Below are 144,179 nucleotides of genomic sequence, written 5' to 3'. Positions count from 1 at the left end.
AAAGATGCCAAAGTTAGAAACCCTTGAAATAGATTTTCTCCAGGATGGTCTGCCCCAACTCCCAATGGTGCCTTCATTGCGATGGTCCATCAACTTCACTGCTGGTTGTCCTCTTCCCTTCCACCCTTCTCAGCATTACGTAGCTCTCAAGAGAGCAGTTATCTTTATGTGATTTTATTCAGACAATCGTGCACCACAACTTTAAAATAATATTCAGAGTTCCTTGATGCCGATTAAATACTTTTAATGACTTACTGGAAACAAAGCTGTCAAAGAGACATCCAGGAGATTGACAGGTGCAATGGAGCCCATTTGCCCTATGAGTCATACCGGTTTAAATTTGAAGCAGGGCGGCTGAAATCCATCAGCTGACGATGTAATCCACCATGAACTATAAACTAACTCACATCAGATGGTGGATCACAGGCTGGAAAGTACCTGAATTCCAAATGGGTTACCATCTCAGCCTCCAGTTTTTATTTTTTTTTCTCACATCCCTGGAATCTGATCAGGGGGTTAAAAAATTACTTCTTAAACAGGCATTTTACTTTGATGGTTGTTATAAATGAAGTATCACAGTATTTGAACAACCTTCGCTCAATCTGGACTAGAAAGTCTTGCTCAGAGTTGAATTTGCAAGTTGTCAACGTCAATTTGTTTAGCAAGACACGCATGCTACAGTATATATCCCCCAAAATCCAAAGCACCAAGAGAAGATGGTGAACCATTATTGTCTGATCTTTCACAGTCCAGCTAGATTGTCCTTTGTGTTCGGTAACTGGTTTGGGAGGAGATCTGCAGCAGGCTTTAGAGTCCAGTTGGAGGGTGCCAATCCGTGCGCAGAACCAGCCCCATCAAACAGGATATCATGGATTGTTCAAACAGACCCGAGAAGCTCAAGAAACAAGAACCACCTAGGTTTTTGAAGAGATCATTATTGCCAGGTAAATACAGCAACAGAATAACAAAGTCTACTCAAGGAATTCTCCTACACATCTCACTTTATACCTAGTAGAATCAAGGTGAGTCTCTTTCTGAGTCTCTTTCTGCCCCTCGCTTCCTCATTCCTCTGGATTCAACAAACTTTTATGCAACAATCTTGTCGCTGTCTCCTCTGGTTTACTATCACAGTTTGATTTACTTACAATGTTTAACAATGGGATAACTAAAATGGACATGTGTGAAGGTGAGGTGGAGGTGACACCAGGAGGACATGTCTCTTAAAAACAGTTTGCTTGGCATTTTCATGCCCGCAGATGTGGGAGGATACGTTGCCAACTCACTTTGGGACTGAGACACTATTTTCTGCCTTACATTTGATCTACAATTTCTAACTTAAGCTTGCTTACTTAAGACTATCACTGGAGGCCACACACTTGTATGTTGTGGTCAGGAATGGCGCTTAATCACCACTTGTATGAAACGCTAGGAATGCCTTTTGTATTTATAGGGCAATATAGATGCTCCTCGTTTTCTCTTTGAACTTGTCGGATGCTGGGGGTGTTGACCTGATGCCCCAGACAGACCTGACCACAAGTCCAAGGACAGAAGGAAGCCGCTGGTGACTTAATGACCTCCTGGCATTTCACTTTTGATCTGCATTGTCATACTTACTAAGACTGCAATTTACCATTAGTAATTTTCATTTGAACATTGCCACAGAGGGGAAATAATCCAAACAAAGTTGAGCAACCATTGTGCTGATTTTGTTTTTCTGGAAAGGGGATCTCATCCCATCCCATATTTATTTAGAAGTAAGTAAGGATATTTAAGTACGTGCTTAGGAAAGAAAGAACATGCCTTTCATTTTTCAGAAGAACAGTTTTATGGATTCAGGCTACTTCAGGTTGTTCTTTGGTTTTCTCTGACACTAATAAAATATTTTTAAATTAAAATTTCTGAACATCAACGGAGTTTTATTAATAGGTTTGCAGAGGAGAGATCCAGAGTTTTGTCCACGATGAAGAATACAATACCTGGTTCCATTAATCTGGATTATTAGACACAGAAAATGGGTATAGAAAATACTCTTAGCTGCCCTTCCATCATCATCTGGATTGTCGTGAGGACTCTCTTCACCCCCATTTTGGTTTAGGCTGCCATTCTGTGGTGCAGCAGAGTCATCCATGGGAATAATAATTCTTCTTCTTCTTCTTCTTCTTCTTCTTCTTCTTCTTCTTCTTCTTCTTCTTCTTCTTCTTCTTCTTCTTCTTCTTCTTCTTCTTCTCTCCCTCTTTCTCTCTTTGCCATAGACTTATTGATCTCCCATAAATCATCTGCCCAATGGGTCTATGGGAAACCAATTTCCCACTTGACCTTGGAAGGACATAGGAAGGACCTGGGAGGCAGATGGGGGTGAGAGAGAACACTGTTGAAGCGCACCATCCCAACCTAAAGTTGTTGTATTCATTGCCATTGTAACCCTACAGTGTGTGGGTACTCACATCATTCATTCAGGCTGACCGGTGAGAGAGCATCTGAAGTCCTCCACCCCATTCCTTGGCGGGCTGTGGTGAGGAATTGGGGCTATTTTTGAACTGGAAGGAAAAGAAGATCCCTGGATTAAGACTTCAAGAACAGCCCCTTAGCTGTGCCCCCCCCCCCACAATTTATGTTGCCGACTCAAAGATGGGAGCCTTGCAGTTTAATGTGGCCACAGGAAGTCCCCCTTTTCCTGTTTGACTCAGCAGCTAAACAGGCCCGTCAATTCTGGAAAATATTTGGATACGCGACCTCAAGGGTCGGTAGGATGGGTTGAGGAGTTGAAATAACATCCTGGAAGGACCTAATGGATGTGTCTGCAATGGCACCGGGGATCAAGCGGGTGACCACGCTGGGCCTCATCCAGGCAGAGAAAGACGGAGGGAAAATATCTGGGAAGGACACTGCAGATCTCTTCTCCCTATTGTTGTCAAGACAACAAGGAGCCAACTTTTCCTTCTGATAAAGTCAACGTTGAGGTTTCTGTTATTGGGGCATAACAAGAACACCAAAGAGTTCAGGATAAAGCTTTTTTTTATTACAAATACATTATTTGGGTTTGGGATTCAGTTATGAATTGCTGCAATATCTTTAGAAAGCTTATCTTTTTTTTAAAGATATAGCTAGCACTCTTGAATTTTCCCAAATAACTTTTGGGGTATTTAAATACAGATTTACTATCTCATTTTAAAAGGTTTTTTTTAATCCCACCTTTTTATTTTGATAAATAATTCAAGGTGGTGAACAGACCAAGTACTCCTTTCTCTTCCCGTTTTCTCCACAATGACAATCCTGCAAGGTGGGCTGGGCTGGGAGAGAATTTACTGGCCCAAAGTCAGCCAGTGAGTTTCTCATGCCTACAATGGGACTAGAACTCACCACCTCCAGGTTCCTAGCCTGGTGCCTTAACCACTAGACCAACTGGCCATCATTAGGTACAAAACCAAAATAACTACTTGTTCCATTGCCACAGCAGGTTTGAAGCCACAATCTATTTAAGAAGCAACTTGGAAGAAAACCTTTTGTTTATTGGCTTATATTTCTGTAGCCAGCCCTTCCCTGTAGGCTCTGGCAGGTATAAATAGAATGATAATTATACAAACGGGGAAAAAACACTCCTAAAATTGTAATAGAAAACACAGCCGACTACCTGACACAAAACAGCTCACATTGAATGCCTGTTGGAACAGAATTGATTTCACCACCTTTCAAAATGCTGGAAAGGAAGGAGACCTAATTTCTAAATATTCATTGTGCTTTCCCCCCCTTTGCATTTTTATTTCCTTGCATATGGTCGGTGGAGTTGACAGAGAGACGGTGATTACTCTCAACATGACAGCATATGGAGAGAAGCATTACTTTGTGCACCCGCCTCTCTGAATGAGGCCTTTTCCCATAGCAAACCAAGCCTAGAATCCCTCTTCTTTCCCTAATTGAATAAGGACATCAACCGTTCATACCAAGTAAATCCCCATGAATTTATTACGAAATTTCACCCTGTCTTTTTGGGTGCTCATTATTAAATTACGTCCACATGTACGGTATCTGATATGTGGGTGTAAGAGCTTCCTTGTCATATCCATTCTTCAAAAACGAGGGATTCAGACAATCACAACAATACTGAAACTAATGAGGAATCAGTTGCACACAGCAGGTATTCAGCTTTTGTCTCCGCTAAATGTCATTGTTCTCGTCTCCTGCCATGGTTTCTACATCTCCAAGCGACATTATTCATCCTGCTTTCTGATACACTGAGATCGTCCCAAAGCTCTATTTTCCAGTCAATGAATAACACCGTCCTCATTCTCCTTGTGAAATTATAGACAAGATCAGGAACAATTAGAGAAAGGCTACTCGGATGGAGGAGGTTTCGGAATCTGGATCCATCTGTCTGGAATCATCAGGGCTTAAGCCACGAAACCGAGGCTGCACATCAGATAGTAAGAGGCAAATAGTTTTTTAGGAACAAAGAGTAAAAGTGTCAGTCCCTTCTTTAAGTAGCTTGAGGAGCACAACAAATCTGAAATACGCTTTTGGAGAAAGACAAAAGAGAAAGGGAGAAAAAGGGTGACTTTCTCAATCATGACAGGTGTCAACAAGAAAAGCAAATACTGGAAAAGTTTTGGGAGCATTTCAGTGACTGAAGTTAAGAATCCAACTTTCACCCGAAGCCTTGAACATTCCCGGCCAATATGTGATTGTTTTTATAACAGGATTCCCTGTAGAAAATTGGTGGTTAAAAGATGCACCTGGCAGAATTATGAGGCGTACATAAACTCACTAAAAGTGAGTTATACCTTTCAACCTCTTGGAATCGTTAAACATAAGATGCCTTGAATGGCATGGAAACCTGATTTTTACGGTTCCAGCAATTGCCAGTAAGCATCAGTTCTGGTGCATTAGAAAGATTTCTCTCTCTCTCTTCTCTTTGAGAAAATCAGAGAGACACCCATTTCTGCTAACATCAGTTTAAAGGTCAAGCAATCCACAGATTGATTTCTCTACCAACCGTATCTTGTTGTGAGTTTCGTAATAAAGCAGTGAACGTTTGCCAATCCTTGGAGGAAAAAGAGTTGATTCTGAGTGCTGAGACTGAAGGCATCTCAGTTGCACGTTCAAGTTAATTACACGGACAATTTTGAGTAGAACCCAGCTATCTAGATTTTCTTTGACACAATCTCAGCAGTGATTAAGCAAAGAGAACAGAAATGATTTCTTTCTTACATCTGTATCTAATTTGTGCATTAAAGGCTGGTTGGTTTAGATCTCAATGTCTTTGTACTCATTTTCTGGAGAAACACATAATAGCTTTGACTTAGATGCAGTGTATATCATAATTTGTTCAATTCCAATTGTTTCTCATCCCTCCCCATTCCATGAGTCTGTATGTCCTTGAATTCCATCCTGACTGAACTAACCTCTCAATGAATGGAGAATTCTATCATCCTCCTAGCACAGCGCAGTAATAAGCAATATTTTAGGATTCAGAATGTATATAGAACATTGTGCCATTTATATCATTGTGCAATGTGTGGTGCGCATAGATGATGTGCTTGATTCTGGCCCAGGTGACTGTTTCCCTTGTATAGGTACCATGAGTAGGTACTGGTTAAGGCACTGTTTCACCCAGTTAGTAAACAAAAATAAGAACGCCCATAAGTACTAGGGGGGAAGTGGATTCCTTACCAAACTAGCTTAGCATTTATTGTATGAAATTTTCCTGTTGGGTTATCAATATTCAGGATTTTTTTTAAAAAAAAAAACCTTGCATTGACTCTTACGTTGTTTTACATTTTGATACCAATATTATCCTAAGTGGAAATGATATTTTGCTGCAGATAAAGGGTGAGAGGATGAAAGATACCTGCTTACCAAAGAAAATGGGTAAATTTATTCTTTAAGCTCTGCCTAGACCAGGGAAGTGCAGATGGAGAAAATTCTAGCCACAGAATTCAGTATTTTGGCATAGGGAAAAATAGTGAAGACAAACCACAATCCTATTTCTCTTCGACATGAGCGCAGAATTCAATTTAAAAATCAAATCAGCATAACAACGACAATGTTAATGACAGAATGTAATCCATGGAATAGTTCGTCTCCTGGAGTTGCAGGTGATTTTTCAAAAGTAGACTGGACATTTGACCAAAAGGTCTAAAGTCCCCTGCCTTGAGAAGGGGTTAGGACTAGAAGACCTCTGAGGTCCCTTTCACTCCTGTGATTTTATGTCCGGTTTTGCAGTCAAGAGCACCTGGGGTGAGTCAACCCCCATATTTGTTTTAACTGGAGGAACAATCCGGATTATTTGGCTTTAAAGCCCGACATGACTAGGCCAAAAACCGCAGCTACTGCAGACTGAAGCAACATTTGTTTGCCTGCTTTTGCACCTGAAAAACACACACACACCCCACATATAATCAAGAGTCTGGGGTGAATTATTTGTTCTAGCCTTGTCCATAAAATCCAGCAAGCTTTGCCAAGAAGGTGAATTATGAGGCAAAAGGGGGAAACCAAACAGGTTTCTAGTAATGAAATGTCACCCCTTGCAAAAAAGGTGGAAGGAAGGATGATGGAAAGTTCTCTGAAGCCAGGCAGAGCGGTTCACCTTCCCAGATTTACGGTGCCGAGCCAGTCCAAAACCACACATTCTTTCTTCTGCCTTTGCAAAACAAAACCACAGAAAAAGAGAAAGTGTCTCCTTAAGAAGAGACTGTTTTGTTTCGTACGGGCCTTGTTTTTTTTCCTTTTGTATTCCCATTAATCATTATTTTAACTCCTGGTGATACAATCTAATGTTTCACTTGATGAAAGAGTAGCTTAACTCTAACGGCAGCAAAGCTTTCATCTTGCTTCTACAACAGACCCCTGGAAACGTAGAGCCATGGGGTGGCCTCCGCACGGGGCATTTGAAGAAGAAGAAGAAGAAAGGGCTGTTTCTGCATCTTGAGTCTTGGTTTACGCCTCCATTAGCAAGATTACCTTCCCATAAAAGTAGAAGGAGCTTTGATGTCTCCCCTCAAGCCCTTTTGGAACCTGTGTCAAAATATTCCAATGTGGTCAGAGGAAACCTGTTACAAGCCAAACCCCTCCAACATACGATCCTCCCAGGGAATTAATCAATACATGATCTGTCAGGGTTCCAAATAGCATCCAAAAGTAACTCAGAGTCCGAGGCAAAGCATTCCTCAAAGTTCCAATTCATCAAGAGAGCCAGGGTGGCACATCTGGGAAAACCCGAATCTGAAAGCTTCATGGTTTCTCCCACCCAGTTGAAAGTTCAAGATCTTGCCCCCAACACCCACAAGTCAATCCCATGGTCCAATCTCCCACTGCCATGCTGACAGCTTCCACCCTTCCAGTTCCGGTCAGGTGCAGAGGTGCAAAGACAAAGGATGACCTTGGCTTTCTAGAAAGAATGTTGTTATGGCTACATAGCATCTAACTCGGTACAATCCCCCCTCTCATTTTCCTACAATAGAAATTGCATAGTAGAATAATAGAAAATGTGGCAGGCCAAAGATCCAAAAGAAAAGATGGCTGCAGTTCTGACATAATTCAACTTACGAGTAAAACTGGGACCCCAAGCCTTCCATCGGTTTCTCCCCATTTATGCTCTGGTGGTCCTGCTATCTAGCTTAGTGGCTGTTAGCCCTGTGAGGTAGTCTGGCTAAAAAGGACAGACGGTTCTTTATTGTTTTATGATAGTAAGATGATCAACAGAACATTGCAAGAGTGGAAGCATTTCTTCCCTCCTGAGAGGCAGCTGGCAGGCAGCAGAAGTAGCCTGTAGTACTTCACTCTAACCACTGCGCCCCCAAGCTCTAGCTGAAGGGTTTCATATACAGAATTCCCATAGCTTAATTGCTCCATATCCTCTAAAGTATTCAGAAGGATCATTTCCGTGCAGTTTTATCCAATTAAATTTCAGCATTTAATCTGTCATTCGTATTAATAATAACTACCATATTAACAAATAGTCATCAGCAACTTCAAACTCAGACAGCAAATTGTATTAATGGGTCATTAATTGTATATTTATTGTGTTAAGTATGTACACAAGTTATCTATTCATTAAAATAGATATAAATCTCCATGGTTGCTCCTTTGCTTGCAATAAATAATGTTCAACGTTATGAACAGAAAAAAAAACGAACAGGAGCAAAATCTGGTTCACTTTAACACCATCTGCTTTGGGGATAACCTTTTCACTTCTTCTTTTTTCACTTTTTCTCCAAAGTTCATAAATATTCTGATGATGTACCCTAAGTTTCTAGATTAGACAGTCACTGAAAACTGCTAATAAAAGTCATTCGTATAACTTTGTTTGCCGTCGCTCATTGAAAATGTTTCCAGAAATCTCTTTCTTCCAACAACAGGTTCATTCCGATTTCCACTTCCCAGAATGACACCAGCAGAGGCTGCACCTCCAAATACGGTGTCCCTCGTAGCTTTCTTTTCTTTCTAACAACGAATGAAATGTACAGATGCCCCCCTGGTTCCCACTCCCAGGAGCTGCGGTTTATTAAAAATGCAACTGTTCCCCCCCCCCCCATTTGCACTGGTTTCCATAAGAAACATGCTATTCATGGAAATGGAATTACTGGAAACATAAATCATGACATAAACCCAGCTTACACACACCCTATTGCAACTCTTGTGGATTTTACCAGGGGTGGGGCAGAGAGGGTGGAAACTACTCATTGGGCAGTTAGTTGCCTTCAGAAAAGTTTCCTCCAGGTGAAGCACAATTCTGGTGACTTGGCTGGTTTTAATTTTTTCTGGTCAGCCTTTTCTACCATGACAAGGATGGGTGGATTCAGAATAAATAAAAATACAAATAAAAAAAAGCATTTGATCTCTTTTTGGTCTCTACAGAGTTGTTGCAATTTGTTGCTCAGCCAGAATGTCCCAGAGTCTTTGACTTACAGCAAATGAAATTGCACTAAAGGTTCAGCGGAAAGGCACTAAGTTAGAAAGGGTGGCCATTTTGAAGGCAGGGTGGCTAGACTTCAATCTCTCGGCCAAAGGCTCTGTTTTTAGACCAGCTGCAACTTAAACCTTTAAATAGAAAAGATCCTTGGCTCCATTTGTTGAGAAAAGCGTAATTTTATTAGAAGTTAAGTGTATTGCAGCAATGCAAAGTCAGAATTGAGAATAACATGCCAAAATCCATAAGTTAAACTTTTCCGTTGCTTCTCCCCGTCAGTGATACACACATACATGCACACGCGTGGGCACACGCATGCACACACACACACGCACACACACACACCCATGACCTATCAGGTTCAAGCCAGATGTTTTCAGAATGGTCACTTCAAGATTGGTATATAGCTGCCTTCTTCTGTCAGCCGGGTGACCTTGAAGCAGTGTCTGAGGGAGATACAGTACTTCCACTTTCCCCCAAGCATCCCATAGCGTAGCAGACAAGCAAGCCTTATGACACTCTGCCATACTTGATGTTTGTCTTCTAAGAAGAAGTGGACTCCTAAAGGATAATAAAGGAAGTGGACTTCTCTGTGAGAATCAAAAGTGCAAGTGTGTCTTTCATACCATTAATTTCAGATAATACGACCACTGGCAAATTTTCACGTCTGCGTCTGGGGAAGGAAGAGCAGTTTTGGAACCCTGTAAGGGATGTGAAGCATAATCTGGTTTCTCTTTAGATAACATAAATCTTGTGCATAATAAAAGGGTATAGAATGCTTTAAAAGTCATGACACTGATAGGGTTCCCTTTTCCTCCCCTTTCTCGCTCCCTCTATTTGCCTTAGTTCTTTGAAAAAAATATTGAAGCAGGAAGGAAAAGCCCAGGAAGGCAACATACTACAATCTTTCAGTGCTTTAATTCTTGGCATTAGGAGAAAGAAAAACAGGATTTCTGGCCTCTCCAACTCTACCACAAAAGGCTAAGAAAAACCTCATGTTACAAGTTTGCTACATGATCACAGGAACCAACATTGAAGGATAGTCGTGGTTTCTGTTGGTGCCAACGATTATCCTCCTCTCTACCATTCATTCTGAAGGCTACGGGAAGACCTCTTGGAGCTGAAAGGGAAGCTTTCTGTCTCCTCCAGTTATTGGAGGCTGGTTGAACATGGGTGGAAGAACAGCTGAGCCCTTCAGAGTAACAAGATAACTGAGTCCCTCTGCTGAGTTTATTTTAGTTAGTTAGTTAGTTTGTCACTCAGGTACAAGATAACAGGAGTAAGAATAAACATGAATAAGAACACAGGATATGGGGAGAAATAAACGGGGACAGTAGGACAGGGATGTTAGGCATGCTGGTTCACTTATGCACGCTCCCTTTACAGAGGAATGGGTTGAGCTCCACAGTAGACAGTCTAAGGTTAAAGTTATGGGGGTTTGAGGAAGTAACAACGGAGTCAGGTAGAGCATTCCAGGCGTTGACAACTCTGTTGCTGAAGTCGTATTTTCTGCAATCGAGTTTGGAGCGGTTGACCTTGAGTTTGTGTCTATTGTGTGCTTGTGTGTTGCTGTGGTTGAAGCTGAAGTCTCCATTGACAGGTAGGATGTTGTAGCAGATAATTTGTGTGCTACACTTAGGTCAGACCATAGGTAGAGTAGTTTTAGGTTGTCCAAGCCCAAAACTTCAATACTTTGCAAGCAGATAATTTTAGAGTGGCTGAATAACAGAACAGAGTTGGAAGGGATCTTGGAGGTCTTCTAGTCCAACCCCCTGCTCAAGCAGGAGACCCTATGCCATTTCACACTGATAGCTGTCCAGTTTTTCTTAAAAACAGCCAGTGATTAAGTATCCACAACTTCTGAGTGTTAGTTGTTCCACTGATTAGTTGTTCTGTCAGGAAATTTCTCCTTGGTTCTAAGTTGCTTCTGTCCTTGATGGGTTTCCATCCATTGCTTCTTGTCCTGCCTTCAGGTGCTTTGGAAAACAAGCTGACCCCTCTTCTTTATGGCAGCCCCTCAAATACTGGAATACTGCTATGGTGTCATCCCTAGACTAGATAGAATTAGGGGACCTATTTATGGAAAGCAAAGGGTATCCACTGGAGGTTTTTCATTCCCTAGCTTGGTGGAAAACGAGTGTGGGGTGCATTTCTCCTTCTTTCCTTGCACGTTCAAATTACATATTTTTGCAACATCTGAAAGTAGTACTATGTGTGATTCTGTGGGTAATTATATTGGTAAAGAGCTTGGTAATTGTATTTAGCAAGCATTCCCTGTAACAAAATCACCTTCTATAGCTCAGATCAAAGAAAAGCTTAAAACCATCAGAAATAACCCATCTACCGTAAGTAAATTGGCCCGTTCCCTCGGGAGGTGCCATCCATTGTTAGAAACTGTCTGGAGCTATGAAACATCAAACATTTCAAACTTTTTCCACACAGGCCCCAGATTTTTCTCCTTAAATTTAATATCTCTCTTATTCCCTTAACGTTTCAGAAGAGGACTGTTATAGATTAAGGGCCATTTTAAAGGCCATATTGCCAGCTGAAATAAATGTTAATAATTTTTGAGAATGGAAGAATGACACTAAATGAACTCTGTAGGATACACAAACTATTATCTGTCTTTATAGCCCTTTTGAGTTGTAGCTTTTAACATCTGAGACATTTTCTAGGCCAGGGGAAAGGAGGTGGAAGGAGAGCTTTGGTCTTGATCAACTACAGATGCTACGGCTTAATCTCCTTGGAAAGGCAGCTCAGACAATTGCCTTCCAGGCCATTAAGTGAAGAAAGTCCAGCTTTCTTCCCCGTTATTCGTTTGTGTTCCCCCTCTTCTTTTGGGAACTGACACTTTCCTGAGGGCATCTAAAAATGGGGATGTGACTGATAATTCCCCATGAACTGGAGGGCTCCCACTCCCAGCGCCCTGCTCTCAAGCACAGCCTTCTCATCCTGGAGGGAGATCTTTCTGCCTCTGGGGGGAATTACCAAGTTGGTTGGGGCCCACAGAAGAGGAATCACTGGTTTTGTGAATGTTTTCCATGTGGTGGAAAGATGGGAGGAGAAACGGAAGTCTTCCTGGCATTTTTACAGGAAAACGTGTAAAGAAGAGGAAGAGGAAAAGGTAAGAATTAGGTGGTTGAAGGAAAAGGGAGGATGAGAGGCAGAAGGAGAGGAAAGGGAAAATAGGAACAGAAAACGGGAGAAGAAAAAGGAAGGAAAATGGCGACAAGAAGAAAAAAGAATGAAGAGAAGTTTAGAAAATGAGGACTGTCAAAGGAGGAGGGATGAAAAGAGAGCAAGGGGCCTTGATCACATGATTAAAGACCAGCCCCTTTCTATGTTCATTGACACACATGGAAAAGGAGTGGAGCCTTCATCATGGAGTCATGAGTATGACTTCATCAGGCAGTCATAGTTGCCACTTTGATTTTCTTTTTTTTGGCACTCATCCCTGCTATCAACACCCCTGGTCTGTACTGGGTTTTCCTTCTAGAACAAAGGGAGACAATTCCCTTCACCCCAACTCTCTCATCAGCTTCTACCTCCTCTAAAATACGTTCTTCCCCCACCCCAAGTCAAGGATGAGTTTCTCCGTGAAAGGCGCTTGTAGAACTTGTCCTTCACTTCAGGCAACTGTGCCCACAGTTCTGACCGACTGCGAAGCTCAGAAGCAACTTTGGGGTGGGACCACTTTGTCTGCAGATGTTGCTGTGACAATTGAAGTTGGATTTCTGACCCAGGTGTATCAATAGTGAAATCATGAGTTCTACTTATGGGGGATTTTTAGGAGGTTGTGGAACTACAAAGTTGGAAACTCCTTGTTTTAGGGGCGTTACCTTTTGGGGGGGAGGCAGTTTCTGGGTAGGAGGATGAACACACATTCTATGTGTCCCATGCACAGCCTTGCCAAACACTCAAGGGGCTTCCCTTTTGGGGAGGGTGTGTGTGGATATTTTAAAGTTGATACTTGCTGGCAAAGCCACAGATAAATACAGTCGGTCTGCAGCCCAGACAGCATTAGGCTGATGATAAATATTTCTACGAAGAGAGACCACCGGGCCATTTGTCCTCCATCCAAATCTGAGACGAGAGAGAGAGAGTAAAAATAATAATAATAAATCCTTCAGGAATAATGATAAGTTGATCCTCGGCTATATTGTATGTCACTGTCAACTCTCAGTTAGCTAAAATATTACAGAAGCTCTTACTCCAAAAGTCTAGAAAAACAGGACTCTCTAGCACAGCTACCCAGAGGCAGATTTATTCTTAGTACCCGTCTGCAGAAACCTGAATGGTTTTTTTTGTTGCTGTTGTAACTTTGTAAAGCTCAGAAGTCCGAGTGTGCTTGGAATTAGCTTTTTATAGGAGCACAATTATTTTCTCTTTCAATGCTGGTCTCCTGCAGGAGATCCTTCCCAGAAAATTCTCTGGACACTAGAAATAACTTGGGCTAAAAATCAGAGATAAAGGCAAAAATCCAGATGCAAGCTGTGCGATCAAGTCCTGTCCCTTTTTACATCTTTAATTGCACGGTTGCCACTGACATTTTGTGACTAATATTTGCCATTTCCAAAATGTTAGGGTATCTGAACCAGTACACTGAAATCCCAAGAATTAAGCCCTACTTAATCACTTCATTAATTAATTACTATAGTACATACAGTGGTTTGCACTTCAGCAGGGGATGCTATTAATTTCTGCACCTTAGAAAATATCCCTTCTCCCATAAACACAATTCCAGCAGCCGCTGCTGCGCGCATCGTAAGAATGAAAAGCCAGAAAAACTTTAGCTGCCTTCCATGATCCAGTTGCCAGGCCAAATCCCAACGCTACGGTGCCATCTATTCAACCACAGCCTGATTCCCTGGCCCGGTTCCTGTTGCGAGTCTCCCAATTCTGTTTCCAGCCGGCCTCTCTCTCTCTTCCCTTCCACATTCATTCAACCATCTGTTTTCTCACATTTCCTTCTGAAGGAATCTCCAAGCAGCTGAACTGAAGAAGCTGCAAATGCTTGAGAGACCCACTTCTCTTAGGCCCACAAGGAAGGCATGTTATTATATGGAATGCATGTAAACACTGTTTTCTTAAGCATTAGGATCAACTCTGGAGATGCACGTAGGTGTATATGTAAGATAAAATACGGATGATGATGCTTGAATTTTCAAAGCTCTACCTATAGGTCTGTCAGTCTACCATCCTTCTTCATAGTCTTCTGGCTACAGATTTTAAAAAAAGAAACTGCTTGTACAGGAATCTGTTCTGACATGTTTTCTCTTTCTTTACATTATTTTTTTTAACCTTTCTACATGCTGTACAGCACAATTTATACTCTGCATTTTTATCTGGGGAGAGATGGTGAGGAATGTTCACAGGCAACTTAAAGACTCTAACCATCCCATGGGGAGACACTGGCATATCTTCCCCCAACCAAAAATTCTGCAGATCCCTTGCTGCCCCATAGGCTGCAAAGCACGGGGGGGGGGATCTAGTAAGGCTAATGTTAATGCTAATTTTGATTAATTCAATCATGTGGTTAACTTTTTCACATTGGTGATTTTCCATTTTTTTAATGAAACTAGATTCTCTTTTCTATTTCCTGGTCTATTCTAAACTTGAGTTCCCCTTTTCATTTGCATAATGATGAGGAAGATCTAAGATTTCATTTCCCTTCTCGAAGAAGACAAAGGAAGGATGCCTTCTCACCGTCACCTATCCGCAATTGCCTTCCTTCTCTTGACAGAGCTACAGAAGATCACTTCCCTTGTTGCTTTTGGTCCCTCCCAAAGGGTTCACTTCAGGGGGAAAATGCTACTGATTTGCCCGAACCAGTAGCAAAAAAAGTTAAACAATGCTACCGTTTCTTGCGATCTGCTGTATTTCTGACGATTAGCTGTTGACACGTGATTTATATTTGCAAGAAAGCAGGATTTCCTATCTAGCGAATCTGAATCGCATGGACAACAGATTTCCCCCTACTCACTGTTCTACTTACCTTTGCAGGTGCGCCTGGTAGCAGTCTCTGCACACCTGCCCAGACGTCATCACGTCCGTTTTTGATGCTCTGCGCATGTGTGGAGGTGGTGCATGCAAGCACTCACATTTGCAAACCATTAGCGAAGGTAAGTAGATGTCACCCCTGGTTCAGCCCCTTTTGAGGTTGAGTCTTTCTGATACGATTTCTACAGCGTCTCCATGCTACCTTAGAGTCTCCTTTGGTCTACAGGTAATAATAGCAATAGCAATAGCAGTTAGACTTATAGGGCTTAGAGAGGGCTTTCAGCCCTCTCTAAGCAGTTTACAGAGTCGGCATATTGCCCCCAACAACAATCCGGGTCCTCATTTTACCCACCTTGGAAGGATGGAAGGCTGAGTCAACCTTGAGCCAGTGAGATTTGAACAGCCGAACTCCTTCATTGGATTTTGAGCAGAGATAAATTGAGCTCTGAACAATTTTGCATGATGGTTATTTATCCCCATAAACAGAATTTAGACAGGAAGGCACTAGCTAACCAGGGACAAATCCAATGTGAGATTTTTAATGACTATTGGAATCTTGATGGGGGTATTTTGTTTTTACTTCTTTATGCAGTAAAACCTCTGATTTCCATCAAGAACTAAGCTTGTTTCCAAAATAACCTCGTTTTCTTTGCAGCAAATAATCTTAGCAATCTTCATGAGAATTGATACCGAAGCAGGAAGAATGAGATCTAATTCATTGCTGAAGACTCTCCATGGAGGGGCAGTTTTTACAATCACTCAAATTAAACAATTTCCTGTATTTCCAGTATGGCTGATAGTTATCATACTCACAGTATAGAATCTGGTCTTTGCAAATAGAAGAAAAAAAATCTACACTTATTTAAAATAAAATATATTGTATTAAAAAAGTTTCCTGAGACTCTGCTCACATAAACTTCATTCCATAATCTGGAATTTGGCACAGGCTGGATTAAACTTTTATTTATGCTCTATCTGAACTTCCACTGTTATCATTTTGAGTGTTTTGAGATTCAGATTTCTTGAGTTTCCTTTTCAACTTAACAGAATAACAGAGCTGGAAGGGACCTTCGAGGTCTTCTAGTCCAACCCCCTGCTCAGGCAGTAAGCCTATACCATTTCAAGCAAATGGTTGTCCACTCTCTTCTTGAAAACTCCCTTGTTTTATCCATTTCCTTAGTTCTAAATAAGATTTCCTAGTTCTTTGAAAAACTGAGGAGAATGATAGCAAGGGCTCCAAACTCATCATGGGGGAGGATTACCACATTTTGAAGTAAATCCATATTACGAACTAAAGTTCTGAGGAGAGAGAAGATCATTCATTCCAGAACTAGGTTTTTCTAACTACATTGCTATTCCAGACAATGCTCACTTACATATACAGTTAATTTGAAAGAAATAAGAACAATATGTTGGCAACCACACAAATGTTTATAAAACAAGCAAAGCTAAGTTTAGCTTTACTTATTCATCTTCATGTACAAAACACTGAATACCTCTGACTCAAGAAACTTATTTATTGATCAATCATGGTGGTGGTGGGGGGGGGGGGAGGCCATAGATCTTTCTGCATTTCTCAAGCAAGCCAGCTTGCCATTTTTCTTGCTTTAAAAGTCTCCCTTCTCTGTAATGTTGAAAGGTGCAGTCAACCGAAAAACTGCCTTCCACACCCTCCTCTTGCTGAGCCGGAGAAATTATATTCTGATGTCTTGCCTGATGCAAAATGTTAACCTTTATCAAGTGCATTATACAGTAATTAAAAGCAGGCCCAGCTCCTTTACCAATCAGGTTGTGAAAAGATATTGTAGAGGACGGATGCTATTCCAACCTGAGACAAAAGCTCCACAAAGGTTCTCAAAGGTTCTATAAGCAGAATTAAACACAAGGGGTTTTTCTTAAGCAAAATTGTTTGAAAAGAAAAACTGCTTGCAATTAGTAGGTGAAAAGCCAGATCACACCAGTATCTGCATATTTGAGAAGAAACCTTCAGCTGCCCATCAATTACTGGAACATCCAAAGAGGAGAAGGAAGAGCAGCCACTGGACAACCAACATTATTTCTCCAGGGTCCAAATCCCTCTTAAAAGTCAGTTAAACATTGAACGACGAATAGGAAGCGGAGTCAAATGAACAATTCAGATTACACGACCTTTTAATTCAAACCAAAAATAAAGGAAGGATACAAGACTATTTTCCACCTACAGAATGCAATAAAGAGAAACTTTGGAGAAAGGATTCCCTCAAACATAATGTTCTGTAAGTAGGGGGAAAAAACCCACTCTGTTTTGATGCTAAAATGTTTAATGACCCCATGTATTTGCTATTTGCAATAATTTAGAAAATTACTGGTTATCGTTCTGACTATGTTGTGGATCTACTGTGAGGCGGCTAGAACAAAGCCAAGTTTCACCTCCATGAAGGAAGTTCATGATATTCTAAAGATGTTTTTTTTTAACCTATCCTTGAGTCTTGGGAGTTTGGGGCCTTTTCCCCCCCCTGTGAATGAAAATATCCTAGGCAAGACTATGAGGTCTTGCCGTTTGGCTGCTCAACAACAAAACTTCTGGAAACTTTGCGGGAACCGATCAATAGAGAGCATGAAGGCTGGGGAATTCTGGGAGTTGAAGTCCACCCATCTCAAAATTGCTGAGGTTGAGAAACTCCGCTTTAATCTGCTCTAGCTGACAAATGTCTTAAGCTTAAGAAGGTGCTAAGAATAGCCCTTCTCCTGCCAGCTCTTAAAATGCTCGCCTTGGGAGATAACATGATTGATTTTATTTAAAAGAAGTGCAGTAAGAAAATATGCTTTGGTAAAACGAAATGCCACTGTTTGCAGCCCCAGAGACAGCAACAGAAATGAACCAGGGTTTTTTTTGTGACTGATGTAGACATTCTTCTACGTTATTTCACTGAAATAATTGCAATAACATGTAATAATTATTTTAATCGTGATTAACAGGTTACCCCCAGGGGTCATTTCACTGGGAGTAATCAGACTATCTAATGTGCATGTTCCACGAAACTTAAGCTGTTGCAACAGTGCATCAAAGATGGTGATTCAACTCTTCCATTCATATTAAGAACCAAATGACAATCTGTAGTTGAGTTGTGAAGAACTGTGCTAGGTTTTCCTTAACAGGGATTTTTTTCCCCTTTAGATCATAGTCTTCTGCGTCTTTCAAACCAGCCACTTGTGAAATTGCCCTCTTTCAAATGGAGCCATGCTTTGTTAATGGCAGCCTCCTTTGTGCTCCGGGAAGCTTGCAAATGTCTGAATTAAACTCTTCCCTTTTTAAAAAAAGGTTACCCCCCTGTTTCATTTCACCATAAGCCTTTGATTATATATATATAAAAATCTATCAAGGGCCTTTATCCATCTACCATTCTCCCCCCCATGGATCAATCTAGACAACTCAGATTTCAGGGTGTCAAAAACTTTGGAAAAGTAGTTTGAGATCAAATAGCTTCAGAGAACTCACCCTGATGGCTATTATCCTAATGTCCAAGGCCCACATCACTTAACAGGCCTTCCTTGACAGCTCCCCCTTGTGAGGGATAGAAGCGTCATTATTTCCATTTTTCCAACCAGCTGAAGTCATAAGTGGTTTTGCGAAAGGTCATTCAAGAAGATTGCTAGCAAAGCGGATAATTGGAAATTTGTTCCCCATCTCCCCAGGCTGAAAACTTAGCTATTAGTCTTTTCCTTTACCTGTCAGCTTACTCTACTGTAGGGTTGGATGAAGCCTAGGCCTTCATTTCCCCAGACACATGTTGGCAATAAATATTTGGGATACCAAAGTGGCAAAACCATAGTCAAGCATCACCCTCAAACACCAAGGGGACCCAATGGGCCACAGCGACATTCATTTGTAAGAGCCTTGTTTGTCAGAAGGAAAAGGAAAAAAGGAAAGAGAGAAAGAGAGAGAAAGAGAGAGAGAGAAAGAAAGAAAGAAAGAAAGAAAGACAAACCAACCCAAAGGAAGAAATGTAGCTAGGAAAACTCTCACTGCTTTTTCGATGCTTCAGGTGTGCACAACAGCTGGTTGAGCAAGATAAAATGCTACTTTAATGATCTGTGAAGACAACTTTAATGGAAATGGGATATAAAGACGTTTCAGATCGTTTGGGCACACTTAAAACTCGAGTGTGCAATTGGCTAAGGAGTACGCACTGTAATGGCTTTTATCTACTAATACCAGACTTTCACGGAAATTCTTCTTTCACAGCTGTTCTTATTGTCTCTGGTAAACACAAAGTCAAGTCAAAATACTAAAAAGGATGGTGTAAAATTTCTAACACAGCAAGCATGGAACAAGCTCTAGTACTATTATATGCCTGCTGACAGGAACACAACCATCAGTCAATGCTTTGCATATTTTGATTTCCTCACGTGACACAAGCCCCCCGTAACCTCATGTGTCCGGTTCGTGGACTAACCATGAATCATGGACTGCTTTTCACTTTAGATCTCTTTTCCAGCCGCCAGAAAATGTGATAACTTGGGCTTTTATTTCTCTGACCAAAATTGGAGCTCTATTTGGTTCCAACAGTAACTGACTAGGTATGTTTCTATGATTCTATGGTGCCCACAATTCCATGTTTCAATTCTCTAACCATTACAAGATCTACAATAATTCTAATTCTATAATCTCTATAATTGAATCCTATTGTTTTAATCCTATTTGTGGTCTTGCTTAGGATGCGAACAAGAACTCTCAGGGAATTCTACAGAGGAATGATTGAATCTGTCATCTGCACCTCTATAACTGGTTTGGTTCTGCAACCCAACAAGACAGACACGGACTTCAATGGCTAATTAGAATTGCAGAAAAAACAACGGCTACCAACCTGCCTTCCATTGAGGACCTGTAACACTGCACGAGTCAAAACGAGGGCTGTGAAAATATCTACAGACCCCTCACATCCTGGACATCAATTGTTCCAACTCCTACCCTCAAAATGACGCTACAGAGCACTGCACACCAGAACAACTGGACACAAGGACAGGTTTTTTCCAAACGCCATCCCTCTGCTAAACAAATAATCCCCTCACCACTGTCAAAGTATTCACTGAGGCCGCATTACTATTAGTCTTCTCATTGTTTTTATCCCCCATCTCCTCCCACTTATGACTGCAGGACTGTAACTTTGCTGCTTGCATCCTTAGGAGCCAAGGTGGCGCAGTGGTTAAATGCAGCACTGCAGGCTACTGCTAGATCAGCAAGTCAGCGGTTCAAATCTCACCGGCTCAGGGTTGACTCAGCCTTCCATCCTTCCGAGGTGGGTAAAATGAGGACCCAGATTGTTGGGGGCAAGAGGCTGACTCTGTAAACCGCTTAGAGAGGCCTGAAAGGCCTATGAAGCGGTATATAAGTCTACTGCTATAGCTATTGCTATTGCTATTGCTATTACGATTTATATTGATATTGATCGTTTCCTGATTGCTTATGTGTAACCCTATGACTATCATTAAGTGCTGTACCTTATGATTTTTGACAAATGTATCTTTTCTTTTTGTGTACACTGAGAGCATCTGCACCAAAGACAAATTCCTTGGGTGTCCAACCACACTTGGCCAATAAAGAATAAGGAAAGCAAAGAAAGATTGTCTGATCAGGTGGCATTTTCCTAGTGCTGCCAAGACACACATTTTCCATAAAGACAGCCGGGTCAGTTTACCATTATTTTTACAATTACGGCTATTAACCCTCATTGTTGTCTTCATCGTTATTTCTCTTATCATTGCTGCAGGAACTCTTACTGGCAATACTGTAATTTTCACCATTATTACGACCACCGGCAGAATTGCAGGATATTAGGATCATTGTAGTCGTCATCACGATGGTCAGGAGGAGTAAGAGTCAAATTCCTGACTGCATCCCAAGCCACGGAAAATCTAAGCTCACCTTTTGGCACCCAAAATCCGTGCTGCTCCAATCAGGAGGCCCTTCTTCATTAGGAAGGCTGTGAAGGTCCCTGGTCCTTTGTCTTCTTCAGGAGGGGCTGTATTGAAACGGGGCCTCATTTCCTCAAGGCTTTTTACAGTTTCCCTTCAAACTCTCTGTTTGTCACTAAACCCTGGAAGCAGGACACAACATTGCCAGCAATTCCCGTGCGGAGGAATAATTAGGAAAGAAAGCCCCACTATTTCAGAAGGAATTTGGAGAACTGAGCAGACATCTCTGGAGGCCTGATTGTCCTTGACTGAAGGAAGGAACCATTAAAAAATAAAAAATAAACTGGAAGTGGAAAGTTCAAAAGAGGAAAAGTACAGAACATGAATTGTTGAAACAAAATTTCCTCCGTTAAAAAAAAAAAAGTTTAAAAAAACATATGAAGAAAATCCGGATGGAAACTTTTCGAGTAATACTCAGTACAAAATAGATTTTCCCATAATTTCCAGTCTTTCAACGATGCTAATTTATGCCCTTTTTTACATTCCTGATATTACTAAACTTTTTATGTTGAAATGCAATATCGGAATGCTACTCCTGGGTCCATGTTCTTGTTTATTGCTTGTTTATTAAATCAGCGCTTGAAATTATTTTCTGCCGTTTTACCCAAAAGACTGAGCCTCATTGCCATCTCCTTTGCTCATTCAATTTTATGGAATGTAATATTGTAGAGATGATAAATTGCTGCAGAATATTAGATGATTAGATGTAGATGAAATCAGGGACCGAAAAAAGCAAGTCATAAAAAGTGGCATTTATTTAAAATTCCTCACTGCACATCTGTTACTTTTACAATACTTTATGAAATAAAGTTTTGACAGTTTTATTGTTTCTATACTATTCTACTTTTTCTGTTACAATCACTTTGGGTTTTTTTTTTTAACTGTATACTGCCATGAGTTTATATGGAGCATGGAAGGTATAGAAAATAAGCAAGAAATAAATTAAAAACTACACAGTGGAAAATAGCATCATCAAGATACGATGGTGATCATCCATGCAGAAGACCTGGGGAAGGAATTGAGCACAAAAGAGATTGGCTTCAGAGCCGACAAATGTCTGCACATCTTTGAGGGGTGAAGTCTTGGTGTCTCTGCTCAAACCCTTCTCTAAAGAGGTTTACTCCATCTGGGCTACCTGAGTTCAGTTCCCTCTTTAATTTCTTCAGCCCCACCCGGTTTAATTCAAACCATGCATCTTTCGGTCCTCTAAAGCAGAAATGCCATCCGATGAACCGTTTCATTTGAGAAGAGTAGGTTTCACCGTCTCATCAGTGAAGGCTCTATGTTTCTTCCACTCATCATCATTAGTTGATCATTACGCTAATTCTGGGCAATCTTGAGAAAACGCAAGAGCCAGACCGAGAAGGGGGTTCAGGGAGCTTTGTGGGAGGCAGATATGATAGGTACAGTACCGGATCAAATGAGCAATTGAGGATGGGCCTCCTTATTAAATGATCCTGTGTCCTCAATCACAACGGAACAAATTGATATCCAAAGGCTGTTACTGAGATCTGCATGACTCTGTGTCTCTCTGTGTTTTGAGGAACACCATACTTTCTGATTAATCAGGAATTGGCTTTTTGATCTATTTTTCCTTCTCTTCAACACAGCTAATAATAAAACTGTCATATAAATTCTTGGCACGATGAGCAAACTAGAAGACTGTAAGGTAAATTTCTGGAGAACTTTTAAGATAGAAGCAATAAATGGCTTTTTGCTGCATTATTGAAGCCAGATTCCTTTTTTTTCTACATCTATTACTGATGTTATTTTAATCAGTTTGTGTGGGTGATCTCAATTGATGGCCTTGTATCCCGAATCCTCTGTAATTTTATTATGAATTTGTGTTTTCCAAGTAGCTCTTGCAGACCGTTAGATCAGGCTTATGTTTCTCATGTAATAATCAAGTCTTGCATAGGTATTCATGTCATCCAACTGAAGCCAATCAAACAACAATGAGGAAAACAATGGAAAATCAGATGTACAGGCGAGAGCATGTAGGTCACGCTTCTAAACCATCTTCCACTTTTGATATCCACTTTGTGATATCAAAAGAAAAGAAATGGCTTGAGAAGGTCTGTATTTATTTTATTTGCATAAAAGTGCATATTATTCCATTCCAAATTCATTTGGTTACATTTCAATGTATTGAAATTGGAAAAAAAACACCAATATGTGCAAAATCCATGAGTCTTTCAGAGAAAAATATAAAATTTGAAATACTGCCTGTCCAAAATGGAAAATTCCATCACAAGAAGCGGGTTCCACTGAAGAAGAAGCCTTGAGGAGGCCTCGTGAGACAGAAATCCAGTCCTTCCTGCTTCCAGCAAAGTGATCCAGCCCCAGACTCAGCAGAGAAACTGATTTTATGACAATGAGAAAAATCTGGGAATATCACAACAATAAACACCATTTGCAAGTCCAGGAAAGCATTTGGGTTTTGCAGATGTTAACAGCCAGATGATATTCGCAGCTAGTTTATTGGTGATCTCATCAAATCAGCAAAACCGCTTGAATAAGAAAACAAGGAACGTTTATACTTATGTATAATACCCAACATGGAAATTCTTAGGATTGGGTGTGTTAATATACCTTATTCATTAACCATAAGGAAGATCAATAATAAGATGTTATGTAACAAAATAAAGTAAAAGAACTAAAAAGAAGTACACATCATATCCACTTGTAAAGGGATTTCTTTTTTCAAATAAAAGTTCGTGTTACATTTAATATTTGGGTTCTGACTGCACTTGTTTTAATGCATGGATACCAAGAGGCTGTTGGCCTAATTGTAATCCAAGATACTGAACTCTCTCTTATTGGTAGGGGAGATACTGTGATCATGATTGGGTTATCATGTTTGTTTTTAGGGCCCGCAATCCACTAATCAAATCTACACGGTTTGTATCTTTGGAAATTGGGAGAGATCTATAACTCGTTGCCACTTCTCAGATCCTTCCACCAGGTCCAGAAAATTCTGTGTTAATGCTGGAAGATGTTTGACTGTTATAGCCACAACTGTCCAAAGCAATGTTTGAAAAAGCAACAATGTTTTGGGGATCACAATTTTCCCGACCGCTCCAAGAGGCTTTCTCGCCAACCACTTCGCCTGCAAGGCTCTACTGGAATTCTCCCAGCTATGAAAACGGGGGGGGGGAAAAGCAGATAAAAGCCCTCACACCTGCCTTGCTGAGTGGAGCCATCTTTTGTGGAGACAAAGGGGCAGGCAGATGCTTTCCCTTCAATTACACAATAAATGAAAGGAAGCGACACAGAGGGGAGGGGACCAAACACGATTCAGGAGTGCATTTAAGACAAGATGATTTGGGAATAAAGACATCTAAAGCAGAGGGAGGAGTTAACACCTAGTGAGAGGGAAGGAAGTTTTTCTTCCCCCAATTCATTCCACCCACTTTTCTTCTTCCTTCAAATTGCACGGTTGGCATTTGAAGGCGTTTCCTTGAGTTCATCTCAGAGGGGGAAGGCCGCAATTATAGAAGCCGAAGAAGTGATAAAGGGAGCATCAGGCATACGGACTGATGGCATTTTAAAACTGCTTTTAGAAACAGAAATAAAGCTGTTGCCTGACTTATCCTGGATTGGGTTTAGGTCTGCCTCTTCCACTGCAGCGCTCCTTAAATGCTGGTAGTGTTTCGAGATCGTGTGACCATCTCGCATGGCTCCCTCGGACAAGAAGAGACTGGACAGCCATTTGTCCAGAACAGCTGGAACAGGGGATTGGACTAGAGGACCTCCAAGGTCCCTTCCAACTCTCTTATTCTGTCAAGTGGGCCTTAAGCCGATTCCAAGAAACTAGTTTGAAGGAACATCTCAGAATGGGCATCTCCTTAGTTCACAGTGAGATAAAGTGAAGGAGGGATAAACATTTCCGAATTTGCAAGTTCCTGTTACTAAACCTTTACCATAAGAGTAGCCTAACCTTCATGACATTCTTTCTTAATCTATCTTACTAACATATTTGGAAGGGACCTTGGAGGTCTTCTAGACTAACTCCCTGTCCAAGCAGGAAACCCCACACCAGGGTCCAGACAAACAGCTGTCCTGTCTCTTCTTAAAAACCTCCAGTGACGGGGCACCCAGAACATCTGGAGGGAAGTTTTACTCACTATCAGGAAATTTCTCCTTAGTTCTAGGTCTGTGATGGGGAATCTACGGCACGTTTGCCAGAGGTGGCACACAGAGCCATCTCCGTGAGCACATGTGCCATTGCCCCAGCTCAGCCAGCTGTTTGTCAGTTTCCGATGCGCGCATGCACAACAGCCAGCTGTTCATTGGGCTTCCTGCACTCTGGTGCTCGTGCGCCTTCCACTGTGGGCCCCCTGTGCCTGAAAGGTCTGCCTTCCCTGTTCTGGGTCCTTATTCCTGTGGGGTAGGTGGGGGGGGAGTGGGGGCTACTAGGGATTATCCTTCCCAGCAGCAGAGATTTATGGGAGCTGTTTTTGGCTAGTACAAACCACTGAGATCTTACTCCTCCTGGACATCTCCTCTCACTTCCACAAACATCCAGTCGGCTGCCTTACTGGTTTCACTGAGTAAGAAAACAATGGTTTCTGTTGGTCCTGCATGAGACGAAGTTGGATAATCCCATATGGTATTTATTGTTTATGCACATGGCCTCATGTCAATGGAGGCTCTGGTTTGAATTGGGGCTCCTGCTCCCCGTGCGGCAGGAGGGCGACCCAGGCCCCATATAATCCCTCCCACGAGACACGAAGCGGCTTATGTTGAAGCGTAAATGGGGCTCAGGGTAAGGATCAGGTTGGAAATTGAATAGCAGGGGTGCTGGCTGAGTCGCCATGTGGTAAATATTTGAATGGTGGACTTGCCATTAATTATTCAATTGCTAAGAGGCTTCTGAGAATTAAGGAATCAAACATCAGAAATGCTGTATAATTTATGGGCAGACCCCACCAGGAAGTAGAACAATTGGAAAATTAAGAAGCACCCGGACTTTCTAACGATCCTGCTGAACCTTATTATTTCCTTCCACAGAAGTGCGGTGGAATGAAGCATGACCAATGCTGGCTATTTATAAAAAAATGTATTTGGAATACACGAAAGAAAGAAATACTCCCGAAGGGAGGCTCAACAACTCCCAGTCACAGCCCAGCATTTACCATTTACTCAATTCAGAAGCCAAACCAAATAAATCAGAAGTCAAATCGTTATAAATCTGTAATGGCTTAATCCCAAGTTGCTCTTGATAGTTAAATTCCTTTTTTCCCCCTTGTTTCTATTCATAGATAGTTCCATTCTTCCTTGCAAACCTTCGGAGCGTCTCTGTCCCTGGAAACACAGATGTTGTGTCAGAGCCCCACATAAACATGTGTAAATCGAGTTTAACTATCCACAGTTTAATTTAGATTCTGGAAGTTGTTGATATTGCCTTACTATTTTGTGCTATTATCTTACTTGCTTTTCAATCTCGTTTTCCAAGAAAAGTGATGGTTATTTTGCTACTTACAAAACTAACATGTTATAGCCCTTGACCCTTCCTGCAGGACCTCCTGATATCTCTGAGTCATTTACCCTGAAAGGCTACATTCTTTTAACCCAAAGGGAATGGCATCGCAACAAAAGCCACCGTCAGAACAGCCAGCCCAGATACAAGTAATAACAATTAGTATGATTATAATAGACGGTTCCGTCATTTTACTGTACACCCGGGCTGCTTAACTGAGGCCGATTCCAGATGTGTGGACTTAGGCCTCCCAGAATTCTCCCAGGGTTCTCATGCCTAGCAAAGGAATGGTCGGAATTGGAGACCACACATCTGGAGGGTGCTTAATTTAGGAAGCATTCCCCTCTGCCGTCAAATTGTCCTTGAAATGAGGATGTTTCTTTAAAATTAGTATTTATCTGCACTCCATTGTTCCATTTTCTTTTTTTTTTTAAAGTTCTTATTTATCCTAATACACTGAATTGTGCTAGGATTGATGGATTGACCAGGCCCTTGGGTCGTGGCTTATGGATTTTGGACCCATTCTCTTGGCCAATTCATTGGAGCTACATTGATTCAAAAAGGGTTGCCCTTTGGCACACTGTTCCCCTCAGTTGAAGGTGACAGACAGACAGACAGACAGACAGACGGGAGAATTTGGTTTTAGCCACACAGAGTTGCTTCTCCCAAAAGTGCTTTTTCCTTCAGACTAGTTTTCCTTGAAGACATTGAGGTTCTCATCCAATAAGAAGAAGCTGAACTGAAGAAGCTTCTTGGATGAGAAGCAAAACGTCTTCAAGGAAAAGTCCCGTGGCCTTTGGAGAAAAGCACCTTTGGCCTGGACGACTGAGAATCTCCACAGAGACACAAAATGGCTTCGTTTTTCACTTCCTCTTTTGCATTTCTCTGAAATTTGTCTTCGATCTTTTACATTTTCTTTCGACTTAATCACTGCAGTTTAAAATCCAAACTCGTCCTAAACCAAAACTTCGGGAATGTCGAGAGACATTGGGGGAACTGCCCTGATTTGTGATTAATTTCGCCAAGGTTCCTCGAGGGCTTCGTATTTACTGAACACCGAACGAGATCGGTCAGATCACCTCATTAATTTTAATGTCAGGATTGGATTTTTCCAGGTGATTCATCATGCAGAGTCAGAAGTTTTGTTTTGTTTAATGGATTACCAGAGAAAGAAAAGGAGAGAGAGGACCAGCTCATCAGCGAGTTCCCCTTCCTGGTGAAGGCCTGGGTCGGATATAAAACTATTGCAAGGGGGGGGGGAGGGAGTTTCCACCCCCACAGAGAGGCTTTTCATCAGCAATTGAAAGTTAAAAAAACAACAACTATGTCCATGACGTCAGCGACACAAGTTCTATTCCTACCGCTTTCTCTCCTGTTTCACCTCTCAATGTATTTCCACCATAGACTATGTCGCAAATAAGGAAAACTGAAAAGCAATTGATGAATCCACCGTCAACCAATTTTTGGAATTGCCAGCTTCCCAGAATCATTGATTGAGATGGAGGCTCTGCTCTTTCGCCCTTTGAAATGCATGAATAATATGCCAATATTGTGTGGCCAGGAAGATAAAGACTCTCTCCGTTGGAGCGCAAGTCCCGGCATTTTCACGGATGGGGAAATGTTGTTTTCTAGGGTCTGGAATCTCCCTTGTGACCCATTTTGGTTACTTCCACTGAACCCTTCCCTCCGTCTCCTCCCTCCACCAAAGTCTGCAACTCCCTGCGATTCTCAGAAACCAGAAAAAGAAATTAAATGTATGTTACAGGTAGCTAAAAAGATTGCCCATTCTCCAGTCAAGGGCTGCAAACGATTTTTACCAGAGAGGCCAAAGCACCGTAGGGCTGAAAATTGACTTCGCTAAACTCTTTGTGGTCTTCTTCTTCTTCATTATTATTATTATTTTAAGATATAGGTAGGTTTTTATTCTTCTCATGTGGACAGTGGATTGCCAGGAGTGACGTTATGCTGCCTGTATCACCTCTAACAATAACAATTGCAGAGAGTGGGGCATAATCTCTCAAATCCTCCATACAGTGGCTGTCCAAACACGATAGGTATCTCTTACTTTTATTAACAAAAACCAGGTGATGAATTAAGTGTTTCTGATAAATGACACTCTCTTCAAGTTCGGAAAACATATGAGAGAGCGGGGGGGAGGGAGGGGGAGGGAGAGAGAGAGAGAGGGAGGGAGGGAGAAGAAATTTCAATGAGACATATGTTTTGGATAAAGCAAAGACTCTTTCATAAAGACTTCCCTAACTTGGATTTTATATTGCTAATAGTTTAGAAAAAATTAGTAACTTAATGCCATATTTATAGGAATGTCTGTTGCATTTTATCACCCACAGTCTCTTCAATCTCTGCCTTGACCATGAGAGAGGTGAGACAGGAGTGTTGGCTTTAATTTTGCCCACCTCGAGAATTAACTATTTATTGTACAAACCTGGACAAAGTAGATGAAAAGAGGATTCTTCAGAGCATCCAGGAGATGGTTGTGATGGAGGAATACCAGACCAATACAGAATGATAGGAAGATATGTCTGGATAAGCATACGATGAAAGCCACAAAACCGTGTAGCAATACTAGGAACTCCATCAGTGTTTCTCAACCTTCGTGACTGTAAGAAATGTGGACTTCAATTCCCCAAATTCCCCAGACAGCAAACCTCTTCCACATGGTTGCCCAGAAAATTACGTGGGGTGTCCATAAAGCCACTGCCGAGTTCAACTCAAAGGCACCCATAGAATCCAACTTTGAGCGAGTTGCTTCACGCTTTGGTTTCTTTAGATGGGAGCTTCTAGTTTCCACCACAGTTGACCATCTACTAGAGCCGAGGTGGCGCAGTGGTTAGAGTGCTGTACTGCAGCCACTTCAGCTGACTGTTATCTGCAGTTCGGCGGTTCAAATCTCACCGGCTCAGGGTTGACTCAGCTTTCCATCCTTCCGAGGTGGGTAAAATGAGGACCCGGATTGTTGTTGTTGGGGGCGATATGCTGACTCTGTAAACCGCTTAGAGAGGGCTGAAAGGCCTATGAAGCGGTATATAAGTCTACTGCTATTGCTATTGCTACTACTGCATCCCTCTCCCATTCTTCCATTATACACCAGGAGCAAAGATGTTAAAATAATTATGGACTAATTACCAAAATTTAGTGTCTGGCAAGGGCCTAAATAAGCAGACGAGGAAGTGAAACTTTATCTGCCCATGAAGAATGTCTGTGTCTCAGGTGGAAATTTAAGGCAGCCAGGAGTCTCCCGACAGAAAAACAAATCTGAATAATCTCCCCCTCCCCCCTCAGTTGGGGGAAAGATGCAGCTCCGCATTTCACATGCTCTGCACCTGTCCAATAAATGTGCCACGATATATTTTGCCTGGTGATTTTCCCAAGGAAAAGGGACGATGCTCGGGTTCTTGTTGCGATCAAAATATGTTTCCCAGACAGCAACATATGTTCTTTCGCAAATGTGAATGACAGACGTGAAAAAGTATTTATCTACTCCTGAGGGCCAGGTTAGGGTCGAAATTCCATTTTTTTTAATCAGGGGTAAGATCACAAAAATAATTCTGTTTGCCAGATTTTGGAAACTGCATCCTTCGAGTGACATCATCAGTTACATATCCAGAACAATACCTGAACACACAGCTTAATCCTTATGTCAGAAACTGCAGGAGTCATCTGCCATCTGGACAGGATGGGCTGCTGGCGATTGCCTGGAAAAACCCCTGCCGTTTTCTTGTCAGGATTTCAGAAGAGCCTCGCCATTGCCTGCTTCCTAAGGCTGAGAGAGAATGACTGGCTCAATTGGGTTCATCCCTAAGGTGGGACTTGAACTGGCCTCCTGGGCTCTACCCTTGTGCCTTCACCACCGCACGGAACTGGCTTTGTAGTGGAGGACGCAGACTGATGTTATCCATACGGTTGGCTTTATAGCCTTGATATTTATATCCAGCTGGGGTCAACAGGAGCTCCTTCATCCTACCCAGAATGAACATCCTTAAAGACAGAGTTCAAAATGTGGTATCCCCTGCAAACCACGAGGAACCTCTGGGGCTCCTGTGTGCCTCCCATGTGTCTCTACAAATCCCACAGGGTGGCCTTCAGACTAGGACCGGGAGAACCAAAGGCACCACCTTTTGGAGGAAACTGTGATGAAACTGCAATGTAAACTCTGAGTAGGCCCCTCTCACTATCCCAAACTGGATGGTGCTCAAAGGGCTCCGTCTCCCCCATTCCAACCGTCGGCCCTTCCAAAAGAATCAAGAAGGGGGGGGCTGGTTCAACACAAGCTTGGCTCCTCTGCTCCACTTCAAGAAGACTTCACCAACCAGCAGGACCTCTTGTAAGCAGAGGCAGGGACCAACCGGGGGGGATAAGCGAAATGGTATGGGAGCCGTGAGACTCTTGGCTGGCTCTCTGCAGCCTCTGGCACCCAAGTGCCTCCCGCGTCGCTTTGGCTCTGGAAGTGAAAGGATTGGGAAATACACCCAGGACGTCTGCGGTGTAAATCTCCTGTTCATTTGTACTAAGGCAACTAATCCTTTTATAATCATAAATGTCCCTTTGTGTTTAAGTGTTGCTCGCTTTGCTCCGTTTGGTCGGGAGCCCAGAAGGCCTGTTCTTCATTTGATTTTGGCGTTGGGTTGCCTCTCCTAGTGGCTGCAGAGAGGATAACGCCGAGACACCAAGATCTTGGCAGGCAGCGGGACTTTCTGAGAAAGGATTTATTTCCGATCTCCAACATTTGGCTTTCTCGCTTTCCTTTAAGCATTTTAAGACTCCATCCATCAGCAAGAAGGCCTGATCTGCATTGGGCATAATTTGCTAATACGTTCATTTCAAGCGAGACTACGAGCGATCCATACATCAATGACAGAAATTGGGAGAAGGTGCAACCTTAGTCAAAACTTTACTCTGAGCCCAAGGCAGGCCTTGTTTCCTGAAAGGAGGATTGGATATTAGTAACAGGCAGCCGAATTCCCCCCACGGATTCTACAGCCACTAAATGCTAAAGGATTATCTCTAATGTAAGTGTTTATTTTATGAAGGTTATTTTTTTGGGGGGTGGGGGAAATGAATTAAAATCACTCAGCCAGGTGACTCCGTTTGTGAGCCCCGACTTTCTTCTTACTCCCTGCAGTGATTCTCTTCCCAGCCCCAGCAGACTTCCAGATCAGAAGTTTTCCTGGCAACGAGGATCTCATCCCATCGGAAGGCCTGCACAAGTCCCAGGGGAAATGGTGCAGCTGAGCGAAGCTGCATTTCCCTTTGAGAGCAATCAAAAATCACACTGGGGGGAAACCTCTAATTCCTTGGAATGAGGTTCCATAGAAGTGGAGATTTTCCAAACGTCCATTGGCCTGTTTGGGAAGGGCATAAATTCCTTGTTATTCTACCATTCCACCATGTTACAAAGGTTTTAAATAAACTTTATAGCGAATAGCAAAATGTTTGATGGTTGAGAATGGCACACACAGCGGTGAGCATGTTGGACTGTGGATATCGAAGCTCAAATGTTAACGGTGGCATGAATCTCACTCTTCTTACTCACTATTCTTCAGGCCAATCTCCTCACAGAAGATTTCCTTCTGGTCTTCCTCTGCAGGTAAAAATCAAGGTGATTCCATTATACCTTTCCAGCTAATTAGTGGTCAAAGAGCATACGGTTCGGAAAAACTTGAAATCGGCGTCCTTTGGAAAGTGGCATGCAGAAATAAGACATTTTGTGTTGATAAGTATTTATTTAATCCATGTCAGTCCATTTTTTTTTTAAATCCAGAGAACATTTCTCTTTGGAAGATACATCACAAGTTGACCCGTGACAGTATTACGTCTAATGAGTATTTAAATTATATAAACTGTTATGTGCAATGACTAGATTTATGCTTTTTTAATTACCGTTCGTTTCTTTTAAAAAATACTTTTAAAATATGTTCAAATATTGTTTTAGCTTTTTATGTAATTTTTATTTCTGCATTTTTCTTTTTTTTTTTGTAAGCCTCATTCCTTATTATGGTCATTTTCTGAAGCAAAGAAAATGATTAATTGATTGAATGTTTGGAAACATTTAATACATTTAAAACATTGTTCACCAAAATGGATAAGGGAGAGTTACGTACAGGCATGAAAAAAAAATGTATACACATTTGCCTTTTCTCCCTAAAATTATAGAATGATTGGAGCTTGGATCCATGAATGAGATAACAAGTTACTTTTCATTAAGTTATCAGGCCACTCCATGATGATAGATCAGTTGAAAACTGACCCATATCCTCTCTTATTAGAAGACGGGGTTACACCATGTTGGAAAGAGCCGAGGTGGCGCAGTGGTTAGGGTGCAGTACTGCAGGCCACTACAGCTGACTGCTATCTGCAGTTCAGCGGTTCTAATCTCACCGGCTCAAGGTTGACTCAGCCTTCCATCCTTCCGAGGTGGGTGAAATGAGGACCCAGACTGTGGGGGCAATATGCTGACTCTGTAAACCGCTTAGAGAGGGCTGAAAGTATATAAGTCTAACTGCTATTGCTAACTGCTATTGCTAATGAAGTCTTCCTACCTGTAGGAGTGTGAACGATGGTCTTTTCAAGCAGGCCAAACAAACCTGACGCAGGTATCTGAGGCAGTCCAGGTGATTCATGTATTGTTATGAGAGAGGCTTTAAGTCTTCCTATGGGGCAGCTTTGATAACGCTGAGTTCTGATAACATTAGCTGCACAAAGAGGCTCCAGCAGGGACAGAATCTTTCGAAAGATGAACAAAGCAGATTTCTAAGCCTCCGTTTGAATCCTTCTGTCGGGAGACAGGGCTGATGGGTGCCAGGAGGACGGAGAAGGAGGACCTAGTTGGCTTCCACTTTAAAGGTACCTTTAAGCTGTTTTGTTTGGTTCATGCACGGTGGATGACAAGGATGACTGATGGGTTGTCTATGATCAGCCGCTCCTCTTCCAAGGCAAACCAGTCAATATAGATGATAAAGTTAAATGTTTTTGTCAGCTTTCCTTCCTCTGAAGGCACAACCAACCTAGTTGTGATTGGGATTGGACCTAGGCGATTTTCGACACGCTTTATTTCCTTGAGTTTCCTTGGGAAAAGGGTAATCATCATTAAGCTGTCATGTCTGGTTCTCAATACGTTGATAGGATGGCTAATTTAACTGGCCTTCAGTTCGTCCTGCTCCTCCTCTGCTTTCCTCATAACAAAGAGGCATTCTCCGGCGTTTCATCCAGTGTGCCAAGTGGAATAAAGCTTTAGGCCTTTGTGGGCTTTTTATAGCTGGCAAGAGATTCCAGGATTCTGATTTCCAAACCGAGATTTTGATTCCGTCCCACGTAAAATCACAGGAAACTTCTGAACTTGTATTTTCTCCTGTTCATCAAAGTAGCGTCCATCCATCCTCAAGGTAGTCTCTCCGTTATCTGGATAAATATTAGGAAGTTTTAAAAAAAAGCTATTGCAGTTCAGGAACATTTGTTACTGCTTCAGAAAATCTGCAAGGCTTCCCAAACACTGTTATTATGAGCCATAAAGTAGAATTCCAGTCCTTCATGGGGGTCTCTGTTTCTGGTACACCTTGAACGACTTACACACACACACACACACACACATGGACACACACACCCCTATTATTCTTTTACTTGTACAACATCCCTCTTGTAAAGGCCTTGTCCCTTCTTGAAGCACACCTCGTCATTTTGTACTATCTACAAAAGATCGAACTCCACATGTTCAGACTTACTTTTAAACACTTTCACAACTTCATCAAGTTGTAAAGCTTTGAGGTGACTTTGTTATTTTCATCTGTGCCGGAGCTGCTGAATGTGTGGTTGTGTTTCCTGCACCCTTGAGCGTGCCAGCTGGCAGGCCAAAAGGCACCAATAAAATTATGAAATCCCCGTTAAACCCCGTAAATGGATCTCTTCCATCCATCTTTCTGCACCGATCCATCTATGTTTAGGGTTGGGTGCAGTTTCCGCAGGCTGAAGCAGCCCTCCAGCCGCCTCTTCCCCTCCCGGCTCTCGGAAGGAGCCCCGGGCCTCTGCTTCTCACTGGCAGCCAAGAGCTGCCTTACGGGAAAGCAAGGCAACCCTGGTTGCAAATCATAAAATATGCTCCAGAGAAGCTCCTGGTAAGCAGACCATTCCTTGGCTTCCTTGGCTCTCTCTCTGGAACTGCCTCCTCCGTTCCGAGATGCCAGCAGGAGGTGTTGGGAAAGGGAAAACAATGGCCCATAAACCCATCTGCCAGTGTGAACTCGAGGGCACAATAATCTTCCTCCGTTCCACGGAAGACTCACAAAATACACACTTTGTGCCAAAGGAACGCCCCTTCTGCACCCCCCAGGCTTCCAATGTAAAAGCGGTTGGAACCAGATTTCATGGACTTCCATTCCCACAGCCCTGGGATTGTCCCCACAAAGCTTGGCATGCTAACCAGGCAATGTGGGTGGGTTTTCCTTTCAGGAGCCCCCTTTATTTTGCTCTGCTTAATTTAGACAGAAGAGCTGTGTTTTTTTCTTCCAAGAAGGTGTAACAGGACAAGGTTCAGATCAGTGCTCAGTCAGAGCCTCCCTCCCTCCTTCCCTCCCTCTTTCTTTCCCTTCCTTCCTTCCTCCTTTTCTTCCTCCCTTCCTCCCATCCTTCCTTCCTTTCCTCCTTCCTTTCCTCCCTTCCTCACACCTTCCCTCCCTTCCTCTTTCTTTCCCTTCCTTCCTTTTTTCCTTCCTCCTTTTCTTTTTCCCTTCCTCCCATCCTTCTTTCCTTTCCTCCTTCCTCACACCTTCCCTCCCTTCCTCTTTCTTTCCCTTCCTTCCTTCCTTTTTTCCTTCCTCCTTTTCTTCCTCCCTTCCTCCCATCCTTCTTTCCTTTCCTCCTTCCTCACACCTTCCCTCCCTTCCTCTTTCTTTCCCTTCCTTCCTTCCTTTTTTCCTTCCTCCTTTTCTTCCTCCCTTCCTCCCATCCTTCCTTCCTTTCCTCCTTCCTTTCCTCCCTTCCTCTTTCTTTTCCTTCCTTCCTTCCTTCCTTCCTTCCTTCCTTCCTTCCTTCCTTCCTTCCTTCCTTCCTTTCTTCTCCATAATTCTTACATTCCAACTTCTATTTTTATTTTAGAATACAATTATTTATTGGTCAAGCGTGATTGGACACGCAAAGAATTTGCCTTTGGTGCATATGCTCTCAGGGTACATGAAGAAAAATAAAATAGAATGCATTCATCAAGAATCACAAGATACAACACTTAATGAAAGTTATAGGTTACTAATAAGCAATCAAATCATACAAGATGATTAAATTATTTGACAAGATGATTAAAAAAATGCAACAGCATCTGAGCTGAATCTGCCACCGTGATGAAACCAGACGTGGGCTTGTAAATTATACCTTTTTTTTGAGAGAAAGAAGGATTTGGGAGCCATCAAAGCCAAGTCAAGTTAAACATTGAACCCAGATCCGCGTCTCTCCCAGTTGAAATTGGCAGCGTCTCAGAGCAGTGTAAACTCTGCAGGGTGGGAGGCCTCGGTCTTTGGTTGAAATCCATCAAGGGTCCTTTCCATTTTCGGCTTGCAATGCTGGTGGTGACCTAAATTGTCCTTGCAAATCGACTATGAGGGGATGTTGAGATGCATCAATAAAGGCTTGTTTGTTAGTTGCTTTTCTATAATGAGCTTCTTCTTAGGAATTCAAGTCATGTACACAGAAACTGCTCCTTTTCTCTCCCCAGCGGTAGGTCAGGTTCAGAATCACCCCATAGGTCTTGTGCCCCACAGGGATTTGGAACTTTGACCTGCTGGTGCAAATCTCGCATTTTCAGAAGTTTAATTGGTGCTTCCCAGGTAGCCTTTTGCACCTGACAACTGGAGAGCCTTTTCTCTGTATTTTTTATTATTATTATTTCTCTGGATGGGGGGAGGGGTTTGACTCGTCTTCCCTTCTCATGACACCATCTTTGGGGGTGGGGGTTGTTGGAGTTTTGTTGTCAGTCCTGCAGCCATCTTTTCTTTTGGATCTCTGGCCTGCCACACTTTCTATTATTCTACCATGCAATTTCTATGGTGGGAAAATGGGAGGGATGGGGTGCAATGGGTGGGATTGTACGGAGTTAGAAGATATGTAGCCATAAGAACATTCTTCTTAGAAAGCCAAGGTCATCCTTTGTCTCTGCACCTGACTGGAACTGGATGGGTGGAAGATGCCAGCATGGCAGTGGGAGATTGGACCATGGGATGATGGGCTTGTGGGTGTGGGGAAAAGATCTTGAACTTTCAACTGGGTGGGGAAAACAGGGAAGATTTCAGATTCGGGTTTTCCCAGATGTGCCAACGTGGCTCTCTTCATAAATTGGGACTTTGAGGAATCCTTTGCCTCGGACTCTGATTTACTTTTGGAGGCTATTTGGAATCCTGACATTTGTCTGTTTTTATATGTGAAGCCACTGGAGTTGCAGCCCAGCCTAGAAATGGATTTCCTGTCATTTAGGGGAAAGCAAGTGAAAACAATGACATAACCCAGTGTTGGAGCTTAGCATTGTCCCCACCCTATCTGGAAATCCAACACCTAAAACAAACCTTTGGAAATTCCCAGCCTGCCCACTTCGTGTTATCGACAGAGCAGATCTGACAGTCCCTAATTAGCAAAAACAAATAGAATGATGAGGTCCCGGGTAAAAAGACAACCTGTCCACAGTGATGAGGGGGATTCATTTGAAACAAATGAACTATTTCAGCTTTCTCCAACAGGTTCATCTGGAGCCCAGAACCCCGAATGTTCGGCTGTGGCCAGGATGCCTGGGGAATTCTTGGGGGTTACACTCAGAATCCAGGGGAGGGGAGGGGGGCAGGCTGGATCATTAGCCCTGTGGATGTTTTTTTGGATGTTCTAAAAGATTAGATTAGATTTAATTAATTTATAGGCCGCCCAATCCCGAAGGACTCTGGGTGGCTTACAACAAATACATTTAAAAATAGAAAAGTTAAAACAAAGAGACATAGATTAAAAAAAAACCCACAACATGCACCCAGTCTAATCCGGGCTGGACCTCAGTCATGAAGTCAACAGCCCCAGCCCTGCCGGAACAGCCAGGTCTTAATAGCCTTTCAGAAGGCCATGAGAGTGGGGAGGGTCCGGATCTCTGGCGGCAGTTCGTTCCAGAGGGTCGGAGCAGCTACAGAGAAGGCCCTCCCTCGGGTAGTTGCCAGCTGACATTGTCTGGCTGACGACACCCGGAGAAGGCCCACCCTGTGCGATCTTATCGGCCGTTGGGAGGTATGTGGCAGAAGACGGTCTCGTAGATATCCGGGTCCTAGGCAATGTAGGGCTTTAAAGGTAATGACCAGCACCTTGAATTGTTCTCGGAGACCAATGGAGAGCCAGTGCAGCTCGCGGAAGATAGGTGTGATGTGGGTGTACCTTGGCACACCCAAAATCGCTTGCATGGCTGCATTCTGGACTAGTTGTAGTCTCCGAACACTGAAGAACTGAAGAAGGCTCAAGGAACAGGATTTCCCCCCCCTCTTCATTTTGGATCATCCCAGGTGCATTGTTGACCTCTGATTTTACAGCCACTAGGCCTGTGATGAACGAGCACATGAAACGAATGCTCATTTAGTGCTGAGGGAGGGGCTTGGAAAGCAAAGCAGATTTCAGAGAGACATGCCTGCTCTACTCAATGAGCCGCCTGTGGTTTGCAACCAGCTCCTCCTCTGCTTTGGGGGCAGCAGTCCTGTCCAAAGAGGGGTCTCGTGTGGCCGTTTTGGGTCAGCTGAAGGGTCAGTTCAGAGGCTGCGGTAGATGCAAGCAAGATGCACCAGAAAGAAATGCAGGTGTGGACAATACCAGGAGAAATCAGAGGGGAAGCTTAAGTCCCCTGAAGCTGAGCATCTCCATCAAGGGCTGCCTAGTTATTCTGCTGGAATAGACCCTGGTTTCTCAGATCCATGATCATCCCTGCTTTCTGAGACTCTGGTGGTAGAGACCGATTGCTTTTCTCCTGCCTTCCTATCTTTCAGATAATGTTTGCACAGGTCCTTCCTTCCTTCCTTCCCTCCCTCCCCTCCCCTCCCTCCCTCCCTTCCTTCTCTCTCTCTTTCTTAATTCTGCTTACCACCCTCTTCACCTCCCTCTCCATCTTCCTGCCTTTTGGAAAGAAAAAAAATAATCTACCTTTTATACCATACTTCGGCTCGTCAATGAGTTCACTACTATGTGAACAATGTAAGATGCTATTGTAAGACATCACAGAAACTATGGGGGAGATTTCTGCCTCCTTTGATTAGCGGACAATATTGCCTGCTCAGTCAGCGCTTACATTTCTTACACCTCCAGCATTAAAAGAAACGACCCTTGTTGTCCATCCTTTCAGATACGTTCCTTGGTGAAATGCAATTTTTGATGAATTAACCTTGATCTCCGATCTACAGTTACCGCCATGCGCCAGTTCTTGCGCACCAAGGCTTGCTGATTAGAAGACACGGCATTCTCTGGTTGTTTCCAACAGGGCCAAAGCCATCCACGCCTCCCACCTCTACGCCACCCCCAGTCTCTTCTCCAGGGAACGTGATGGATGAACTCTCAAACCCAAAAGCTTTGGAAAACCTGCAGAGACCTGAGATCAAACCTCACTGAGCATAAATCAAAGACAAGAGCCTCCAACTTCTCCTCCCCCCCCCACTTTATTTTGAGAAGCAGCAGCAGCAGCAAAGATTCCTTGGCATTCAGTTTGGTTGACTGATATATTAACTTTCCACCCTGATGGAAAGATGATTCCAGTGGGGAAAAGAGATACTTTCCCCAATTTATTAAAAGGCTGGCCTGAGACCCTTAAAGCGGTTTTGGTGATCTTCAATATGTATTTATGTTACATTCATACCAAAACGCACACTTGAAAAATTCAGCCCAAACTCAATTTCTAGTTATTATTTTAACTAACCCTCTAATATGGGCTGGCATCTCATGCACACTTCTCAAAATAAACTCATCTTCAATGCCATTATCCAGATGTTCAGATACCCTTCTATATTATCTCTTTTCACAGACTTTGAGGTACATAAAAAACCTTTTGCAATGTATGCATTTCTGTAAAAAGACACGTGCAAATTTTTAAAATAGGTGCAGGGTTTCCTCCCTAAGCAGGGGGTTGGACTAGAAGAGCTTCAAGGTCCCTTCTGTTATTCTAGAACTCTAGGTGCAATGATTTTCTTCCTATTCAAGGTGCTTGAACAGGTCCACTTTTCTTTCTCTCTCTCTCTCTCTCTTTCTTTCTTTTCCTTCCTTTCCTTCTTTTTCTTCCTTCCTTCTCTCTCTCTCTCTCTCACACACACACAAACACACTCACACACACACTCCTATGCCTCCACCCCCCTTCTAGGGAAAGCGTCTCAGACCGATGTCTTTTTCTTTTAACACCAGGGGGCCTCTAGTTGTGAATCCCTCCCCTCCTTTCACAGGAGTTGGATCAAAAGTACAATAGATGCTTTCCAAATCAAAGTAACCAAGAATAAGAAAAAGGAAACACAAATTGTCCCTTTCATTGTTAGGCAACCAGATGCTAAACCAATTACAGGTAGCTGAAAGAAAGACTAGGATGCCAATAAAATCATAAACACCCTCTCAAAAATCAATCTCCAATAAAACACTATTCAAGAGCAACTGATAGTGGTCGGGACGTGTAGCTGAAAGAGCCAAGGTGGAACAAAGGAGCAAGGACTGAGTTGGCATCAAGTACAATAAACTCCTGATAGAAAAGACCAGAAACAATGGCCAGAGACGCATCCCAGCTATCAGCATTGATCAAGTAGATTAAAGCCAAGTCTTTAAACAGATCAAGGACCTGGCTGCAAAATGCTTTATTCTTTAGCAACAAAGGATTCTCCCAGCGTGCTTTTCCTCCGTTTGCTTCTCCGGGGCTCCAGTATCTGGTGTGGACATTGATTGGTTCATCTCTAACTGTGGGTTAATTTGTGTGATGGAAACCACGATGAGTTTCATTTAACTTTTGATGGGTTCAGAAGATTTCTCTGAAAGGAAAAGCCGGCCCGAGTTAATTAAGGTTAAAGGAACAGTTTCCTGTTTCAGTCTAATTTCACACTACAATGAACAATGTTGAGGTGTTAACTTCTTTGTTAAAAAGTGTCTTGCGTTGCACTGGCAAACTGCTCATTGGTGTATAATTTGGCAAACCTTCAGGAGATCCTGTCAACTGATATTTTCTGATTTATTTAGTTAATGCATCTGGGAAATGAATTGTGAATGGCACAATGTACTGAAAAGTGAACAAAAGTATGAATAAAGAGAAAAGCCAGACTTGTTTGTGCCTCTTCCCCAGGCCTCTTAAATTTCATGAGTGAAAGGTTGACATTCTTCAAGTCAGATCTGCTCTTGATATTCAATTGCTCACTTGGGTCTTTTTTATAATTGCAAGAGGAGCAGGACTCCCCATCCCTTGGTCTCCCTTTCACATACACCTTGCAAGCCATCTCCAAATCATCATTTGCTTCCTTTATCTATGTGTGCCCTACTTTTTGGTCTGATCTCGAGTCATCTCAAGAGGAGACGTTGAGGGTCTCCAATCCAAGAGAGCTGAAATAGGCCTGAAAAGGCTCAAACTATGGAGGATGTTTCCCCTCAGATGTGAGAGATTCCGTCTTACTTGCCTTTCGCGAAGTGGTGTTGATCCTTCTGTTCAGGAATGCTTTTCTGGTGGACTTCACAATGATGGACCTCAGCAGTGAACTGTTTTGTGTTCTTTTCTTTCAGTTTGAACCCCTGTGAGTCTTTCTAAGCAGGACAGATATAGAAACAGCTATATCAGGGGTGTCAAACTCAACTTCATTGAGGGCTGCATCGGGGTTGTGTTTGATCTCAGGGGCCTGGGCGTGGCTGGGGTGGGTGTGGCCAGCTTGATGTCACTCCTGTTGGGGGCTTCTGTGGTGACCCAAGTGTTCTGCCAGTGAAAATGGATTCCTGAAAAGAGCCGAGGTGGCACAGTGGTTAGGGTGCAGTACTGCAGGCCACTTCAGCTGACTGTTATCTGCAGTTCAGCAGTTCTAATCTCACCGGCTCAAGGTTGACTCGGCCTTCCATCCTTCCGAGGTGGGTGAAATGAGGACCCGGACTGTGGGGGCGATATGCTGACTCTGTAAACCGCTTAGCGAGGGCTGAAAGCCCTATGAAGCGGTATATAAGTCTAACTGCTATTGCTAACTGCTATTGCTATTTTTGGCTGCCACGGCCTCCTGCAACCCTCTGCTAGTGAAAACAGAGCTCAGGAGCCCATTTTTGGTGGCAGAAGGGCCAGTCCTTTGCATACAGGATCAAAGGACCCCACGGGCCGGATGTGGCCCCACGGCCTTGAGTTTGACCCGCTGATTTGTGTATATCAAATACACCAAAGAATAAAAAATAATGCATGAAAAGGGCTAGGGATTAAACAGCCTGTGTTCCCAACTCAGTATGTCTCAGCCCCAAGAAATGTCTCTGAAAAAGCAACCACGATTTCATATTCCATCAACAAGAACACATTTTCTACCCATTCAAAGTAATTGTTCCACTGAATTCTATATTGGTCAGGCTTCATCTCAAGCACTGAAGCCTTTTGTGACCTCACACTTCAAAAGACTTCTTAGAGAAAGTGGGAGCGTTTATTTTTAATGGCTCTGTACATCATTTTATAAAAGTTCCCTTTCAGGTTATAACAGGGTAAATTTCAACCCCATATTTTCCCATCCTTCCATCTGTATAAAATAACCAAAGTTTTTAGCTCACTTTATCATTTGTTCTGCCGCTCGTCCTTCTTCTGATTTATATTTCAATAAAAACTTATACTTTAGCCATCACATGTGCATCATTTGTACATAGTTCTGTTTCAAATTCACTCTTAAATGGTTCAAAACCATAAAATCTTTTATCTGCTTTCAGATAACTGTAAACAATAAAACATAGAAATTCATCCCTATAAAGACGGATTGAAGGAATAGAATATTTTTAGCCTTGAAGGAAGAAAAAGACGGACGGGAACCTAATAGCATTTTTCAAAGTCTTGAAAGTTCATCAGACAAAAGAAGATTGAGACCAATCTCATTCCTTTTCCATCTTGCAAAAGCACGGAATTATGGATTAATGTTACAGGAAGTTACAGTTTCCTGCACTGAAAGCCACGATTTTAGGAATTCTGGTTTATTTATGGAGCTTAACTCTTGGTTTTTATTTTACATATTTATTTTATAAACAGTTCATTTCCTAATGATGTAATTTCACTCCCCTTTAACTTGAAATAACTTGCAGAAAGCATAAATATGCTCTGCTTAAAGCTCTACTCTTTGGTGCAGAAACTAAAGCAAATATTTGTCATTTGTGACAGAGATTCAGAGGGGACTTGGAATTCTAATACTAGAACATTATTAGAAATTAGATTGATAGCAGTATAGCAGTAGACTTATATACCGCTTCATAGGCCTTTCAGGCCTCTCTAAGCGGTTTACAGAGAGTCAGCATATTGCCCCCAACAATCTGGGTCCTCATTTCACCCACCTCGGAAGGATGGAAGGCTGAGTCAACCCTGAGCCGGTGGGATTTGAACCGCTGAACTGCTGATCTAGCAGTAGCCTGCAGTGCTGCATTTAACCACTGCGCCACCTTGGCTCTTTGCCAACAGAATCTGACATTCTGTTTTCTATAATAGAGCAGGAGAACCGGTAGCAGAAATTTTGAGTAGTTTGGAGAACCGGCAAATACAACTTCTGGCTGGCCCCGCCCCCCTCTATTCTCTGCCTCCCGAGTCCCAGCTGATCAGGACGGAGTGGGGATTTTGCAGTATCCTTCCCCTGCCACGCCCACCAAGCCACACCCACAGAACATAGTAAAAAATTTGAATTTCACCACTGTAATAGAGGATATTACATATTATACATTATTATCATTAGAGACTAGAATGTTTTTTTTTTTTAGAGATTTGGACTGGATTCATTGTTCAAAATAGTAATTCTGACATTTTGACCTTGTAATACTTATGGGCAGTTATAATTCCACCAGAATCATTTGATGCCGGGACTTTCTTCCTCTTCTTCCTCCCCACAACTTCAAGGGGGGAAACCCTCACCACAGACTCAAGCTTTGAAGGATATAACTCAAGGTCCTAATATCACACATGTTCACCCCGAGGATGTGATCCAACCCAGAGACAGTTGGCTATAATCTTTATTAGCTTTACCTTTGGAAAGGTTAAACGCGTGAATGAAACCCGCATGAGGAGGCTTAACTCCGGGGCTGCTGTGGGATCAGGAGAGGGTGGCAGAAGGAATGTTCCAGAAGCGAAGAAGGGGCCCTCCTGTGATCCGAGGTCTGATGTGATTTAACACAGAGGCACACGTGGCCTTTCAAGATCTCACTTCTGTTTTCCTAAGGAGCCGCTGCTGAAGAGACGCACACAAATTACCATAATACAGAACAGTTGGCAGAAAAGGACCAGCAATGATATCTAATAAAAGAAATGAATATTCTGTAGGCCACGAGGTTCTTCTGTTACCACAAACCATCTGTTTCCACAAGACGCCTGAGCCTCACTGCCATCTCGTAGCTGGGCTTTGTGGAGGGGAAGGAGAGGGAAGAAATATCTCCAAACGTTCCTTTCCACGCTTAGAAGGTTCTTTTATTAACAAATCTGTTATTAAGCAACGTTTTGGACTATCACCTGTTATTAACCTGGATCTGTAGATGTGCTAAATGCATCGTGTCTGCTTTGGAACTGGTCCAATATGTTGGCTCTTGAAACAAAAGAAACACAATTTCCATCAGCTTCTAATTGTCTTTTTCTAATGTTAAAACCAGAAGAAATTGAGGATGGCTTGGTCTAAAATGAGGGGTTTAAAGTAGAAACACATGGGGAACATATTCGAAGGCTCAACTTATCTTTGATTGACAGATGGACATGCCACAAGCCAGAGGCCCTCTCTCTCTCTCATCTATCTATCTATCTATCTATCTATCTATCTATCTATCTATCTATCTATCTATCTATCTATCTATCTATCTATCTATCTATCGTCTGCATGACTTCAAATATCACTTGAAAATTGCTTTAATAATTGTGACAGGGGACATCTTGATAGTTGTTGTGACCAGAATCTGGCCAAAGCCTCAAAGTCACCTGCATCTTCTCCTTTCTTCCTTTCTGATATCACAGTTTGTGAAGAGTTAGTCTGATTACTCTTTTCATAATAATTTATGACTGCTTCATTTTACCTGACATGATAAATGTCATAAATCAAACATTTTAATTTGCATAACTTATTTAAATGTCAGAAATGTAATTTTGTTTCCACAAACGTGTTTCCTCTTTTACAATTCTTTGCTTTTAGATGATCAATCTCTGCATTTCTGGACTATTCACAAAGAGCAAAAAGATTTCCATTACAAGGAATCTAAAGAAAAAGATCCTGTTTTGGGGCAGCTGCTTACTATATACCAGTTGAAAATAATCCTACAAGCAACAGGGATCCAGATATTGATGTAATTTGCTATATATAGGATTTCTCTTTCTCTCTCTGTGTGTGTGTGTCTGTGTGTGTGTGTAAGACCATATGCACAATAAAAAAAACCACTGTGTGTAACTTAATATCAATAGACTGTATATTTAAGAAACACCTTTGAAGTGCCAAATCTGATGATCCAAAACATACGTCTATGGTAAAGAGATTTATTCTCTCCACTGCTGGACTGGGAGCCTTTAGGCAATTCATGGTAGTTTTGTTTTCTATTCTGACAAAATAGATATCAAGTTCTCTAATATTTTGAACTGGGGGCATCAATACTTCGACTATATTTTAAAGATCTGGGTGGTGAGGGGTTGTTTTTTTGCATAAAGTGCTCCCCCCCCCCCAATGCTCGTAAAAGTTATTTTTTTTTTTTGTTACACTTTCCTTGTCCAGAGTTTATTTAATTGCTGCAACCCCCTGGAGAACCTTGTGAGAACCAGTCTAACTATTTCCCCATCCTTTCCTTTTCAAATAAAGCATCAGCCACACCCTTAGAGTGTACTTCAATGTTGCTTTAAACGTCCATTTGCAACATTCCGGTCGATTGATCCGTCTGTAAAAGTGTGGAGTTTGTAGGATTCTGTAAACATTTTCCTAATTGGAAAAAAAAAAATGAGAGCAGGTGGGTAGAAGCCTGGCGTTTCCATCCGTATTGACCCCCACTTGTATTTCGGCTCAATTTTTGACTGAATCTGTGTTTTTAGCAGCTCCGAGATAAGCACTAAAGCCCCCCTCCCATTACCCTGCACACTTCAAAAAATGCAACCAGGCAGGAAAACAACCAAAATCACCTGTGGTTTGTGACAATTTTTATTCTGTCATATCATTGTGTACCTTTAATAACTAAAGCACCTGGCTTTGGTAACAATCCCCTTCCTTGCCTCTAATTCCATTTTAAAAAAGAAAAAAAACCTATATTTTTCATGCCAAATTAAACACCCCCATAGATTCCACATTATTGCTCTCGAGCTGCACTCTTGGATAATGGCAGATAATTACAGCCAAGCGCCTCCTTGCTGGGCGACTTCCTCTCCAGCCGGGCTCTCCCGCTGGGAGGTTGTGGTGGCAGAGGCCTCCCCGCTTACTCTGAAGCGGAAGACTCCCCTGGTGATGCTGGGGCTCCCCCCCCCCGCTGTTGACTTTACCCCAATGCCGGGTTTGTTGGGAAGGCCGGCTTCATTGCACCTCCTGACCCACTGACCGAGGGGAGGCTGTGGGGTGCAGCTGGAGAGTTAAGCATTCATCCTGGTCACCCCCTCACTTTTCATCTCGCTTAGTTGCCAAGTTGTGCCTGACTCTTCGAAGTCCTGTGGACCAGGGCAGGTCATTCCTCCCCCCACCTCTATCCTCCTCTGGGAGTTTCCCCAAATGACCCTAACTAACCATCTCCTCCTCTTCGCCCCCTCCTCCTTTGGCCTCCCCACTTTCCAGAGGTGGGCTTCTACTGGTTCGGACTGCTTCAGCTGAACTGGTAGTGGTTGGGAAGCCTAGGTCGCTAGAACCGGCAATGATCCAGGCCTGCCACGCCACAGAACCGGTTCTCCTACGGGGGCCACCATCTTGATTTTTGGTTCCGTGCATGCGCAGAACGTTTGTAATTGCAGAAATTTAATTTTTTTAACGTTTTGCGCACACCTGACTTGCAGTAATAGCAATAGCAGTTAGACTTATCTACCGCTTCATAGGGCTTTCAGTCCTCTCTAAGCGGTTTACAGAGTCAGCATATCGCCCCCAACAACAATCCGGGTCCTCATTTTACCCACCTCGGAAGGATGGAAGGCTGAGTCAACCCTGAGCCGGTGAGATTTGAACAGCCGAACTGCAGAACTGCAGTCAGCTGAAGTAGCCTGCAGTGCTGCATTTAACCACTGCGCCACCTCGGCCGGGTAATGCCGTGAGCAACCCTACATCTTTTCCAACATTGGGGTCTAAGAGATGGCAAATCTGAAGTCGATTCCTTTGGCTCTTCTACCTAAGCTTAGAGTAGATGCTTTTGAGCATTTCTTCTGGTTGGGTGCACTATAGTTAGCTGTCTGTTTTGCTCATCCTCACAATGTATTTCAAGAAGTAAGCCTCATCTCTGTTGTAGTTGTAAAACCCGATTTGCTAATGATTGCTTGGATAAGATTCCCGAGTTCAGTCCTTCTGGAGTCCCCACCCAAAACATTCACCTCCAGCAGGTTTAATTGTGGTAGTGAGTATATTTTGTAAGCTACTTTGGGGGGGATTATGTGTTTATGGGGGACAGCCACTGGATCTTTGATAGTCGGTCATAAGTAGCGCTTGGGAAGTCTGTCATAACATTGAACAGTTGCTAAGCAACAGGTTGCAAATTAAGGACTACCTGTAAAACTGTATCCAGAAGGCGAAAGAGGGTTTATTATATATTAGAATACCGTATACCGTCTGAATTAACTGCAGCTGTGAAGCCTCATAAAATCTGGAGTCCAATTCATCGCCAGCTGACCAAGGACACAGTTGTCTTCATTTTCTTAATATAGGAGAATTCATTTAGTTCTGCAGACAGGTTGATAATTAGAAACAACCCGGAGCATCAGATATTTCACTAATTATCTATAATGTTTGACCCCTTTAAACCTTTCGTGACAGAATGAAAAAATTCAGCTTAATTGGCTCCCCCCTCAGTGGATGTTTGTGAAACATATTGCAAAACTGGTGCCAGAAAGCAATTTGAAATCTCTCTGTTTATTTTCTCTTAGATATTTTTTTTCCCCTCTCGCTCAGAGTTTTTCACTTTTCAAACTTCATGCCTTCCACATTCAGATGGTGAAGCAACAGGAAAGTTTTTCTGGATGATTGTTTGCAAAATGAGTTGTTTTTTAAGACAGGATTGTGGCTTCTTTTCATTCACGAAGTCCTTGATTCATTCCACAATTATTCTTGTTTGAATTCAACAACTTTTGGCCGGCCTGCTGCAGTATCTACCAGCAGCTCCAAGGCTGAATCTTGAATTCCTCAGTTCTTCAACAAAACGTTTATTACTCTTTGTCCTTAACAGAATACCAGAGTTGGAAGGGACCTTGGAGGTCTTCTAGTCTAACCCTCTGCTCAGTCAGGAGTCCCTATTCCATTCTAGACAAATGGCTGTTCAGTCTCTTCTTAAAAACCTCAAGGGATGAAGCACCCACAACCTCTGGTGGCAAGCTGTTCCACTGGTGAACTCTTCTCATTGTCAGGGAATTTATCCTTAGTTCTACGTTGCTTCTCTCCTTGATTAGTTTCCAACTGTTGCCTCTTGACCTCCACTCCCAAAGTTACAACTTGTTGAAGGATACGTTTTGCATTCATGGGCCTGTTATCTCTCGTGTCCATCTATAAAGGATGAGGAGCAGTTGGCTGAGCCTGAATCTTTTTTAAAGTCTTTGTCTCCATGGAAGATCAGACCCAGGTTTAACTGGGCTTCCTGAGAACTTTTCTATAAATAGCGGTGGATTTTTTTTTCTCCCACTTTTAACCCGTTTTTAAAAGTGGGAGAATCTGTTTTGATTCCTTGCTTTTCAATGACAATGCAGCTATTTTACATACGTATTCATTTTTGCAAACAATCACTCTTTTATGTATTTTTCTTTATCTTTTCTTTTCAATTCAGCATTCTAGAAATCGCCCCTTTTCACTTTTCCCCAGAAGGATACATTCTTTTCACCTTGTTCCAAACCAATCCTTCTTGCTTCTGTTCATTTTCCAGTCGTTACGATGGAGAATTAACTTACAAACAGGACTCATACTTTTCTTCCTTCTACTGTCCCTTTCCCTTCTTTTCTTTTTCCTCATCCATTCTTCTTCTTCTTCACTTTTGGTACAAACTCTTCCCATATTCAGAACCTCCAGCATCCTTCACGAATCCTCTCCAAACATCAAAAAGGGTCACATCTAACACGCTTCCAGATTCATTCCTTGCCCCAGTGTGCATATGATTATGCTCAAAGCATGTATTTGAAGCAAAACTAATGACCTGTGAACAGAAACACACCAGTCATCGTGTCAATTCCTTCTTGGGTCTCCAAATGGTCCAATGGGCTTTTTGTAGTCTCTCATTCTGAGCCCTTGTCTCCTGGCAGAATATTTCCCTCCCTGGGCTGTGTTCAATCTGGCAACACATCGTCCCAACACTTCCAATTATTTTATAACTTAAACTTACTTTAAAGGGTTTTTTTTTAAAAAAAAATCCTGCATCATTTCAGCCAACAAAATGGCCTTTGTTCTATTTTTACTTCTTTTCATGCCCATCGAGGTGGGAGGCCCTCAGTGACTTTGGCTCACCCCAAAGAGTTAAGCAGGTGTCCCCCTTGTAACAGACGGATGAAAGGGCTGTGGTGATGCCATACATGCGCTTTGTAATTTTGTGCTTGGGGATGGAGGGAAGAACAAGGAGGATTCACAGCAGAATTGATTTTCTGTGCAGGAAAATAGGAAGGCTTATTTGTAGGCCAGTCCAAGAGTTTTAGGAAGAAGGCTAGAAGGATCTAGTCTTAAAAAAACCCTCTGTGATATATCAATTTCACACTCATTTTCATTGTCTTTAAAAATCCATTCTTTGTAAAATGGCCCATACAATTTGGGCCAATGACATCCCAGCTATACTGTGCATACTATTAAAATAGAGTTTCCTCCCACTGAGATAAAATGACACTAAGAATTTTCTTTATCTATACTACCACATGGAAGCAACGAAGGGAGCCTGTGATGTTGTATTTGTATTCATTGACGCTTTTTACCCAGTAACCTGGACCGCAACATCTGAACACCACTAGAAAGGTTAACCTCTGTTGACTTTTTAAAATCGGAATTGCACGAGAGTTTCAGTGTGTTATGCAGGAGGCACTGAGCTATTTAGATGCACTGATTTCAACCTACCCGCCCCCAGGGTATTTTAATTAAATCCTCATCTGACCTCAATGCTTTTTCTCTTCTGTTTTATAAAATTTCCTGTTTTACAAAGAAACAAACGAAATCTCTACTCTTCCAAATGACACTGGGTTGGACAGTTGACCTTCTTGATGGAGAGGTTTAGCGGCATTTTATTCCTGTAACAAATTTTGCTCAATTTGATTTTGGCTCCAGCAACGCTCAAATATTAGATACTTGAATAAAGGCGAGGCCAAATGGCTCACGAGCGCATGTATTCCTCCCCCCACAAAGGTGCAGCCCTTCACCCAACTTCCAAGGCAGAATATGGCCACACAATTATTAACTCAAAAAATTTACACACAAATACGTAAAAAAAAGTACGTAAAGAAACATCTACTTCCCCCCCCCCCCAAAAAAAGCTGGAATCAAAACCAGTCTCTATTTTATTGAGTGCCACGCCAATTACATGGGTTTCCCACAAAATTTACTCCCAAGATGAAAGAGAACGCATGAGGAATAAGAAAAGCCTGTCGTTTTTGGTATCAATCCAAACCTTCCTTCATGTAAGGAAAATGGCTAATTCATCATTTCACACTGACAAAAGGCATGGAGCAGAAGGACGCTGGGTGAGGCCAGGGCAACGGTTGGAGGATTGGCGTCAAGAAGACAATGCTTGTGCAAAAACAGCCTGAAAAAAACCATCAAGCCAGGCTCTCCGTGGTCTGGCTTCTGAGGCTACAAACCAGCCTCCGTGAATCCAGGATTGTAACTTTGCCTGGCCTGTTTCATTTGTCTGCTTGAGAGGGAGAACCCGCTGAAAATGAGGCGTCCTTTTGCAAAAAACGTATCCGTCATTTAAGCAGCGAAAAGTTAAAAAGTTTTTTTTTTTAAAAAAAGGAGAACATTTTACAATTTTTTTGAAGCTGCCCATCTCTTTTGTGCGCATTATTTACACGTGGACTTTGTCTTCATTTTATTTTAGTAAAAATATAAACACACAATTTCCGCCAATGCGCTGCCGCTCCTAACACATTGGGGAAAATGCTGTTTTCCCACACCTTCTCAACAACGCTGCTTCCCTCCTTTTGCTGGTAGATTTAATCGGTCCAGATTTCATGTCAGAGAAACACCTGAAAAGCAGCAGAAGAGTCAAAACATGGTAAGGTGAGAGAGACGTGGAGAAAGGGGACAAAAAAATGCTTTCCAAAGAAAACGGGTGTTGCCCGAAATTCTGCGCTGGCCCCCCACTTGCCTCCTGGATACGATAACATAGAACAATAGGGTTGGAAGGGACCTTGGAGGTCTTCTAGTCCAACCTTCTGCTCAATTGTATTCTCTGTTCCCATCTGTGTCGGCGTATCCTTTCAACAGACAGCGGTCCAACTGGTTGCCACCCATGTCCACCTTCTTTCTATGAAGCTAAGGTTACACTGGATTTATATACGAAGGCATCACTCTTCTTCCATTATACAAAGCCTTTCTCACCTGTCCATTCAAGCCAGGACATTTGTGGGTGCAGCTGAGTGAAGCCAAAGTGTGTCTGGATAAGGATCCATGGATGGCTAGAAGAAATCTGACAGTCTGACAGCCACACATGTTTTTTAGTTTCCTTGGACTGAATAGTTCAATGACCCTGCGGGCCTTTTGTTCAACTTTGGGGAAGGAAGGAAACAGCCACTGGATCTCCTTCATCACGGAACTTTACAGAGCATTGTTTTATGTCAGTTCAGAACTGAGGAACATACAAATCCCAAAGGTTTCCCCCCATTAATGGCGTATTTGTCCAAAGGTCTCAAATACCTCAGCGATTATGTGCCATCAGGTCTCTTTGAGAAGCAACATTGCTGGAGAGAAGAGCATCACCAGAACAACAAAAGTACGTTCCCCGGCACAACTGTCTCTTAAATAAGGCCTGGGAACTATGTGGATGAGGGCTGGTGATGCCGCCGGTTCCGTTTCTTCTTCATCTCTTGAACATGCTTCCACTTTGGGCCTCCTTTGTTACGCTGCCGTTTCTTTTCCCGGTGCCACATCTGCTCACAGTACTCGTCCAGGTTGAAGCTGGGGCTGCTAAGCAGCTGGAGATAATCTTTGTATCTCAGCCGGGACTCGGCTTGGAGATCTCGCGTCCGGCTTGGTTCTTCTTCCGCCCTGTGGCTGTTCTCCATCTGTCCATTCTCGATGACGTTCAAATTTAACTTCACGATGGTGTGGACAAACGTGTGTTCCTGTGCCTTGCAGTAATACGTCCCAGCGTCCTTCTTCTGCAAGCTACGGATCAGCAGCCCATATTCTGTCTTGAAGGCTCTTTCGTCTGGTTTCAGCTGTTGGGCAGGAAAAGAAGAAACACTATCAATGTTTATTTTATATTTTATAGAAGAGGAGCATATGTTACATGAACATTGAACCCAGGAAAAAAGGAAGAGGTTTTTCAACAAAATCTAACACAAGGCCTCTCTGTGAAGCTCCTTTCTACTCAGACTTAGTCCATATTATTTGGTAGCTTCCATGTGTTATTTGTCATTATTTCACAAACAAAGTTTTTGATTGTGATGATTCTGCAGCCCTCATCCGTCCAGTTTCAAGCTCAAGTAAGATAGATATAGCAATAGCAGTTAGACTTATATTCCACTTCATAGGGCTTTCAGCCCTCTCTAAGCAGTTTACAGAGTCAGCATATCGCCCCCACAGTCTGGGTCCTCATTTCACCCACCTCGGAAGGATGGAAGGATGAGTCAACCTTTGAGCCGGTGAGATTTGAACCGCCGAACTGCAGATAGCAGTCAGCTGAAGTGGCCTGCTGTACTGCACCCTAACCACTGCGCCACCTCGGCTCTATATATAAACATGACATGATTCTAAAAAAAACAACCCCACATCTGGATGTTGCAACGTGACTCCTGTGATACAAAGTCTGCACTTATTCACATGATACATCGGGAAAGAAGCAGAATTCTCAGCTGCAAAATGAAAAAGAAAATGTAATTGCTAGATACCCATAAACGGTGGACATATAAAGTAGAGGAACAATCTTCATGGTATCTTCTTGGACAATAATGGGAAGTCATTCTGGAAGATCCGCATGTTCCATGTTAATGCATATAAACTTTTTTTAGATTCTTTATTTCTAGATATCTCATTTCATGCACGAACGCCACCAGTCATTCTGGTATTCCAGATGTTTCTTAACCTACCATCCCTCATAATTGCCCAGGTGGGCTATGGCTGCTTGGAGTTGTAGGCAAGCAACATCTGGAGGACGTTGACAGTTTTTACGTTCTTACATTTCCTAAGACCAAGGAACATGGCTAGATGCGTAGCTTGTCTAGAACTAAAAAGGGTGGGGTGAAATTAAGTCAAAAATACCAATCAATGCAGGCCATGTGGCTTGGAAGCAGTCATTCCAAAACAGATGGAGTGAGGTTTTGATATAGGAAGCTTTGGAGAAAAAAATAGATGGTAGAAAATTTAGATAGCAGAAAAATTAGATGGTAGAAAACTCTTAACGTCTGCAGTGGTAGAACTGAAAAAAAAACATCTATTTGATTCGGCGTATGGATGAAACTCCTGGGCCAAGGCGGCCTTTGTGCAGGGTCCCAACAGGGCAGATCCTTGGTTTTCAAGGTGCAACGGAGTCAAGAGGGCAGAAATGCTTTCTAACAACCGAGACTCTTAGAAGGGGCAGCCTATGAAGGGAGGCAGATACTCCCAACTTCCACAGAGGCAATTCTAGGCTGTTCTTTTATTAAATGCAGCACTCTAAAAGCATGCCCTAGACCAGTGGTTCCCAAACTTGGCAACTTTAAGACTTGTGGACTTCAACTCCCAGAGTTCTCCAGCCAGCTCTGCTGGCTGGAGAACTCTGGGAGTTGAAGTCCACAAGTCTTAAAGTTGCCAAGTTTGGGAACCACTGCCCTAGACTTATATTTAAATATCGAACAGGTCAAAATGCATTTTTTTTCTCCTTTTTTCTCTTCCCCTGAAGAAAACCAAAGGGGGTTTCCTCAGCTGCTCTGGGCGTGTGCTTGTCTCTACGCCACTGAGTGGGTTGTATTCTCCAATCTGTCAGCAACAGAGGCTACGTGGCATTAAAGGGTAAACCGCAGCCATCTTCTCCAGATCTTGCAATCAATGGAGTACAATAAACATTTCCTGATGTTGAAGCCAGTATTGGCTTTCAGGCATTTTCACATGCAATTAATAATTATGGGCTCTATTACAAATAACCACCGTTTGCATTACTTTTTTTTTAAAGTCCTTCGCTGCTGATGAAAAGGACAATGGAGGCCTGTGGCTTAAGACTATCGGACTGGTTCATGCGCACAGCCCAGTTCCAATCTGTGGCTCTGACCCATCATGGATGGCATCAATCATCCCTAGCAATTTATTCCACAGTGGCTAAATACAAGCCCACCAGAAGCCCATTTCTTCCTTCGTTGTGGCTCACCCCTTTATTGGGCAATATGGATCCCATGGTTGACGTCTGCATTTTGGTTTATCCTGAGCCTCTTTTACCTTTCAGCTTCCCTGAAAGGTAAAATTTTTATAAGTTTTAAAAGTTTTATAAGTCCCAGTTTTATAAGTGAGGAAGAAAATAATTTCCCTATTTATTTCTCTGTACTGTGCCCATTTTTGGGGGTATCTTTCCCCTGCTTATGGTTTCATGCCATTTTATTCCTTGTGCAACTCCCATTAAAAATATCTTTCCTCTTTGCTCATTCTGGATTGAATCAGATTACCCCAAAAAATGTCTTCCTCTTGGCTCAGAAGATTTCTTTCAATGCGGTGAAAATGACTTTAATTACTTTATTTAAAAACAAAAGAAAGATTAAGGATTTAAAATGGACATTTTTTTTCCTAACTGACAACTATTCCCATGGGGCAAACGTGTGTCTTTTTCTTTCATGTGTGTAGTTGAGACAACTTTCTCACTTTAACCTAACAGTTGGTTCAACAGTTTTCCCCAATACAGCTTTATATTCTCTCCTCCTCCGATGAGGGCAAAGGTACATTCCTTTTTCTGCACTGCCTCCGTCCCAGGATGTGAGAGATTTGCTAATGTGGCCAGAAATATCCTGTGGAAATACTCCTGGAGCTTGAGCCGAGGTGGCGCAGTGGTTAAATGTAGCACTGCAGGCTACTTCAGCTGACTGCAGTTCTGCAGTTCGGCTGTTCAAATCTCACCGGCTCAGGGTTGACTCAGCCTTCCATCCTTCCGAGGTGGGTAAAATGAGGACCCGGATTGTTGTTGGGGGCAATATACTGACTCTGTAAACCGCTTTGAGAGGGCTTTCATGCCCTATGAAGCGGTATATACGTCTAACTGCTATTGCTATTGCTATCTTCTTTTATTCCAGAGTAACCGTGGGAGGAAGCCCCATCCAGAAGCTCTTACGTTTCTGAAAGTAATCTTGGAACTGGACCAGCAGTGATGGTCAGCCAAAAAAAGGCTACCATGACATTCAAAATGGCTGCCCCCCAATTTCCCCTCCGTAGAGCAGATCTTAATATCTGATAATCTCATCTGTGGGACATGTTTGTGTTTTTCTCAAATGCTCCAACAGGTTGCTACATGCACTCCACACTCAGAAGTTTCCTAAGTCCTTCTGGCCACCGGTCACTGCCGATGAAAAACCAAGTGTGAGGTCTAGACTTGTCAGTCAGGATCTCCTGATTTTTGGGATCTCTGGGTCTTGGGACTTCCTGGCTCACAGTTCGTGCATTCAGCCATTGTATCCCAGGCAGGCTTTCTAAAAGACGTTTTCACTGAAGTGGGGATAAATCTGAAAGCATTCCCTGACGTGAGAAAGCCACACCATGTTCTTCTACTGCCACACTGAGGTCTGCAGAATGAAAAGCAGAAACGGTGGGAGATTGAGTTTGACCAAACAGCCTGTAGCAGGAACACTGGGAAGTCTGAGCAATGCGCTTATAATACAAAATACACTTTGTTAAAATATTAGTTTTCAAAAATTTCTTTAGCGGGGTAAGAAGAGGGATCAGATGAGCAAAGCAGAAGGGAAAATAGAACACTGCCCGCTTGGTCTGCGGGCCTTTCCAGCAAACCTCTGGAGGGACAGATTTACAAAGCGAGGAGGATGACTGAATTGAACGTATTCACAGAGGGCAGATCGGATGCTGCTCCTTTACGTGAAAAATATGTGGACACAATTCCCTCTTTCCCTCACCGTTCATTCTCTCTCTCTCTCACACTCACACATTCCCTGAAAACCGAATAACAAGGCAGATGCAAGCAACTGAACCACTGATTGCATCATACACTTTAATACAGATGTTTTAAGAAAGAGAGATTATGACCAAATACCAAGCGAGACATAACTAGCAGGGAAGACTTCAAGGTTTGGATTTTTCCTCCTTCCCATTTGTAATATGCTTTTGTACCGTGGAGTCCACACCTATAAAACTACCAGCACATGGCCATCAGGATCATCCAGTCCGTTAGCAAATTGGCAGAAATGAGGGGGCCCTTTTGGTGGTGACAAAGAAACTTTGAAGTTGGAACTGGAGATTTAGAGCCACTTTCCATCATAATGTGTCCTATTTCCTTTGAAGAAACATATGAGAGTTTAAGTCAAAGAGATGACTTTGTGAATGGGACATTCGTCATTTACTTGTGAAGCCCCCAATGAATGAGTTGCAGGAGGGGCTGCTTCAGATTGCCATTATATTGCTAAGGATATTTTAATAAACTCTATTATTTTATATTAATTATTTATGGTTTTCTTTTTTAAAAACTTTTTCTATGCTCCTCAAAGTCACTTAGCTGCTGAGCTGGACATCCATATCAATACATCGACTTTAAAAAAAAACACCAAATGGAATATTATATTTTAAGATATTTCTACTGCATTTTTAAATGTGTTGCTTCTGGGGAAAAATGAATGACAACTAGCCTTGGGCCATAACGAAAACTTATTCTAGAATAAACCTCTTTATTATCAGTTGGATAAACCACTTTAAAATAACCAGCTCATTTAAAAACTTCTTTTAAATTGAGGAGTTATACCTACTGCAGCTATTTTGCTGGAAAAGTTATATCTTTTTCCTCCCACCTTGAGGGTGATTTTATTTCTAAAGTGTTCATTGTGACCCAGGCATGCATTATCTTCTAGAGAACATTCCCCCCTTTCAGCCCAATCATTCCATTCAGAGAAAGAAAACACGCTGTGTTTTCATTGATTAACAGTCCTACAATTATTTGAATAAAACATATTTGACTGACAACTGCAAAGAAAAAACCATGAATGTCAAGATTAAGTAGAACTACGGTGTTATCTCAGCCAATATTTGCAAGTACTTAGCTAAGGAAAACAGATCCAGAGATATGGTGTGGAAGGGGAAGGTCTAAAGAAGAATCTGGAGGAGGTCAAGGGATGCCTTCTCTAAATCTGCAGTGGGAAGGCATTTGCTAAGCACCTGTAGGATGGAAAGTGAGAAACAGCTGACACAAGAACATAGGCCATCATCCATTGAACCTGGTATTCTTTTTTCTGCAGGGATTATTAGGTCCTCTTAATAATTAGGTCCTACAGGTGGCTCCAAACAGATTCTTCTGAATGGCTCACTTTCTAATTGGCCAGCACTTTTAATGGTTGCTCTTCTGCCTTTGACCATCATTCAGATCTGATCCTTCTTGATTCAGTATCAAAGCTCTTTTTAGACCCAATCAAGGGGTAGATCTCCAAGTATCAGTGATTTTGCTCAAATAACCACGCCGATTGAAAAGTTTAATTTTGACCTTCCATCCAATTATCTTGGAACTGAATCTCCCGATTGAACCCTTGAACACTTCTTATGAAAGAAAAACAGGCCAGATTAAGGTGGTAAAAACGGCTTTTTCACTACGATTATCTTTCAGCTTCCACTTCTGATTCTTTCTCCCTCGTTCTAAAACTAATACTTTCCAGATGGACTGAGCTTGTTATCATTAATTTTCTTTTGCAACATTAGCTGGGAATTGTGAGAATTGAGATTCATTCTGAGATAACAAGATGCCAGGATGGTCTGTTTATCATTGTAGTGACTTTTTTTTTTACTCCAGAACTTATTTTTCTCAAGTCACTGTGATAGAAATATTTCTAACTGATAAAGCAAATACAGCATCGATAAAGGTTATTGTGTTCTGTGTCCCTTATAAGGAAACCATGAGTTGTAATCAAATTTGAGGTTTTCAGAAATCCATCTCAAGAAAGGAGGGAACCTGGATTTAGTGTCTGACTGTCATCTATCATCTTCAATGACATGAAAAAAACGAGGCCTCCACCCCTATCCCATCTCGGAGAGCTGTTCAGTATTTCTGTCTTCCTTATTTCCTTTGGCATTTTTGCTTGTCCAGAAGTTTAGAATTCTTTCTTCCCTGTCCTCAGGCCTCTGGAGTTTCATAAACAGCAGGGATTTCATTTCTTGCTACCAGGTCTTCAATCTTTCATTCAGATGCTTAATTTATAACAGGTTTGGTGGAACTAGATATACTAAAAAAAAAAAAACTTTGATTAAATTCCAAACAGTGGGGAAAAAACTCCAAGGCACACAGACAAAGTCTACAAAGATGTAAACTAAACAAACATTGTGGGTAGTAGATAAGATTCAGGAATAACTGTGCAAAATTTTGAGGAGATGAAGCCTTAAAAAAGCCATTGCTCTCACCCAAAACCTTCACTGTTAGTGAAGTAAAACAGAGGTATTACTTACACCTCCCACGGTTCTAACTACAGCAAGAAGTCCTGTCTATGCCAAGAACGCCCTGCCAGTCTTCTGTCCGGCCAAAAGAAGCAGATGTTCAAAGGCTCCTCCAGTGGCAGAGATTCCTGGGGAGGAAGGCTTCCTTTCAGCCATCTAGCATTGAGTCAAACTGTGCTGTCTCTTTAGGAGAGAATTGCATCACTTCTGTGGCATATGCAGAGTCTCTCCAAAGCAAAGCCAAACCAACTTGTGCTGGCCCAGAAAGAGAGCTGCAGGAGGCCATTCACTCAGAGTATCTATATTTCATCCAGTTGTGGACTATTTTGAAGTCTGTATTATCTGTGCCTAATGAACACCGTGGTTTTGTTGAACTTGGCTCTAAAAAGTGAACATTGAAAGCTTAGAGTTCAGTTCTACACATGAGCCAATGTGGTAGCATGGTTAGTGTTGGATGAAGATGGGGAGAACCTAGGTCAAGGCCACCCTTAGCTATGGAAGCTCAGCTGGGAAACTTGGCCCAGGCACTTTAAGGTACTTATGATTGAGGACAATCTTCAGAACTTACGAAGGTGAAGATGCCCATTTTTTGAAACCAGAATTCTCCCCCGTGTAGCTGCAAGAGAAATTTTCTTTTACTAAACAAAAGATCTGGGAATGAAAGTATTTTGGGTGGAGGTCACGAGAATCACTATGGAGAAGAGTCAATTGTAACAGTGATGGATCAGCTTCCTACAAATTACAGAATCCTCGGGGAATATTCGACAGAGACAAGATAATGCATTAAATAACTCTCACCATTTCTGCTGAAATACTTCACTCTAACTGAAAAATGCCATACATTTTCAGTGAGACTTAATTATAGCTAACTGTATGTGAAAGGAGCTGCAGATCTCTCTCTCTCGCACTCCTACATACAGGACTGAATCCACTTCTAACTAAAGCTTGATCCCGTCAAAACCAATGAGAAAAAGTCACCCATGATCTGGAGCCTTCAATTCTGGTGAGGGACTCCCATCAATAGATCAGCTCTAAAAAAAATCCATTTCCTGGTCTCACCCAATCCTCTGTTTTGGCCACAATGATATCCTGATGTTTCATGTAGGTGGCCCGATTGACGGAGGATAACATCATGTCTTCTTGCCTTGAGAAATGCCTTGTGGTCTCTACTGGTGCTGACAGAAGCTGATCCTCTCTTGACTTTAAATTCCACTGGCGTCAATCAATCATCTTCATTTTCTTCATCTTCATAGCAAATGAGCTAGGGAGCCTTATATTTTCCGAGCTTGGCCTCATAATAATGACTGGGATATCCATTTAGAGCCATTCCTTCTTTCAATGCAAATCAAAGAACTATTCAAGGGGATTGCATATGAGGAAGAAAGTGTTAAGAGAGTGTTAAAAAAAGACAGAAAGAAACAGATCAAAAGTGCACTAAAGGCTGGCATCATCACTCGCCTTTGTGAATGGTTTATTCAGAAAATATTTCTCTCTTTCTAATCCCAGAACATGGAATCTCTTTGTCTCCCATTATTGGAAAAACATCAGGATTTCATTTATTGTCTAGCCATTATGTTCACTTTTTGGACAAATCTGAGAATTAGAATGTAATAGTTATTATCTCCTGCTTTTTTTGCGTTTTTCCTATGGAGCACAGAAAGAAATCAGACTATGAACTCCATTCTCTTATCTATTTTGAGGTAAAATGCTAAAAAGGTTATATTGTGTGGAAATGTCAAAACAGGATATACATGTTTCCCTTGTATTTTATTTTATGAATTTCATAAACTGATGAAGAAATGAGCCAGAATAAAATTATATATATATAAATATTTGTCCTAGGTCAAAATAACCCAAACAATAGATAAATATTTCCTTTCCTAATGACAATATAAATAGGCAACATTTGTACAGCAACTTATGTAACTTAAAAACATTGTTGATTTAGGACTCAAGAAAGCAAAATGTCCATACTCGACCTCAAATCTCATGCGGTAACTAATGATAACCTCAGTCTATTTAAATCATGGGGGGGGGGGATACAGAAATAATACTTATGCCACTTTGTGTTCCTTGGAGGAAAAGAGAAAATAGAATCTCAGGAAGCAATTAAGGAAGCCTGGAATGTAGTTTATTCCCACATTTTAAATGAAATATAGAAAGGTTTAGAAATGGGGAGTTGCCAAAGGCCGCCTGGGGAGCTGTTGGCAGGAATGACACCTGGATAAGGAAGTCCTTAATTTATAGCCTGAGCTTCCAAACCATTAAGAGATTTCCTTATTCTTCGCATTAAATCTTCTTATCACCATTAATTCGTAAGACAGTCTAGTTAACCAGGACTCAAATGTGGCTGGTGTTTTTAAGTCAGGGTATCTTTTACTCATTCTGGACATTTATCAAAACAGAGAACCAAAGGGAGGAAAAATATTTAGATTTGCTTTTGAATGAATCCCTTTTCTATTCATTATTTGTACAATCTAATTGCTAGTCTTCTTGCAAACCTTTTACCTGGGAGCTCAGCTGTTTCTATGCTTTGAGTACCTGCTGATGTTCCTTTTGCTTTGACTGTGGAGATTCTGAGCCATCCAGGAGACCCCAAAGCTGCTTTTCAAAAGGAAGCTGGTCTTTGGTCTTACCCTGAAGACGATTTGCTTCTCATCCAAGCAGCTTCTTCAGTTCTGATTGAGTCTCAGTGACTCAGTGCTAACAAGCAGATGACTGCAAGGAATATAAATCCTTCCATCCTCCACAATTCAGTTTCAAATGAAGAAGCTTCTTGGGTGAGAAATGAAAACATCTTCAATGAAAAACCAAGAAAGTCAATTGCCTTTTGGAAAAAGCACCCGTGGGACTCTAGGAAAAGTGCAGAGAAGAGCAACCAGGATGATTAGGGGACTGTACACTAAAACATACAATGAACAGTTACTGGAACTGAGCCTGGCCGGTCTAGCGAAGAGAAGGACCAGGGGAGACAGGATAGCAGTCTTCCAATATTTTAGGGGCAGCCACAGAGAGGAAGGAGTCAAGCTATTCTCCAAGGCACCTGAAGACCAGGGAAGAAATAATAGATGGAAAGTGAAAAAAGAGAGATTCAACCTGGAAATAAGGAGGAATTTTCTGACAGTGAGAACAATCAACCCATGGAACAGAAGTTGCCTTTGGAAGTTGTGGGAGCTTCATCACTGGAGGCTTTCAAGAAGAGATTGGACTGTATATGTCAGGTGTAGGGTCTCCTGCTCAGGCAGGGGGGGTGGACAAGGTCCCTTCCAACTCTGTTAATCTGTAATCATATTGATTTGAAATCTCATAAGTGCTTTTAATTGGGTTATTTTGTCCAAAGTCTGTAGAGATGCGCTTCGTTAACACAACTCATCTGTTGACCAGTTGTCATTATGTCTTCAACTACAGGGCTTGTTCCACTCATGGTGGTGATGATGCCGATGACTTATTACTTCTACGGAAGCATAATCCATATGGAAGTCTGACACAAGCAAAGTTATCTCTGCAAGTGTGCCTGTTTTCTTTCTGGTTGCATCCACCATGACCGGGAACCAATTCATGGGAGCGCTAATTACATGCTCTCCATATTCTAAAACAGTTTTTCTCAACCTTGGCGACTTTAAGTCCGGTGGACTTCAACTCTCAGAATCCCCCAGCCAGCAGAGCTGGCTGGGGAATTCTGGGAGTTGAAGTCCACCAGACTTAAAGTCGCCAAGGTTGAGAAACACTGTTCTAAAATATTCGGTGACCCCCAAATATTTAGGGGATCCTAAATAATACCATAATTCTGGGCTAGGAGATTTTATCACTTTTACAATTTTCCCGTGGCATTTCACTCACTCCTTATTCTTGCGAGATCCTTCTCTTTAATTTTGTCTGTTTCTGAGCCGTTTTCATAATTTTTTTCATCACCTCGAGAAAAATCTTTGAAGTTCGACAGAACAACAACTGACAGATATCAAATTGCACACTATGGAAACACCGTCTGACTCTCAGGAAACTTGATATCGGCTGGACGGACGGAGGGGAGGGGGGGGAAGAAGACTTAACTGATTACTGAGGAAACCACCCGAGGGAGAAAAAGTCATCAGAGAAGAATAAGGAAAAACAAGATTACACACGTTGCCACTTTAGGTGTAGAGGGCCTGTTTGTATAATTTCTATGAAAGTATACATTTTATTTTATTAATAAAATTTATACAGCGCCCATCTCATGGGAAGGGGCTCTGGGCAGGATATAACAATCCAATAAAACATTAAATAAAAAAACAATGGTTTTATATTTATGGCACACATGGCAGTTCGTTAAAGCTGAATCTTGGGGCAAATTGGACTTAATGTAATGAAATTAAGTAACTTAAGGTAACTTAAACTGCATCTAATATTTCTTAAAAGGGGCAAACGGCCTTTCCCAAGAACTGAGCCGAAGTTGGTTCCCATTGCAATTCACTGCAGAAAGGAACTTTAGGATGATGAAATAATTGGATGGGGGCCCTAGAGATCTTCATGAGCGACTGATGTTAGGCTGATACCCTCCTTCCTTTCTCCCCCCTCTCCTCCTCCTCCTCCTCCTCCTCCTCCTCTTCCTCCTCCTCCTCCTCCGTGACTTTGGTGCAAGCAAGAGAACAGCCTCAAAACCAGGAGACAAAACTGCTCCTTGGCTTGAATATCTCTGAAATAAAAGTGGCTCCTTCTCACCGCAGGGACATGTCCTACACACACACACACACACACACACACACACACACACACACACACACACAAATGAATGACATACCGGATCACCGGAGATCCTGTTTACTTCCACGCCCAGCTCTGCCTGGAAATGACCATCCAAAACCTGACCTTAGGGGCGAAGGGGCGGAAAGACCCTGCAGGGCCAAAGGGCCAATCTGGAAGCTGCCCTCTCCTTCCTCTTAGGAAAGCAGGTTTTGCCCCCTGATGAGACACTCCGAGCCCTTTCTGGAGGGAGGCACGGAAGGCCTGGGAAAAGGTTTCCGGGCTGGAATTCCAGGAACGACATCGTGTCACTTGCAAAATGTGATTCACCCGGCGTTACCCAACAGTGCTGGGATCGAGGCTGGGAGTAAGAGGCAAGCGGAAAAGCTACACTCCCTACTCTTTCGGAGGAAAGGGAGAAGTTGAAAAGAAGCACAGAGAAAAGTTTAATAAAATGAAGGATGTTTGGCTGTGTGGCCAACTTATTTCTGACCAAATAAGCAACATCTGTCTTATCTATCCATCCATCCATCCACCCATCCATTCATCTATTATCTACCCATCCATCATCCATCCATCCATATCTATCATCTATCTATCTATCTATCTATCTATCTATCTATCTATCTATCTATCTATCTATCTATCTATCTATCTATCTATCTATCTATCTATCTATCTACCTATCATCTATCATCTATCATCTATCTATCTATCTATCTATCTATCTATCTATCTATCTATCTATCTATCTATCATCTATCTATCTATCTATCTATCTATCTATCTATCTATCTATCTATCTATCTATCTATCCTATCTATCCATCCTTCCATCCATCCATCCATCCATCCATCCATCCATCATGTATTATCTACTCATCCATCATCCATCCATATCTATCTATCTATCTATCTATCTATCTATCTATCTATCTATCTATCTATCTATCTAATCATCTATCTATCATTCACCCATCCATTCATCCATTATCTACCCATCCATTATTCATCCATATGTATGTATATATGTATATATATATGTATGTATGTATGTATGTATGTATCCATCCATCCATCCATCCATCCATCCATCCATCCATCCATCCATCCACCCACTCATGTATTATCTACCCATCCATCATTCATCCACATCTATCTATCTATCTATCTATCTATCTATCTATCTATCTATCTATCTATCTATCTATCTATCTATCTATCTATCTATCTATCTATCTATCTATCATCCACCTATCCATTCATCCATTATCTATCCATCCATTATTCATCCATACATGCCTGTCTGTCTGTCTGTCTCTATCTCTATCTCTATCTCTATCTCTATCTCTATAACTACCTATTTCATGGGCTAAATCAGTTATGCTGAATCTAATACTGATAAAGTCTATCATCCCCAGTTTTTTGACCAATGAACATGCAGTTTTCCTCTGAAGGGAAAGGCAGCCTCACCTCTTCCCGGGACTCTTCTCCAGAACGCTGAATGAACCACCTGATGGAAGCTTGCTGGGACTTTGGGACACATTCCAGAAACGTTGAGTTGAATTCAATGCCGAAAATCACCTTTTCTTCCACGGTTTCAAGACTAAGGCCTGAAAAGCAAACACGGGAGAGGGGATTAACCCTGCCCTGATGCCTTTAAGAGCGAGGGAAACACGGCTGATGTGGAGCAGATGGCAGAACAGCGCATAAGCTGCTAAATAAAGCAAATGGTGCAGAATGGCACGCAAACATTCAAATTAATGTAAGCCATTTCTAACAATGCCCCTCATCTCTGACTTGGTCACTTCCTGTGGCCTCCCTCACTGGGAAAGAAGGATGCCATGGATGTTCTTCTGTTCAGGAATTGCTTTCAATGAGGCTTAAGACAAGGACATCAACGTCACCCTCCCAAGTCTTTAATTCATTCTTCCTGGAATCAGAACCCAATTATTATTTCATTATTATATTTTCCAATTCATGAAATGCACATCACCATGATAGCACTTAGCCATAGCACTTAGACTTATATTCCACTTCCCTGTGCTTTCACAGCCCTCTCTAAGCGGTTTACAGAGTCAGCCTCTTGCCCCCAACAATCTGGGTCCTCATTTTACCCACTTCAGAAGGACGGGAGGCTAAGTCAACCTGGAGCCAGTAAGAATCGATCTGTCAAACTGCTGGCAGTTGGTGATCAGCAGTAGCCGCCTGCAGTACTGCACTCTAACCACTGCGCCACCGTGGCTCATGATGACCCCCATACAAAAATTAATGCACTGGCCAAAAAGTATGAGAAAATTAATTGTTCTGGGAAAGAAGAATAGCAATAGCAATAGCAGTTAGACTTATATACCGCTTCATAGGGCTTTCAGCCCTCTCTAAGCGGTTTACAGAGTCAGCATATTGCCCCCAACAACAATCCAGGTCCTCATTTCACCCACCTCGGAAGAATGGAAGGCTGAGTCAACCCTGAGCCGGTGAGATTAGAACAGCCGAACTGCAGAACTGCAGTCAGCTGAAGTAACCTGCAGTGCTGCATTTAACCACTGTGCCACCTCGGCTCTCAAGACATTAGAGAGAGAAAAAAGGGAATTCATGGAAAGACCTTTTGAGTTATAGAGTAACCTTTAATCGATTGGCTCTTCTGAGCATTCAAAAGTACTGGAATAATTCTGCTATGAAGATATCTACATGATTTTGGGAACAATTTGAACAGTCTGAATATTTTCAAGGACAGGATAGAAACAATGGGCACAATTCACTTTTGTAGTATGGGGAAACTAAACTGAAGTTCGGTGCAACAGGAAACTTTAAAAAAAGAAATTGTCCTGTATTTTTCCCTAGCTCACATGCTGGAAATCCATTTTTTCCCCAAGATTTATTTTGTGTCGTCTCCATCAGCCTCCGTCCCTGCTTCCTTGCGAGACAAATAAAATCTGTTCCTTCCGGAAATTTCATTTTGACATCTTCGATGGGGCAGCTCTTCTCCCCCCCCCCCACAACAGAACAAAGTCAGAGAAACTCTCGTTTGCTTTAATGCTGACCGCACTCCATCCCTGGCTGCACACGGCTTTTGAATCACACACGCAACAGGATTAATATGAAAAGAACTGTGCGGTAATTGAAACCCTGAATTAGATACTCATTTCTTTTAAGGAAAAAATACTGTTTTGCTTCAGTGGTTTCACCCCCCCCTCCCCCAAACTCCTCTAAGAAAGGAAAATAAATATTCTGAACTGAACATTTTAAATGTTATGTTATGTTGTTACAGAAATCTCAGCCTAACCACAAGGCTGACTCTAGATAATGCCCAGAGCCAGAACCTGTTCCCAGGGAGCCGGCCCGTCTGGAAGGAGCATCAGCTGCGAGATTTCTGGGAGACAGTAAGCTCTTGTTGAGGAGGAGATGGCTCAATTAGCAGGGAAGAATGAGAAGGAATCCTGGATTGCTGGCTAATTGGAACTAAGATTGCACACTTCGATCCAAGAGTCGCTGTGCGAAATTAAGTAAGAAAATGTAAGAAGTGTATTTGATGATTTTGCTTCAGGAAACTCTCCTCATTTGGCTCCCTCACCACAAGTCTTCCCGCATTCTTGTAGACACAATATTTTCCCATTTGGGTTCCAGAAGGACTTTTTTCCCACCTCTTGATGGCTGCTGCTGATAGCTAAAGAGTAAGTTCCAATATTCAGAAAGCGTAACGGTACACCAGCCACCTTTGGTTATGGAATACGGGCGCCAATTTGTACACTTAAGCTTATGCCCAGGAGGCAAATGTCTTGTGTATCTGATCACACTCGGCCAATAAAGAAGTTCTGTTCTGTTCTGTTCTACTCTATTCAATCCTGGCTACAAATATTCTTCTTTATGCAACTGTATTCTTCGGAATGGACAACCTCATTAGCTCATCACCGAATAACAAGAGTCAAGAATACAATTCTCAGCATCCAGAAGAGACCGAGGCATCCCGCTGAGACAGAAAGGAAGACCCTGAGTTTTTAAAACAAAACAACCAAAAAACAGCCACCACTTTTGGTTGGATTAATGAAGGTTGCCATCTTCTCAACTGAAGCGAGAGATGTTGGAAACAAGAACATCAACCCAATACTTACTGTCTTCAACATCCCAGCACTGGGTAATCGGGTCTCCGTATTTCACATCTTGCCTCCTTGCACGCCTAGAAAATGAACAAGTAAGTTCCTTATGAACAAATCACTGCTCAAATGCATTTAAGATGGAATTCTCATGTTCCTGCTTGGTATGTACGTTATATTTCAGGAAGACAATTCATGGACTGAACCAAAGTATGGAGGTCCATTGGCTGTGCATGCTGAGGAAGGGTCTAAGATGCAAAGAAATGACCCTGAAGAAGAAGATTATAAAGCACTTGGTACTTTAAGAAGATCTTTCAACTCGTCCCCGTTCCAACTTTCTTGTCTCTTCAATCCCAGGATTTCTTTCAAGCAAAGAAAGAGTTGCCAAGAGATCTTGCCATGGAACCTGAGACTACATCAAATAAGGGATCAAAAATGACCCTTTCTATCTAATTGCTAAGGGGTCAGGTTTCCGAAAGGTGCCCTAATTAATTCATGAGCCCGAAGCCAAGTTTCAAAAGAAATCTAGTCATTTATTAGGAACTCCATTTCGGCAACGCCCCATTGCAGTCACATCTGATCTCATTTTAATTATGGCTTTTGTTGACATAATGTTTCAGAGAGATTTTATTCCAATGTGAATAGGCAACCAAGGACCCTGTAGAGAACCTAGTAGGGAAAATGATGGAAGACATCAATGGAGAAAGAGGGAAGGGGGATCCTAATATGCTCCTCGGGAAATGGGCTTCATCCTGACTCTGGTTCAAGGAACAAGCCGTCATTGGCAGTTCAGAAGGGCAGGTACCTTACCTTTTGGAGGTTGGGGTGTATCTGGAGCAGGAATTTCCATCCCAAGCACAATAGGGGTCTCTGGCAAGGCAGCAGTCAGCACACGCCTTCCCATACGTGTGACATCTGTGCAAGGAAAGCTGAGCTAGCCCATCTCTGGAACCAATGTACAATTGTTGCTACAAATCAGACAAGGCAAACAAATGAGAAACAACTTGATTTATAGCATTAAAGTACTTTTAAAAAAATCTGCTATTGTAGAAACATGTCCACCAATATTACGGTTTATAGAGCAGGGAACAGAATCCATGAAGTGGCCTCTTTCCACATAGTTAAATCAATTTGCTTTAACTGGGTTCATTGGCTCACAATACACAATATTTTCTGCAACGATTTTGTTATAAAGATAAGCAGAAAACCGTGGTATTTTTCCCCCAGAGACTTTAAAGACTTTCTTAAACAGTGAACTTAAACAGTTCACCTGTTTAACATCATGGCATCACTTCCAATTATTTAGATTTGGCCTCAAGTCTGTTTGAAAATGCAGGACCAATAACACAGTAAAAAAATACAACACTGACAGAAATCTAAAGGAGCTGCAAACAGAGACACAAACTGATTAAGTAGCAAACTCCAGACTTCTCTATCTTCTAATTAATGAACCTGAGTTTCTAAAAGGGTTGAGATTATCCAAGCTTTTCATGGCTCTTCAAGTGTTGAAATTGAAAGTGTATGGATTTCAACTCCCAGCATGCTGGCTGGAGAATTCTGGGAGTTGAAGTCCATCCATCGTAAAGTGGCTAAAGTTAAGAAACCCTGATTTAAATGTTGATAAAGGTACGAAGTTCCCTGTAATCTTGGCAAATGACCAAGTCTAGAGAGATAAAAACAATTGCTCCAATTGAAGATGGAACCCTAAATTTGTTTATGATAGCATAAATCCTGCTGAAGCCACTAAGACTAACTTCTGAGCGCACATGATTGGATTGGCATAATACAGTTACTGATGTATCAATGTGACAAATAGGTTCTGCATAAAAGCTGTCATCGAGGAAGAATCAAAGTAATAGGTATGCATGCAACATCTTCTTTATTGCTTCTCTCTTTTGCTGTTTTTCTGTTAATATGCAATGAACGTAGAGTGTTCATGTGGAATGTGGCAATGGATTTCAAATCAAAAGGAGTAATTTTGGCAGAAAGGACCAGAAAGGACCAGAAAGGGTAAGATAGGGGGAGGGGGGGAACCCTGAGCAAATATTAAATCATAAAATATTAAGACATGGACTTTAAAAAAGCCACTTATCAAGGGTTAAAATTACTACTTGTGAATTACCTGCTTTGGAGACATTTCCATAGTCAAGATAGGTGATGGGTGCTGCAAAGCAAATAAAAAAACGACAGTGAAGACAAGGTCAACATCGCTTGCCTTCATCGAGAGGAAAAGATGTTATCAGGGAGTGATATATTTCTCACATCACCCAAAAAAAACCAGTTTGCATCAAAGCCTTTTTGAGAAATCCATTATCTTTGGGGTCTAACTTGGAATATCAGAATGGAATTCCAGGCTCATATAATCTGTGCAAATGAAGGTGATTTGATGGGGGGGGGGGGGAAACGCCCCAGTGCAGTCTTGAGTTTTTGAAGTTGCTTCCTGGATTTGATTTTGCCAAAGAACTCTTCCCGAGAGATTTCAGGAAGAACGTATTAATTGCTTCCATTCGAATTGAACCATCTCTGGGTGGTCAAATAAATCTTTTGGTGGAAGCAAGCAACGTGGGCTACAATATTCCTTGAGTGAGGAAAGCCCTCGCTGCTGTCAATCACGAGGTTCTTGGAAATACCTACATCAAACTAAATAACCCTCAGATGGGTTAATAAAAATATACAGAGCCTACGGTGATTTTCCCCTTCTAATTTTTGTCTGTAAGGGGGGGAAAAAGGAAAAGAAACGAAGTGCATAGGGTAGAAGAAGAACATCTGCTGAGCTAATATCTCTCTTTGGTATTAAATCCGATACTACAAATATGCAACAAATTGGTACATGCTTAATCATTCCAGATTACTTGGCAGCTGATTGGCGATTCTTGATTTTTTTCCCCAACTTGATGTAGTTGTAATTGGTGTCTCTGGCAGCCAAAAGATGATATGGGAAGGAGGCTTAAAACAAGAATCATCACATCTACTTAACGTCACAAAAAAGCACACAGGGAGATTAATTTCTTTTTTTTAAAAAAAGTTTTTTTCCCTGTGAAATGATCATTTTTGCAATATCTGAACACCCTGAAGGTGTTCATGAAGACAACCAGCGTGCTTGCCTGGAAGAAGACTGGATTCTGAGGGGTGGCACCGCTAATGCGTGCGAACCAAACCCCGGAAAAGCTCATTACATCACCGCTATTGGCAGGAGACCTGCTTAATCAGCAGCCTGGAGAAAATGACGTGATTTGGAACAGGGACGCAGCACCCCAGGAAGGTGATAAGGAGGCTTTTCCTACCCTTGAAATTGACTGCAGACTTTGACTCCACCAGGGCTGATCTCCAATTTCACCCTTTTTCTCCCTCTCCGTACACAAAAAAGCCAACACCCTGTTTAGGTTGCTGTTATTGAAGTCTTTCCTCTGGGCCCAAATCTTTCTTAGCTGCCCAGAGTCATTGGATGGCAAATAAATGTCATAATTTGAATTTGAATTTACTTTATTTGTATGCCGCCCTTTTCCCTGAAGGGACTCAGGGCGGCTCACAATTCAAGGGAGGGGAAAACAACAAAAATTACAAAATATAAAGACATACACAGTTAAGAAACACAACAATCATACCATTCGGAGTGGGGCTGCAGGTCTTTAGTCCCAGGCCTGTCGGAACAGCCAGGTTTTGAGGGCTTTGCGGAAGGCCTGGAGGGTGGTGAGGGTCCGAATCTCCACGGGGAGTTCGTTCCAGAGGGTCGGAGCAGCCACAGAGAAGGCCCTCCTCCGGGTAGTCGCCAATCGGCACTGGCCGGCGGATGGAATTCGGAGGAGGCCTAATCTGTGGGATCTTATTGGTCTAGTGGAGGTAATTGGCAGCAGGCGGTCTCTCAAGTACCCAGGTCCAATACCATGAAGGGCTTTATAAGTGACAACTAGCGCCTTGAAGTGTATCCAGAGACCAATAGGCAGCCAGTGCAGCTCGCGGAGGATAGGTGTTACGTGGGTGAATCGAGGTGCACCCACGATCGCTCGCACGGCTGCATTCTGGACAAGCTGAAGTCGCCGAATACTCTTCAAGGGCAGCCCCATGTAGAGCACATTGCAGTACTATTATTATAATAAAATAAAAAGCAAATATCTGACTACCTATTTACAATCCTTTGTAAAAAAATAGTTTGCTTTTGGGAGGCTTACCTTGAATACTTGCAGTTCTTCCAGAATCACCTCTTCCATGTCCCATTTTTCCTTGGTGATGCTCAAAACTTTCAGCACAGTTCCGGTATCTGAAAAGGAAAAGATTCTGCTGAAAAAATAAATCTATCATGATGTTTCCCACTCCAGAAACTCTTCTCTTGTCAGCACTTTCCTGTAAACAAATCAAAGTTAAATTAAATTTGAAAACAGAAGAAAGTAAGCGGCGAAATTAAGCTACATTAGACAGTGTGTTATCCTTGTTTTTTAAAAAATCTTTTTTCATGGATGGAACTTTTGCAAATGTTTCCTATTTTTTAAACTGAATGGATTAGTTTTTCTTCTTCTACTTTTATTTCTTTTTATATACCAATGGATGAAGAATTTTTTCCTTTATTTTTACAATGCTGGTTTTTTACAATGGATGGTTTTTTAAAATTTAGAACATGTTATAAAGATGCAATTTTATTGTAGCATGTTGGGGGACGTTAATGGAATGCCATTATGTGGTTTTGCTCTAAATTGGAATGTTTCATATAAAAGGATGTAAAAACAATTACAGTCAAACGAAGTTCAGAGGTATGATGAAAGCAATGTATATGAATACTGCATACTTGATTTAAAAATATGTGATTCGGTATGAATTGTAGGTGATGACTGTGGAAGGGACGCACGGAAGTTTTTGTAACCAACCGTCACATTTTCTACAATTTGTGATGGAAGATGGTTTTGTGTTTTTTTTGTTTTTGTCTGTTTGTGTTCATTTAAAAAAAAAATCTTCAAAAAAAAAGACCAGGTGACATAGGTGACCATATAAGTTATTTAAATGAATAAAGTATAAGACATTTTAATCATGGCTGAACTCTAAACAAGTCACGTTTCTGAGCCAGTCTCCAGGTGGCCTCATGGACAATATAACAGTTGTATGCTGTTCATTTCTTCAAACTCCATCCATCCTTCTTTTTCTTGGGCCGTATCTGTCATCGGGCGTTGGCGATCATGTTGGTGATCCTATAATTATCAACAGCCCATCCATCTATCTATCTATCCATCCATCCATCCATCCATCCATCCATCCATCCATCCATCATATCCATCCAGGGAGAGGAAGAGATGCTGCCTAGGGAGGGAGCAGAGAAAAGGGCGGAGAGCCCACAGAGGCTTAACAGGCAAAGAAAGAAAGTTAGGAAGGACCCAGACTAACATATCAGACTATGAAAAGTGACGGTGGGAGACTGGTATTCTCAGACTTGCAAGATTCTGCTAATGTAGCCTGACAATAAAGTAGAATTAGACCACCTGGCGACGTTTCCTGTCTGGTTTAACTGGGAGGGCTGGCATTTTATTACCGTCCTATTCTCCTACATATGGAAGAAATTAATAAATGATCACAAATTCTCCCCTCAAATGCTACGTAATGTTGTGTAGAAGGATGACTGCAAAGCAAACTTTTCATGTGCTGCCTTCAGAGCTCAAGCCGTTTCCCACCCTGGACAATGCCTTTCCGCATGGACTAAGCCCTAGAAACTTTTCCTGATCATTCAAAAATGGTTCCCATGCACCCCAAAAGCCCCCCAGGTACATTGTGAGTGGATTATGCAAATGAGCCACAAGCAACAACAAGGCCAACTCTACCCCCCCCTCCGGCAATCAATTGTGAATTATTTCCTATATTTTCCCCTGGCCTGAACCGTGTCTGCTGCCTGGATCTTTTCATATGGCAGTGATTGAACAAACAAAGGATCCTGAAATTAAAATAACCGAAGAGCAAAGTTGAAGGAAAGAAGCATCTTTGAACTTAACTGCAGACGCTGCTTCAACCTTCTCCTTTGATTACGCTGACTGCCCCATATGCTAATTTCACTAAATTTAAACCTCATGATGAAGGTAATTATACCGTTAGTATTAATCTTTGTTAAGAGGAGAATGATTGAGAGATAAATAGTTTCCAGTAAACTGACCACATTCAATTTCCTACTTTGGTCAAATTCCTCCCAACGTGCTAAAATGTCATGCAGTATCGCTTAATCTGAAGGAGGGGAAGACGGCTCTTCTAGGAGGAAACCAAATCTTGAAGGTTGAAAAAATAAAGCTGCGTCTGGTCTATTTACCACATTTTGGAGGTGGAAGGAATGTTTAGTTACGTACAGCCTGAAGAAGACTGAATAGGAGCTCTTGAAACATGCCATGCTGGGAGAAAGGTGGAAGGTCCCAAATGTGAATTGAGGCCTACAATGCAGCTCTAAAATTAAGCTCAATTCCTGATGCTACACGGTGTGGTGGCTTTGCAAGAGATTGCTGTATTTTGAGGAGCAGAGTGACGCCTCTTGACTTCTCCTTCATATTATGAAGATTCTAGAGGTGTAGAGTTAATTCTGGGTTCTGACAACGTTTAACCTGCTTGTCCCAAAGGTGCTTTTTCAAGAGGCAACTGGACTTTCTGGTTTTTCTCTGAAGACCTTCCACTTCTCATCCAAGAAGTTTCTTCAGCTCTTTGAGCTGAGCTTCTTCAGAGCTGAAGAAGCATCTTGGGTGACAAGGGAAACGTCTTAAATGAGAAACGAAGAAGGTCCGGTTGCCTCTTGAAAAGCCACCTTTGGGACAACCATGACCTGGATGGCTGAGAATCCCCCATAGATGTTTAACTTGCTTGCTTTTCACTCTTTGTTTGATACGTAAAGAAAAGGGAAGAATCTTCACACAGCTGTTAAGAGGACTTCAAGATTATGCAAAGAAACAAGCAGCCACCCTCACACTCTGGAGTGGTGCACAGCTACTCCACTGAAGTATCCAGTGCACAAATTACAAAACCTGACCTGGTTTTTCCAAGTTCTCGAATGACTCCGGCCACCCAGACAGAAGGCCGATTTTCCTCTTCTGCTCCCCCAAAGGAGGCTTCCTTTTCACTAGGCAGCCAGAGGATGTGAGCCTCCGCCCTGTGCTTGATGACTGCCAGGGAACCCTTCCTAAAACCCAGCAGAGTCTGAGGCTGGAACCAGGAGGGGCTCCCCCCCCCCCGGCCATTGCTGAACCACACAGGAGAAAACAAACTCCTAAAACTCCATAACATCCTGATAGTGCATAACATAACATCCTGAGATGTGCCCTACCAATGACGCCCAGGATTTGACCATATATAGACTGAGCAGTAGATTAGAAATTGTACTTTTACAGGCTGTTTTTACTCACATGCTATTGCTCCTCCTGCCTTTGTCCTATCTCAAAAAAAGGGGGCTCTCAGACCCCCAATCTGGGTCGTTGCTCCATCCCAAGAAAGTTCGTGTCCTGTCTTTTCTCCACATTGGCCTCATGGACGAACCACGGGGACGTTACAGGCCAGAGCAGAGGGTGGCCGGAGGCGTCCAAGGCCTTCTCTGGCTTTAGCATTATATGACCCTCTCAGCCCCACTCCCCACTCCAGCTCCTGCCTCCCGCTTCTTCCCTTCCAACAGCCCTGATTGCTTGGCAACATTTACAAAACGTTCCCAGATTGGAAGAGATATTATTCATAGCTGCTCACCTGGAATTTGCGATTGGCGGATAAACATTAAAGGGTATCTCTACTACTACTTGGGAAAAAAAATGTACTTTTTGTGCCCATTGAGAATCTTGACACGGCTGAGAAATAAGTATCCAGTTCAAGATTCTGATTAGCTTTTTTGGGGGAAAAATAAGTTTTTCTAAACATGATCCCAATTTGAATTAACGGAAAACTTACGCCCGACCTTCAGAATCCCTTCTCTACCTTCTCTGCTTCTTTCTAACGTTTTTGTTTATCTGTTAAGTTCTTATGTTTGGAGGCTTTTATTCGTCTGACAAAGAATTGAGGGTCAAATTTTCATGGCAATTTGGTGGGTGAGATGAGGCTAAAAATGGGCTCTGTGTATTCCCTTTGCAAGCTTATTAATTGAGTGCTTGTTTCAGCTTCCTTTCAGAACCCACCACAAAAAACACCGTTGTTCAGCCCTTCATGCTATTATGTTTAATTGCTGAGAAAACTGCCATTAGGTTGATTTAGTAGGGAGCAAGTTTCTAGTTTCTCAACATGTCAGAAGAATCTTATTTTTCCATCGTCTGGATGAATCTTCCCTGCTAAAATTCTGGACTGCCACCTGCTGACTATTTAAAACCTGCAGGCATCCATTATATGGAAGAGCAAAGCTGACTGGTTAGAGACAATTTAAATAGGGCTGGTGCCAAAATAATGCCAGGCCATAAATACCTTTAATCTTAGCATCAGATCAGATATGAGAAAGTCTTGGTATTTCTCATTTGGAAATTCTTTTCCACTAGAATTTTAGCTTTCCACAATTTTCCTCCATACCCAAAATAAGTTTTTTCTATCTCTGTTCAACATATGGGTCTAAAAGTCCCTCTTAAAAATTGTATGCAAGTTTGCCTGATTATCTACATCTACATCTACATATCTATATCTATAAACGTAAAGGTTCCCCTCGCACATACGTCCTAGTTGTTCCCGACTCTAGGGGGCGGTGATCATCTCTGTTTCAAAGCCGAAGAGCCAGCGCTGTCCGAAGACGTCTCCGTGGTCATGTGGCCGGCATGACTAAACGCCAAAGGCGCATGGAACGCTGTTCCTTTCCCACCAAAGGTGGTCCCTATTTTTTTACTTGCATTTTTTACGTGCTTTCGAACTGCTAGGTTGGCAAAAGATCTAAATCTATATCTATATCATCTATGTCTGTCTGTCTGTCTGTCTGTCTCTTTGAAAGAAACTTTAATGTCCCAAGCATTGAGCTATTATCTAATTCTAACATAGAGATTTTTCTTTGAGAGGAAATGCTGTAAGGATACTTGGCATTCCGGAGGAATAGGGGCATAGAAATACAATGTTGGTAAACCAGGATCAACAAAGCTGCTTCATGTGAGACTTCCATTATATTGGAGATGAGAAGCCGATCGGTTTGTCACCTTGCAAGTTCAAAAAACTAGAGGACTTTTAACTCTTTGTGTGCAGTATAGAAATGCAACCGTTTGCAGTCTGCTATCTGCTATCTATCTATCTATCTATCTATCTATCTATCTATCTATCTATCTATCTATCTATCTATCTGCCTATCTATCTATCTATCTATCTATCTATCTATCTATCTATCTATCTGCCTATCATCCATCTATCTATCTATCTATCTATCTATCTATCTATCTATCTATCTATCTATCTATCTATCTATCTCACACACACACACACACACACACACACAATGTTGTCATCAGGGCCAGAAGCGAACTGGACCTTGGGGTAGTGAATGATGCAAATGTTCTGCTCTAGTTATCGTATCACTTGTTATTAAGTGAGACACCGTTGGGGTAGATTGTAGGGGTAACACCGAAATATAATTTTATCTATGCCTAAAAATATTGTATTTTTTTCCAATTTCATTTTTAATCGTATTTTATTCCAATTTCATTTTAAATTGCTTTTATCAAATTCCACTAATAATTTTTTTCTGGAACTCAGGCCTTTGATATGGCTCAAGGGCTAATCCATCCATCCACCCATCAAATTGTGGCACATCCCCTCCTTGTCTTTCCATCCATCCCAAGAAATCCTTGGGGGAAATGAGACACAAAGCTTGCCTTTTACTGATTTGGAAAGGAGGACACGGTTCTCTTTGTCCGAGGCTCACCTGTGCCTAGGAACAGGACGTCGTACTGCCCGTCTTCGGCCGTGACCCGATCCACCACCACCTGAGTCAGTCGGTGATCCACGTTGACCTGAGTGAAGACCGGGGCCCCTCCCACGGGGTCAACCGCTCTGTGCATCAGGGGGTGGCGCTTGATGAAGCTGATGACGTCATCGGGGAAATCCCGGGTGGTCTTGACCGAGGGGTCGTAGGTTCGGCTCGGACACTGGGGGAGACGGGAGAGAAGAGGCAGCGCATTTAGTGTGTGTGTGTGTGGAGGGGTGAGTTTGGCCCCAGTTGGCCACAAGGAGTGAAGAGAAGCGGTCATCAACGCTAGTTGCGCTAGGATGACAAGTAGTCCTCGAACTTACAACAGTTCATTTGGCAACCGTTCAACATCACTGAAAAAAAGGTGACTTGTGACCCTTTCCCACACTTATTGCAGCTTCCCCAGGATGACCAGATCAAAATTTGGATGCTTGTCCACTGACTCGTATTCATGACGATTGTCCTGTGATTTTTGCCACCTTCTGTCAAGCAAAATCAATGTGGAAGCCAGATTAGCAATAGCAATAGCAGTTGGACTTATATACCGCTTCATAGGGCTTTCAGCCCTCTCTAAGCGGTTTACAGAGAGTCAGCATATTGCCCCCAACAACAATCCGGGTCCTCATTTTATCCACCTCGGAAGGATGGAAGGCTGAGTCAACCTTTGAGCAGGTGAGATTTGAACAGCCGAACTGCAGAACTGCAGTCAGCTGAAGTAGCTTGCAGTATTGCACTCTAACCACTGCGCCACCTCGTGTCACTTAACCACCATGTTACTGACTTTACAACCACAGTGATTCACTTAACAACTGTGGCAAGAAAGGTTGTAAAATAGGAAATAATCACTTAACAAGTGTTTCACGTAACAACAGAAGTTTGGGGCTCATTTGTGGCCGTAGGTGGAGGATTACTTGTTTTATGACTGCCCTGCTCTTGTGGGGCACACCCACCCCCCACGTTCTCAGGAGCCTCTCTTCTTTCAGAAGCCCCACTTCCAGGAGAGGAGGGGGAAGAGGGAGGAGGAAAGCAGGGGAAGGAGGAGGAGGAGACCAAGAGAGTAAAAACAGCTACCAGGGGTTGGACCATCGAGAGGATTTGCATGTCGGGGTTCCAAATAGCCTCCAAAAGCAAATCAGCGTCCAAGACCAAGGATTGCTCAAAGTTCCCATTGATGGAAGAGAGCCACATTGGCACATCTGGGGAAACCCAAATCTGGAAGCTTCCCGGTTTCCCCCACCCAGTTGAAAGTTCAAGATCTTGCCCCCACGCCCACAAGTCCATCCCATGGTCCAATCTCTCACTGCCACGCTGGCAACTTCCACCCATCCAATTCCAATCAGGTGCAGAGGTGCAGAGACAAAGGATGACCTTGACTTTCTAGGAAGAATGTTGTTATGGCTACATTGCATCTAACTCCGTACAATGCCCCCTCCCATTTCCCCACCATAGAAAGGGCACAGGAGAAGAATAGAAAGGGTAGCAGGCCTGAGATCCAGAAGAAAAGATGGCTGCAGGCCTGGCACTGCAGCCTCTGCCAAGTTCAAACACATTCATTACTAATTGTATTCCGTCCTGCTCTCCAGTAAATTCCCTTTCATTTGCCTTGTTGCCTTTCATTTACCTCCAGCCTATTCATGCAACCTGCATCTTGTGTGCCCATCCCCCCAAGGGTTGGAGAACACATGCAGAAAACAGAAACTCTTCTGCGGTTTAACTGCCGTCATTTGGGAATCTGTCTTGGTGGTGAGAAATGTTTCTTCATCTAAATCTGAACAGTTAAATGGCCTTTGTTGCTGCTATGAGGCAAAACATTAAAATCGCCTCTCATATCTGAAAATGCCGGGCACTTGAGGGCTGGTGAAAGATATTCCTCCGCTTCGTCTTTTGAAGAGACGCCGTATTTTTACTTTCTGATACTGTCAGGGGGCGAAAGGAAGACTAGGAACCAGCCGGGAAGGATTTGGAGGCTGTCGGGAGCAATAATAATATTAATATGGAAGTCCCTGTTCCTGTAGTCGCCACCAGAGGGATAAACGACGACGCTGACTCATCCGGACTCAGTTTTCACCACGGCACTTCCTAGGCCAGGCACGCTCAAAGGGGGACCCTGGCACTGCCAACAGCAAACGTTTAATTCCATGTAGTTGAAATCTAAGCGGATGATCCAGCAAAGACCCAGATGTCTTCATTAGCTATCTTTCAACAGTTAACCAATATCGCCCTCTTCTGGCTGCTGTTGGAAAAGCACTTGGATCCTGACGAACTGCATTGAAAAAGATTGATACGCCTAATAATAATATTCACGCCTCAAAGCCTTACAGGTGCTTTTCTTACAGTAGTCTCCACTGTGGCTACTGCCTTGGAAAACAATACAGTATCACTACGTCTATAGGCAGGCTGTCTTGAATCCTGATATTTGTGTTTCTGACACAACATTGGTCTGTAACAGAGGCCCTGCAGAGATGGTATCATCAAACCTATAATAATATAATAATAACTAAATAAATTATCCACGCTCCAGAAATAAGCAATGGCACTCTTTCAAAATATTAAGGGAAGATTGGTCTCCCTGGCCCTTATTCCTATTCTGGATCAAGGTTACCACACAACCGGTGCTGTTGGTGGTGAAGGGAAGGCAGTTCGAGACTATTAAAAGGCAACTTATGACGCAGCAGCATTAATAGCAATGCCGACAGAACTTACTATGTACTACTGGACAGCTATTTCACAGCCCTCTCTAAGCAGTTTACAGAGTCAGGATATCCCCACCCCCACACCCCCCGAACAATCTGGGCCCTCATTTTCCTGACCTTGGAAGGGTGGAAAGTTGAGTTGACCTTGAGCCGGTCAGGATCGAACTGCTGGCAGGGGGCAGAGTCAGCCTGCAATACCACATTCTGACCAATGGGCCACCATGGCTCTTAATTAATCTAGTCGCTTTGTTGTGCAGTTTGGTGTGTGTGTGTGTGTGTGTGTGCGTGCCAGGTAGGAGGGGTGAAAGTTTTCAGTTAACATTGCTCTGGTTTCCAGAATCCTTCCTCAACACTTCAGCCAGAAATTGAACACCAATATGAGGAGAAGGACCAGAGCTTTAAGGCAGTGATCCTCAATCTCGGCAGGTTGAAGATGGGCAGACTTCAACTCCCAGAATCCCCCCGCCAAGTCCACCTATCTTTCAAGCAGATGGAGCCTCGGATGGCTGGCCTGCTTATCTGTGGCCCCAACGGATATTAACCCTCCATTATCCTCTCCTATTAAATGGAGAAGGCCCCATGTTTTCTCCCAGGGCTCCCACGATTACATGCGAGAGGCCTCTCACACGAAGCAGATGGACGGTTTATGAAAAGTTGGGCTTGAAGGCTTTGCAGTTTTGACACAGACCTTTCAAGCAAGTCCAAGCTGCCATCGCTTGGGCCAAGCACACCATGTGGCAGGTCTGTGAGGCCGAAAGGCAGATGGAATGGGTGGTTTCGGGTCGCGCTCGAGCGCTTAAGATTTTGGCATCGCTTAGAGAACATGATGCATGCTGAAACTATCCAAAAAACCTGGACTGAATCTTCTTCTGAGTTCTTTGTGTCCAATACCCCCAATTGTTGCAAATGATTTGAACTTTGGGAGGTTGGGAACGTGTTTTCCTGATAGGGATTGAGAAATCAGATGAAGTTCTAACAGCTGCAACAACTGGGCTAACGGAGTGTATCTCAACCTCCTGGCTCTGGACTTCTGGGAATTGAAGTTCCCGGAATTGGGGATTCTGGGAGTTGAGGACTCCGTGGTGGGATTAAAACTTTTTTTACTAACCGGTTCTGTGGGCGTGGCTTGGTGGGCGTGGCAGGGGAAGGACACAGCAACACCCCCTTTCCCTCCCCACCCCACCAACCTGCCTTCCAGCTCCCTTCCCCTGTGTCAGAATAGGAGGCTAACTCAGCATCAGCTACGGGTGCCCTAAGCTGCTTCCTTCACCCGCATAAGGGGGGCAGGATGAGGGCAGAGGAAGCGAGGCAGGAGGGGAGGTCGCAGGCCATGCTAGTACCTGGGCTAGTTGCAAGAGCAGAGTGGGATCTGGCGGTTTTAAACCAGGATTTAAACCAGCCGAGGTGGCGCAGTGGTTAAATGCAGCATTGCAGGCCACTTCAGCAGTTCTGCAGTTCGGCGGTTCAAATCTCACCGGCTCAGGGTTGACTCAGCCTTCCATCCTTCCGAGGTGGGTAAAATGAGGACCCGGATTGTTGTTGGGGGTGATATGCTGACTCTGTAAACCGCTTAGAGAGGGCTGAAAGCCCTATGAAGCGGTATATAAGTCTAACTGCTATTGCTACTGCTATTTCTTTCAAATGCCCAGTTGTGCAAAAGCATTTAGATTTCAAGAACTCACCCATCATACGGCCTCTTAGGCACTAGATCAGTGTTTCTCAACCTTGGCCACTTGAAGATGTCTGGACTTCAACTCCCAGAATTCCCCAGCCAGCGAATGCTGGCTGGGGAATTCTGGGAGTTAAAGTCCAGACATCTTCAAGTAGCCAAGGTTGAGAAACACTGCACTAGAGAGTACCAGTCTGCTCTAGCGGTGAAGGCGCCAGGCTAGAAAAAGGGAGGCCGGGAGTTCTAGTCCTGCCTTAGCCATGAAAGCCAGCTGGGTGACTTTGGGGCCAGTACCCCCCCCCCCCCCGCTTTCTCTCAGCCCAACCTGCCTCATTGCATCGGATGGGTTGGGCAGCTCAACCTATTTTTATTTTTTTATTTGCAAAAAGTAATAAAGGCAAGACAGAAACAAGCGCATAAATAAAATGCCAAACAGATCAATACGGTGATATTGTCACAAAAATTGTGATTGATAAAAAAACTCCTTTAGGATTCCTTGCATGTCAATCAAAACCAAGGAGGGGGGGGGCTTCCTGAGAGATGGCAGCCTGATTCGTTTTTGGCCCACACTCAGGCAAGGCTTTCACTGTGCAGTTGTGATACGCAACCCCTGTGCATGAGCCCCTGGGCAGGAAGAGACTTGCATCTGAACAAAGCCCCCTCCTCTGACACGGTCCTCCCACGCAACAAAGGATTTAGCAAAGCCCCCAGAACAGGAAGAGGGAAATTCTGTCCTCAGTCTTTCAGTGAAATAAGGTTGCTCAATTTTATGGCATCTTGGCTGTAATCTGAGTTCCCAGTTGAAGCCCGAGATAAAAGAAGCTTCCAAATTCTAGCCTGGGAGTTCACCTATTGTTTGGGATTATTGGAAGGGTTTTCATTATGCATGGCACATTCCTATAAACAATGAAAAAGTAATTTTAGTACCTTGAACAGTAAATTCCTTCACCAAAACCCTCATGCAGAAAATCTCAAGGTACAGAATGACCCCAAAATGTCATCCAAATTTTGCCATGAAATAAAATACATTACACGGATTCCTTTTTTAAAAAAAACAACACCCTTCCAATATTTTCCCTCCAAAGAAACCCAGGCAAAAACAGAGTTTGTTTGAATTTCTACAGACTTCATGCCTACAAATTACATTTAATTCCTTCAATTTGCTAATGGACGTTTGTTGATTTCTTTTTGGCACTCAAGTGGGAAATACGAAACGGTGGATTTTTCTCAAGCAAGATGCCAGTTTAGTCTGCAAAGCAGTCTGAATTAGTAGTTCAGATTCTCTCCGAGGTGAGTTCTGAATCGTATCTTATCTGCTGCGCATACATACTTCCCTCTTCTGAGTCATGCTTTGTGCCTCCAGTGGCCAGCCAGACAGCCACAAGTAGGCGTGGAAGAGACCCCCTTCTTTACTATTTGCTTCTCAGAGGAATTTTGGCTTTAATGTAGGAATTTCAATTTCTACACTATTAATAGCCACTGCAGACACTCCCTGTCATCACATTTTGACACAGTAAATTCCATAATTAGATTATGGATTGTGTTGTGCGTCTCTATGGGAAATGATTTTCATGCAATGGGACTCGTGTCCAGTTTGAAAGAGATTCTCTTCTGGACATCAGCAGTGAACTTATCTGCAGCAACTCAATGAGTGAATCACTTGTTTCCTTATGAAGCAGCCTTGCGATTTCCGTCTGCTGCAGTTGTTAGAAATTCTGTTTATATAAAGCACCACACAGAGCGAACAAAGAGCACAGTCACCATGTGCTTTACTGCGCATCTATTTTGCTGTAACAGGAAACAAGAAACTACTCAGAAAAAAAACCACAGCAGAGTATATACTATAGATTCAAACTTGTAAATACTGCCATCTACTGGCTGAATACTACTGTAGTTGTTTCATAGAAATATATTCCAACAATGAATTCCAACAATGAATTCGAAGAGTTCTGGGCATCTCTGCAGGCAGAAACAGCTGGTAGCTAAGTCTGATGCATTGGACACATTGAAGTATACTGATCAGATTGTTTTCCTTTTACCCAAGACATTGCCTTGAATTAGTTCATTATAACAATGATATTTTTTTTTGCTATTCAGCTCCCAGTGACTCCAGATCATTAAAACATTTTTAAAAACCAGAACAATACAGAACACACTAAACGGAGCCTGATGTCAGAGGAGAAAAGAAAGGAAGAAAAAGGCACCAAGGGCCAAAGTCTGGGCCCTTAAAAATCCCCCTGGTTTGGATTTCAGAGGGACCCTCATTCCAGAGGGAATAAAATAGCAGGCAGACCCTGGGGATTCTTTCCTTATTCTGGTGACTTTGGGTAACCTATGTTTGCCCAAAAGAACCAATACCTCTTATAGAAAAAAGCTGGTGGGATTTTCTCCAAAATACTAGTTCTTAAAATGCCAGCAGACAACAAATACTAAATACTGCAGCTGGCTGGAGAAGTCTGGGAGTTGAAGCTCAGGCATCTTAAAGTAGCCAAGTTGGAAAAACACTGTTTTAAGGTAATGTAAAGAAAGTCGAACTTCCACTAACTCACCTGGTTACTTATGAGAGGACTTACATGCAAAGAAAATGGTCAGGAATCAAGAAAGTCAAGGTAAAATCTATGTTTTTCTTTTTCCCAAGGAAAATATTTTTGCAGAAGGAGGCTGGGCCGACTCCAGCTAATGCTTCATTCTGCATCAAATCAAAGTGTTAGTTCAGGTGGCATCTGGAATCGGCTCCTACCCTGCTAAGCGTTGGCTCTGCTCTCTTAGCCTAGGGTTTCTCCTTCGACATTTAGTATCATATTTCTCTCCAAAACATCATTTAAGCTGTTAAAATGAGGGAAAATTTGGAAAGAGGGTTTGGGTTATTTTTTTTTCTCCTTTGGATAAATGCAAAAATCCCCCCCCCCAACCACCTCCCATCCAAAAGAAGAAGAAAACAACCTTGAGTTGGCTTTGTCTGTTAAAAAGACCTAGCAAAACCATGAAATAGACGAGATTTACAAGATTCAGGGAGGGGAACCTATTATTTAATCAGCCATGATTCATTTGGGAGGGGGAAAAAAAAACTCCAGAACATATTAAGGGTGGATGAAGAGAAGAAAATTTGCAGAAGAAAAACAAGTGGACGTTCTCTTTTTTAAAAGAAAACCAAAGAGCCTCTAAGTTGGAGATGCAGACAACCCACAACTCATCCAAGCATCAAAGCAATACGGAACTGAACATGCTAAGGCAGAAGGAGCGGGATTGAAGCTGCCATGTTGTCTTTGGGGAGAAAATCACCCATCAGGTGTGATATTGGGATTGAATCTGTGATCGGATTTTGGCGGTGAGCGAAGAGGGAAAAAGGACATTGATAAGAAGTCCTTTGAGTGGGACGGAGGCGCTAAGAACTGGAAGTGAAACGGAAGGGACAGGGATTGTGCTAAACAGAGCAAGCTGACCTGTTGGATAATGAGGAAGAAAGCGCCGTGAAGGTTACAGGAAGACTTAGGAGGAAACAATGCAAGGGGGAAAATGCCCCATGCTTTTTACTTCGTTTTTCTTTTTTAATTGCCTCTTCTGGCTTAAAAGGAACCAAGGGGATTCCTTGGTAGAGGCAAAGAACCAGGCTAAAATATTTCATTTCATTTATTGAATTTCTATGCCGCCCAATCCCGGAGGACTCCGGGCGGCTTACAGAAATGAAAATATTAAAAAGAATTTTTAAAAACAATGGTACACAACAAAGTTTAAAAAGGAACACAACAAACACCCATTCAGGAGGGGGCTGGACTTCAATCAAGAGGTCAACAGCCCCAGGCCTGCCGGAAAAGCCTGGTTTTAATGGCTTTGTAAAAGGCCATGAGAGTGGGCAGGGCCCGGATCTCTGTGGGCAGCTCATTCCATAGGGCCGGAGCGGCAACAGAGAAGGCCCTACTCCTAGGCGTTGCCAGCCGGCATTGTCCCGCTGAAGGCACCCAGAGAAGGCCCATCCTGTGCGATCTTGTTGGTCTAAGGGAGGTATGTGGCAGAAGACGGTCCTAGGACTGCCCTCCCCCACCCCCATAGTTCTGAAGTGGGTACATCAGGAGGGCTGCCCAGCTGTTCCCCACATCTGGATGAGAATCAGGTTCAATCCACTCTCTCTCTTTGCACGGAGGTTTTTTGTATCCCGGAAGAGAGAGTAACACGGATAAAATACTGAAAACACAAGCAACCCAAGATGCAACATTCCGAAACTTTCCCGAGTAAATACAAGGGTTAGGAAAAGCTCACGCCAAAGTGCAACACACACACACACACACACGTGACTGTGCTTATTTCTCTACTTCACCGAAGTGGGAAATAAAACCGCAACAGATTTTGCTCCTGATCTCCTCATACATGGAGTGTGAAATGCAACTTTTCAATGTGCGTTTGGAGCTGCCTCCTCCTACAGCAAAATTACCGGCTGGAGTTAACAGCAGAGGGCAGTCAAGGAGCTTTCTGAGGACAGGAGCATCTTTTCCCATCCATCCAGGCCACGTTCGGAAAAAAGGAGCAGCGGGAGAAAGAGTTTGCTCCAAGTCTGCCTATCTCTCGGTGCTCCGAAGGCGGAAAACACACCAAACAGAAGATGACATTTCACACTTAAAAGACGCCAAGACTTGTCCTCAATAAGCGAAGTGCTTCACTTGCAATTAGTCTCGAACGAATATGGTTCACAGCACGTTTCTCCCATGCGCTCCGAGCATAATCAAAATTTTAAACGCCCGCCTGCTACTTCCCTGCATCCTCGTATTTCATTGATTTCCCTGCTTTTGCTACAAACATTCATTATAAGTCAGCAAACAATGAACCACAGCGAACTAAATTAGAGCAGAAAAAGAAAAAGAAAAGGTGAAACAAGAAAGAAGAAGAGTAGCATTTGATTTCTACATACCAGGTGATTTCCCGTGTTTCCTATTTAAATCATTTTAATATAAAATAGGTAAATCATTTTAATAGGAAACATGGGACATTGTCCGATATATAGAAATCAAATGCTACCCTTCTTTCTTTTTTTTCTGTTCTAATTTAGTTTGTCGCAGTTTTTGCTATTGTTCTTAAAACTTTTAATTAAATATATTTTGAAACTGTTCTCCTGAAAGAGAATCTTCATATATCTGAGATAAGAATGGATAGGACTGCCTCAAAAGTGTTATTTACCAGGTGGGTAAATAAAGGTTTTTATATATTCCTGTATTGCCATGAATCATAGCAATAGCAATAGCAGTTAGACTTATATACTGCTTCATAGGGCTTTCAGCCCTCTCTAAGCGGTTTACAGAGTCAGCATATATTGCCCCCAACAACAATCCGGGTCCTCATTTTACCCACCTCGGAAGGATGGAAGGCTGAGTCAACCCTGAGCCGGTGAGATTTGAACCGCCGAACTGCAGAACCGCAGTCAGTAGCCTGCAGTGCTGCATTTAACCACTGCGCCACCTCGGCTCTTATGCTCATTACTATATCTTTTAAAAATGCCAGCCAGAAATGCATGTCACCAAGAGGTCACATTTTAGTTGCTTTATTTTTAAAAAAAAATGCATGGTGAAGAAGCAGTAAGAACAGAAGGAAATTGCAAGAGGCAAGTCAGGCATGCTTGTGCTTTAGCATTTGACAAAGTAGAATATTCCATGGATGAGGTGCTGCTCCCCTAGGAGTTCGGCTCCACTTACTTCCCCCAGGAAATCAGACAAAATGCAAAGAGAGACAATCAGGAAACAGGCAGTCTGATCAATGCAGCCTCCAAGACCGGAAGAAACTTTAAAAAAAAAAAAAAAACAGAACAGAACCGAGTTGTCAAGTTGAAGAAGGGATAAAAACAGAATGTTAAAATATTCTGGACGGAAATCAGCATCCATTCGAGGGAGCCCCATAAGGGAAGAGTTTTCATAGCAAGGAGGTCGATTCGGGGAGAGATACTTACGGTGCCAGGCCTTGGGTAGGGAATTCGCCCATCGTACTGAACCCAGCGGTGGTCCACGCTTTCTTTGTGGGAATAATAGCCGCTGAAGACTGCTCGGATATCGGCCATGCTGTAGACACAAACCGCTGAGCCCTTGAAGACAGAACTGGGGACGACACAGGCATGTCATTAGTCAGCTTCAACAGAGGCCTGAAAGCCCGCCTCACTTGAAACACAACTGGCATACCAGAGGTGGGTTCCTATCGGTTCGGCCCTGTTTGGCCGAACCGGTAGTGGTATGCTGGCCTGGGTCACAGAACCGGCAGCGACCCAGGCTGGACATGCCTCCAAACTGGTTCCCCAGTAGCCACCGTCACTGCTGCCATCTTGTTTTTAAGTTCTGTGCATACACGGAACCATTTCCATTGAACTGCGCATCAAGCATGCACACAAGTGAACTGGCAGTAACGCCAACCAGAATCCACCCCTGTGGCATACGATACATGTCACTTTTGTTTTAATTTGCTAAAAAGTCGTCTTCCTCCCTGCATATCCATTCCATTCTAGACTGACGATGTTACCTAGTTGGGTCATGAAACATCTGCAAGAAAACCACCCAGCTCAGAGAGCACCAAGGGACCCTTCTTTTCAACGCTCAACTACAAATATTCTCCTTTAAACCCCCAGTTTCCTGCCCCACCCCTCCTTCCAGAGCTCTTGTAAAAGGCAAAAAACGTTTATTGTGATTCAACCAACAGCCTAATATCTAGCATAATCCATCAAGGAAACTCTGAAGTTTTAAAAAATTTCTTATGTAGCTTTGGATGACACATACCTGGTGGTGGTGAAAACCCCATACACCATGGGGTTCCTTTCGTCCCTGGTGGAAAGCAGGAAAGTGTCTTCTGCAAGGGACAACGTTATTTTAGAGTTCAGATTATACGCATTTCATTTTACATCATGCCGTGTGGTGTTAATATTTCAGAAAAAAAGCAGGCAGGCAGGCAGGCACACAATATACACAACATCCATATTTTAGTTTATATGATATTTTTATTCACATAGTGAACAACGTCTCTGTTTAAATTTACTAGATCACCTCGATGGTAACTACCCCAGAAATTGATAATTATCATTGCTTTGCACATGGTAAAAAAAAAAAGTGTTTGTCTGCACAATCTCTGAAAGTGCTACTTTTTTATGTTTAAAGATACTGTAGATCAAAGTATAAAATTTCAAAGAGTTAATCTAAACTTCCAGCGTTTTAATTGTTGTGCCCTGAAATGATATTTCGTGATTCATCGTTGCTTTAATCTTGAAATCCTATTTTTTTTCCAGGACTGAAAAAGATGCAATTTAGCAATTAAACACAATGATGTAACATATCACAACCTATTTTTTTCTTTTTTTTCCTCTACCTGATTAACCCATGAAACTGGATTCACTAACTTAGCCCCAGATCTCTCTCAAACTGGCTGTTTCTAACCTTTAACAGAGGAAAAAAAATGAAGTTATATATCATTTTTCTTCATATTCTTTTTTTCCTCCAAAAGTCTTATCTGATTTTCTACTCGGAAGTGAAATAAAACACTACACACATTCATAAGAAACAATCTAAAGTATATTTTTCATTATTACTTTGCAGTACAAAGTCAAATCATATGTTTCATTTGTCAAGATCAAGAATGTATAAAGGAATTCAAGAATTCTTAATCGGTATTCTGTTTTAAAAATCTCTACTCTTTATAAGCAACTTAATTTTGGGAGCTACCACAATAATAAAAATCACAACAATTATTGCTACTTTTCCTATTAATAAAAAATGTTAATTCTATATTCATTTTTCAGTCCAGATAAGCAGTCTACTACTCAATTATTGTGTTTTCCCCAAAATAAGACAGGGTCTTATTTTCTTTTAACCCCCGAAATAAGCGCTTGGCTTTCTTTTCGGGAAGGTCTTATTATTTTTGAAATGCAGGAGGTGGCGAGCGTGGTCACCTCGTGGCTGCGGCTGTGTTGCAATATTTTCAGGGAGGGCTTATTTTAGCACATGCACTCAAAAGCCCAATTGGGCTTATTATCTGGGGAGGTCTTATTTTCAGGGAAACAGGGTAGAAGAAGCTTTCAGGTAAATTCTACTCAAGATTATTCTATAAACTCTATGTTTCATTCTACCCCCCCCCCAAAAAAAGCATGTAAATATACAAATATCTCTTCCAAGGAATCGGGTTTTTCCAAATTCACACTGCTGGCATCACTGTGTATTCTACTACAATTTCACGATGGAGGAAAGGAATCAGCTACGACCGAAATTCACTTACGGAGTTCATCAAAATGTGTGTCAGCTCCTTCTGGACCTGGGATGGAGCAAACCAGCCGGGCTTTCAGGAATGTCGTCCACTTGTTGATCAGACTGCGTTGACCTCCAATGTCATTCTAACAAACGATAATAGCAATTTTAATTGGGTTTTTTTTAAAAGTTGCTGGTTAATAGGAAGGCTTAAGTTATGTAAAGAGAGGAGCAAATTTGGAAATGGTTATCCAGACCATCTTATGTTTACAGCAGGGGTGTCCAAACTTGGGAACTTTAAAACTTGTGGACTTCAACTCCCAGAATTCCCCAGCCAGCCATGCTGGCTGGGGAATTCTGGGAATTGAAGCCCACAAATCTTAAATTTCCCAAGTTTGGACACCCCTGGTTTACAGTAAAGTTACCAGCTTCCACAGCAGAGTTTTTATTCTCTGTAATTTTTAGATCTGTGGTTTTCAACCCCCAATTTTTAGATCTGTGGATTTTAGCTATGCTGTCTGGGGAATTCTGGGAGTTGAAGTCCATGCATCTTAAAGTTGCTAAAGCTGAGAAACATTGCAGTCTACATTCCATGGTTGACTAGCTCTTCCTGATGTCCAACCGAAATCTTCCTTGGGATTTAAAGTCATCATTTCTTGTCTTATGTCCTCAACTATTCTGCCGCCACCTTCTACTCGTTAGCCATTTTCCAGTTCCAAAAATCAACAAAAGGCCACGACTTTATTTCTTGGCACTTTGGCCTCAAAAATTCAGCAATGTGATTTTTAAATACCCCAAAAGGTTTTGGAGTTGTTATTGAAAGGCCCATGTCCATGAGGGCTTACAAATAAACACGCCCAGTTCAGGAGGTATGGATTCTTAGATGCTGTTGGACTACTCTGGAACCTCTGGTTATTTTATTTATTTATTTATTTATTTACTTATTTATTTATTTGTTTATTTATTTGTCTTGTATGCCGCCCACTCCCGGAGGACTCCGGGCGGCTCACAAAAGACAAGGGAAAGGGGGGAACAAGACAGAGACAACATATTAAAAACAAAACCAACATTCACAATTTCCGTGGAGGTAGATGCTTCTCAGCTCCCCCCAGCCTGCTGGAGCAGCCAGGACTTGGTGGCTTTGCGGAAGGCCGGGAGGGTCGTAAGGGTCCGGATCTCAACAGGGAGATCATTCCAGAGGGCCCGGAGCTGCAACAGAGAAGGCTCTCCCCCGGGGGGGTCGCCAGCCGACATTGGAGGAATGGACATGGACATTGTTATGTTGACATGCAGGTGGGCCTTGAGAAACATCTGGAAAGTTCTCCACTGGTGATGCAATAATCCATATAAATCTGGGCACAGCTATTCCCGTTGACCCAGCAGCTCTTATCTCTTCACCTATTCTAAAGAACAGCCCATTAGTAATGGAGAGCCACCTGGGCTATTCGATTCCCACGTTCTTCCTCCCCTTTTTAAAACTGCATTCGTGCCGCGGGCGGTTGAGGGGAATCCAAAAGTCCTGACTGAGCCTACTTGGAATGACAGGGTATCATTTGGCTGATGAAGCGATAAAACTTCCTTTGTGCCCCTTTCATAAAGTGTAAGAAGTCGTTCCTTTAGCCGAGACATGGAAGCTCAAGATCTCGGCTCTCTGTTTACCCTCCTTCTGAAACTGGATCAATGATGACCGCAATGGATTTGTTAGCCTTTTAGGCCTCAAAGTCTTTTCCATCTGCTTTTGCTGCATTTCCGGAACCTTCTTTTCACTACAAATAACCATTTTATTAGCACCCACCGCTTATTAAACTCTTACCCTGTAAGAGAATACTTCGCCTTGAAGTGCCTTGCTCGGCAGCACAAGGAAATAGCTATAAAATCTCTGCTTATCTTTGCACTTGGATCTTAGAAACCTACATAAAGATTGTCAAACGGGAGGTAGATCATTTACCTTGAGAGAGATTGTTTACAGTCAACGAATAATCACACAGAAAACTGGAGGCTTCTCTTCTCAAACCAAGAAGAGAAGAAGAAGCAACCCAAGGCAATTCTATCTGCGAGGGACAGACAACAAAAGGCTCCCGTGGAACCTTTTTAAGATTAAATACAATTTGATTAACCAGACTCCAGGTTTTTGCTGCCGCAAGTAAAAGGGTTATCATTCTAGAATCTGTTTCCATAGGAGAGCTCTCAAAAGTATTGTTCTAGAAATACATGTAATTGTGGACCACCAAGTATCAACTGCAACAATCTCTTTGCTTGTGTTATAAATTAGCAGAAAACAGCTGCAGGAAATCTTGCTAACTTCCTACAGAAAATATGTTTCAAGGGTATTTTTTATAGTTTTATTTAATGTTTCATATGCTTTATATTCACCCAAAACTTCAGGAACAGATTCCTGCGCAGCTCAAGTCTGGAATCCAACATTTCTTATGCTATATTGAAAGCACTGCATTATATGCTTTTTAAAAACAAAGAATTATTTTCCCCTTTGGAAAGTCTGAATAAGAAATATCTTTGTGCACAAAGAAAGGAGATACTCAAAGATAAGCTGTTGCTCGTGATCATTGCATGCGTTACCATTTTCCTGCTACAAGACGATATGATAGCAAAACACCTTCAGCTCTTTGTACCCCACATCAACAGTATTATTTTATTCTTTTTCACTGACCCTTTGTTATTCTTTTCCCCCTGTGCATGTGAAAGGTGGCATACATAGGAAATGTTCACTTATTTTATCCAGAACCAGGTAAAGTCATTGGGTCAACTGGCACAAAACCCATAGTCAACGATGGGTTGAATCTGAATTCTTCTACAATTTAAACCCTCCCCTATATTATATCAAAGAAATCACAGATCATGTGACGTGTGATTTCTTGGCTATAATGTCGTAGAGTGTTTAAATTGTAGAGGGATTCGGATTCAGCCCCTCGTTGACCATGATCTACAGGGTGGCAAAGGGATCTGTCCATACTTAAGCTCCATCAAGATGGATCCCACAGAAACATTAAAATTAGACTGGATCAGGAACCAACAGTAATGATAATGTCGAACAGATCATCCAGCTAAGGAGATTTTTCCTAGCCAAAGAGATTTACGTAACTAATTTCCCAAACTTGGGATCCCTCTTTCAGTCTTGTCCTTTGGTATCAATATGTGAACCTCTCAGTTCAACCTTGAGCTACAAATATTCTCCTATATTGAAAACAAAGAGTGCAGTAGCAATTCACAAGAGAAACCATGATAAATCCTCTGAACAAAACTTCAGTTCACCTCTGATCATCTTTGGATAGGAATTTCAAATGTTTCTTGATTGGAAACTTTACAAACAATGATTAATTCATCAAAGCCAAAAATGTTGCCGAGGACCTATAAAAGCAATGGTGCATTCAAAGTCAACCGTTTTATGGTGGTTGATAAAATTAAAGCCCCTTTTTGTATTCTTTCATCGTGGGCTTACCAAATCCACTCAGTATATTTCATATCCCTTTTATTTATTTTTATTGGTATCCCCAATCAAGTTAGCTATGCAGAGCAAAGTTGAGGGATATTTATGTGGCAATTTCTTTTCTTTTCCTTTTGATTTCCACTTACATCCTGCTTCTCCTGCCAGGACCTCACTGTGATTGATGCTCCTCACATGCCCTGGCACTGATTAATAAGAAACTTCCTCAAACTCGGCTTGTAATCTGGGCAGACTTACACAGCTGCTCAGCGCAATCTCTCCTTTTCAAGTGTAGGTCATTTGCATTTTGCCCCATGTCCTCCACCCCAAACGATGTCCAAAAGTTCTGCGTTAGGCTGCTTTTTTTTCTGGATACAAGTCATCTTTATTCATAGCAAGATTTAGCCTGCTGCAAGCTGCAGATGTGCTGTTAGATTTTATTTTGAGATCTTTCTTTGCTTTTTTTCATGATTCGAAAAGCGTACATCCTATATTCTGCAAAACACTCATTTTGATCAATCTAGTCAAGAAGGGGGCGGTGTTGGTGGTTTGGATTTTTTTTTGCCACCCTGCAAAAACAGTGAGAATAGAAGCCTTTTTTCTCTTTATGGTTGTGTCCAAGTGGAGACAATGCATTTCATGTGCTGGACACTTCTATCTGGGCATCCGTATCTTTTATAAATTTGTCAGAATATTCATGAACTGGAATAGGACAGAGCAACAGGTCAGCCATTGGGAAGTGACTGGAATAGGGCATGGCAACAAGGTCAGCCAATGAATAGATAGGCGTGGCAACAAGGTCAGCCTGTGAGGGCTGTTGAGAAACTGAAACAGCATTTGCTGGAGACAGCAAGGGCCCTAGGCGTGGCTACAGATCTGAGTCTGTGCTGAGAAGCGGAAACTAGCCTGGACTTCGTCTCCTCTGAACTCTGAACTGAAACAATCTTTCCTCTCTGCCACCTTGGAAGAATCTGCTTTGCTATTGTACATTTATTCATGTGTTATTATAGATATAAAGAAGTTAATGAATCCCGCTGAATCAGTTATCTGCGTGTGCTTTCTGGATCTGATTTTTGCAACGAACTTTGACAAAATTTGCTTAGCTCTTGCTAAAATTTCTCCACCACAAATACCAAGGAAATATGGGGAATGGTCAATCAGATGGAACATTCTGGGGGAAACCAAATGCCTGGGCATCTTCTAAGCCTGCAAACGCGTTTCAACTATGAAGCTCTCTGTTTTTCTGTTCGGTCTGCCACGTTTTCCATGAGAAGCTCACCCGCACCCATTTTCTCCTCCTTCCTCTTTCCTTCAAGAAAAGACAGATGGTTCTTGAGACCTGAGCAGGTAACAGCACTCAGGTGATCCTGTTTACATTCAGAAGCTCCTCTCTAAATCTAGAGTTGAACATTAGCCCAGGCCGTCAAAATACACCCCGGAAGAAGACAGTGGAACCACCGTTGCCAAGAACATTGCACGGACACGTCTGTGAAATCCTCAGGACTCCAGCCTGGCTTAAAAGCAGCTTTGTGAGACCAAATGTGATGGATGCTCCCTTGATGAGTGAGCCATGAAGGCAGACATGGATAAATGAAAGGAGGGATTAAGCGTGTTGTGAAACGAAGCCTACATTTCATCTAGGTAAACAGCCTCTTAGATCTTGAAAATAAGAACGTATACATGGAGCAAAGGAATGACAGCTACGTACTACTGGATATAATTCATCCGCACAATTTCTAGCCAGAAGAGCCAATGTTTTCCCCGAGTGCCCTCGAGATGAGTTTAAATGGCATAACTCTTCCATGAGTCACAGTAGTTAATCATACACAATTCCCTTGCCAAATAAACGCAACCAGGCCAGGATCCATCAGTTTGATAAACAGCGCAAGAGCCAGAGGGACCCAAAGATACACGTTTGTATCCACTGGAGAATATTATTTTTTAAAAATAAAAATCTTAAATGTTCATGACACGAAAAGACTAAAGCTTTGTTGGAGGGTGGGGAGGTAAATGGAAATGAGAGAGGGGGGAGAGAGGAAGAGAAAGAAACAGAGAGAGAAAGAGAAAGAGCTAAAAAAAAATCAGTTTTAGTTTCAAACAGTTTGTGCGTCCTTGAGAGGGAAATTAGGATTAGGGGGAAAATGTCTATGGAGATTCTCAGTCATCCGGGTCATGATTGTCCCAAAGATGTTTTTTTTCCCCAGAACTGAAGAAGCTCCTTGGAGGAGAAGCGAAACGTCTTCAGAGAAAAACCAGAAAGTCCAGTTGCATCTTGAAAAAAGTTCCTTTGGGACAATTAGGGAAAAAGTGCACTGCAAAATTTTAAATAGTTAAAGTTTGGAGATATCATAGGAAAGAGGAAAAACTCTTCAAAAGTTGAATTTAAAAAATGTCTTCAGTTGATGCTGCTCGGATAAGGACAGGAAGAAAGCATCTGTCCTTGCTGGCCCACTGGGAAGTTCCTCAGAGCAGGGGTCTCCTCCTCCCCTCTCCCCCGGTCCGTAGGAAAATGATCTTCCGTGAAACCGGTCCCTGTGGCACAAAAGGGTGGGAATCGCTTCCTCAGAGGACACCTAATCCAACACCACAGTTCAGTTAGAGCGGAGGTAGGGAACTGTGGCCTCTTTATGACTTGTGGACTTCAACTCCCAGAATCCCTGAGCTGCCCTGCTGATTCTGGAATTCTGGGAGTTGAAGTTCACAGGTCCTAGAAGGGCCATAGTTCCCCCACCCCTGAGAGTCAGAGGAATTGCTATCCTGCTTGGAGCAGGTGGGATGGCTGTGAAGGGTGACACACAGCCACTTCCTCCAACACCTGCCACATTGGAGCTGCAACTCTTTATCATCGGGCTTCTACTATCTAGCCTGTATCCAGTGGTGGAATTCAGCCAGTTCACACACAGTTCACAGCCAGTTGTTAACTTTCTAAGCAGTTTGGAGAACCGGTTATTGGAAGAAATCTCATTTTCCTTTTCTTCCACTTTACAGGGCTAATCCTGTAAGGAAGGCAGGAAGGAAACATTCTGGTGTTGTTTCTAGCCTGATCTTTATTGCCTTGCTTACAGAAACTGCCTCTCCGGTTAACCCTCATTACATTGTCACAGCGCCAATCGACCTGACTGATGTTGACTTGTTCACGCCCACCCAGTCACAAGACCACCGAGCCCCACCTACCCAGCTGGTCATTAGGGCAGAGAACCAGTTGTTATTTGAATCCCACCACTGCCTGTATCTATTTCCTTCCAACTCCTACTTCCTTCTGGCCTTCTACTATCTAACCCGAATCTACTTCCTTTGAATATCAACCTGGATTCTAGCCTTGCCCTCTGAGATAGCCCAGAGTAAGTCCATTCCCTCCTCTAAATGACAACTCTTTAGATATATGAGAATTCCCTTTCTTTCTGTCTCTCTGAACACGCCCGGCTCAACTGACTTTCCCCTCCAAATTGTCAACCCAACCTTTGGGAAGGAACAACTTATTATTTGTTTATTTATGACTCCTTCAAAAATCAATGCTGTCTCAGAAATCCATTGAGGATTGGCTCAGGGTTGACACAAACTAGATGACATCATCAACATTCTACATATTTAACACTGATGATGTCATCTACTTTGGGTCACGAAATGTCTGCAAGAAAACCACCAAGCTCAGAGAGCACCAGGGACCCCACAGTCCTCCTCCTCCTCCTCCTCCTCCATTCTAGCACGGATGAGGTTCCCTTCTTTGGGTCATGAAATGTCTGCAAGAAAACCACCAAGCTCAGAGAGCACCAGGGACCCCACAGTCCTCCTCCTTCTTTTCCTCCTCCCCCTCCTCCTCCTCCTCCTCCTCCTCCTCCTCCTCCTCCTCCTCCTCCTCCTCCTCCTCCTCCTCCTCCTCCATTCTAGCACGGATGAGGTTCCCTTCTTTGGGTCATGAAATGTCTGCAAGAAAACCACCAAGCTCAGAGAGCACCAGGGACCCCACAGTCCTCCTCCTTCTTTTCCTCCTCCCCCTCCTCCTCCTCCTCCTCCTCCTCCTCCTCCTCCTCCTCCTCCTCCTCCTCCTCCTCCTCCTCCTCCTCCTCCTCCTCCTCCATTCTAGCACGGATGAGGTTCCCTTCTTTGGGTCATGAAATGTCTGCAAGAAAACCACCAAGCTCAGAGAGCACCAGGGACCCCACAGTCCTCCTCCTTCTTTTCCTCCTCCCCCTCCTCCTCCTCCTCCTCCTCCTCCTCCTCCTCCTCCTCCTCCTCCTCCTCCTCCTCCATTCTAGCACTGATGAGGTTCCCTTCTTTGGGTCATGAAATGTCTGCAAGAAAACCACCAAGCTCAGAGAGCACCAGGGACCCCTCATTATCTCAGGAAACTGGCGATATCAGAGGAGGCCTGACAAATCAAGGCACTCTGAAAATCTAGAGAGCATCCTTCCTGGGAATTCTGGAAGAAATCATCTCAGCACTTCTGGAGGTCACAAAAGACGAAGGCAGTCAGTGTAAATCTCAGTTAAAAAAAAAAACCTAGAAACTAAGTAAGAATTTATCAGTGCAATATTCGAGACAAAACAACGGATTCTCACATTGTTTGTGACTTTGTTATCAAGGTCATTATCATTAGAAGGCCGGCAGAAAAGACAGCTCAGGGTTAAATTAAAAGGAACCTCCCGCTCCCTTTGAGGTTACTTTCATTTGTGGAAAAAAGTAGAATTTAAAATGAGAATATTTAAGCAGATTTATTGGGTTGTTGTTGTTTTAATCTCAAATTTACATAGTCACTGGGCAGAATGGCCATCAGAATAATGAAATGAAAATGTGTCATGAGCTAATAATCTAATATTTCATTATTTTAGACATTCACAATTCAATGGTACCTTATGATATAATGTATATGCATATTTGCCATTTATATATCTGAGCCTTTTGCACGGAAAACCCCACTGATTTTCAACTTTGTAAGCTTATTCCTCCACGATATATTTAAATAATATGCAAAAACAAAGGTTTAAACTGCATTTCACTTGATATTTGTGGGAACCTTCCAGTGTTTCCCAAGCAAAACAAGAAACGTCAGCTACTGCAGATAAACTGCTGATAATTGCTACTTTCTTTTTTTTTTAAAGCAAAATATCAAAAAATGCCATTCGTCATGACAAATTATGCATTTCAGTCTGATTGTGAATGCACTGAAAGCATTTCCTCTCAATTTATAACACTCTCCCCCGGGGGATGTGCCAAATGAAAAATGACGTAAAGCCAATTTAGGATTTGTGTTTGAGCGCATGGAGTTTGTGTGTGTCTATTTCTGTGTGTGTGTGAAATGCGCATTAAAACGGAAATAGGGAACAATAGAAAACCTAGAAAGCTGAAAGGAGGTAAAAGCAAGGAAGCAGAAATCTGGAACCTCTGACTGGTCGGGGAGGATAAATACCCTGTTTCCCCGAAAATAAGACCTCCCCGGAGGATAAGCCCAATCGGGCTTTTGAGCGCATGCGCTAAAATAAGCCCTCCCCTGGAAAAAAACCCTCCCCGAAAATATTGCAACACAGCAGCAGCCATGAGGTGACCACGCTCGCCAACTCCTGCATCTCGAAAATAATAAGACCTCCCCAAAAATAAGGCCAAGCGGTTATTGGGTGGGGGTGTCAAACATGGTATATTGTGGAAAACATGGTATATTGGCAAAAGTGTTACCTGAAAAGACAACATCACCCCTTGAATCGAAGAAGCAGTGGATGGAAATGAATCAAAAGAGACTCTCTGTGGCTCAGTGGCTGGTAATTAAACTGCCTGATATTTAATTTCATTATCAGCTACGAAAATACTTCAGTGCCCCAAATACAACTGGGCTTATCACAAGAATAGCAATAGCAATAGCAGTTAGACTTATCTACCGCTTCATAGGCCTTTCAGCCCTCTCTAAGCGGTTTACTGAGTCAGCATATCGCCCCCACAGTCTGGGTCCTCATTTCCCCCACCTCGGAAGGATGGAAGGCTGAGTCAACCTTGAGCTGGTGAGATTTGAACCGCTGAACTGCAGATACCAGTCAGCTGAAGTGGCCTGCAGTACTGCACCCTAACCACTGCGCCACCTCCAGAAGAGCTGGAGGGATTCTAGGCTGTATTTATTAACCCATATTGTGATATGTGGGCCAGACACCACTTAAGGGGGGGATTATCCCCTCGCTGGGGCCGTTTCTATTTATTGAAGAAACAGTACGGTGGGTTTATTTTTACAAAATCCATATTGCTCACCTGACAGACGCGCCCGACGTAGGAGAGGATGGCCCTGTCGGAGGTGCTGCTCTCTTGCGAAACTTCTCGGAAAAAGAAATAGATTTTGTCGTCGTCCGGGTTATAGGTGTCTGGGATAGGAAAGATTCCAATAAACTTTGCTCCTGAAAGAAATTAAAAAATAATAATAGGAACAAGGGTAAGGCCACTTCATTGCATTTCCTCATGCTTTAAACCCACCGAGACTGGCAAAGCGGCTTTAAGGTGATATATTTCTTCACTTCCTCTTCCTCCTAACTGAATTTTTCTCTAGAATTTAGTACTCATAAAATAGGCGATTTACAAACATTTGTTTAATCATTGTTTGGAATTACGAGTGAAAAAAGAGACTTATGATCACCAACACCACCCCACTTATGAGGATTGCATAACCTACCGCCATGTGATTAAAATCTGAGTAATGTCTAGTGCAGTGTTTCTCAACCTTGGCAACTTGAAGATGTCCAGGACTTCAACTCCCAGAATTCCCCAGCCAGCGAATGCTGGCTGGGGAATTCTGGGAGTTGAAGTCTGGACATCTTCAAGTTGCCAAGGTTGAGAAACACTGGTCTAGTGCTCCCTCTGAGCAGTTTACGGAATTGGCCCATCGCCAACAACAATCTGGCTCCACATTTTACCGACCTCGGAAGGATGGAAGGCTGAGTCAACCTTGAGCTGGTCAGGATCGAACTGCTGGCAGTCGGCAGTGAGTCAGCCTGCAAATACTGCATTCTCACCACTGTGCCACCACAGTTCTGAAACATTATTTCAATATTGAAAATCAGGTATGATTCTCAGTACCACCAGCATAACAAAATGGCAGGAGTCCGAGGATGGGACATAGAATACGATTATTTGCCCTACAAGCCATTCATTATAGCTTTACTCAATGTCTATGGAGATTCTCAGTCATCCAGGCCACGGATGCCCCAAACTATGTATTAAGACTGCCTTACTGCTATTCTTCTCATCCTTCCTATTACTTATATCCCTTTCTACTTATGACTATAAACTTGTTGCTTGTATCTTAGAGCCGAGGTGGCGCAGTGGTTAGGGTGCAGTACTGCAGGCCCACTTCAGCTGACTGTTATCTGCAGTTCAGCGGTTCTAATCTCACCGGCTCAAGGTTGACTCAGCCTTCCATCCTTCCGAGGTGGGTGAAATGAGGACCCGGATTGTTGGGGGCGATATGCTGACTCTGTAAACCGCTTAGAGAGGGCTGAAAGCCCTATGAAGTGGTATATAAGTCTAACTGCTATTGCTATTGCTAACTAAGTGGGAAGGAAGGAAGGAAGGAAGGAAGGAAGGAAGGAAGGAAGGAAGGAAGGAAGGAAGGAAGGAAGGAAGGAAGGAAGGAAGGAAGGAAGGAAGGGGCAAGAGGCTGATTCTGTATATATGTCTAAGAAATAGGAGCCGAGGTGGCGCAGTGGGTAGAGTGCAGTACTGCAGGCCACTTCAGCTGACTGTTATCTGCAGTTCAGCTGTTCAAATCTCACCGGCTCAGGGTTGACTCAGCCTTCCGTCCTTCCGAGGTGGGTGAAATGAGGACCCGGATTGTTGTTGGGGGCGATATGCTGACTCTGTAAACCGCTTAGAGAGGGATGAAAGCCCTATGAAGCGGTATATAAGTCTAACTGCTATTGCTATTGCTATCTTTATTATTTACATTGTTTTATTTAGCTTCCTAGTATGATTTGGATTGCTTATTTAGTATCCTAGGACTCTCACTAAGGGTTGTATAGTTAGATTCTTGGTGGGTGTATTTCTTGTGTGCACTGAGAGCTTCTGCACTGAAGACAAATCCCTCGTGTGTCCAATCACATTTGGCAAATAAAGAATCCTTATTCTTATTCTACTTATTCAAGGGTGCTTTTTCCAAGAGGCAATTAGACTTTCAGGTTTTTCTTTGAAGACATTTTGCTTCACATCCCAGAAGCTTCTTCAGCTCTGACTGGATGGTGGGGAAGGGAAGGATTTATACTCCTTGCAGACAGAACTGGTCATTTGCATCCTTTTTAGAGGGTCCTTGAGGCCACTTGGGGAATTCGCTCCTTCCCTCTGCTTCCCCTCGATGAATACACAACCTAAAATCAATCTAAATCTGAGGTGCTGGTGGTGCTTCTACGCATACGTGTCTCAACATGCAGCTGTATGTGCTCCTAACGTGGAACTGAAGGGGCCGTGGATGTTGGGGTCTGTCAAGATATCTGCAGAAACCGCCTTGAGTATCGCACGAAGGGTCCTCTGTCTACCGATCTGTTTGTGGCGCCATCAAGTAAAACAGGTTTCCAAGCAGCGTCACCCACAGCCACCCGCGAGGCCTCTTACCGTTTAGCCAGTAGTGCTCGGACATATCCGTCCTGATGTAATGCTGGTCTTGCGATGCGCCTAGAGACCGGGTGAGCGCCGTGTCTTTGCCAAGGAAGTCTGAGGCAGTTCCAGAGTAAAGATACCCATCTGTAAACAGGGGGTGGGTAGGGGGGCAAATATATATATATATTATTTAAGACCACAGAGCAGGGATATCGGCCTTGTTTTCCCAGAGCAGCACATCTTGGCCCTTAATTGCCAATGGCGGAAGTGTTCTGTGCGTTTCCCAAACAACCGTCCTTCTCCTTCTTTCCCCAGGAGATGGGAATTTGCTTTCTTTTCAGAGAAAAATCACATTGTGTGGGGTTCCCCCCCCCCAGAAGCAATTAATCATTTAATGTAATTGAGTATTGTGCTCAATGAATAAGTATCCATGCTGCTCACTTCATAACTTTGTCGCTGGGATAGTGCAGCCTTTTTATAACATTACATACACGGCAACCTAACATTCTTGGTTCATGAATAATGATCAATACAGACTCAAAAGATACATAAAACCTTTGATTCATGAACCCTGGAAAAACTGCTCCAGCGTTTGGGAGTCAGAAAACGCAGGCCAGCCAGCTGTCTCCGGAAAGCTCACAGCAGCCTCGTAAGGATTCAGAGGCAAAACAGCTCCATATTTGGAATTTCCATCGGCTCCTTTCAGTCAATATGAAGAAAAGGGTTATCCAGAGGTGCGTGTCGTCTAGGGAGGTTCTGTGTCATCTGGTTTGTGGTTTTTCCAGAGGCAACCGGACTTTGTTTCTCCTTGAAGGCGTTTTGCTTCTCCTCCAAGACGCTTCTCCAGTTCTGAATGTTCAGAGGTATTCAGTTCTTCTTCCTTCAGAAATGAAGAAGCTTCTTAGGGGAGAAGCAAAACGCCTTCAAGGAGAAACAGAGAAAGCCCAGTTGCCTTTGGAAAAAGCACCTTTGGGATATCCAGAGGTGTAGATAAAATAGGGCTAAGCTTGTGCCTATGATCACACAACCACATCATGGTTAAGGCATCAGACTAGAAGCCGGGCGACTGTGAGTTCTAGTCCTGCCTTAGGCACAAAACCAGACAGGTAATAACCTTGGGCCAGTCACTTTCTCTCAGCCCTAGAAAAGAGGAAAGGGCAAACCGCACCTGAAAAATCTTCACACACACACAAAAAAAGCTGCAGGGACTTCTCCAGGCAATCAGCAGGAGTGCACAAACACACAAACACATTAAACACAGCAAAATGGCAGAAATGTGTCTCGCCAATTGTGTCAAAGGTGACTTTGGGTGCTTGGAGGCTTCTTCGTGATCTCGGAGTCTGGACAGAGTGAGAAAGGAACTCCTGCAGATATCCCTCCCTCAATTCTACGCCCATTGAAATATCAGACACACGTGCAACAATCTGGGGAGGAAAATCACCCGCGTAAGCAAAATTGCCTCTGCTGATTTTTACACACACTTGACTTCAATTTATCAAAACATTTCCTGGCTGGTATTTGTGGATAATTTGCTTTTCTGCAGTCCTCTAATGGTAAAACGAGCCATTTTTTATCCAGGATAAATTTCCAAAATTAATGCCATGATGGTTCAGTCTGAGCAAACGAGTCGAGAGGAAGACAAACTGTACTGGGAGGCAGAAATCACGAGCCTCAAGGAGAGAGAGAGGTGAAAAGTTTACAGGACAAAAATGCACAAAAGCCTGCCCAGAAACGAGGGAAGGAAGGAATGTTTGCAACAAGAGAAGTGATAGAGAGGTGGAATCCACAGCGTGGAAGTAAAATGGACCTGGGTTCTCCTGTTTTTAATTTCTCCCACTATTTCTTCCAGCTCTTTTTCTCCCCTCTGCTTCTTGCAAACCGTTGCTTACCCGAAAGAAACACCACAATGGGTGTGTTGTGGGGTCTCCTGCTTGGGCAGGGGGTTGGACTAGATGACCTGCAAGGTCCCTTCCAACTCTCTTAATCTGTTTAACATCTGTGAACGTCTTCAGGGGTATCGTTGGTTCTACCACATCAACCTGCTCCAAACTGATCTCCTGCAGAGTTTTGGATGACAGTTTGGAGAGGAATCAAAATATCTGGAGGGCATCATCAGATCAGGCTGGGTCTTCAGAGGCATTTATGCAACTTATGTCTTGAAGCGTCAAGAGGGAGATTCAGTTTCCCAGACTTTCTTAACACGCTTTGTCTTTATTTCTTCTATCAGTGGTTGTGGATGATAGGAAGGAAGAAGAAATGCAGAAGATCAGGTTCCAAAAGAAGCTACTTCATTCAGCAAGATACAACAAGGAACTGTTGTTAAACCTAGTGGTTTGCAGAGGATTGATTTCAATAAATTTATATCTCACATGCATGGGATGGGATGGGATAGAAGAGAAGGGGTGTTCAACAATGATTTTCTTCCTCTTCAAGGTGCTTGAACAGGTCCCCTTTTCTTTCTTTCTTTCTTTCTTTCTTTCTTTCTTTCCTTTCTTTCTTTCCTTTCTTTCTTTCCTTTCTTTCTTTCTTCCCTCCTTCCTTCCTTCCTTTTCCTTTCTTCCTTTTTCTTCCTTCCTTCCTTCTCTCTCTCTCTCCCTCCCTCCCTCCCTCCCTCTCTCTCTCTTGCAGTAACCAAAAGGACATTCTGTCAGGTAAGAATCCCCAAGGAAGAAGAATGGGTTGCATAATGAAAGTCTGCCTATTGACAGACAGGGCTAAATGACGGAGAAGCCGAAGGGCTGAACGAAGCAACCCACCCTTCCTTCAGCCTTTGATGACAACGTCCTTTCAGCACCAGCCGCCGTCTTTGTTCTGCGGCAGGCCTGTTGTTTCGGGTGGATCCCTCGGGAGAAGCTTGCGATTAAAAAGTAAACTCCAGGTAGGGGGGAAAAAAAGCCATCTGGAGGGCCGCATCTGACACACACACAAGAGTCGGCTTTTAAAAAAGAGAGATTGTGGTGTAATTTGGCATCGTTCAATTGTTGCTTGTCCCTTTTCAGGAGCTGCTCTCACAGGAAACGTCCACATGGGAAGGAATTGGAAAAAAAGTTCTCCAGGAAAGTGAAAAGCTTTTCAACGAGGGATTTGGGTTTTTCCCCTGGCGCTTCTGTGGCCGCTCTGCCCACATATAAAAAAGGGGAAGATTAAGGGCTTGGTTTATATTCTACCAGGGCTGCGTGGAGCCCTCTTCGAGTTGCACCAGCTCTGACGGGGGTGGAAATTTCCCCTACTGCAGCTTTGGTGGGAAGCACGAGAGGTTCCCAAACCAGACGTCTGTGGTGATGCAGGCCACGAGAGGAGCCCCCCCCCCCCCAGCTTAAAAACAGCTCATTATAACAGGGCGGAGTGTGGAGGCCTTTAATTTGAGTTGGCCCCGGATAAGGAGTGTCAGGGTCAAGCTAAAGTCACAAACAACCTGTATCTGCATTGCAATATAGGACGGATATCATCCAATCCAGATTTCCCACGGCTTCTTGAATTAAATGGAGGTTTCAGTTGACTTAGAAATGAGCCCTGAACTGGAGAGGCAATCTTCCTCTTCCTCTTCTCCTTCTTTCTCCTCCTCCTCCTCCTCTTTTACCGATTAGGGTCTTGCTCGCCTGGTGGCTTCAACCACTGTTAATTGATATTGTTATAGTGATCTAATTAGATCCGTACTGATGTAGTGCCCTGCCACCAATTCAGATTCCTGGCTTTGGCCAGGAAATCCAGAGGTGCCAGCTGTGTCCCAAATGTGGGAAAAGAGGCTGATGTTACATCTACAGCCCATTCTGAGGAGGCGCCTTCCAGAGAGTGAGTATAAAAACCAGGATTTATTGATTATGATTTGCAAATCATCAGTATTGTGGCCAGTGTCACAATGGCTAGTAACCTAACGGGCAAACTGTGTATCTCTAAGAGACACGGTGTCCTAACTACAAAATAATCAGCCTTTAGAGAGCTCGTAAAATCCTGAACACTTCCTTAAACGGCTATCTAAGTATCCGGCTGGCTAGCATTGACTTAATGATATATACAGCTAGGCCTCCACAATACAAATTAAATTGCAATGTATAAGTAGATCTGGTTGCTTCTGACAAACCTTTTACGTGGTTTTGTTTACCAAATGCTGCTATAATCTTTTCTGTGGTGAGGAGATATATTACTATAAGCCCATCGGGGTGCAGCTTGCAAGATATGATAAGAATTCAATTCCATCCCATGATCCATCAATTTCCTCTGCTTTCGTCATGCTTGATTTAGTTTTGAAGCTTTTTAGTGGATGTCTAACAGTTTTGAGACCGGAGAAAAGTGATTACACTTAATTGGCCGAGACTCATTCTCAGATAAGGGGATTTTCAGTTCAGTTTTCCAAATCTCTAGTATTAGAAGCAGACTGTAGGAAGTAAGTGAATCAGAATTCAACTTTATAGATTTGGCCTTGGTTATCTTAAGCGTCTACTAATTCAACTCTTAAAAGTGTCGTCTGCCCTGTGACATTTCCAAGGAGGACTAGATAACGTTGAGAAATTTACTATCCACTGGAATCTCTGTCTTTAAGAAAAGAAGACCAGAGAGCCTCCCAATAATCTTTTTTTTTTTAATCTTTTATTACCACTTTGAAAATGTAAAGCATTTCAAGACAGACAATCCCTACTGTTCTGGGTTCTTTATTTTATTTTTTACATAACGGATGGCTTAGATCTTAGCAAGGTCAGGACTCGGAATTATCCACCTCATTATCTGAGAATAAAGGAAGAATATTTATCATATTCTCTTTTTGAACTGTGACCAATCCTTCAAAGAAACAGACTGTAACATCTCTTCTGCCATAAATTAAACAGGGGAAAAAAGGTCAGCTACAGTCTTCTTATCTTACAACAAGACATTATAACTTGATGGACAAGTTAAATGGAAGCGAGCCAAAAGGAAAAGAGAAAAAAGGAGAAGAGAGGCAGCCTGTCAAAGGGAATTCTTGGTCGTGCTGAAGGGAAGAGATTAATCTGGCATTCCAGGATGGCAGATACCTGACTCCACCAAATATGATTCTAGGACAGGAAGAAGACAGGGTGATATTGTACTTTGACAGGGCGCTTGAGGCTAGGATTTTAGCAATACAATAAGGGCAGGATTTTCTTCCACACGAAGAAATGCACTTAAGCACGGAGACATCAGGGGTCACTTTGGAAGGCATGTACAAATGCAGACTACATCAAAGCCAGGATTTGGCCAAAGAAATTCCAGACTTGCGGGGTTTTTTTTTCTGCAAACTTCTCTGATTTGCATTGGGACATCTGCATTTCTCTGAATTTTGCAGTGTACTTCTCTGATTAAAAAAACAAACAAACACGCTGACATTCATACATTTGGGGGGGGGGGGGGGCAGCCCAGACAAAAATGTATAGATTGGAAAATGTAGACAAATGGGTGTTGAAACCGGAGCCACAGTAGATCTTCAGGCAGGGTTTTAAGACGTTCAAGCAGACACACAAAAATGAGGCAAAGCTAACACTCTGCGGGAAATGATTCAGCCATTCCTAATTGAAGGGTTGGACAAATTTCCCTGGAATTGCTCAGAAGCTATCATGTTTCCCCTGGTCCTCCTTTCCATTCAACTAGACACATTCCCAGTTCCTGCAACCGTTCTTCATATGTTTTAACCTCCAGTCCCCTAATCATCTTTGCTGCTCTTCTCTGCACTCTTTCCAGAGTCTCCACATCTTTTCTACATCGTGGCGACCAAAACTGGATGCAGGATTCCAAGTGTGGCCTTACCAAGGCCTTGTAAAGTGGTATTAACCCTTCACGTGATCTTGATTCTCTCCCTCTGTTGATGCAGCCTAGAACTGTGTTGGCTTTTTTGGAAGCTGCTGCCCACGGCTGGCTCCTATTTAAATGGTTGTCCACTAGGACTCCAAGATCCCTTTTCACAGTTACTACTGTTGAGCAAAGTACCACTTATGCTGTACTTGTTCATTCTGTTTTTCTTGCCTAAATGTAGAACCTGACTTTTTTCACCATTGTTCCATCATTGATCAATGACGCCGTTTGTCAGAAAGTAACTTTAAGGCTAGAATGAAGGTCAGTTTTAGTATTTATGCCCTCACAATCAAAATCTTAATATTAAATTCTTGTAGAACATAACACATCAATTTCACTTCTGTTACTATGCTTAAGCAACAGATTTATGACACTTCAATGATGCTAATCTCTAAATGTGAGTGGTACCCGTTTCCTATTCCTACAGAAGTTATGTGCACATGAATATTCTTAATCAACCATTTATAATAATCTCCTTAAAATAAGAGTTTATTTTAAAGAAACATTTGTTTATATGCAATCTAAATTGTTAGGTGGAAATATAGTTTGAAAATCTGAACATTTGAAGCAGAAGCTAAAAGCATCTCTCTCTCTCCCCCAAGTCCTTATAGATAAGCACAAATTGCTTCCTGCTTTCTGTTCTATGCCTGGTTATTTATTTGTTAATTGGAGAGGTTTATAACATGATTATTTTAGGGGCTCAAGATGGGTTCAGTAACAGAAATTGGCAGGCAGAGCGTAGCAAGATGTATCTTCCAAGAGAATCTAAGAGATCAGCCAAGCAGGTGTTTTTGCAAGCTGCCCTAAAAACCAGAAAAAAAATCTACTGAGCTTGCAAATGTTTTCTAGCTACAAAAAGCATCTGTTCTTCTGATTATTTTTATATGCAGTGTAATGGAAGGAGTCTGCTGCTCGCTCACAAAGCTTCTCAGGAATATGAATTACTAAACACATCTGTGAGGTTTGTGCACCAGGAAACCCTGGTCTTACTCCAAAGTTTTCACTTCATCATAACTAAACAATATGATCTTACAGTGATGACACGATATCGATGTTTTATTGATTATAATGTGCAGACCCACCAGAAGGAAGGCTGTCTTAGTTCCAGCCCTGCAATGCTTCCAGAACCTTCCTTGCCCCTCTGCCCCCTAATATATTTCCAAGGAAGACACCCTGCTCCAGCTACCACAAGGCACCATGATTAACAGTCCTCAATCTGAGCAGGTAAGAATCCCGGCCTAAAGGATGAAGAACCTCTAGCCCAGCGGTTCTCAACCTGCCCAATGCCGCGACCCTTTAATACAGTTCCTCATGTTGCGGTGACCCCCAACCATAAAATTAATTTCGTTGCTACTTCATAACCGTAATTTTGCTAAATATCTGATATGCAGGATGTATTTTCATTATTACAAATTGAACATAATTAAAGCATAGTGATTAATCACAAAACCAATATGTAATTATATATTGTGAAATGGTTTGCTAATGAAAATTATATATATATATATATATATATATATATATATATATATATATATATATATATATATATATATATATATATATATATATATATATATATATATATATATATATATATATATATATATATATATATATATATATATATATATATATATAATATCTCTAACCTTGTTACAAAAAGTCCATGAAACATTTCAGTTGGTAACAAAATAAAAATAAAACAGAGAAGACAGACACTAAAATAAAATGGGACAAAGAGAAATTCAGTACTAGGTTGGATTTCCCCTCCTATTTTTCATCTTGTCCTGCTGGTTCTTTATGATTTATCATCAAGGGAAGGAAACGAAAGCGGGTCTCCTTGTGAACGGACAGAGGTTTTTACAGAAAAGGGAAAACACGAACGTCTGGAGCCAGCTGCTGCAGAGCGCCCGCGTGAACTTCCGAGTCTCCGAGGAGGAGGAGGCGGCGGCTGTGGACTGAAGGGACATCGTCCCCATCCTTCCCGCCTCGGTTCTCGGCTCCTCCTTCCCAGCACCCCCTCCCCGCTGGGAGACCGAGCTTGGACCAGCCACCTCTCAGGCTGCTGCCTTGCTGGTGCTCAAGCGCTCCATTCCCACCCCTTCCCTCATCAAGCGCAGCCGTCCGATCTGCCCGCCGGTGCCTCTCGTGTCGCAATTGGCTGGGCGCCGGCTGTCCTCGCACCACCGCTCTTGTCAGGTAGCCCCTCCCTTTCGCAAGGCAGTGCCCGCCCCCACTGCCGCTGCCACTGCTCCCCTGGCTCCAAACACTGGCAGGCAGGTGTCTCGGTTTCTAAGACCATCGAATATATGTGTTTTCCGATGGTCTTGGGCGACCCCTGTGAAAGGGTCGTTGGACCCCCAGGTTGAGAACGGCTGCTCTAGAGAGAGAAGGCCTCTGCTCCAGCACTCGCCTTCCTTCTCCCTGGGAAGCTGGGATGCAGTTTAGCCAAGACTAACGGTGAACAGTCCACTCTAGTTGTCCCAAAGGTGCTTGTTTTCTTGTTCTGTCTCCAGAAGCGACGAAGCTTCTTGGATGAGAAGCGAGAGGTCTTCGAGGGAAAAAGAAAAAGTCCAGTTGCCTCTTGAAAAAGCACCTTTGGGAGAACCACGACTGGATGACTGAGAGCCTCCATAGGCATCCAGATTCAGCAGAAAGGAATTGAAAGAAAAGAAAAACTCAAACGTGTCTCCGTCTTAGCCAAGTGACAGAAAAATCGCCTCCTGGGAGGAGAGGAGTTCTTACCTGCCATGACCGATGCAAAAGGCTGCTGGGGATCAAAGGGGCATTTTAGCCTGCCGGATTCCAAGTTGTGAGCATTAAATCTGAACATGATGTCCTGCACAGAAAGGAGACACATCCATTAATTCATTGCTTCGTGTGGGAGGAAGTCTAGATTTAGAGGCAGTCGGCCGTAATACTGTTGAACTACGTAGGACTGAGGAGTCCCAGGAGACACCCCAGCCATGGAGGTCCTGGAGCTGATTTGGATCAGACACTCAATCCCACCCTTACCTTCCCCCCCCTCCCTCTATTGGGAGAGGATACTGGAGGGAAGAGTGTTATGTGCTTCCTCTTGGATTGAAAGCAAGATAAAGAAGTGAAGAAGAAGTGGATTATGAGCTTCAATCTGCTCTGCAGATGTCTATAATTAAGGAATGGCTTGCGTGGAGGTCTCTGTTTGCAGAAGCTCCACTCTAAGAGCCCTTGTTGAAATGCTCTTCGCCCTTCCCTGATCCGACACAAAGCTCTACAGATGCATTTGCTGCTGAAAGAATATTCTCTTCTATCACTGGGCCAGGAAAGAACCGAATTCAAGAGTCTCGCAAGGGGTTACGGTTGAGGTTGCCCATTGGGTGCAAGTGGAGACATGATTAATTAGGTTTGTGTGCACATCCATTGACTACACGGATGATATAATTATAACCAAACACATAATTATATATATTTTAGAACCAAAGTTAGGCTACTTAGCACTTCCCCTGAGTGATTTCTGGCTACATCAAGGGAGCCTCAAATATAACCGACCTGTCCAGCAGGGACAGTGTAAAAGAAATACTGCAAAAGAAAACAGGCTTTGAGACGTTTCCCAGAAAAAGTAGTTTTTGGTTTTTAGAAAGGACAGAGGGTGCCAGAGCAATTCGGTTACACTTCATGGGCAACAGAGCCAAGTTACACAACCTAACAACCTCCAGCGATGTTGGAGCTGCGATCCTTCCAGTTTCCAATTGGCCCAACTCATTTATAAGGCATTCGGTCCAAATTCATCATTCTAAACCAGTGTTTCTCAACCTTGGCAACTTGAAGATGTCCGGACTTCAACTCCCAGAATTCCCCAGCCAGCATTCGCTGGCTGGGGAATTCTGGGAGTTGAAGTCCGGACATCTTCAAGTTGCCAAGGTTGAGAAACACTGTTCTAAACGGTGCCCTTCCCAGGTCAGACGGAGGGGAAAGTATCCAGGGCTATGAACGGCCTTTGCCACCTGGAATCTCCAAGATGGCATCTCTTTAACGCTGCTCAGAACAAAGGCCAGAGAAAGGCCTTCACACTCAAGATGGCTAAAACTCTCGCAGAATTCTGCCCTCTCAGAGAGCTCTCAGCTGGCCAGATTTCTCTGGGAAACTTAACAAAGTGGACAGGACAGTGAAAGCTTCCATCCCATCTGCACTTACCTCGATGTGTTCGCTATAGGTACGGCCAAGAGACGTCTACGGAATTTAGATTTAAATTTGGCATGGACTTTAGTGGCAGCTGGCCTAGACTCGTAATCTCGTTGTACAAAAATATGCAAACTTCTTGGAAAAGGATCTAGAAAGCTTGAAATCAGGTCGAAAGGAATCTGCTCTCGAGCCAGACATTTATTTTTCCTAGGGAACCTTATCGGCAGGTATCCCCAAGGCTGACTGGCAGCTACAGAGGGAAGGACAGCCGCGAGATTAGAGTCTAGACATCGCCAAGGAAATGTGGTCATATTTCTTGATAATTAACAGAATTAATATAGCAGTTATCTGGCCTTTCCGAGATACAGAACAAAATAGAAAAAAAAATGATGCTACTGTATATATTTTTTTAAATTTATGCAGAGAGAAAAAAGTTTTAAGACAACACAGATAAAGTATTTCTCCTTTGCTTTCCATGTTGGTTTTGTGGGGTGATGACCACGTTTCAATTTCAGAGCAGATATTTGGTACCATAGCCTTCCTCCTCCTCCTCTTCCTCCATCACTGAATAGGAACTCTGTAAATCTAATTTCACCTCTCATCCATAATGCTGAGAGACGGACAAAATCTTGGCTCAGCAGGCACCAGAAGCAGAATGACGGAGCTTCGGAGGGGAGACTCTGCCCACGGCCGATTCAAAGGGATTCCGGGGGTGTTTTCCTTTCATTGACTGCCACCCCCTGCTAGCAAAAGGCATCTGACGGGCTAAAAGGTGCCCCCGAGACCATTAATCACCAGATAAAAGCCAAGTCTGTACCCAACCACATCAATCACCTCATCTCAGGTTTGGCCAACACACCAATGTTCAAAAATGGGAGAACATAAATTCTTACACGATTTGGTTAAAAACCCTCGCCCTGCCTGGTTGACGGCAGCATCTGTTCAGATCATTTTTATAAGACCCTGCACACTCTCCCTCCCTCCCTCCCTCCCTCTCTCTCTCTCTCTCTCTCTCTCTCTTTCTCCCTCTTCTTCTTTTTAATTTCCATGGAAATGACGGATGCTAGGAAAAGTCATGGTCCATTTGGGGAAGGATTAAATTACCTCTTTGTGCGTCCCAAGATCGATGTAGCCACAGACCGGGTGAAATGCTCCTGTACCGCAGACGTAAACATGAGTCTTGTTGTACGGCTGAAGGACCCTGATGAAGTTGGCGCATTCCGCCTGTAGTGAAAAGAAGGACAGGCCACATCAACAATTAACACCCAGAGGGCACTTCAGTATGCTGCCACACGACACTCAGGGAAGGCACCGAGAACGGGAGCAGTTGCATTTCTCTTGCAAGGCTGCCAGCTCGGGAAGAGGGTTCCTTATATTTAAAAATAACCCCTGGCTTTCACACTCTGCTTGGGGCTTTTTTTTGTGTGTTGCCTGAATCAATAAAGCTTTTCTCCCAAGAAAGGGGGCTTGCAAGGGGATGGGCAGGAGAACAAAAGCTGATGCATCTCTTTGAACACCCACTTGCTTATTGTAACCAGGTCAAAGATTCGTACCCTCACCACCCTCCAGACCTTCTGCATAGCCCTTAAAACCTGGCTGTCCCGACAGGCCTGGGGCTAAAGACCTCAACCCCACCCGAATTGTATGAATGTTGTGCTTTTAACGATGTATTGTCTTATGTGTTTAATCTGGTTTGTCCTCCCTTCCCTTTGAACTGTGAGCCGCCCTGACTCCCCCCAGGGAAAAGGGGGGCATACAAATAAAGCACCTATACCTAAACTGAACCAGCCAAATGTCTTCAGTCAGCCCTTGGGTGGGGACGGGGGCCATGGGCAGCGAGAGGTGATAGGAGCAGACAATAGCAGCAGGGGGAAAAGGGATACGAAGCAGCTTCACCTCAGAAGGGTTACAAGGATATCGCTCGTCAGGCTGCCTTTAACATTTGGGGTTCCTTTCGTCCCCCATCTTCTTGAATTAAAAGGGGTCTGGGGCAGAGCTGGGTTCCTACTAGATCGGACAGGTTCAGCCGAACTGGTAGTAACTTGGCTGCCTGGGTTGCTAGAACCAGCAGCGACCCAGGCCTGCCACGCCCCCGGACTGGTTCTCCTCCAGCGCCGCCATTTTGATTTTCGGTTCTGCGCATGTGCGCAGAACTATTTTCATTGCAGAAATGTAATTCTCCTCTCCCTTTTGAGGTGCAAATGTGCACATGGAATTTTCTGTGCGCCAGTAATGCCGGCAGCAAGCCACCACCCCTGGTCTAGAGTAGGTTTCATCTTCAGAGCCGCTCTCTTTAAATCAGTCACGGAGGGCTGCAAAAATGGCTGTCGTGTCCCTCTGGAAGTCTTCTCCTGTCCACCCCCTGTGCTTGGGTCTTGCTCAGTTTCCACAGAAATCAAAAAGAGTTGAGGGACAGGCGGTGCCTGGGCCTGTCCCAACCCCTGTTGACTTCAGAAGGGGGAGCCCGCTTACTGCCCTCTGGAGTGAAGGCTGCCCTTTCCCCTCTAAGCCCAGGGTCTTTGCCAACCTTTCTGCCTGATTGTGGCCCTCCTCACGCGGCCCCTCCAATGGCTGCTGGGCCAGAGCCCCGATTCAAAGTATTTGGAAGAGGTTTTGCTTCTCTACATTCATCCCACGGGGGGGCATTTCCAGGCCCAGCAGCCCACATCAGCCCACCATCCTCTGCTTTCTCTTTTAATAACTTCCACTGGAGTGTTGGGTGTATTTTGCAGCCTGCTGTGCAGCAAATCCCTTATTCTGCAAGAAAGATGGATAGAGATACTAATATTTTTTTCTTAAAAAGCAAAGTTCTACTTCATGGCCAGAACTCTTTGGCTTGACTATCCTCGGGCACTTTCCCGTCTCTTTTTCTCAAAAACAGCCCAGTTGGTCAAAAAGGTCAGTGCAAAAGCCCCAGCAAGCCGCCCTGAATTCATTCTACAGCCCATTTTATCCACATTCCTTCTGGAGTGGCCGGCAACAGGGAACATCCATGTGAACTCCAGGTCCATGTGTCGCTGGCCTCAAATAGAAATCAAAAGCATGACTTTAACGGGCCAAAGCTGGTTGTAAAAGCCGGACCCATGGAGGCTTGGAAGAAACGTCCAGTCAGATGGATCCATGCAGGAGGTGGCCTGAACTGGCTGGGTTGACTTTTAGCAGCTGGACAAAATCCCCGTGATTAGCTGAGCAGGAGGGGTCCTATATCAGCCTGGCTTCGTATCTGAGGAAAAGCCGGAGGGCTCTTTGGCCGGCCGCCTGCTCCTTCCAAAGGATGTGGTCTAGAAGAGATGCGGAGGCCCGAGGAGAAAAGGCTTCCTGCAACCCTTATCTGGCTAGGCCTACAAGGGTGAACTAAAGCAATGTCCCTGCAGGAGTGGGGAGACGTTGAGGCTTCCTCCCCCACCCTTCCTTTGCCTTGAGATGATATGAAGTTTCTTGCAGGCTAGGAATCAAAACGGCACCTGCAGGTGTCAGGGGAAGTTCATCTCCACCATCTGCCATGGGAAGGGATGGAGAGAAAGAGAGAGGAGAAGAGAGAAGAGGTGGAGGCAGTTCAGACGCAACAGGAAGAGAGCGGCATTCGGGAGCTGCATCAAACACATACATCATAATGATAATTAGTCTACAATGGATTCTCGACAGCTAGATTGCCCTCCAAGGAGGGACGATCGGCTGGAAAATCAATTTATGTCATTTATGGAGTGGGAGTCTGGGAAAAGACGGTTGATGTTACTGAAGAAGTTTCAGGATTGACTTTGAAGAGGGACGACGTAAGCTAGAAGAAAAAGGGGGGGGGGAACATGTCCAGGTGATGTATGAGAAGAAGCAGGTTGCCGTGTATCCAATTCCAACTTCCTTTCTTTCTTCCTGATCATCCTGAAGTGGCCTCTTGCAGCAAATCACATCTTCATAACATTCCCAGTACAACGTTCCACATATTGCAATGTCATTAGGGGAATAATGGTGAAAGGGGTTTTGTTTTTTTTTAGCAAAAAGAAACAAATATTCAGACTACCAGAGGGAAACATAAAAAGAGAAAGTGGAGTGAAATCAAAGCATTGAAGTTTAAATTTAAAAAAAACATTCTGATTCCTCTTCATGATGCACCCCAAACCTTGTGTCTAATTGCGGACATCCCATTTTAGGAAGGACAGCGATGAACTGCAGCTTGGTCAGAGATTTATTTCTAAAGAATGGGGGGGTTGAATGTCGTTGGGCTGCAAAGAAGAGAAGCCTTCAAGATGCCATGATAACTTTGTCAAGAGTCATGTAGAAGGTAGGACAGAATTATTCCGGTTGTTTTCCCCACAAGACAAAACAACAACGATGTGGGTTTAAACCAAAGATGTCCAAACTCGGCCTCTTTTAAGACCTGTGGGCTTCGACTCCCAGAATTCTCCAGCCAGTCTTGTTATCTGGGAATTCTGGGAGTTGAAGTCCTCAAGTCTTAAAGTTGCTAAGGTTGGACATCCCTGGTTTAAACCATTAGACCAGTGTTTCTCAACCTTGGCAACTTGAAGATGTCCAGGACTTCAACTCCTAGAATTCCCCAGCCAGCGAATGCTGGCTGGGGAATTCTGGGAGTTGAAGTCCGGACATCTTCAAGTTGCCAAGGTTGAGAAACACTGCATTAGACTCTGGTTAGATATCAAGAAAAAAAAGTCCTACGAAAAAAGATGTTCAATAATAGATTTCCTCAGGAGGTGAGGGCCTCTTTTTGGAGCACAAGGAGAGCCTTTATAGTTCATTTCGTATTTCCCGGACTAGATGACCTCCAAGACCCTTTTCAAGTTATCCACTCTGATTCTGTGAAATAACAAATCTTGGCGGGATGAAATGATATATTCAAGGGGGCTTTCCATGAGAAAATGGCAGCAATGCTTTCCCCCCTCCTATCTGATCTTCATTTGCGTGGTTGAGCTGCCATGAGATGATGGATGAGGTGGACTTCTTGGCCAAACCAACGTCTGAATGCAACCTCTCTTTATAGGCCCCGTGGGCGTCAGGAGCAAAGAGATCGGAAAACACCGGAAAAACGCAGAGGAAATCTTCAGTGGAGCATTAATCCCAACCAAAATGGCTCCTGCTTTGACGGTGGCAACATTTTTGACTAATCGTTTTATTTATGGCTGCGGGAGAAATTAACGGGCCTCTCTTTGCGGCGAAGGACACGCACAGCCCTATTAAGTGCAGCCAGAGAGCCCCTTCTGACTCAGGGTGGGTGTAAACCAGGCTGAGTAAACCATGAGTAAACCAGATATAACCCTCGGGGACAGCGCTGTGCCAACACTGCCCCTGCAGCCGAGGCTTTGCTAGAGATCAAATAAGGGAGACGTTGAGAGCCGCACGCATTTCAGGCCACCCGATTCCCCCAGTGCACAGATTGCAATCGTATAAGAAGAAAAAGCAACATACTTACATGGGCATCTTTCCCGGCTAGTTTACATAAATCCACTTTTTCCTTTGCTGCGGGCCAAAATATCTGCAATTCATTTAGAAACGGGTCTTAGGATCAGATGATTTTGTTATTCTTGACTTAAATTATATTTATACATTCACTTCTCTATTACATCAGCATCCGAAGACCTCAATGCAAGCATGAGGCAGCCCATGACCAAATCTCTACCTCCCTCTGTGCAGGCCCAACCCTCACGCCCAGGACGGAGCTGGCATTCAACAGGGAGAGAGGACCCTCGTCTGCCCGAAAGGTGTCACTTCCTCCCCCCCCCCCAACACACAGCAGTCCCATGGAAAAAAATAACAATTTTGCAATAATTTCAGGTCTGGACAAGAACGGCATGGACGATGCGTTCGTTTTTTTAAAACGCTGATCATCACCTTTCAAAGAACAAGATTTTCCTGGCTCTCAATATACTAAAATCTGAATGTGTAAAATATTTAACAAGCACTAAGCACATTCAGTAAAATAAAATATGCAATCAGCAGCTACCTTTAAAATTAAAATTCAGATAGAGCGTATTAAAAGTCCTGATTGCGTTTTCCATTTCCCATTCTATTATCTTATTATACATAAAATGGAAAACCTGAAATCAGAAAAAAAGAATTACCAATAATGGAAAGTTGTAAAAGTGTAATTGGGATTTTAATGTTTGGAAAATGTCAAATAAAAAACACTTAAAGAAAAACAAAAATGCCTCCTGGAGAAGCATCCATTTGTTGGGTGAACTATCTATATCTCAAAACATATATAATTGTGGGTAAAGAAAACGCCTGAAAACCTTTAAAAAATTACATTTTGTCTTCCATTTCTTCAATGTCCTCCTTCCATTCCTCACCCAACTGCCTCGGATTATTATTATTTTCCCTTCCTGTTTTTTTATTTTGAGTTTTATTTCTTTTATTGGCTAGTTTCATTTAAGGCTTCGTTTTTGTTAAGCACACTGTTCACACATTACATTTGCATTTAGATTTTATGCCTGCATAAAAACATGTCTTGATAATTAACAATCGTAAAGATAAAATACACTTAGAATAAACTTTGAGATCTGTTATTGACATTCACTTATAACAGTACTTATTTGTAAATGTATACAGCTTTAGCGTGCAATCCCTATTAAGGCTCCATGTGAATGGAGTTTGAACCCTAAGCATGAACATTTTTGCTATCCCCAGAAAAACTGGGCCAAGTTTATAACCGTCTTTCAATGACATGAATTTTAAATGTTGGCTTTGATTTAAACTGCATAGTTTTATTGTTATAATTTATGTTCTTGTTTTAATTGCTGCAAACTACCTTCAAAGCTGGTGTAAACAAAAAGGCAGGGCATAATTCTGGAGAGAGGGAGAGAGAGAGAGAGAGAGAGAGGGAGGGAGGGAGGGAGGGAGGGAGGGAGGGAGGGAGGGAGGGAGAAGTTTGGAAGAATAAACCTTCAGTCCCAGGGACCAACTCGGATTGGATCAGCCTTTAGAAATTAAGTCAACTACGTCATCAATCCCTTTTTGAAATTGTTGAAAGCACATCAGACAGAAGCGGCTGAAGGCTGGCTCTCTCTTGTTCTCGACGGCAGGACAGGGAATAACAAACTTTTGGGAGACGGATTTTGTACGACTTTTTGAGAGCCTTTCTAATTGTACGGCCAGTTCAGAAGGAGGGTAGATTTCCTTACCAAGGAAGGAAACTAGATGGTCATTAAGCAGACTTGACAACTCAACAACTCCTCCCCATTCCGTGACTGTAGGAGACGAAGCTGTGGCTCCTTCCACTCACGCTTCACAGCCCGTGGCCTTTGACACCGGGATCAATCCGTAGCTGAGCCCCCCCTGGTGACCCATGGCCACTGATAAGCTTTTCCTCTGTGGGACTCCCCTGCAGGAGGAACAGGATCCTCCAGATGGAAGGGGAGACACCAGGCGTCCCATAAATCTGGAGCTAATGAGCCACACGTGATAGGAGCAGGGAATATTTTCATGGGGCTGATTTACGAGCCCTTTTCAAAAGCAAAGCGGAGAAAGTGAAGGATGGCTCAGATTGTTCCTGTTATGTTAAAAAAAAGTATATAGTCGCTGCTTTAATACTGAGATTGCAACTCAACTTAGAAGGGAGACAGCAACTCACAATTTGTAGAGTGACAGAAAACGGGTAGCTGGCCTAGTGATGGATTTACCACTGTCCACATGGGTGGAATGAAAATGTCAGATGGCGAAGGAAGAGGAGGATGGAAATCAGATGTGGGGGGGGGGGCAAGGCAGGACTCGGAGAACAGGCGCGACTCTCCCTCCTTAGTGCTGAGATTCTCCAGCTATCTGTACAGGGGCTGAAACGTGCTTGAAAAATGAAGTTATTCCCTCACTTTTTATGGCTCACTTGTCTTTATTCCTTTAGGCAGGGAATTTCCAGGGGAAAATCGCTTTTTTCCCAGGACCAACTCTAAGCCATGTTAGTCCGTGACATCCAGAAATGAGAAGGCACCTGGCCAGCACTTTCACTGACTGACAGGTGTTATTAAGAGGCATTAAGAGGTTCAGCTCTTAATGTTCAGCTCACCAAAGGGTTTACTAAACCCTTTCAGTAAAATTGCTAGCTATTCAGATTCCTCCTGAATCTTTATAAGAGGTTTTCACGGCTCATGGACAATTCCAATGGAAAATGTGGCACTGAATATTTCTATTTATTTATTTTTTTAGGTTTATATGGCCACCCATATTTCAAAAGTGACTCTGGGTAGTGTACAACAATTGAGTAAAAGAAATATATAAAAGCATTCGCTATAAAAATATCAAGGATCATTGTTGACATTGAAATGGGCAAATCACAAACAGCAATAGCAATAGCACTCAGACTACCAGTGCTTTTACAGCCCTCTCTAAGCGGTTTGCAGAGTCAGCCTCTTGCCCCCAACAATCTGGGTCCTCATTTTACCCACCTCATAAGGACAGAAGGCTGAGTCAACTTTGAGCCGGTCAGGATCGAACTGTGGGCAGTGGGCAGAATTTGCCTGAAATACTGCACTTTAACCACTGTGCCACCAGGGCTTTGAATTGTCCATTGAGCCATGGAGCTGTTTTAGGTTGCCACCAGAGCCCTGGAGCCCCAGGCCCGGATGACAAAGCCCGCTCTTGAGTGGTTTCCTGGACGTTGATAAGGATGGAGCTAACCTCACTTCAGGTCCTCGCTTAAGGCAGAGAAAGAAGTCCAATGCCTTGAATCTGTCAAGCAAAGGTGGCATCCACAGCCTTTAGCCTTCTCCAAGCCAGCTGGCTCAAAATAAGAGAGCTCCATCTATTTATCTCTTTGCCCAGATGTACGTCAACTACATCTGGCCTTCACAGGCCTTTCGTGTTGGCAGCTCGTCAACATTTTGTTGTTCTTCGATAGCAACACATCGTAGCAAAACCAGGGTGAATGTCCATGTCAGCTCCGCTGTGTCTGGAGTGCTGAATCCCTATTTACATTCCCAAGTAACAAAACATCTTAAAAAACATGCAACAAACACGTCAAGATAAATAAATATTTTAAATGAGTCTTCCACGCTGTATTTAGAGAGGACTTTTACCGAATTATCCTCTGTCATTGTGGTGAAATCCCTGAGTTGGAGAGTCATATTATGGGCAAAGTGGAAACTGAGAAGAATCTATGGGGGGCACATGGTTGTAACCAGATACGTGTCCTGATGCTCAGAAGAGGCAATTAAAGCTCCAAGTCTCAGCATTGCGTCATGTAGCTGGGCTTCTCCAGGGAATCCCTCAGGCTGACTGGTTCCTTTCGGAGAGCATCGATTTTCTGGAGATTTATAAGGTACAACAGCATTTATTTATGGGGGAATGTATGCAGACGCTTTCCTAACTAATAAAAAAATGACCGTATTTATTCCACTGTCCCAAATCTCCCCCTAGAGCACTCCATTTCCTCGTGTTATGTTAAAGGCCAGGATTTTTCTCTTTTCTCGCTTTGCACTCGTTCGCTGCAGGAAAAGCACTTCGTACAGCCTTTTAATTCATGATGTTTCCCTCTGGGGTTTACCCCTAACGGAGGGGATTTTATCCAATGACGCAATTTCAAGGCACGCGAAGGGCCGGATTCTCCCAAAGGATGCAGTTTCCTCACCTACAGGAAGCTCTCAAGTGACTACGTGGCCTTTAGCCAACACAAACCTGGCTGGACGAACACAGCACAACACACACATTGCATTCCGACACTCATCTGCTACCAGGAAGCATCTTTCGAGCCTGTCGCCTTTCACGGGGCTTTGACGGACAAAATAGAAAAGAGATACTGATGGGAGGGGGGGGGGGAGTGTCTCGTCCTAGAAGCATAAATCCACATAGAGATATTTTAAGAGGCAGCCTGGTTGCCAAAAGACTGCAGCATCTCCCTGAGACCACAATTTAGGGAGAATAATTCAGAACAGGAGCTCACCTTTTAAGATATGCTGCTGTGTGCTAGTGGCTCCCGATGAAGGTCAGGGAGAAACGTATCCGAAACAGGGCGGCTGTAAACAGAGGCCCATGGGGCAGCCTGACTAACCACATCCAAGGAAAAGCAGGGCCTACAGAAGAGGAGGACGCAAACCTTTTGGCAGTCTGAAAATCCCCAGGAAGAATGATGGTGCGTGCTGCTCAACTTGCGTTAGCAATAGCAATAGCAGTTAGACTTATATACCGCTTCATAGGGCTTTCAGCCCCCTCTAAGCGGTTTACAGAGTCAGCATATCGCCCCCAACAACAATCCGGGTCCTCATTTCACCCACCTCGGAAGGATGGAAGGCTGAGTCAACCCTGAGCCGGTGAGATTTGAACCGCTGAATTGCAGATAACAGTTAGCTGAAGTGGACTGCAGTGCTGCATTTAACCACTGCGCCACCTCGGTTCTCGGCGTTGGTAACAAGGATTGAATGGTGAAGCAGATAATAGCTAGGTTTAACCTTTCAACTGGAGTAGAGAGTCTCCATAGGATAAACCAAGCTTCTCAAACCAGACGTTCTTCAGATGGATTGGGAACTACAACTCTTGAGAGATGCATTTCCATCACATCTTGAGGTCCAGCCTGGAAGTTCTAGGAGAAAAAGGCTGCCATGTATCTCGCAGCATCTGTCTGAGGCGGTTCCAGTCCACCCAGACTGAATTGCTGAGGTGGAACACCCCGGCTTCTTGGCTACAGAAAGGAGCCATGTTATCTTCATGGTACAAACTGCTTCCATGAAGTGGACCTACTTCACTTCATTACAGTCTAATGCCTTGTTTCCCAACCTTGTCAACTTTAAGCTAAGTGGATTTCTCAACTCCCAGAATTCCTCAGCCAGCAAGGCCGGGTCTAATGTTTGAAGAGAAGAGTCACTGATGAACTTGCCTACTTGGGTAATGGAATGTGTGCAAGCAAAGAGCCAGGCACAGAGGACAGCAAGGACTCCATAGTCCAAATGCCTCTATGGTTTTGCCTTGTGGGACCATTTTTGAGAGATTGCTGCCTCTGCTACAAGAGGGAAAGGGTGAGCTGCCATCTAACAGAACTGTTGCAAAAGACGGCAAGGAACATGTTTGCTGAGAACTGCACCCTCATAAATCATCAGAACCCATCAGAAGTAGACCAAGGAAGAAACGATTGTGCTCCAAAATGGGTAACTGCATCTTAAATGAGTTTTTTTCTTTTGAAAGTCTAATCCGGGGGTGATTTGAGCGCACACATTTTCCCTCTTTGAAGTACCCAATTTGGAAGAGCCAGGAAAAATATAAAAAAAAAGTCCTCGTGTTTTTCTTCTTAAATGCATCAACACCTCTTCTTCCATGAAATCTCAAACAGGTATTTGATTATAGTCAAACCACTTTGGATTACGCCAAATGCCTATTGAGATTTTATAGGATTATCATCACTCAGCCCCTCTGATACCCATCTAACATCCTTGGAACTCCTGGCAGCAAAGCCAAAGGCATTTTCCCCCTCGGACAAATAAAGACGGTAGCAATAAACACTCAGTTGGGCCTTCAGCATCTCTGCACAAATGCGCTTCTCTGCTGTTCTTTAAAAGAACATCTGAGCAGAGAGCCAGTTCTGGAAAGGAACTAGAATCAGTCCAGGAAGAAAAGAAGAAGCTAAATCAAACGTGATGCCTTCCTCCCCCGTTAACTCCAAGGGCCCCTGGGTGTTTTCGATGACTTCTAACAATAAGGACCGTCCTTTCTCTTCAAGGGAAGGGAAATAGGAGTCTTTCTGCCTGAAGACTGACCCTGTTTGCATGGAGCTGTCATAATACCCGGGGAAAGACAGAGAAAGATGTTACAACTGTTTACATTCTAGCTCCACCGAGGGCAAACGTCCAGCTGATATTTATGCTATTATATTGCTCTCCTACTCCGCGGGGTCCGCAGGCTGACAAACTCAGTTCATTAAAAGCAAGCTACGTAACCCTGGGGGGTTGGATGATTAAACCCACAGGGCGGCGCAGGACAGATGATCCCGTATTTTTACAAAACCAGGGGGAGGAAGCAGATCGATTAAGAGGCAGACCTGTTGATTCTGTAAATACGGGCGCACAAGGATCGACTGACCTTCTTCCCATTTTTGTTTAAGTCGACCAAGCTGAGCAGGAATACGTGGTCCTTGGCGCCAAGCAGGAGATGACCCCTTTCTTCATCAAGGAGCAAAGTCCGAAAATCCAGCCCTTCCGCCGAGACCAGGAACGGGATGCAGCTGTTCGAAAGCAGCAAGTCTGTGAGGGAAGGAAGAAAATCCTTGGAACTGGGAATGTATAAACGTGGATCCCGCGTGACGTCTACAAATATAGGCACCCAGCAGGATCTTGGTTAAGACAAGCCAGTTTAGTTAGCAAATAGCAGTAGCAATAGCAGTAGACTTATATACCGCTTCATAGGCCTTCCAGGCCTCTCTAAGCGGTTTACAGAGAGTCAGCATATTGCCCCCAACAATCTGGGTCCTCATTTTACCCACCTCGGAAGGATGGAAGGCTGAGTCAACCCTGAGCCGGTGAGATTTGAACCGCTGACCTGCTGATCTAGCAGTAGCCTGCAGTGCTGCATTTAACCACTGCGCCACCTTGGCAAAGATCTCTTGCTGGAGGGCAGAGGAAGGCTAGCACAGCGATTGCTGGTTTTTTCCCCCACCATAAGCTCCACATTTATCAAAACTGAGATTATGTCACCTTTATAAGCATTTGGAACTTTCAAGCTTGGGAAAAAAATGTTCACAGATCTGGTACAAAATACGTAACTTTCCACCTTCAGGCTACTGAAGTCTTTGGCTAGATAGTCATTCTGGCTATCAAGGCAGAACTGCCTCCACTTTGGACCAAAAGGGTACCAAACTGTGGACTTGAGACTACAAGAAACATCTGGGCCAGGGGTGTCAAACTCACAGCCCGCAGGCCAGATGCGCCACGTGCTGGCCCCACCCCCGCCCGGTCTAGCAAAGGGGGGAAAAGTCCCAATACATCACATGACGACACCATGACACCATGAGTTTGACACCTCTGGGCCAATGTTCAGAACAATCTTCATTGAAAAAATGTTATTTACCCCCCTTCTTTAATGGTGTGCACATGCCAATCCCAGAGAGGTCCCAGAAATGGGCTGTTTTTTGCAAAAACGAAGGTGCTTTTGCCTTCCCCAGGCCCCAGAAGGACTCTGTGGGATTCTGCAGAGCTGGGGGAAGGCAAAAACGCCCATTTTCTGCCCATTTTTGCAAAAGGGGGGGCATTTTTGCCTCCCCCCCAGCCCTGCTGAAGCCTGCAGAGTGTTCCTGGGGGCTGGGGAAAATCCAGTTTTTCTTACTGGGTAGTTTGCAGGCGCTCCCTTAGCTCCGGCGGCAGGAGAGCCCCCCCCCCTTCCGATTAAAACTTTTTGCCGTTTCGGTGGGCATGGCTTGGTGAGGGAGTCATGTGACTGAGTGTGCGTGAGTGATGCCAAGTTGGCCACACCCACTCAGTCACATGCCCCCCCCATCTAGCCACACCCACCGAACCGGTAGTAGAAAAGTTTGAAACCCACCCCTGATCTGAGGCCCTCTAACTCCGGGATTGGGCGGCCTATAAATCTAATAAATAAATAAATAAACTTAGAAGCCCCCTCGAGGCAGAGAGCAGCAGTTATGGCCCCTATTGATTTGGCCTCCTGGTTTTCGCTACAACTGCACTCATGAGCCCCTTTGACTGAAGCCAAACAGCATTGATGCGAAGGGCTTTCGACTTCTCCCAAAAGAGAAAATCATGCACTGTGCTGCCTGACAAGTGGGGGAAGCCCTGCGCATTGGATAAATAAATACATTTCCTTGAAATGCCCCCCTATTCTCTGTCCTAGGACTCGCTCAGCCATCAATGTAATCGCGGAAGGCACAAGGCAGCCCCGTTAGGGCTCGGAAGGCATAATTGCATGTAATATTTTCAAATAGAGTTTGACGGGAGGCACAGCTGCACAAACAGGCCTTTTGAAAATATTGTGGCTCTTCTAATTATTATTACCGAGACGATGAAACGCTCTTTTGTGCCTTCAAATGGTTGGTGACAGAACAATAAGCCCCCTTCCCAGAATGTAGCCAGTCCAAATAATGAGCTTATAAACATTGGGAATGAAAATGTGTCCAATCTGAAACAGTTGTCATTACAAGGCGACCTTGGCCTGGGAGTTTGCGCAGGTTCCCTTCCTATAAACTGGCTTATCTTATACTTCTGCTACTGCCAAGCAAAGCACAGTCATCTTGTTACTCCACCAGTTAAAAATGTACTTTTGAAAAAAAAAGAGAGAGAGAGGAAAAAAAGAACATGGAAATTGTCTACATGCTTAGCTGTTGATCTGAGGCATGGAAAAGACCCCCCTGTTTCCCCTAATCTTAAAATAAAAGTGAAGGACTGTTTCTACTTACAGCAGTTTATTAATCTCACAAACACCAAGCATTGTGGGGAGAAAGACAGTTTAGATAAATTTATGTCCCTTAAAGTGGATTTCCAGAAAGTGTTAAGTGTTGAGCATGTGGCTGGGGAATTCTGGGAGATTAATTCATTTATTCACTCATTTATGAAGGCATTTATTTGTTTATTGAATTTATTTGCATTCCATCTTGTAGCAAATGACGCAGTGGAAGCAGAGATGAAGCCCCAACTGCCTCAAAACGCCTGAGACCGAGAAAGCCTGATCTAGATACACAAAGGTGGGTCAACTGCTACAACTTTCTCTGTGATGGTGTGGCTGTGATATGTTTTGAGATGGAGGCTGCGTGTGGTCCAGATGGCCTACTGAGTAAAGTATCTGATAAGGACCACGTTCAACTCTACTCCAAATCACAGGAGGCTCTTAAGCCAGTCCCAATTTCTCAGGCCAACCTACCTCTCAGAATAACTGAATAACAGTTGGAAGGGACCTTGGAGGTCTTCTAGTCCACCCCCCTGCTCAGGCAGGAAGCCCTCTACCGTTTCAGACAAGTGGATGTCCAATCTCTTTTTTAAAACCTCCATTGTTGGAGCAGCCACAACTTCTGGAGAAAAGTTTTTTCCACTGGTTAACTCTCCTCAAATTTCTCCTTATTTCTAGGTTGCTTCACTCCTTGATCGGTTTCCATCCATTGCTTCTTGTCCTCCCTCCACAGAGTTGGTGTTGGGATAAAATGAAGGGGGACTGCGTGTAATCTGTCTTGAGCTTCTGGAAGGCAGGCAGGAGAGAGAGACACACACAACAAATAAAAGGAAGAAAGACACACGTTTAGAGGACTTACACTCTCATTCCATTCTTCTGCAAAGCTTCCACTGGTGATTGGATAGAGATCCACTCCAATCACCCAATCAAAGTAGCTTTGTGGTGTAAGAAAAGCTCTTCCTTCCCAGATCAGAGCAACTGGGAGGTTTTGCTACCTAGAACTGCCTAGAACTACCTAGAACTAAGGAGAAATGTCCTGGCGGTGAGGACAATTAACCAGTGGAACAGAAGTTGCCTCCAGGACTTATAGCTACTCCAACACTGGAGGTTTTTAAGAAGAGAATGGACAACCATTTGTCTGAAATAATACAGGGTCTCCCACTTGAGGATGGGGTGGACTAGAAGATCTCCAAGGTCCCTTCCAGCTCTGTTATTCCTCTGCAATTGTTCCTCTGGTCCTTCGGAGGGGTTTTCTGCAGCACAGGCCAGAGAGCATGTCCCTGTACAAACCCCGGCTCGACGCCTTGGGTGATAGAGCGCACCGCGTCTGACCCTGAGCGCATGGTGCCAAGGCTGACTGTGTGGCCATCGATGCTTGGAAGAAAGATGTGCTTTGTGTCCTTGTCTGCTGCCTGGAGAGGACAGAGGAGCTGATTGAAAGACGAGTTCATTCCCAAAGACAGCAGCCGTCGTCAGAGGCGTGTGCCAAGAATCAGAGAAGCCACTGGGAGCCTCCCATTTGGGTCTCCTCATGCGCTCCGAGCGTCCCAAGGACAGGAGAGAATGGGCAGCCTGAGAGCCAAACGCCACCACTGGACCCCCAACTGTGCAAAAGAACAAAGGAAGCAGGAAATGGCTAAATGCCGCCCCATTTGGTCAACGCTGGTCTTAAGCGGGCAGCCATTCAGGGATCCGATTCCCTCTTTGTGACAGGCATGAAATCCTCCCGGTTCGGCTCAGTTCGGACAGTAGAGACGATTGTTGTTGGTTCTGTGAACCGGTAGTCAAAAAAAAAAAAGCTTCCAAGGATTGTGGGGCTCAGCTGGGAGCCAGGCGATCGTCGGAAGCTTTTCCCCCACCTTTTAAAGCATTTTTTTTCCATCAGTTTGGGCGGATAGGCAGGAGAAAATGCTTTTAAAAGTCGGGGAGGAAACTTCCGATGATCTCGCAGCTCACAGCTGATCCACGCACTCCTCGGAAGCTTTTTTCCTCACTTTTAAAGCACTTTTTCCTGCCTATTCAGCTGAACCGGCAGGGAAATAAAATGCTTTTAAAAAGTGAAAAGAAAGTTGGCCACACCCACCCAGTCACATGACCCACCAAGCCACGCCCACAGAAGCAGTGGCAAAAAAGTTAGATTTCACCACTGCTCTCTTATCTCTCTTAACTGGAAATGAGGCAAACGGGTTTTAATTCGTAACAGTCACTTCAATCTCTGCTCCCCATCTTTTGCAAGTCTGTTAGATTTCTAGCTTCATTGCTAAAGCAATCAGCACGTTGATCCCTTGGGGAAAATACGCAAAAGTTAATTTGAGTGGAAGCTCTGGGGCTGCGCTACAAAAGAAGAAATGAAGCTTTTTATGCCCCTGGCAAATTCCACTGAATGCTGCCTGTTGGGCAGAGTGTTGGCATTCCTCACAGGGCAATCTTAGAAATTACAGTAATGGGTGATTTACCCCTATGCCTGCATAATTCATAATCTCTATCTCTTTCACTTATACGTTTTTTTTTTTAAAAAGGAGAAGCCTGGATTTTCAGGTTGATCTGAAAACTGATGACCTTACAATTCATCAGCTGCCAGAAAAGAACGGCAGGGATGCTTAAAAGATACTGTGAGTCGGGATAATTAAATTCGAAGCTGGGCTCTTAACTAATTTTATGAATCAATCCAGAAAGGAAGGAGACTTCGTCATGTTAAGGAGAAGCTAATCTGGAGAGAAATAGTAGAAAGAGACCATGACGGAGTTAAGCCAACATCTGAATGTTATGAAATGAGTTATGAAAGTTTATTTATATGCCGCCCTTTTCCCTGGGGGGACTCAGGGCGGCTCACAACAAATGTGACTGCACATTTCTCTCCCCGTCTGAAGGGCGCGCTTGAGTCTTGATGGCATCCAAGAGCCGCATTCCACAAATTGAGCTTGATTTAATGTCATCTTGAACTAAACACACTCAAAACTGTGATAGAAATGATAGTAGATTTTAGGAGAAACTCTCCCATACTACCAACTTTCACAATGCTAGACAACACAATATCAGCAGTAGAAACCTTCGGGTTCTAGGTTCTACCATATCTCAAGACCTAAAATGGACACCTAACATCAGAAACGTCATCAAAGAAGCACAACAAAGAATGTTCTTTCTGCGCCAACTCAGGAAGCTCAAACTGCCCCAAAAGCTGCTGATTCAGTTCCAGAGAGGAAGGATTGAGTCTTGTCCTCTCCACCTCCATAACTGTCTGGTTTGGCTCTGCAACCCAACAAGACAGACACGGACTTCAGAGGAGAATCAGAACTGCAGAAGAAACAATGGCTGCCAACCTGCCTTCCGTTGAGGACCTGGAACACTGCAGGAGTCAAAAAGAGGGCTGTGAAAATATTTACAGATCCTTCACATCCTGGACACAAATTGTTTCAACTCCTTTCAAACGATGCTATTGGGCATTGCACTCCGGAAAAACTAGACCAGTGTTTCTCAACCTTGGTGACTTTAAGTCCTATGGACTTCAACTCCCAGAATCCCCCAGCCAGCATAGCATAGCTGGCTGGGGAATTCTGGGAGTTGAAGTCCACAGGACTTAAAGTCACCAAGGTTGAGAAACACTGAACTAGACACAAGGACAAGTCCACTTCAGCTGACTGCAGTTCTGCAGTTCGGCTGTTCAAATCTCACCGGCTCAGGGTTGACTCAGCCTTCCATCCTTCCGAGGTGGGTAAAATGAGGACCCGGATTGTTGTTGGGGGCAATATGCTGATTCTGTAAACCACTTAGAGAGGGCTGAAAGCCCTATGAAGCGGTATATAAGTCTAACTGCTATTGCTATTGTTTTTTTCCCCCCACGCCATCACTCTGCTTAGCAACGAATTCCCTAAAATCATCCTGGGCTTTGAGGCATCACTTTTGCCCTCCTGGCTGAATTCAACCTGTACCTCCAATGGGTCTCCAAGGTGGCGCTTAGAAAGAGACACTCCTTCTCAGAGCAAGTGCATAGCTCTGAAGTGCAGCCAGCTAGTAGCCCAGGCCCGGGTCAATTTCTTTCTGTGATTGGACTTTTGACTAATCAGCTGGTTTGAAAGTTGCCACGGCCATCTTGTTACAGCATCCAACTTTCCACCTCACCCTTCTCTTTGCTACTTCCCGGCTCTCCCTTTCAGTCGGACGGGAAATTCTATGCATATCATATCATATGATACAAGTTGCTTCCTGGCCATCCTTGCCAAGTTGTGAAGGAAAGCAGTGGGTCACCTGGAGCCAGATATTCCCGTTGAAAGGAAATCCAGGCTGGGGAGAAGGAGGAGAGAAGCCACCCTTCTAGCCAGCTTTTGGCACTGTCTCCACCGCCTCCCCGCCTCTCTCCCTCCCTCCTATCTCATCTCCTGGGCCTCTGCCACGTCCCCTGGGGAACTACGGTGCCGTATCTTTTGGAGAAACATTGGCTTCCCCGTCCCTCCCTCCTGCTTCCAACGGAGACCCTCTTGTGGCTCCCCAAAAGAAAAAAACTGGGCAAGTTCATAACTGTTTACACTCTCACGAAACTGAGAGGGGTCAGTTCTGAAAGGTTATTCTTAGTTCAGCCGCTGCATAAGCCACCCCTGATGTCACCGAGGGGAGGCTGGGCTGCAGGACGGTGGAAGGGATAATTAACAGGGAGGAAATGAAGAAGACAGTTAGAAAGGCGGCCATCCATATTTAGCATCGAAAACCGGGAGAAAAAGCATCACAAAATGTACTTATTATCCACTTAGGCTGAGTCCCTCTGGCATCTCTTCTCCAAGATTATAACTGGGACTTTTTTCCAGCCTCTGGAAGTTGTGTTGGTGGAGACATGTTTCATCCAAACTTTCGACTTTCTTCAGGACAATTCAGATCTCTCAACTGAGTGGGGGTGAAATGCTTCTTTGACTAGGAAGACTGCAGATTCACCACCACCACCACATAAAGACCAGCAACGGGTAATCATGTTGGCTGAAAACTGGAAAATGCTTTGTTTAATTCAGCCACGGACCTCACTGGAGAACTTCAGGGCTGCATCCCATTCTCCAAAGAAAGGCCCTATCTTAAGGTCTCTTTATTCAGTGCCAAAAGCATAAAGAGACTTCAAGAATTTGAGATCCTTTCATGCCACCCACAAGGAAGGATCTCGTATCGTTTCCTATGTTTGTGGCTTTTATATTAAACCACTTTTATGCAACATCCTAAGTTATTTTCTTAGCAGTGTTGATTTTTATTGTGACATTATCAGCGAAGGACTCCTAAAACCAGTTTCACAAATCTTCAATTCTATTGCCAGATATTTCTACTCAACCTAAAGAAAACCAAATAAAGATTTATCTTGAAAAGTTTTGTTTGGCCAAGTAAATTCCATTTTCAGAAAGTCTGAATGACACTTGCGTTGCGTGCTTTTATTTAATAAGATAAATTATCTCGTACATATCCTGAAAAATACCGTAGGAAAGTGGCTGCCAGAACAAACACCACAAATCCCAACCATATTGGATCTAACGGCACTTGTTCTATGCCATATTTTACTCAATAAAACTTTGGTTGTTGACCAGCACAAAGTACAAAAATAGCATTTATACAGCTACAAATAAATCCGCTAGAAGATGTGAAGAGGATGGCTCTAGAATTGCCCAAGAGCTGGACACAACTGAATGGATAACATCATCATCAAATAAATCTGTAAAATGTGTAAATTAATACAAATTGATTGAACTAACCTAATTTAAAATTACCAGCCTTACCCAGATTCAAGACAAAAAGCAACAGATGGAAAGTAACCAAGGAGAGAAGCAACTGAGAACGAAGGAGAAACTTCCTAACAGTGAGGAGAATTAACCAGTGGAACAACTTGCCACCAGAGGTCGTGGGTGCTCCGTCACTGGAGGCTTTTAAGAAGAGACTGGACAGTCACTTGTCTCAAATTGTATAGGGCCTCCTGCTCGTGCAGGCGGTTGGACTAGAAGACCTCTAAAGTCCCTTCCAACTCTTGTTATTCTGTTATGTTTGGTTAAATAAACCTACATTGCATTGAAAAGCCTAGGAAGAGTCAACGGGGGCCATTAAAAAAAAACCTCTCTTACCTTTGTAAGACAGTTTCAGTCTTGGAACATGGTGTTTTGACGTCCCCTCAGCCGAGAAGAGCAGAATCCCCCAAAATAGAAGGAGACACAGAACTTGTGGCTTGGAAATTCTCGCCCTCTTCATGCCTTCACAGTTGTGCTTTCTGTTCATATTGCAGAAAACTTGTCTTTCCTCAGTTGATCCCACAGAGGTCTGTAAAGAGAAATAAAAGATCATCTTTTTAGCAAACAGAGCTCGGAAAACACTTTGGCAGAAGGGTAAACAGTTCGACGGCTACGCATTAAATTTTGCAAGCTCAAAATACTTATGACGACCACAAATCAATGATACACCCGCCACTTCACCAAGGATAAATAAATAAAAACAGGGGCGTGAGACAAATTGATCGTATTTGCACTAGTTATTGGCACATTTTCACAGACCCTGAAAAAAGGAAGATATAACCTGGTTCCAAAGTTCAGACGGCTGGAATATTCATTTTCTCGGGATGCACAAACTCCCAAAATAAAGTTCAGTTCCAAATTGGACAATTCATAAAATATATTATTAGTTTCCAATCGACTGATCTGGAACTGCACAGTTCAACTATACTGAAGAAATTGGGCTCTTATGTTTTATGATTACAGTTAGTTGTTGCTGGTCAATGACAGAGGCATCGTTCACCGAAACCTAATGTACATTTGCAGATGCCACAAGTTCCTACGAAGTGTAAAAGACTACCAATCACAAAGGAGGAGGCGTTGCAGATGTGTTAAATGCTTTTGTGTGTGTGTGTGTGTGTGTGTGTGTGTGTGTGTGTGTGCAGAAGCTTTGAAGAAATAGATCTTCACCTTCAGAGGATATAAAATTTGGCAAAGATTAAATTAGGAATCAAATCTTTGAATTTTGGGAAAACATGTTTGCCTCCTTGCAGTTATTTCTGGGGTAATTTCTCTGGAAAAGCCCTGACGGCTTTTCCAGAGAAATTGGGGGGCGTCTGAGGAAGAAACGTGTCCCATTTCAGAAGAACAGAGACCCAGGCCAGGGAATTGAGATAAATGGAAAAGAGCTTAAGGGGTTTTGATTATTTTTCTGCTCAATTAGCAGGGAAGACGTAGAAAGTGAGATACGATAGGGAGTGGTGATGGAGATAAAGCACAGAGAGGTTGAAGGACCCCAAACATCTGGTATTTTCCAAGCAAGCTGTGAGATCCTGCAGGCTTCATCAGAAATTCTTTTTTCAGATTCAGGCTTCTTGGAAGGAGAAGTCATGAAGAGCTTTGAACCCTGGAACTGTCCTTCTCGCTAGATATTCTTTCACGATGAAGCCAAAAGGATTGGAGAGTTTATGGCCCCATAAACCACCCTATTCACTCCCTCCCTCCCTCCCTCTCTGATTTCCATAAGTTGGCACCTATACTTCCTGGGAGGACAGTTTTACATACAATCTGGGATTCTCATAAAATAAAATCTCAGCTCTTCAGAAGCGCAATCTCTGTCAGATCCATTTAAGTACCATTTCAGACCTCCTTGAAGAAGTCCATGGAGGTTAGAGACAGCAGGCCAGGATTAGCATCCTGTTCTGACCCACCCACCCCCCTCGTTCCACACCAAAGCACTCCGAGCCAAAGTTACTTTACGGAATTTATTAATAGACAGACAGGTCCTTGGCAGCAATCCAGCACAGATAAGCCTTGGCAGCAATCCAGCCTGCCAAGCTCACAATACTGTTCTCCAACATTAGTTAATGTGTTGACTTCTGCAAAAGGGGTGTGTGCACAAGCAGTCCTTTTATAGTCTGGAGAGGAGCCTAATGACCACCAGCTGAGTGCAATTACCTCCTGTAATTGCGTAGTTCTTTACGCCTATTAGCTCTCCGGTGCCAAGCATCCAGGAACAACTCCCTTGTCTCCTCCCCACTGCTGACATCCGGATCACACTCCCTTGTCTCCTCCCCACTGGTCCAAGGCTCAGGCGCCTCCTGGTGGCCAACCATCCTCTCTGTGCCCTGCTCAGAGTCGGAACCCTGTCCAGGGTCCTCCACATCCTCCAGAGCCGACTCACAGGGCCCCTCACTGTTGGAGTCTGGTGGCAGCTCCAACGGCTCCTGCTGGCCCACAACAGCATCCTACCTCATCTTCAACCCACTGTCAGTTACTCACATACTCACAGGACACACACTCAAAGAGGGGTTTTTTTTGGGGGGGGGTAATGAATGCTTCAGGTCAGACTTGATTCCTAGTGACACACCACCCGGCGTGAGATTTCAGCCTTCTCCTCTGAGACCTTGTGAGAATCTAGGGGCCCAGACTCAAGTTTCCAAAGATTTCAGTCCTCTCACACGACAGTTTCTGACTCCTCATCCATGACAAAACCTGAAGTGACACTGATTGGCACAGAGAGAGGAAAAACTGAACCCCAAAGAGCCCACAAAGCGCACGCTGAACCTGGCTACAAAACCGTTTCCTCTCCCGGCCAGTGACTTGGGGTTCCTGAGGGGATGAGTATTTGCTCTGTGTCTCCTTCGGTCTATTTATCCCAAAATATCGTTCGGATGGAAGACAACCACAAAGGGCCTCTTTCTACCTGTGGCAGCTGGACAGCCAGCCAAGGCCGGCTGGTTCGTTCCCTTCCTTCGTTCCTTCGCTCTCAGGAGAGGAGAAGACCTTCCTCCAAAGGCAGAAGCTCTTGAGCATTAGCCAAGGCCTTGTCTTCTTCTTAATGACAGGGATTATAAGTGTTATTCCTGTTCTTTGGTAGGAACAGCCTGTCTCCTCTCCAATCCAATTTTAAAAAGCGTGTGCGCAGGTGTACCACAAGGTGATACCTTGTGGGTCCAGTCATACTTGGCCTCTTCTCTTCTCCTCCATTCCATATTTTCCATTCCACTCACACAGCCATGGGAATAGTTGTGGCGACATTTTTGTAACAGCATCGCATTTCATGAGATTTCAGTCTTCTCCCCCAAGACCTCGCCAGACTTCAGGTGCCCATCTCCAAATTTCATCGGAGTCCCAGAAAACTCAAAAGAATCGTTTTCACCCAGGCTTACTGAGATTTGACAATATTCAGTGTTTTCATGTATTTTCTTTAATGGGTTATTGGCATTTTTCTACCATGTTGCGTAAGAGCTTGCTATTTTTTTCAAAGGGTCTGCCTTATAAAATGCCCCTTCCCTCCAGAGCCATGGCTGCAATCAACCGTGGTTACATTGAACAAAATTCAACACTATCTAGGAACAGTGGAAATTGGTAGCCCAACACATCTGGACGGTACTTAGTGGAGGGGAAAAAAATGCCACATTCTCTCACAGGCCAGCTCACTTTGAAAAGCTTTAAGGCAGGGGGGAAACGCTACCAGTTCAGTAGCTTCCCTGGGTGTGTGGGGTGCTGAGAAAGAAAGGAAGGAAGGAAGGAGGAAAGGAAGGAAGGGAGAGAGAGAGAGAGAGAGAGAAAGAGAAAGGAAGGAAGGAAGGAAGGAAGGGAGGGAGGGAAAGAAAGAGAAAGAAATAGAAAGAAAGAAAAAGAAAGGGAGGGAGGGAGGGAGGCAGGAAGGGAAAAAAGGAGAGGAAGGAAGGACTACAAACCCAGCACTTCTAAGCAGCTTCGGAGGATAATCCAGGGCTGGAAGGGACCTGGAGGTCATCTAGTCCAACCCTGCTCCAACAGGACATTGTTAAAGGGAGTTTCTGTCCTTTGATCCCCCAGTTACATGACTACCTAGCCACGCCCACCCAGTCACATGACCCACCACCACCAAGCCACGCCCACAGAACCGGTAGTATTTTTTTTTAGATTTCACCACTGCTCTAAGGCATGTGGACTTCATTTCCCAGAATTCCCCAGCCACATGCTTAACACTAAGCACCCTTTTTCATAATCTCTCTCTCCTTTCGATACCCGTTTTTCTCAAGGATTGGTAGAGATGAGCTGCTATTAAAGCCTGCAGGGATACATTTCCCTCCAAGAAGTCATTTCTTGGCTACTGGTCTTCAACCATGTTGCGAGGAGCCTGGCAGAAGAACAGGGATTGCACAACCATCTCTCTGAAGTGCTGTAGGGGGTTGGACTAGAAGACCTCCAAGGTCCCTTCCAGCTCTGTCATTCGGCTATTACTTTTTGCAAGTCCACTTTAAGACACATAAAGGGAGGAGATTTGGTGACTGCATAGATTGTACAATGGGAAGAAGGCGGGATAAAAGAAATAAACACATAAAATAAAGGTTGTTTAGATCAGTGTTTCTCAACCTTGGCAACTTGAAGATGTCCGGACTTCAACTCCCAGAATTCCCCAGCCAGCATTCGCTGGCTGGGGAATTCTGGGAGTTGAAGTCCAGACATCTTCAAGTTGCCAAGGTTGAGAAACACTGGTTTAGATGTTCTTCTGACAACTGCATCGAGGGATGCAGAACCATGCAGTTCTATGGTTTCCCCCATAGAAAAGCTCCGTGAGCAAAATGCCCCCCTCTTACTCTCTCCTTACCAAGTCAGGGAATTTACCTACAGGTGAAACTCGAAAAATTAGGATATCGTGCAAAAGTTCACTTATTTCAGTAATGCAACTTAAAAGGTGAAACTAATATATGAGATAAGACTCATTACATGCAAGGAAAAATAGTCCAAGCCGTGATGTGTCATCATTGTGATGATTATGGCTTGCAGCTCATGAAAACCCCAAATCCACCATCTCAGAAAATTAGAATATTGCATGCAATCAATAAAACAAGGATTGTACATAGAACAATATGAAAAGTATAAGCAGGCATATGCACCTTTTAAGTTGCATTACTGAGATAAATGAACTTTTGCACGATATTCTAATTTTTCGAGTCCCACCTGTACAAAAGCCAAAAGCCCTTTCTAGTTTTCCCTGCAAGGCATCACCCAAACACCCTCTGTGCAGCCAGGCTTCCTCCAGAGGGTTCGGCCAGGACTCTGACTCCAGCAGGGCCCCCGCTGAGCCCTTCCCCTCGGGGCCTGCTCCCTCATTCGGGTGGAATGTACGGTTTCCCGGGCGTGGCTCTTGAGCCTCTTTTAACCTGAGACCTCAGCTCCAAATATTTGAAGTAGCCCTGGAACTTGCAGGAAGGTAAACTTCTTGCAATCCAAATTCTCAGAGTTTGGGATGGCTGCCCTTCTCCTCCCCTCTTCAATTCGCAAATATCTGGAATTTGAGCATTTGTCTTGACAACTTTCTGAAAAGGAAGCCCTGGGCTTATTTAACAGTAGCCAGATGTCTCTGCATTACTCAGCTCTAAGGCCTCCGCCCTGATAGGTCTGTTTCCGATCGCAGATTTACAGTAAAGTGGCCCTCCACATTTCCTGGGTCCTACATTTACCTGAATAGATCTTTCTTTCTATTACAATTTACAGCCTGCTACAATAACCTTCATTAAACTCCTAAATCCAGATCTGGACAAAGGGTGCTTGAGAGGAATCATGTCGAAATAGCACCCAGAATTCAAAGAACGCCATTTTCAAAAGGCAGCCACCTTCCAAGCAAATGAACCGAATGCTTTGTTAGTGTAAATAATGTACAACTAAACCACCATAAAATATCACCGCAGAACTTCTATCCAAGCAAAACTTTTGAATAATGTTGACAGAAAATTAAATACTTCGAAAACTTCAAAGTAAGCAAGCCAAACAATGTGTAGAAGGGAGTAAATCTCCAGGGTGCGCTTCATTCCTAGGTTAGTGCCTTCTACGTCAGTCAGTTTTAATGCGCTTTGATTTCCAAATGTTCATGTAAAATGGTGGAAAGGAACCAATATTGGAAGTCGGTATAGTTTATTCACGAATAAGTTATATTATGTCAAATGGAAAATTGTTTATTTCAATGTTTGCAAACTGTGACATGTTATATAAATCAACATTCACCACAGTTGCAAAATCCAAATATGACAAGTTTGGAAAACAGAGGAGCTACCCAAAATATTCGAACTTTCCCCCTTCAAGAAACTCCTTCGAGTAACTACACAATGTTGATGAGAAAATGTATAAAAAGTTCTGCACGGTTCCCTAACCCAGTAGATTGTAGTCGCTGATAAGCAAATAACGAACCATTCCATTTTATCAGGGACTGCATGGAAATTATTCTGTTATCTTACGTGCTGAGGCCAACTAAACTTCAACATTGCTCACAACACAAAACAGGCCATTTTTCAGCGTTGAGGTCCTGTATTTTCTCAAAATCACTTAGATTGGAAGCTACAAGAAGCGAGACTCTGGAAAAGTGACAACCCCAGAAGTTGACTTTCTTCCATGGTGTCTTGAAATACAACACACTTACAAAAACTGATTGATTACAAAAGCTAATACTGTTTTCTTCTCCTTCTTGGCAGCTGGCCCCCAAATTCAGGAGTTGGGGGACGTTCTCCAATCTTCTATCATTGGTTTGTTCAGCCGGGTTTTACATGAATTGAGACCAATGTGGAATCCATCTGTGTCCATGGGGAATATTTCCCAACTTGATTGGGAGAATTATCACTGGAGTGGGAAAGATTTTCTTGGGGTTTGTTAGGGATGATGCTGAAATTCCATTAGATTTGGACCTTCTTTAAAGCTCCATTTTGAAGGAACCAGCTCCTACTCTAAGCCTAAACTGGTATTAAGAGATCTAGATGTAAAATGACATCTTATTTCCATGTTAGACTTGCCCTTCCCACAATCAAAATTATCTTCCAAGATGCTCTATTTATTTTTCTGATAGGATTCTCATGTTCCGTTTATGATGTTCTGTGGTGAGCACTGATGGTCACATTCAGCTCCTTTGTGGCTGTTATTATTTGTGGTGATTGATTCAATAGCAGTGCAACATAATCATTTCACAAAGTGGATAGAAAGTTCAGGTCTGATTTGGCAATTTTTCCTTATTAATTTTGGCTTGGCTACCATCTTCCAAACAGAAGACCGCAATTCTGGAAATGAGACAGCAAAGCAATTAGAACGGTTGGGGAAAGTTTCTGATTATAGTTTAAATAATCTGGTTAAAGATAAATGATCTTATTACAGAGGTAAATAGAGGCTTTTTAATTGATAGACTCCACTTCCTCTTGGCTTCTAGAACACTAGAATTAATGACGTCTTCTTAAACTGGTGTCCTCCCAGTTTGGATTCCATTTCCCAGCATTCCCAGTGAGCAATGCATCCATTCTGGTAGTCACTACTTAGAAAAGTGTTGTGACTCAGCAGACGTCTCCTGTGAGTCTTTTCGGGATGCAAGATTAACAAGGCAGCTGGGGCTCGTTAGTGGGTCTTCTGGTGATAAAAGGACGGATGGTGCCACACCCTGGTTGCAGGAGTCAACGTTCAACGTTCATTGATCCTAGGTCGTGGTTTATTTGTGAGAGACACTTGGAGAAGTGATTTGCTTTCTGTAACCCTGATTCAAGGAGACACTTGGAGAAGTGAATTGCTTTGTAGGAGTTTTGTTTTGCATTCTGTTATCTTGTCAGAGACTTTATTTATGTTTATTTTTGGGCTCGCAGCCAGTCAGAGCCAAGGACTGATAAAGTTCTTTCCTTTTAAGTTTGTCTGCCTGTCGTCTGTTAACGAGCGAGTAAGGGGGGACAGAACAGAAAAGCTACTGTAATATAGTCAGCAGAAATGACACTTAAGGAGAGGAGATGAATAATTACCTTCTAATAATAATGGATCCGCATTTCTTTTGGCAAAATGGTCCGATAGAAGAGAATATTTGTAGCTCAGGGTTGATATGAGAGGTCCTTGGTGCTTTCTGAGCTTGGTTTCATGATTCAACTAGGTATAACATCTTCAGTGATATAAGGGAGTAGAGTTAAAAAGAGTGCCCATCCCAGTTTTTGAAGCACTGATGGAGTTACCTAGTTGGGTAATGAAATGTCTGCAAAAAAACCACCGAGAGAGCAGCAAGGACCAACCATTTTGCTTCTCATCATCCAAAGCACATTTCCTCCCGCAAAATCTCAAAAATAAATAGCCTATTCACAGCCACTTCGTAGCAAAGCTGATCGCCTCATTATCTGTAGATATGTGAATCTCCAGAGGCTGGAAATAAATGCTCTTATTTCAAGGCATGGGGAAATTACTCTCTGCCTTCGGAGGGCGGCATTCATACATTTGGCAAGAGTTTCATACCTCATGTTGCTGTGGGCATTTTTCAAATCTGGAATGGAGAAGGACGCTTTGTTCCTTAATGGGACGGATTAACAAAGAATATGATTTTTCCTTGGAACAAACAGAAGTCAAACAGAGCCTCTCAGCCAAATACTCCACCCCATGTTTTTTGCCTGGGATTTTAATAAGGGAAGGAGATTGACAGATATCCACATGCTGTACATCTTGACTGTGAATGCTTCGTTTAGCGCCCGCTTGCAGTTTCAATGGTGGCAAAGAAGTAATTTGGTGACCAGTCCTCACATATACAACCTTTGCAGAACTGCAGAGCAAAAGAAAGCTGAAGTGAGATCCTGAGCACAGCCGTAGCTTCTCCACTTGGCGACTGCTTTTCCTAGTGACCAAGTTGCCTGTCCCAATTGTCGTCACTAAACAAGGAGAACCCGTAATCCCTCTTTTGTCGTGTTCAGCTTGGAGAAATTGTGTGCATTTTAGGCTGGGATATTTCAGAAAGTATTTTAAAAAATACTGTGAGGAGAGACCAACAACAATGTTGGAAGAGAAATGTAATATTAAGCCATTTTCCCCCCCACTGAGTTTTTATTCAGGTTATTAACAAACACCCAGCAAATAAACCTCGATATCTCTGAAAGTCTTGGGAAGAACCTTATAGGCCCATCTGTGTTTTCCTGGAGCCTTGACCAAATTCCTCCCGTGATAATTTTCTTTGTTTTCGTCCCGACTTGGCGAGGGGCCGTGGGGAAAAGGGTCCCTGCCTTCCAGGCCTCTGCAGGGGGAGAGGAAGAATCCCCCTCTCCTTTGCATAAACATCTCCCCTTATCTGCAGACTCTCCTTGGGTGGAAGTGCCTGTTATCTGACATGCTCTTGGGAGGGGAGCTTGTTCCTGGCTAAGGCTGTGAAGATGCAAAACGTGTTTCGCACGAGAAAACTCCCCGGGAAGACACACAAGCGCATTGGCAAGTCTCACAAAAATAAAGGCAGGCCACGTGGGAGGCAGAGAGGGAGAGAGAGACGGAGGGAGATCCAGAGGCCTCCAAGCTTTGGAAACATCACCAATGGGACCAACTTGGCTTTTAAAAATACTTTTTGCTTGTAACAAGCCTTCCTCCTCACAGCCTTTCTTGTCCCCAGAGGAAGATGTTATAATTCCCACATCAGCCCTCTTCGCTTCAGGAAACACCCAGACCTTTTCCCTCCTTCTCTCCTTTTGTCTTAGGGCTTGAAAGAAAGAAAAAAATGTGGGTGCTCCATCACTGGAGGTTTTCAAGAAGAGACAGGACAGACAGTTGTCTGAAATGGCATGGGGGGGGGGTGTCTCCTGCTTGAGCAGGGGGTTGGACTAGAAGACCTCCAAGGCCCCTTCCAGTTCTGTTACTCCATTCTTTTGTTCATGCTTTGCTGCAACAAAACAAACCTGGGTTCATATTTTTCCAGTTAATACTTGAACTTAAATGATGTAATCATTTCAGTGTCCACAATCCTCTGCATTGCAAAGCATCCCTAAACATAGTGCAGGACAAACAGATGGTTAAAAATGTTGGCAGTAAAAGAAATGATTCATGTGGGTTTAAAAAAAAATAGAAGCCTTGCATGAAGAGAAAACTGAGGCACAATTGGATTTTTTGGGAGGGGAAACCATCAAATTATTGGCAGCCCAGCGTTGAAGATCTAAACATCTCCAAGCACCAAAGAACTCCGAAAGATGGGCTTCCAGGAATAGCTATGCGGCATTTCACTTCCCACTTTCCCTAACGCAGATCCGAAAGCTGCACGGATCGAAGTATATTTAAATGGGTGTCGCAATCACACTCTCTGGCTTTTTCCATCACACATTCACACTCTGAATTCCACCTCGCCAGGCGGCACAAGAGACTCCTCAAATAGTCTCATGCAGCTGCTGTGATTGCGGTATTGTTAGATACGAAGCAGAATAAAAAAAATCGAAATGGAAAGTAAAGTTGGCTCTCTGTCATCTGGGATGGTCTCGTTTCCTTTCGGTCTGTGTTTTTTACAGAGGGAATATTGGGAAAATGCAGTCCTTCACCTGGGAGTGCAAGCAAAATAAACCGAATCAGAAGAGAATCGGCTCCAACAGGAGAGAGAGTATCTCAACTCAGCCTTGTACGTCTCTCGTTTGTCTTTCTTTTCTCTGAAGCCTCGTAGAAACTTAAGAAAACATTTGTCTGAGCTGACAGCAGGAAAAAAAAGAGAAGCAGGAGAGGAAACGTAAGACATCCCTGCTGCTTCGTCTGTCTACCAGAGATCAGCCCAAAATAGAGGAAAACCACTTTCCTCTGTTAGATAAATTAAAACTCGACTTACTTAGGCGAGGAAGCCTAGCATGGATAAATCCCAATGGAATCAGGAAGCCGCTGATGGCAGCAGATCAGATATGACAGAAATTCAGTGAAAGCAGGACTATAACAAACCAAACGCCTAGGTGCTCTACTCCGAGTAGCACGGTAGGAATCATCCTCATGAAACCTCTTCTCTCTGCTGTTTCCCAAAAATGTAATCGGCGGATGCTTCCCCTCCCAAAATGATGTAGGCAGAAGAGAGACCATCACAGACAGACCAGCTTTGAAGAATTTAGTTGTCTTTGAAGGGCAAGGGAGCCAGGGACCTTTTTTAATTTTCCGTGGAAGCTTCCATATTGTAAACAACAGGTAGATTGTGTGCCGAGGCCTTCTGGAAACTAACCAAGGAGAGAAGGAACCTAAGGAGGAATTTCCTGACAGGGAGGACAATTGGCCAGTGAAAAGGGTTTCCCTCTGGTGGTTCTGGGGGCTCCATCACTGGAGGCTTTGAAGAAGAGGCTGGACAGACTTTTGCCTCCAATCGTCTAGCGCAGGGATGGTGAACCTTTTCGACACCGAGTGCCCAAACCTGTGCGTGTGTGCATGCGCTCGTGCGCTGGAGTGGCGGAAACCCCAAGATGCTGGTGAGCATGCCTGTTTTGTGGCCATTTTTCAGGCTGCTTTCAGGCCATTTTTGGCCCTGAAACAGCCTGGGAAACGGGTGTGTGCACTGTAAACCAGAAGAGCAGCTGGCAATAGTACACGTGCCCACAGAGAGGGCTCTGCATGCCACTCCCTTGGCACACGGGCCACAGGTTTGCCATCCCAGGCTTTCCTGCTTGAAGAGGGGGATGGAGTAGAAGACCTCCAAGGTCCCTTCCAACCCCGTCCTTCTGCCTTGTTTTGCTCTGTTCTTGCCTACTTCCTGATCTTGCCTTTAACCGACCACCCAGATACTATCCTGGTCCAATCTCCTGACCTTTTCATGATCAATACAATGAGATTAGGCACCACAAAAGGGGAGAAAGAATGACAACTGTACTATTGGCAGAACCCTATAAAACTGAAGCGATATCTACGAGACCGTCTTCTGCCGCACACCTCCCTAAGACCGATAAGATCGCACAGGGTGGGCCTTCTCTGGGTGCCGTCGGCTGGACAATGTCGGCTGGCAGCGCCTCGGAGTAGGGCCTTCTCTGTTGCCTATGGAATGAGCTACCCCCAGAGACCCGGACCCTCCCCACTCTCATGGCCTTCTGAAAGGCTATCAAAACCTGGCTATTCCGGCAGGCCTGGGGCTGTTGACCTCTGGATTGAGGTCCAGCCCCGCTTAGACTGGGTGCATGTTGTGTTTCTTTTAATCTGCTCTCTTCTGTCTGTTTTTTTTAACCTTTTTCTTAAAATTTTATTTCTGTAAGCCGCCCGGAGTCCTTCAGGATTGGGCGGCCTATAAATTTAATAAATAGAAATAGAAATAGAGATGCTAATTAGGGAAAAGCGGGGGGGTATCATTGACAGTCTCAAGCACCCCTTCATAAAGCCTCCAAAGAAATTCTCAAATCTCCAGTTTTGTGCGGAAAGGTCGCCCCAAGGCTAAAAACTCTGTTGCGCCCGATCATTCCACCTCAGGATGTGGTGACAGGTCTTCAAACCCACCTCAACTGGCAGGTGGCCCCTTGCCAACAAAGGCCCCCCCGGCCGACCTTTCACCTCCACGTTGGGTCTACGTCAACCAAGGCAACAACT

The 144,179-nt window shown here is 43.4% G+C and overlaps 1 protein-coding gene across 1 annotated transcript; it reads right to left on the bottom strand.

Annotated features, from left to right (window-relative positions):
* Positions 1-50,152: 50,152 nt before the first annotated feature.
* SEMA3D (semaphorin 3D) lies at positions 50,153-132,335 on the bottom strand. Its single transcript, XM_087722427.1, has 17 exons — positions 132,039-132,335; positions 123,643-123,803; positions 117,059-117,121; positions 112,741-112,860; positions 110,221-110,314; positions 101,689-101,817; positions 99,343-99,485; positions 89,701-89,815; positions 88,215-88,284; positions 87,401-87,545; positions 77,062-77,284; positions 71,414-71,502; positions 69,367-69,408; positions 68,055-68,212; positions 67,263-67,327; positions 64,624-64,763; positions 50,153-52,056 (listed from the first exon to the last, which is right to left on the bottom strand). The coding sequence occupies exons 1-17, from the start codon at positions 132,253-132,255 to the stop codon at positions 51,652-51,654; spliced, it is 2,379 nt and encodes a 792-aa protein (XP_087578553.1). The 5' UTR covers positions 132,256-132,335; the 3' UTR covers positions 50,153-51,651.
* Between the last annotated feature and the right edge of the window lie 11,844 nt (positions 132,336-144,179).

This window comes from Thamnophis sirtalis, unplaced genomic scaffold (assembly GCF_051295495.1).
Source record: "Thamnophis sirtalis isolate CommonGarterSnake01/CBP01778 unplaced genomic scaffold, rThaSir2_p1.2 scaffold_9, whole genome shotgun sequence".
Taxonomy (NCBI): domain Eukaryota; kingdom Metazoa; phylum Chordata; class Lepidosauria; order Squamata; family Natricidae; genus Thamnophis; species Thamnophis sirtalis.
Note: the sequence above shows the minus strand (reverse complement) of the source record. Positions and strands in the feature narration are given on the sequence as shown.

Coding starts and splice junctions, on each gene's coding strand:
- SEMA3D (XM_087722427.1), bottom strand. CDS start 132,255: ATGATCTTTTATTTCTCTTTACAGACCTCTGTGGGATCAACTGAGGAA. Junction 99,486..101,688: donor CGAGCACTACTGGCTAAACG/GTAAGAGGCCTC, acceptor AATTTCTTTCAG/GAGCAAAGTTTATTGGAATC. Junction 68,213..69,366: donor TGGAAATGTCTCCAAAGCAG/GTAATTCACAAG, acceptor TCTGATTTGTAG/CAACAATTGTACATTGGTTC.